This window comes from Chionomys nivalis, chromosome 6 (assembly GCF_950005125.1).
Source record: "Chionomys nivalis chromosome 6, mChiNiv1.1, whole genome shotgun sequence".
Classification (NCBI taxonomy): domain Eukaryota; kingdom Metazoa; phylum Chordata; class Mammalia; order Rodentia; family Cricetidae; genus Chionomys; species Chionomys nivalis.
In genome coordinates, this window is record NC_080091.1 from 69,181,463 (window position 1) to 69,325,641 (window position 144,179).

At 43.0% G+C, this 144,179-nt stretch overlaps 2 protein-coding genes across 6 annotated transcripts; one reads left to right on the forward strand and one right to left on the reverse strand.

Annotated features, from left to right (window-relative positions):
• The first annotated feature begins 3,026 nt into the window (after positions 1 to 3,026).
• Positions 3,027 to 68,783, forward strand: Slc30a9 (solute carrier family 30 member 9). 4 transcript variants are annotated; one of them, XM_057771753.1, is made up of 18 exons: positions 3,027 to 3,262; positions 11,262 to 11,429; positions 24,097 to 24,156; positions 26,278 to 26,377; positions 27,211 to 27,303; positions 27,673 to 27,755; positions 29,561 to 29,619; positions 37,493 to 37,560; positions 39,923 to 40,025; positions 47,531 to 47,586; positions 49,912 to 50,047; positions 52,552 to 52,591; positions 53,845 to 53,916; positions 54,359 to 54,466; positions 56,033 to 56,198; positions 59,867 to 59,996; positions 61,540 to 61,653; positions 63,381 to 68,783. In XM_057771753.1, exons 1-18 carry the CDS (start codon positions 3,160 to 3,162, stop codon positions 63,423 to 63,425), a joined length of 1,704 nt encoding a protein of 567 aa, XP_057627736.1. In that variant the 5' UTR covers positions 3,027 to 3,159; the 3' UTR covers positions 63,426 to 68,783. The 4 variants fall into 4 exon arrangements, with proteins under 4 accessions (XP_057627736.1, XP_057627737.1, XP_057627738.1 ...); XM_057771754.1 differs by having other exon boundaries at positions 24,100 to 24,156; XM_057771755.1 differs by lacking the exon at positions 24,097 to 24,156.
• Positions 68,784 to 94,516: 25,733 nt separating this feature from the next.
• On the reverse strand, positions 94,517 to 125,401 carry Bend4 (BEN domain containing 4). Of its 2 annotated transcripts, none has more exons than XM_057773058.1 (5): positions 124,705 to 125,401; positions 116,392 to 116,952; positions 106,843 to 106,931; positions 102,210 to 102,450; positions 94,517 to 100,540 (listed from the first exon to the last, which is right to left on the reverse strand). In XM_057773058.1, the coding sequence occupies exons 1-5, from the start codon at positions 125,201 to 125,203 to the stop codon at positions 100,323 to 100,325; spliced, it is 1,608 nt and encodes a 535-aa protein (XP_057629041.1). In that variant the 5' UTR covers positions 125,204 to 125,401; the 3' UTR covers positions 94,517 to 100,322. The 2 variants fall into 2 exon arrangements, with proteins under 2 accessions (XP_057629041.1, XP_057629042.1); XM_057773059.1 differs by having other exon boundaries at positions 100,482 to 100,540; positions 102,281 to 102,450.
• Positions 125,402 to 144,179: the final 18,778 nt, after the last annotated feature.

The window sequence follows — 144,179 nt, forward strand, 5'->3', positions numbered from 1 at the left end:
CTTCTCATTTCGATTTCTCTAGAGCTACTTATGTCCAGAAGTAGACAAAGAATGGTGAAGGTTAATACAAAACTTGGCATAATTTCACCTACTTCTGTTTTTTGAAACCAATGGGCTAAAAATTGATGTCAGACAAGTATTTCCAGTAAGTTTCCCAAAGACAAGAAAAAGAATGTTTGAGATGTTAGGAAAAAGTCATAAACAGTAAGCAATGTGTTTATGTTGTTGAAATCATCCCAGCAAATAGGAAGCCAAGGTCAGGAGTTCCTGCCTCTTCGAAACCAAGCCGCGTGAAAGAAAGAAGGGGGGGGGGAGAAGAGGAAGGAAAAGGGGATGGAGAGGACGATGGATCCTAGGAGATTTCTTTATAGTGAGAAGAGAAGTTGGCCAGAAAATGAGGGAGTGCATTGAAAGTTCATTGTCTGTGGTAGAAGTTGGAGTGATTTCATGGAAATTTCATCTTTATCCTTCTCAATGAAGAGCTAGATATTAAAAGAGAATAAAAAGTATGTGGTTTTTAATTTCCATTCCTTTCTTCACTACACATATCCTATGCCTCATGCTATAATTACAGTTAACACACAGGATGAGGGGAAAATCCCAGTCTGAAGATGTTCACAGTGCATCAGGAGAGAGGACGCTCTAACCTGCTTGACTGAGACTCTTGGGAGGCACAACCCAGATACTCCTACTTTCAACCCTTGTCCTTTTCCAAACTTTAGCTCCTTTAGCTGTCAATCCCCTTCATCATTAAGATTTTCATTTCAGGTATCTGGTTTTAGTCCTCATTTAAAACAACCTTAAATTTAGTTTGTTTTTTTAAATCTCCCTAACGTCTGACCAGAATAGATCTGTGTTCCATCTCTTTGCAAATGCTACATTGAAATCTTGTCTATGAAACAAAACACTTGGGAAATCCCCCACGCAACAATGCTGGAGTCAAAATGAGTAAGAATAATCCATTCTTGCCTGAATAGCCCATTCATGGTGAGCGTCTCGTATGTGTGCCTTGGGAGAACAGACTGATTACCTGTGAGAGTTCGTTCCCCTTCCACCATGTGGGTTTCAGGGAGTGATCTCAGGTGATTTCACTCATCAGGTGCGGTGACAAGTGCTCTTATCTACCAAGCCATCTTGCCAGTTCCTCTGACTTATTTTTTTTATAAATATATTTATTTATTATGTATACAGTAGTCTGTGTGTATGTCTGCAGGCCAGAAGAGGGCACCAGACCTCATTACAGATAGATGGTTGTGAGCCACCATGTGGTTGCTGGGAATTGAACTCAGGACCTTTGGAAGAGCAGGCAGTGCTCTTAACCACTGAGCCATCTCTCCAGTCCCCCTCTGACTTATTTTTAAATTTTTTTGTGTGTGTGCATGCACAGATGTGTTTATTATGGAGGGGCACATATGCCATTTCACACATGGTGAGGTCAGAGGACATCACCTACCTTTATGTGGGATCTGGGTATCAAACTTAGGTCATCAACGGTACTGGCTGGTTTTGTGTGTCAGCTTGGCACAAGTTAAGAGTCATCAGAGAGGAAGGAGACTTAGTTGAGGAAATGCCTTGATGGGATCCAGCTGTAAGGTATTTTCTCATTAAGTGATCAATGGGGAGGGCCCAGCCCGTGGTGGGCGGTGCCATCCCTGGGCTGCTGGTCCTGGGTTCTATAAGAAGGTGGGCTAAGCAAGCCATGAGGAAGCAAGTCAGTGAGCAGCTCCCCTCCATGGCCTCCGTCCCCATCAGCTCCTGCTTCTGGGATCCTGCCCTGTTTTGAGTTCCTGACTTCCTTCAGTTATGAACACCCAAGCTGAAAAGTAAGCCTACTAAGCCCTTTCCTCCCCAACTTGCTCTTTGGGCATGGTGATTTTGGTGTTTTGTCGTAGCAATAAAAACCCTAGGACATCAGCCTTATGCAGCAAGCAGTTTTACCTGTTGAGCCATCTCAGGTGGTTAAGGTCCTTCCCCACTAATCATGAAGGGGAAAAGAACAGACCCTAGCAGAAAGATCTGTGCTCAAAATTAAATGTGTAGTTTTAGCCTGTGTGGAACCATTCCCGTTACTTTACAATGAATCATCTAAGTCCGTTTTCCAGATAGCTAGCCAGGTTTGTCTCCTGACTAGACTCATCATTGTCCCAGAACTAAACAGGATGAAGCCAAGGACAACAAGCTTGGTATTTGAATTGTCTAATAATACATGCCGGAACTTCGATGGCAAAGCCTCGCAGGAATTACGGTTTATGAGAACCATGAAATGACATTTCATCGTTTTCCACTTCTTCTTTTGTCTGTCTGACATAATAGTTGTCAACATCGGCCTGGTCTACACAGCGAGTTCTAGGACAGCCAGGGCTGTTACACAAAGAAACCCTGTTCCCCAACTCGAAAGAGATTCGCCTGCCTGACTCTGCCTCCCGGTTGCTGGAATTAAAGGCGTGTACCACCACCCCTGGCTTCAGTAGTTGTATTTTGAAGAAAAGCATACAAGGACGACTTAGAGAATAATAACCGTGTTAATTATAGTTACGGCGGTCAAAGAAGGTCTAGGTTTAAGTTAAGACCCGAATGAACCTGGCATGGAAATAGTTGAAACAGGCGAAGGGTGCTCAAATTTCTTTCTCTCTGGGACTAGGCTGTTTCAAAATTGCTCCATCTTCATGTACACATAGTATGATGAACATGTAAAAATCTTTAATTTCACGAACGCGTCTAATTTAGTGTACCACTGTCGAAAATCTGGGGTGATGGACAGCGTGGTGCCGAGGGTTCAAAGGGCATGGGGTGGGGGGGACGACAGAGGCTTATGTCCTGCCTTCGCCTCCCACGTCCCACCCCGCGGAACCAGGCAGCCCTTCGGGAGACTGTTCATCCCTCAAACAACGCGACGTGCACTTCCACACGCCGACCGCTGATGATCAACCACACCGGGCACACCCAGTCTCCGCCACGGGCCGCTCCCCCGCCCCCTGCTCGGCGTACTGCGTCGCTTCCGCCGTCACGTCACACCGCCCCGACTTCCGGGTCGCCGAGGCCGCCGGTGGCGGCGCACACAGCCGTGTCCGCTGGTGTCCAGTCTATGGAGTCAGTTGGCGCGGCCGGCGACTCGGAGGCAGGAGGTGGTGTCCGAGTGGGGGCCTCTGCCCCGCCAGGATGTTTCCGGGCTTGGCCGCCGCCGTCGCGGCGCACAGGTGCAGCTGGGCGACGCTGTGCAAGCTCGGTGGCGGCCGGGCAGTGACCCGCGGCCGCAGCCAGGGTGAGTGACCGGCGGAGGCCGCTTCTGGCCTCGGCAGTTGACCAGCTTGTCCTCCCCAGTCCAGAGCCCGCCGGTCTCGCACGGTCCCCGCAGGCGTCCCCGCGAGCAGCGGCTGCAGAGTCCCCGCGGGGGCCAGAGGGCGTGGGGACACCCCGAGGCGGACCACCGGACCGGAAGGCTTAGCGCCTATCGCAGTGACCCTCGGTGACCCAAAGGCCGTGGGAAATGGTGGATTCCAGCAACTTGGAGGGTCCCTTGAGTTTGCCGCCGCAATTTTACCTGCCTCTTAGTTGGACTGAGCTACTCCTGCGTTGTTTTCTTTATAGTGCCACCTCGTTTTCCTTAAGTCTCCCTAAATCAAAGTGGATGTCACATACGGATCTTAAGGTGTGGACATCTCATAGTTATCGGATGAGCCTAGTTTGGTGACCGGAAATCCCCCAAAACTTTGCAGTTTCATTGAATAATCTTTTTGGTGAAAATGTCGCCTGAAACAGTATATAACCCCTCTAGGGGTGGCAATGATTGAGTTTTGATCTTCAGCGTTTCTTTCTCAGTCAAATTTAATTTGCTCGAGAATTTCTGAAATAGCATTAAACCTGTAAGTCCTATTTCTGTTCATCTCCCTCGTTGCCATAGCTTGGCATGTCACAGCATGACATAGAGGACTCATAGCAGAGCCCAGAAGGAAGAGCACAGGACCAAATCCATTGCTCACCCGATCCCCCAGATCTTTGGGAGTTGCAAAGAGCGTTTACAGAAACGATTCTCAAAATTCAGGCTTCAAAAACTTAAGTGGAAGTCAAAAGCTGTCGCCATTCGGGCTTTTGAGTGGTAAAAGCGGTACCAGACTCCTGTGTTGTGCAAATAAAGCAGAATATATTCATATCTTATTTGTAATAAACATAAAAGCTAGCTCCTAAGATTGCAAATGAATTTATTACAGTAACACTGGTTTTTAGGGGTTTTGGTAGTAACAGAAAACTGTAGCTATGGAGTTTTCCCATATTGGCAATATGCCTGATTGTCTTAAGAAGAGAATGAATCGTTTTTTTATATACTCTATTCTAAAACCCCAAGTAAACTTTGGCATACTTAATAAAATTCAAATAGTGACTGTTAAATGTGGTTCACACTTCCCTTTCAGTCTTGGTAAAATGAGTTGAAATAGTGTAATTTGTAATTCTTACTCTGTGTAGCTGTCACCAGACCAAAAATGTTATGCTCTTTCCCTCATCTGTGCAACACAGATAATAATTGCCTATCTCATTCATTTAGGGATGACTTGGCAAAGTGCTTTAGGATGTTTACTACTACAAAAAATTTGAATGTTTTTACACTCAAAACCCTTTTAGACTAAAAATTTACCTTTGTAGAAATCTTGTACAGTATTTGAGAGAGCAGTCATAGCTATGGTTAAATTTAAAAATCATTTGGAGAAAGTGTGCTATTTAAGTTGGATGCATGCTACAAGAAAAACTATTTAAAGTTCTTGTTGTTTTGTTTTGTTTTGTTTTGGGAGAGGGAGCTGGGATCTAAAAGCAGATGATTTTCTTTGAGAAGAAATAAAGTTTACTTTCTGCTTCTAGAATGTTTACCTGTCGAGTTAAGGCTTCTAAAGGATAAACCGAGAAGCCAGGCATGATGGTGCATGCCTTTAGTCCCAGCAGAGGCAAGCAGATCTCATGAGTTCAAGGCCAGCCTGGTCTACAGAGTCTGATTCAGGACAGCCAGGACTGCAGAAAAAAAAAAAAAAAACAAACCCTGTCTTGAAAAACAAAACAACAAAAAAGAACAGAAGAGGAAAACACTGACTGATATCAGTTTTTAAAGATGAGAAACCTCTGTGAAGGCAAAGAAAAAAGGACAATATTCAAGAGCCCAGCCACATAATATAGTTTTGCTTTGTTCGGTAGCCAACATTTTAAAATAAAATTATTTTTATTTTATGTGCATTGATGTTTTCCCTATGTATGTGTGCTCGTGTGCACATGGAAGCCAACAGAGGGCATGGAATCACTAGGAGTTTGAATTATTACCATTTGCAGTACTTAGCTGCTGAGCCATTTTTTCAGCCCCAATACCCTTTATTGGAGATGCAGGAACTCCCTTGTACTGATTGGCCACAGAATTGAGCATTGTTTTAGAAGGTTCTTCTCTGTATAAAAGGAACTTGAAGAGGTTTGTGCCCTGTGACCTAACAATTACACTTAAAATGATTTACATTAAATAAATGCATATTTAAATGTATATTTCAGTTCATTACTATACTAATAAATTGTAAACTTATTTATAGCTACAGGATTTACATTATGTTAGATGCTTTTATTGATTTTTACCCCCCAACCCTTCTTTTTGAGACAGGGTCTCGACATTTAGTTTAGACTGACCTAGAACTGTGGTCCTCCTGTCTCTATCTTCAAGTCTTAGGATTGCAGGCTGTTTCTACCTTTTCTTAGCAAATGTCAGAAGTAATAAGCAAGATAGTAAAGATATGATCCAAGAGGTAGTGCAGGACTTATCAGTGTTTGCTCTTGTTGCCTTCTTCAAAACTGAATTTAAAAAAAAAAAAAAAAAAAAAGGTGTGTGGGGGTGACTTTCTTCATACCAGGTGTTAAAAGCATAGCACGCCCATTCTCCTGGGCTGGGCTACTCTGTCTTGCTCACACCTTTGTTTGCTAGATGAGTAGGCAGGGTTTTCCTGCCGTGTTGGCTACCAGAAAGGACACAAGTAAAATGGGGCTCCTGAGTGTTACTATCGCACAGACTGCCACAGACTTGATAGTGCTGTTAATAAGATCTCTTTAAAAAATAAATTGACTATTTTAAAATTTTTATGTGTATGATTGTTTTGCCTACATGTTTTCTGTGCATCCTATGTGTGCAGTGCTCATGGAAGCCAAAAGAGAGTATTGAATACCCTGGAATCAGAACTGTAGAAGATTGTTAGCTGCCACGCGAATGTCAGAAATTGAACCTGGGTCCTCTGGAAGTGCTCGTAACTACTGAGCCCTGTATCTAGTCTCCGTTAGGATCTTAATGAAGCTCCAGATCGCTTACTGATACTTGTGCTTTTTATTTCTTCTTGTTGTACACTTGTTTTTTGTTTGTTTGTTTGAGATAAGGTTTCTCTGTATAACTCTGGCTGTCCTGAAACTCATTATGTAGACCAGGCAGAGGCAAGTGGATCTCTTGAGTTTAAGGCCAGCCTGGTCTACAAAGAGAGTTCCAGGACAGCTAGGGCTGTGTGTGTGTGTGTGTGTGTACACGCGCGCTCACATGTGTATGTATGGACTCATGTAAAGGTATTGAGGCCAAAGGACAGCCTTGGTTATCATTCTTCAGTTACCATCCACCCTGGGTTCTGTTGGTTTGCTTGTTTTAGAAAAGCTCTCTCATAGCCTGGAGCTCAGCATGTAATAGACTGGCAGAGCGTCTTGGGGATCCTCTTCTAGCTGCCTCTCCAGCGGATGCCCAGCATTTTATGTGTGTACTGATGACTGAACTCAGGTTCCCTGCTTATAAGGCAAACATTTTATGAATTCAACTGTCAGACAACCCAATTACTTACTTTTTTTTTTTTTTTTTTTTTTTTTTTGATTTTTCAAGACAGGGTTTCTCCGTAGCTTTTTGGTTCCTGTCCTGGAACTAGCTCTTGTAGTCCAGGCTGGCCTCGAACTCACAGAGATCCGCCTGCCTCTGCCTCCCGAGTGCTGGGATTAAAGGCGTGCGCCACCACTGCCCGGCTTAAGAAATATGTGTATGAATTTTTTTTTTTTTTGTTTTGTTTTTGGATTTTTTTCGAGACAGGGTTTCTCCGTAGCTTTTGGTTCCTGTCCTGGAACTAGCTCTTGTAGACCAGGCTGGCCTCGAACTCACAGAGATCCCCCCTGCCTCTGCCTCCCGAGTGCTGGCATTAAAGGCGCCCGGCATCAATTGCTTACTTTTTAAAAAACGTTATTTATTTTATATGTGTGCATGTTTTGCCTACATGTATGTCTGTGTACTACATGTGTACCTCGTTCCTGAGGATGCCAGACAGGGATCCTCTTGGTGGAGTTAGAGTTGGTTGTGAGCTACCAGGTCATCATCATTTTATTATTTATGCCCCGGCAATACTTAAACATGCGTGGGCAGCCCGTTTATGGCGGTTCTCCAGCTGTTCCTATCCTGGGCAGTCCTAGATGCTTGTGTTACTGCCATAGCCAAGGTTCCACAGTCTTCCTTTATGCTGTCTGTCCAGCGGTACACTCCTCCAAGCAGTGCTATCTCCTCGTATCTGCTGTCATTTATTCTCATAACATGGCCTAAGTATCTCAAGTGCCGTTGCTGTAGTTTATTTTCTTCTGTAGATGGAGGTGCTTCTTATGGAGCAATCATGTCAGTATTGGAAACTGAACCCAGATCCTTTGGAAGAACAGCCAGTATTCGTTGAGCCATCTCTCCAGCCATGCAATTATGAGTTTTTAATATGTCAGTGCTTTAGAATTTGGAAGGAAGAAACTACTGAAATTGTCTCTTAGGTAAGGGGACTGATGTGTAGAACATGGACTACAACTTTGACTCAAGCCCTAAAATTAGCTAGCCAAACTACAAGATGTCTTTTTGTTGATTTTTTTGCAGATGCAACACACATAATAGACTGAATTGTCAGTTTGCAGGGAAGAAAATAGTATATATTTTTCTTAGTCTCAAAGTGAAAGCCAATGAAATAAGTAGTAGATGACAGACTAGATTGGAGACAGCAAGCAATGAACAGAAGCGCAGCCACTGTTAGGAGCCACAGAAGCAGTAGCAGTAAAATAAAAGCAGAGCCTTGTAACTAGGCCCTTGGTTGTTGTGACTAAACCAGTAAGATCCCAGCAGTTTTACAACGTAGATCAAAACAGTCCTTAGGTATGCAGCAGCGAGAAAACTCTATTCAAGTAGAACAGTAAGTGCAGACTAAAGACTGACGTTCATGTGTAACTAATTTTAGATATCATCTTGAAGAAAGGGAGTTAAGATTGGGAAATATGTTTTACTATATTTCTGCCAGCTGGAATTAATGTATTCAGCAGTTCATCCCACAATGATTGATTATGCTTTTTGCTGCTGTGTTAGATTTTATATTGGTTTTATTGAGTCAGATGTGTACCTGTGTAGTTTTGCCCTATAAGCAGTTTTCAGCTGTGTGTTAGTGGCAAAAGTATACTGAAAGCTGTTAATACCTGGAATTCTATTGAAATTAAAAATTAAGCCGGGCGGTGGTGGCGCACGCCTTTAATCCCAGCACTCTGGAGGCAGAGGCAGGCGGATCTCTGTGAGTTCGAGACCAGCCTGGTCTACAAGAGCTAGTTCCAGGACAGGCTCCAAAACCACAGAGAAACCCTGTCTCGAAAAACAAAAAACAAAAAAAAATTAAGTCTGTTTCCAAACAGCTAGCAAGGGAGCCATCTAAGATAACCCTATAGTGTTCAAATTTGAGAGACCTCTACTGGCCAGAAATAAGAGCATTTGAGCATTACTTAAGACTGTGACTGAAATGGATTGAAATGTACAGCACATCATACTGAAATCTGGAATTGTAATGACATGTGCAAACTAAAACCAGGCCATCTCTGCAGCATGATAGGTGGTGCTCTTAGCGTTTTGAGAAATGGTGCATAAGAGGGAAGGAAGAGTTAAGCTCTGGGCCTGCCTTAAATGGTGCTACTGAGTAACCAGAGGGGGAATTTTCCCTGGGTGAAGGTATTCTACAGAGTGGAGAAGTAATACAATTGGAGCTGCAGTTTTAAAGCCACCTAATCAATAAATGGATCTAGCATGGAATAGCAGTAGTCATTGCTGTAAATAAAGGGACAGCTAGATATTAAGTGAGTTTTTTCTTGTGCTGTGCTGCTCAGGGTCCAGTGCTCTACCACTGAGGTACAATTGCAACCCAGAATAACCAGCCCTCAGAGACGCTTCATCACCACCTACACATGCAACTGAATTCAGAAAAAGCTGCCACACACACTCTGACTTGTGGGACATGGAATAGGTTAAACAGCATCCTGGGAATTCAGTCAGTAAAGTTCAGACTGGAAACTACCAGGGCAGAAATTCAAACAAACAAATTCAATATTTAAAGAATGCAAATAGAAACAATAACCAGTTGTATGGCTTTAAAAATGTTTAAAAGAGATCTCAGGCACAGTATGGGTCTGTTCACAGAAATGGAAAAACCATGTTTGTGACAACTGGCCAAGGACTTTCTCCTTTTTAGAGAATTATTTATTATTGTGGGTGACTGTCTGATGTGTGTTTGGGGGTATAAGAGCACACATATCATAGCACATTTGTGGAGGTCAGAAGATAACACTCTGGGGTTGGTTCTTAGTGCTCTTCTCCGTTGAGCCATCTCGTCTACCTCCACCCCCACCCGGTCTCTGACTCTTGAGATTCATTGTTTATATTTAGGGATAAGAAGTGTGCTAAACCTTGAGTTACAAACATTTGGCCCTAAATAAGCTTAGGAAATTTGAGATGCTTTTTAGAAAAATACAAATTATCACTACAGGCAAATTTGATTATCAATTGTGCTGAAATTTAGTTTTGGATTCTCAGTCAGCAGAAAAGGCAAAGTAGATCCAAGGTACATTTTGTTTGTTTATTTTCTTTCCATCCCTTCTCATTATATTATTATTATTATCATCATCATCACCATCATCATTGCTATTATTATTTTATTATGGCAGGTTCTCACCATAATAAATAAATAAAATAAATAAATAAATAAATAAATAAATAAATAAATTGGCTGGCCTCGAATTTGGTGTGTAGACCAGGCTGAACTCTGACTCACAGAGATCCACCTGCCTCTGGCTCTCCAAGTATTGAGATAAATGGTGTGCACCACTGCTCCTTTCTCACATATGCCCTTAATTCCCCTTCCTATTCTGCCTTAAGAATACCAGTGGCCACAGTGAAGATGTTTTTGATAGGTTACATGTATAGGTTTTTGTCACTCAGCTTTTAGAAATAGATGCATATAACCAAGACCATGTTGGACTTGATCAATTTGCCAAATAGACAAAAGAATACATTGACACCAGGGAGTTTCCCCCAAAATCACTGTTTTGGAAAAATCAGTTTTCAACAATTAGACATTGTACTGCTCTACCCCCTGGTGCTGAAAGAAGGTAAGGTCCTATCTTTGAGCTATGTCCTCCACCCAAGTGTCAGCTCTTGCTAACCATTGTAAAAACTGGATTATCTCTGATGACAAGATTGGATTCATGTAAAACCTTCAAAATTATAAGTTTTATCTAAATAGTTCTTGAGTTCTTTGAAGAGCTGGAATTCAGAGTATACACAGTAATACATAAAAGGGAAGGTCAGGAGAGTGGTTGTTCACTTTTTTGTTGCTTGACTAAAATGGTGGAGTCTCTTTAAAGCCACTGTCAACCAAGTTGCAGCAGCTCAAGGGCTTTGTATCTTCTGTTCTTCTCTCAGTGAAAATTCTCATGTGCTGGGCCATTCACCAAATGGTGATCTAATTATCTGATTAAAAGTCAGAGACAACAGGACTCACTACTAATATGATTCATTTATTGATTATGATATGAAAGGACTAAATCTCCAGCTCACAGAAAGAAGACATGGGATAATTTTGAGCAGGAAGCCCTCATGACTATCCCTTACCCAGAGTCTGCTATTCATTATATTATGCCAGTTTTTTTTTTTTTTTAATGCAGCCAGCATACAAAATAAGAGAGTATCTGTTATGTACCTTTTGGAATAATTGAGTATGAGTGTTTTGCTTGATTATATGTGTGTGTGTATTGTATATTGTGTATATATGTATAATATATGTACATATATGTCTATATTAAAGTTTCTAAATCAAATCTAAATAGGAAAAAGTTGAAATACTTGATTCTTATATTACTAAGGAAATATCTCAAGTCAAACATTTGTTTTGTTAATTGTATATTTGAGAGCTGTTTTGAAAGTAAAGTGATTTTTTTCCTCTTAGGATGGAAGAATTTAATGACATTTGGAAGCTTTACGTACATGGTTCCCAACAGTCACCCACATGCTTGTACTATGAGTAAAGTCAAGTTGTACTCCACAGAAGTCCACAAAGGAGGGCAGGGGTCACAAGCTCCAAGAGCAGGAAAACCCCTGGCACCTAAGGAAACAGGTTTGTGTACACTTGCTGAAAGCTTTGAAATTTTCTCTGTATTGGAAGAGTGTAAAGTTATTGGCTTCTGAATAACAGAACTTGCTTGTAAAACTATCTGGACTGGTGTGTGTTTGAGGGCGGGGGTGGGGAGCTGCAGCAAACAAAAATATTCCAAAGTGGAAGGTGAGGACCAATTCCTGAGGTTGTCTTGACCTCCACATACACTTGGGCCACACAAGTACCTGCACTCACATATACAAACAAGCACATGTGCAGGCGTGTGCGCGCATGCGCGCACACACACACACACACCAGTTTCTTGCATAAACTTATAATGTTTGTTTACTCTGTTATGTTGCATATGTGCTTCTTTTTTACTTCTGGTGGTGTTTCCTTTAAAAGCCTGCTAGGGCTTTGTGTTTTATTGTTTTGTCACATTTGGTCTCTTGATTAAGGCATGACGTTTATTGCCTAGTTTTGGTTTATCTGAATAGTTTTTTTAAGTGGCCCTCATGTATTTGAAAACAATATGTATTTTTGATTTCTTGAGACAGGACTTATATATGTATAGATTTATAGCCTGCTTTAAAAATCTTTTTAAAAATAGTATTTATATGCCAGGCAGTGGTGGTGCACACCTTTAATCCCAGCACTCAGAAGTCAGAAGCAGGTGGATCTCTGTGAGTTCAAAGCCAGCCTGGTCTACAGAGTGAGTTCCAGGACAGGGTCCAAAGCTACACAGAGGAGCCCTGTCTTAAGAAAAACTAAAAATAAAATAAAATAATATCTATAATTTCCAATTTTATATAGAAGTTGTATATTCTATTATTGCTTCGAAGACTAAAGATAATCAATATTTAAGTTCCCTTGGAAAATGCAAAGACCTTAGAATACCTAACTCTTGACAACCTGTTCCCAATGGATGTGCTATTTATTGGCCAATATTTTATATCCATTCAATTCTATAAAACATACATTGGTGTTTTGTTGTTTTTGTTTGTTCCTTTTTTTCTGTTCTGGTGATTGAACTCACACAAGAGGCAAATACTCTACCATTGAGCTACCCCAGCCTTTAACAAAATTATTATTAGTGTGTTTGCATGCATGTACGTGCACATCTGGAGCTCAGAGGACAACTTTTTGAAGTTGATGCTTCTACCTTCCTATGAGTGTGGAGGATCAAACCTACTCTCCAAGGTTGTATAAAAGTGCTTTTGTTCGGGCTGGAGAGATGGCTCAGAGGTTAAGAGCACTGACTGCTCTTCCAGAGGTCCTGAGTTCAATTCCCAGCAACCACATGGTGGCTCACAACCATCTGCAATGGGGTCTGGTGCCCTCTTCTGGTCTGCAGGCATATGCACAGACAGAATATTGTATACATAATAAATAAATAAATATTTAAAAAAAAGTGCTTTTGTTCACTGAGCATTTCATAAGCACATCAACTTTATTATTTTATTTATATTTTTAATACACTTTATTTTGAGACAAGATTACATATTCCAGACTGGCCATAAACTCATGGCAAAGAGCCTGCAGCTAGGCTCTCTCTTCCTAGACAGGAGGAAGAACTGGGTAGGGAACAAGATGTGGCACCTGAGCCAGGCAGCAGTGGCGCACGCCTTTAATCCCAGCACTTGGGAGGCAGAGGCAGGCGGATCTCTTTGAGTTCGAGGCCAGCCTGGTCTACGAGAGGCTAGTTTCAGGACAGGTTCCAAAGCTACAGTGAAACTTGAAGGAAAGAAGGAGGGAGGGACAGAGGGACGGAGGGATGGAGGGAGGAAGGGAGGGGCACCACCAGGTAAGATGTCATGCCATTGGCAAATGCTCAGGGTGGGGGTGGGGTGTCTCACAGGTTGTCCCAGTAGGGTGTCTGTCAGTATCTTTGAGAAGGCCTGAACAGAGGCTGGATTTGTTTTTAAGATTTTGGAGGATGGCTTGTTGAAAAATAGCAAACAGATTACAAAGGAGGGAACCTGAAACAGTAATGCAAGCAAGGATTTAGCTATATTAATGACAGGGATTTTTTTCTATCTGTTATTTTATGATCGTTGATTGGTGTTTGCCTGCAGGTATGTCTGTATGAGAGAGAGTATTGGATCCCCTGGATTAGGAGTTACAGACACTTGTGAGCTGCCATGTGGGTGTGGCAGTTGCACCTGAGTCCTCTGGAAGAGCAGCCAATGTTCTTAACCACTGAGCTCTCTCTCCAGCCCCAATCCCAGCCCATGGTGGGCATTCTTATTCAAACCACAGCAGGCTGCTGCTCCTCTTTGCTTCTGTATTGATTTTCCATATGGCCAGCTTGATCCTTAAACAATAGATTGTTTCACTTTCTTTTAGAGTTTCCCCTTGACTTCCCTTTATCCACAGAACAAATTTACTCAAATAAAAAATTCACTTTCTTCCCTCTCAAAGTGCCCCATTGTGATGGTTATTCTTGGTTGTCAACTTGACTACATTTGAAATTAACTAAAACCCAAATGGCTGAGCATGCCTGTGAGAGATTTTTTTTTATAATTAAATTATTTGAAGTGGGAAGACCCACTTCTAATCAGAATCTTTGAGGTGGGAAGATCCGTCTTTATGCATGTATATATGTATGTATGTATGTAATGTATGTGTATATGTATGTATGTATTGGTTTTTAAGACAGGGTTTCTCTGTATAGCCCTGACTGTCCTGGAACTCACTCTGTAAACCAGGCTGGTCTCAAACTTGGATATCCGCCTGCCTCTGCCTCCTAAGTGCTGGGATTAAAGGTTTATGCCACCATTGTGGTATATTGGAAGATACACCATTACTCCAAGTCTTTTGAGGTGGAAAAATCCACCCACCTTTAATCTGGGCCACACCTTCTGCTGGCAGCATATGTAAAGGACATGGAAGAAGGAAGCAAGTCCATCCCTTCACTGGCGTTAGAGTCTACTTCTTCAGATTCCAGTGTATACTAAAGACTAGCTGAGACTGGGCTTCCGGCCACATGGACCAAACAGCTATGGTGGTGGACAGTCAGCCAGTGTTGGACTAGATGAAACACAGCCTGTGAGTCTTTCTAGTAAATCCTTTGACCTCCACACACACATGTCATAGCACACATGGGTTACATAACTCACATATATGCACATATAGACACACAAAATTAATTGAATTTTTAAAGAGTTGGGTATTACTAGTTGAAGGAATAAAAAGTGTAATGAGTCTCTAAGTTCAGAATTCAGCATGCTTATTATTAAAACCCAGTAAAGGAAAGAACAGTTGATGAGATGACATATAAGGGCAAATATATTAGATAGTGGTTTCCTTAGGTAAATATAAACTCAGACAAATATATTAAATGTTGGTTCCACTATATAGGATCTTTAAAATTGACATTCATGAATTTGTTTCTTTTTTTCTCTGAGGACTAATAAAAATTTGAGTTTAATTGTCTTATAGTAGAAATACATTGTTTATTGACAGTTTTATTTTGGGCTCTTTTTCAAGATTTGCCTAAGCCAAATTAGACCTTGTTAGCTATCAGATAGATACCAAGTAATTGCTTGATTGAAAGATAATTTATATACTTAAGAGTTTTAGATTGACTTTTGAATAATTCAAATCACATGGTGAAGTCAGGAGCAGCTCATTAAGGAGCAGAGGCTTGCTAAGACATCCTTAAATTTTTAAGGAGCATTCAGATGGTTTGAATTTTAGTAAAATTAGTTTCAATTTTACTAATGACAGCAGATGTGTGGCAAACAGCCAGAATTTGAGCTTAAAACAAATGTCTAGAGGTATTCATGGATAGAATATCGGATTATTTGTGGAAATTATGAAGATTCTATACCAGCAAGTAGTATGAGTTTTTTAAGATGGTTGTGGTTTATAAAATAAGTATTCATGCATGTGTTTGAGCCATTTGCTAACCTCCTTGTTTGTGCTTCATAGCATTATATATATAGTAACATCTAGACAGTTCTTAATGAGAATAGTCACAGGTTTCCATCTGAGAGCAACTTATTTTATGTGCTTTGGTTAAATGATCATTGTGGGGGTTAAGTGGTGTTTCTGAAGCTTTTGACATATTTTAGTGTAGGCAGAATTGCTGTAGTCTGAGACCAGCCTGTACTGTACTGGATTAGATGTTGTCTCATACAAAATAAAACAGAATGAAGCTCTAGCTAATATTTCATAGTCATTTAAGAGTGAGAAGACAGTAAAAGAAGTAATTTATAGAGATAATGGGGGGCTGAGAAAATTGATCAGAGGATAAAGTGTTCCCCGTCAAGTGTGAGGACTGGGTTCAGATCCCCAGAACCCACATAAAGATGATGCAGTAGAGCATATATGATCCTAGCGTGCCTACAGAAAAGTGGGAGGTGGAGATGGGAAAAATCCCAGCTCATGGACCAGCTTGCTTGGCACATGCAGTAGCAAACAGCAAGAGGGTAGAAGTTGTCCTCTGACCCCCACATGGTGCATGTCTATTCTTGTGCCTACTACAGTCACATTAAGATGTGCACATACACCACACACAGACATCCACATACACCACACACTTGTATTACTAGCCTAAAACTATCCTTTTAGAGCTAAAAACATTTTTTTAGATAACTTAAGCTTTTGTGTCTCTCCAACCCTATAAACTTTGCATCTCTTTTTGTAATTTTCTTTTCTGAATTTGGTACCAAAGAAGATGGTATAACTATGTAGTATTCAATTCCCGTCAGAGACCCGAGGAGGATAAATTTTTACCTGAGTAAACAGGAAGTGCAGAGCAAGCAGCTTCTAAAGCAATAGAAATGACAGAGACAAATGGCTGCCTTGACAGTCACCCAAAGTTCTCTGCACTATTAGGGCATTCATCTTTGGTCTACAGGCCTAGAATATCTGACAGGTTTTTCTTTGAAACAGGAATTTTGAAGGACTGTCCTATCTTGACTTGGCAAAGTTTGGCAGTCACCTTCTTTTCTGTGCTGCTTGTCCCATTTGGACAGCATGTTGTCAGCAGCGGAGTCAAGGGCAGTCTCTTACCCAGTGACTGACTTTGCCACAATAAAAGCAAATTCCATATGGAGGTTCTTCAATGCCCATCATGTTCTTTGAAGTAGATTGACATTGCAGGAGTAGACATATCTCACTGTCATGAAAGGTCTTGTGTTATTAAAACATCTTAAATGTCATATTCTGTCGGTCTCTGAAGTGTTTTAAGACCACCTATCTATCTAAAGTATATCTATTGGACCTTGAAAACATACCTAACATGACTAAAAGTTTGATTGTTATAGATGACTAACTACTAACCTGCATTTCTTAATTATCCTAAATAGTTTGTAATAATAGCTTTCAAGGACTAGAACTTAACATTACGTTTTAAAATGAACTTCATAGGTAAAGTACCTTAAACAAGAGTAGAAACATATATACAATATGTTAAAATAAAAATAACCTTAAATTTGTACGAGTGTACAAAAATCCATACCAATGTAAATAAAACTAGTAGCTGCTTTTTAGTTAAGTAGATTGTCATTCCTATATCCTCCCCATTTTTTTTTCAGAAAGAGATCCCTGAATCTAACTTCATTTGTGTAGTTTTCCTCTGACCATGGCCAGTAACAACTTGGAACCAGCTCCCCTCCCCAAACAATGACAGACATCCATAACCTACCAAATGACCAAAAACCACCCACCCCACCTCTTGGGAATGTGGAGGCCATGTTCTTAAAATTACTTCCTGTTGTCTGGGGCCGGTGACATCTTCATTGGATCCTGAGAAAATTGGGGTAATGGTTAAGTCCTGAAAGACCTAGCTTATTATTTTTTGTTCAGTCTCTGTGTAATGGGAAAGTGCAAAGCTTACCTGAAGTCCTGGCTAGAGTAGTCTTCGAGGCTAAACTATCTCAGCTAGCTTCTTCGAAGTTGTTCAGAGTGCAGATTTTTGAGGAGACTGCAACAGAGGTGTTCTTAGAGGCTTGGTCACTTGGGCTACTTGTCTTCATTGGTGTCTGTTTTTTTTTTCTTTTCTGAAAATGCAACAAACTTCTGTATCTGTATAAACACAACTTTGCAATGTGCAGTATGCACAAATCAGCTAAAGATGATTTTCTATTTTCTGTTTGAACAGGCAAAAGACATCTGTCAACTTTATAAGTCGTTTGGCCTATATATCCAAACTGTAATATAAATCTTCATTCATGCTATATGAAAGAATGGCATATAATAATAATTCTTGAGGACTCTGTAGCCAACAAGATTTTTCATGTTTCATTTAGTCTCAGAACTGTTCCTATGTAGAGGGATCAGCATGTATCTCCTCTTGTAGTTTTTCTTGGTTTCTTCCTTCATGTCTGCATCCACAATTTTCAGGAGGTCTCCCCAAATCAAATCTGGTCTTTATTAATGTTAAAGAAATACATAGGTTTTATTTCCTGTGGGAGAAAAAAAAGGCATCATCTCTCCCCCAATGCAACACATTTTGACTCCACTCTGAAGTTAAGTCATCCTTAAAATATATAGGCTGGTTTAATTTAGCAGTTTTTTCTACAATCCAGTGTCTCTCAGCAGCATTTGCCCTTCGCTCATTATCATTCAAAAACATAAGTCAACCAAGCACCATACAAAATCCAGATGCCCTGTGTATTTCCCATCCTCACATAGCTTAGTTTTACATTACTTTACTCTTTCTTCAAAGACTGTACTGTGTTATTTTAAAACTTTATATTTCTGTGATTGTCCATACCCATTTTCTTTTCTTCAGCATCTAAACACATTTTCAAGTATACTGTACCTATTCAGAGTTTGTTTTTTTTTTTTTCCTGGTCTGGACCTGACTTTTTGCCTGCAGATTTTCTCTGACCGTGTGAGCCAAACCTTAAATGGGCAGCCCATCTGCAGTGCACATGGTGCACACGGTGCTGGTAGCTGGCTCTACCCCCATCTACCCCCTGGGTTGGGTCTAGCAGGCTACCCCACTAATTCTGGGCTGCAGCCAGACCTGTGAGAGCCAAGCCTCATGCCTACAGGCATTGGCCAAGCCCTGTTTACTGGCCCCAGCTCTGTGAAGTTGGTAGGTCCACTACAGGCTTTTTACCTAATGCCAAGTAGGAGGCCAGCTTCTCAAGTGCTCAACTGCTAGCAGGGTCTCTTAAAGGAGCCATGCCTCTGTATAAGGCAAATGCTGTCACTGCCTGAGAGATTGCATTTACCAGGAATCCATGTCTGGCTCCATATTTGGAACTTTTTTATTTTAGCTTTCTCAGGCTCTATGGTGGATATATGTGGCCTCCACATTTGGTACCAAATGATATTTTTCTGTCAGCTTCATGGCTGCACATAAGTCTACTGATATTTTAATTACCATCTGCTTGCTGCCCCACAGCCCCGCCATCAGCGACCCACCTGCCACTCAGGCTGCAGCCTGAAGGGACTTCTGGTCCCACAACCCTGACCTTGCCATGGCCATAATGTGTGGGTTTTAACTAAGTCTTCTTTATTCTATTTATCAATAAAGATTTGGGAGTTAGCTACTGGGGTGAAAACCTGCTAGGTCAGAGAAGCCGAGAAGAACCATGACCTTCCTTTTTTGGCTGGAGATCCAGCAAGAGACGCATCTCACCACTCCTCTGAAACTAAAAAGAAGCATGGGACTCCAAGTCCCACCCCCTTCTTCCTGTGTGTCTCTTCATATCCCTGGCTCCTCCAGACTCTAGCTATTTCTAGTCAACTAGTTCTAGTCCTGGTTCCACCCCTGAACCAAGGTTGATTTTATTTGATTAACACAAACGCAAACTCAGGGTTTGCAATGTGATCGAATATCCTGCAACAAGTACATTTGGACTATTGAGCAGGATAAGAAAGACATCTTATGTAGAGAAACCAGAATTAAAATGAGATCAAGCAACAATTCAGCGTAAGAACTGCCCAACCAGGATGTTGTGAGTCTACTTGTTGTTCATTTGAAATAATCATTTTATATATCGACAGTATGCAGAAAACCAGAGGAATGCTCCTTGGGAGTGATAGCTTTGAGATCATGGGAGGAAAACTAAACATTACTCTGCAGTTTCCTGCCAATTTAAAGGTGAAAATAAGCTTGTTATTAAACATGAAGGTGGATATTACAGCCATTTCACTCAGAGTTAAAGAAGAACATCGTTAAATTAAATAGTTCCCTAAGTTACAAAATAAACTCAGGGATATAAGAATACAGAAAAGATAGTGAAGAACAAGAAATGGCTAAATTATGTTGATAAAATTAAGTATTAATAGAAATAGCAAATGTTCTTTTAGTATTTGATATTAAAACTTTAATCTAGGATGGTATGTAAGGTTTCTTTTGTTCTAGAGGATTGGAAATATTTACTGACTTTGCAGATGGCTAAAAGAGTTACAGGAAATATTCTATGTATACTAAATTAAAGAGTATAAATATAAGTTTATAATTTCTAAACCAACAGTTGGAGAGTGGGGTGGAAGGAACATATGGAAAATCAGTCGACTCTTAACAGATGGCAGGAAATATGAAATAAAAAATAAAAGCAAAGGAAAAAGGACAGAAACACAGCAATCAGATGGTTGTATTTAATGCAGAGGCATAGCATTTAAATGCGTGCATGTTGCAAAGAGGTGGAAACACAGACTTTCTTTGTATTCTGCTCCTCTCTCTCTCGCATCTGCTTCAGCACTTGTTCTTGTGATTTATCTTCTAACTATACCAGCAATTTTCCCTTCCTTGATTCTGTTCTCCCTCAGCTTCTACTGAAAACCCAGATGGGATTCTGTCTCTGCTTGCCTCCTCCATTGCCCATCCTCATTCTTCCACAGAAAGTATTCAAGAGGTTCACATGGTTTACATGTCACTAGTTACTTAGCATGCACCGTGAGCTCCTTCTGTTTTGCCCCAATGTAAAAGATGCCTGCTTATGTATCGGCTATTGTTGTAAACATGAAGGTAGTATAGGAAAATGGTTAACAGAACACATCACACCAATAGGAATGTCTTAGGTTTCGATCCTGACTGTTTCTATGTCCAAAATATCAGCTGTGCAGTTATAGGACCCCTTTGCTTGGAATCTCTTTGCTCATAAAAAAGGAAATGGTAGTGGTGTGACTTTGGGAAACATTATAACCTCTCTCTGCTTCAGTTTCTTTGTAATAATACCTATACCAAAATGATTTTGTGGGAACTAAGTAGAATAGGTCACATAAGTACATAGAGTAATGCTTGACACGAGTTGAATGCTGAGTAGGTATTGTCTGCAATCAAACTATGATAAAAATATGGAATTCTCTTATTGAATGAAGTTTTAAGTGTGAATGAGGTTTTTATTGCAAAATATATTTTATATTTATGCATTTATAGATACTTTATCTTTAACAATATATTATTAAATTATGCATATATTTTATATATTTAAACAATTATTTAAATATAATCTTTAAATATATATTAAATATATATTACATATGTGTACATTGTAATATTTATTTTAAAGTTAGAAAATAAAATTAGAATCTTGGAATTTGCTAATCAGCCTAAGAACTTCTTGATAGCATCTGTCTCTAATTTGCATTTGCTGTGTGTATCTAAGTCATTTTCCTGAAGTTTTCAGCCTTAGTACCTTGATTTTTTTTTAAGATTTATTTATTTATTATGTATACAACAATCTGCCTGCATGCTACCCGCACGCCAGAAGAGGCACCAGATCTCATTACAGATGGTTGTGAGCCACCATGTGGTTGCTGGGATTTGAACTCAGGATCTCTAGAAGAGCAGTCAGTGCTCTTAACCACTGAGTCATCTCTCCAGCCCCCAGTACCTTGGGTTTTTAAAAAAAGCGAGATGAGAGGATGCTGGAGATATAGCTCATGGTTAAGACTACTTGCTGCTCTCAGGACTCAGGTTCAGTATCAGCACCACTTCACGGCCTTAACTCTAGTTCCAGGGCATCTGATGCCCTCTTCTGACTTCCACAGGCTCCTGCATGCATACAGTGTGCATGAACTCACACAGGCGTAAACACATCACATAATTAATAACTCTTGGAAAGGGGAGGTGAAATGAATAGCATATCTGTGTATTCTAAATTACTTAGTTTTTTCTGGTTTTGAACTTTGTTATGTTGGTTTACATGTATTCTTTGAAGTTTTGTTTGTGTTTTCATCGTTTTTTTTTTTTGCTAGATTTATCCTATCAATGTATTCATGGATTTGATATTTTCAAATAATTTATAGCACATAATTATAATTATAGCACATACTATTGAGGGCTATTTGTTGTGTGAATTAACAGCATTGATACAGTAGTGTTTGGCTCACAGTGAGGGCTTAAGGAAAGATAGCCATTATTATGATTGTCACCGCTATATACAAAATGGCCAATGAATGTAACATTCCATTGTTTGTTATTTTACTGGTGGGCATTTTGTTTTTTGTAGTTTTTAAAACAGAATATTGTTGTGAATGCCACATTCCTCTCTTCTGTTTCCCTTGTACAAGGATATTTTTGCTCTTATTGACCTGGAAAAATTACTGGGTTATAGTTATGATCGATACTTGTGCCTGTTCCCACCAGCAGCCATATTCCCGTTCTTTCACACGGTCACCAAACTTGGGTGTTATGGTTTTTCATTTTCCATAGTGTAATGGTTGTAAATTGGAATTCTTTGGTTAATGAAATAATCACCTTTTCATACATCTAATGGCAATGCATAATTGTTTTTCTATGCATATTTGTTCTAATGCTTATTTTAATAAACTTTTTCTTATTGATCTGGAGGAAGTTTTTTTGTTGTTTTATTTTGTTTTTAAAGATTTATTTATTTTTTTTTTATTGAAAAAAAATTTTCCGCCTCCTCCCCACCTCCCATTTCCCTCCCCCTCCTCCCGCCCCTCTCCCCCTCCCCCCACTCCTCTTCTCCTCCCTCTCCAGTCCCAGGAGCAGTCAGGGTTCCCTGCCCTGTGGAAAGTCCAAGCCAAAAGATACTTAAGGTCATGCTCAACCTCCTTAGCGATCAGAGAAATGCAAATCAAAACAACTTTGAGATATCATCTTACACCTGTCAGAATGGCTAAAATCAAAAACACCAAAGATAGCCTTTGCTGGAGAGGTTGTGGAGAAAGGGGTACCCTCATCCATTGCTGGTGGGACTGCAAACTTGTGCAACCACTTTGGAAATCAGTGTGGCGCTTTCTCAGAAAAGTTGGGATCAACCTACCCCTGGACCCAGCAATACCACTCCTGGGAATATACCCAAGAGATTCTTTATTTATTATGTATACCGCAAGCCAGAAGAGGGCATTAGATCTCACTAGAGATGGTTGTGAGCTACCCTGTGGTTACTGGGAATTGAACTCACAACCTCTGGAAGAGCAGATAGTGCTCTTAACCTCTAAGCTATCTGTCCAGCCCCTGAAGGAAGTTTTAAAGTATTCTTGATACTAATGCTCTGTGGCTCTATTTGTTGGAAATAATTTCTCCCAATTTGAGACTTTTTCTTCTTCCTTTGAAAAAGATTTATTGTTCCATGTGTGTCTGTGTATGTACAGGTGTCTGTGGGGACCAGAAGAGGGTAGCATATCCTCTGTCTGATGCTGGAGCTACAGGTATTTGTGAGCCACCCACCCATGTGCTGGGCACCAGACTCTGAAGAGCAGCAAGTTCTCTTTGTTGCTGAGCCACCTCTCCAGTCCACCCCTCACCATTTTTTGTTTTGTTGTTGTTGTTTTGTTTTGAGACAGGGTTTCTCTGTGAAACAGTCGTGGATGTCCTGGAACTCACTCTGTAGACCAGGCTGGCCTCAAATTCACAAGATAGCCGCCACCTGCCTCTGCCTTCTGAGTGCTGGGATTAAAGGCGTGTGCCACCACTGCCCGGCCTCTTTTTTTGTTTTATAGAATATTTTATTGACTAGATTTTCTGAATTTTAATTTACTAATTCTTTTCCCTTTATGTTATTTATGTCCTGCTTACAAACTTTCTTGTTGGGCTGGTGGTGTTCTCCTATAATTTCATCATAAGAGACTGAAGCAGGAGCATTATGGATTTGAGCCCATTCTGAGACCCTGCTTCATAAAAAGAAAGAAAATCTTTCTTTATCATAACAGTAGTCTGTGTGTCTACAGTGGGGCACTGGAAGGCACTGGCATTTGTATTTGTATTTGTAAGCATTTCTTTTGCTTATAGTGGCAGATAGATTCCGTTCCTTTTCATCTTTTAAATGGTTTTTGGGGGGGTGTGAATGGAGCTACAGTTGTCTAACATGACTTAATAGACTTCTTTACTGAAGTCTCTAAAATAGTGGAAGGATTCTTTGTACCTTTGTTTTCTTATTTTAAATGCACCTACCCTTTCATTAATAGATGGCTTATGTATGTCAGTGGTTTATTTTACCCTTTAAAACAAATCCTTCTGTCACTTTTCTGAAGGCTTTGGCGTGTGTGTGGGTACGAGTTTTACCAAATGCTTTGTTTTGTCTTTAGTTCTTGAAATGATTCCATGCCTTTTCTCCTGTAGTTTATTAATGAGATAAATAGCTGTTATGAAGTTTGACTCTCTTATGTTTTATAGAATGAATTAAAATAATATGATCAGTTATATCATTTATGATAAATGATCAGTTATATATTGCTTGATTAAATTGACTACTAAGTTACAGTTTTATTGGAAAACGTCAATGTAAACTTGTTTTAATAAACTTTACAGCAGAAAATATAGGCGCAGAACTCAAAGCTCCACTTAAACAAGATCCTCTCCAAGTAAGAGGTAAATATATCTTATTTGATGTTTTAGTATGTGGATATATATAAATATGCAGAATTTATGTGACAGTCTTTAACATTATCCTAAGAACATGGTTATAATTTTGCTTTTATTTTAAATAGATTGGTCATAAATTTTTATTCTATTTATATGCTGCTTTATGCTGAAGTTTATTTTGCATTTTGATGACAAATACTTTATAAGTGTAAGGAACCAAAATCTTCAGTTTGCTTTATATTTTTAGAAAAGTAATGTTAGTAAAGAACAAGAGGCCAGTATCTTCAGCTGTAGTTTGCTTAAATTTAGGTGGAGTTTGACTGTTAATTCATGAAGTCAGTGGGTCTGTGCGATGTGAGCAGTGTGGTGTCAGACAAACAGGCTCAGGTTTGGCTCTCATACTTCCTTGCTGTCTAATATAAGGCAACTTACTTAATCCTCTGACATTTAGCTTGCTTCTCTAAGATAGTAAAAAATAAAACTCATCAGGGTGGCTTTGAAGATTACACATGCAAATAGTTAAGTAATCAAGAGTCATCAGCATTTGGACTGTGTGTGTGACTTGCCTGTGATTGCAGCCTGTCAGAGGCTGGGGCAGGATCCCAGGTTACAAGGTGAAACCTTCTTTCCATTAAAAGAGAAATAGTGCTGGGATAGCGGTGACCACGGCCACCAATCACCCATGATCTGGTCTCGGATAGGCCAACAGGAACTGCTAACTATTTTGAAGGGTTTCTTTTTTATCTTTAAAGAATGCATCCTTTTAAAGAGATGTAATTTTCCTTTCAGTTCTAGAATAACCCACAACCAGATTTTAGTTTTAGAATGATAGAAGTAAAGTTCACTAGAGACTGAGAATTCAGAGAAAAAGTAGTCCGAATGCCTTTATATACTTCTTCAAATGAAGTTTTGGCTTTTGTATTGAACTTCATTTTTGAAATGTTCTTAGTAAGATGTATTGTGCATTTAATATTAGTGCTGATGTTTTATTGTTTTCAGTGGGTGCTTTTTACCCACAGAAATGAGTCGTTTTAGACTTAATTCTATTTGGAAGTAGAATAGAAAGGTAGGGTTGAGAGAGCAGCGTCTGGTGGGGTGGCCAGGTGACGGTTTAATGCAGGGCACAGCCTTTGTTGTCTTAGTCTTACTCAGAGGTTTGCTTACATTATTTATGTTGTGGGACAGAAAGTCTTACTCTATATGCTTTATTTTTTTGATGTTGTTTTTGGGTTTGTTTGTTTGTTTGTTTGTTTGTTTGTTTGTTTTTGACAGTTTTTCTCTGTAACAGTCCCGGCTGTCCTGTAACTCACTTTGTAGACCAGACTGGCCTCAGATCCACCTGCCTCTGCCTCCCGAGTGCCGGCATTAAAGGCGTGCACCACCACCCAGTTTATATGCTTTATTAGCATAGAAATGTATCATGTAATTTTTTAACTCTCAAACTATAATCTGTACCAAATTTGTATCATATTTTTGTGTCTGACAGTTTGATACCCAACAGTTAGACAGTAGTTTAATAGAAGGCAATATTTTCTTATAATTTGAAGAATTCTTGCAATTTTTGATTGATAGAAGTATTTCTTAGTTCTCTTTAGTCTTGTGTGAAATTATCCGGTGGCCCTAAGTTTTTTAACAACAAATGTTACTTAATGATCTAAGAAACGTACAGATTATTATATATAAGGGTATCAAAACATTTTATAAAAGTTTCTTTCCTATATTCAGTATCCTTTATTGCTTTCTGTTTTGACTTTTCATGAATTCTGGTTTTACTCTACAGTTTATAAAACATTGAACTATTCTGTAATTTTTATTGAAACTTTATTTGCCCATAGACCCAAAGCATTTAAATTGTTTTAATGCTTTAGACAGAACAGTACTGATACAAGATGTCCACTAGATATCAGGTTGGTATTTTAGCATCAGTTAGAGATGAGCTATAGAGGTAAACACTAGATTTATGACCCATCCTAGTTTTCTATACTGGGGAGACATTTCTTTTTCTGTGATACCATCCTGTATATACATCAGGAAAACATAACAAATGTCTGTGGAATTCAACAAGTATTCACTTTCCAGTAGTGCCTACAGTGTTCATGCTTACATATCTCTTTGTTTCTGGTTTAGTCAAAGCAGTCCTTAAGAAAAGGGAGTATGGACCAAAATACACTAAAAATAATTTCATCACTGGAGTGAGAGCAATAAATGAGTTCTGTCTTAAGTCCAGGTACAGTAATTTCTTTCAATGTAGTACTCTGTGCAAATAGTATGATCCTTTGTCTTGTATTAAATTTCAAAATTGTCATGAAGATAATTGTTCATTGCTGTCACAAAATTTCTGCAAGACAACCAGTCATTAAATATAAAATAATGGTCTAATATATTTAGTTATCTAAATATAAAATAACTTTAATAGTGGTTTGATGAAAATATAAACCTTTCAGAATTTAAGAGAAAGAAAAGTGACTACAGGTAATCACTAATTTGGGGACATTTAATTGTGCTTGTGTAGTATGTGGGTGCATAGCTGTGGTGCATGTGTGGAGGCCAGAGGAAAACTTTTGGGAGTTGGTTCTTTCTACCATGTGGGTCTGAGAGACCCGGCTCAGGTCATTAGTCTCGCCAGCAAAGGTCTCTACTTGTTGAGCCATCTTGCTGGCACTTAATTTAAATTCTTAAATAGAAGAGCGATACTTGTGTATATTCTAATTTTTACATATATTAAAAGTGCGATGATTATGCCCATAGTACAAGTATCAGTGAGGGAGTTGCAACTCCCACCGAAGTAGTGATCAGGCCTGACTCTGTTAAGTTTCTGATGAGACCCTGTGCAGTCCGGGTTATATGTATGGAGTCTGTGTATGGTATTCTTCAATGATTATCTTCTTTACTATCTCCAGACTATTTTTTTTTTTTGTATTAAAAATGCCATCTTTAAACTGATGTTTAGAAGCTGTACAGATCCTTTCTTTCAAGATGGGGGTCACTGTAATTCTTTACTGTCCTTAACCTATAAGGTACAGGCATCATCTGATTAATTTCAACACATTTATGTCTCAGTGATTTAGAACAACTTCGAAAAATCAGACGACGAAGTCCCCACGATGATACTGAGTCCTTTACCGTGTTCTTGAGGTCAGATGTGGAAGCAAAGTAAGAGCATAAGTCCCCATTCCTTCTCAGCAGTGCATGCTGGATCTAGTTATAACAACATCTTAAACAGGATCTTCCAAACGATGTGTTTCTTAAATGATGCTTTCTTTTTTATTTGCAACTTGTTCTTATATGTACTAGATAAATAAATATATTCTCACTTATAAGAACATTTGTGGATGAGTTGATTTGAATCTGTAGATTTGACTCAGAAGGTTAAATGTTCCTTTTTATGGTCTGAGAGACCTTTTGCTTTTTTTATTTTAAATAAGCTTCTTATATATTTACAATTCATTTATATTTAATTACAATTATTACAATGTAATTTAAAGTGTCTCTTGGTGACCATGTGTGTGTATGTATACACAGAGCTTTGGAAGTTTGGGGAAGCCTTGAAGCGCTTGCTAGGGAGAAAAAATTGCGTAAAGAAGCAGAAATAGAATACAGAGAAAGTAAGTATTGTTGTGTGATGTTTTACTATTTTGACTTTTTGCGGGTCCTATCATCTAGCTCCCAAATAAATCACACTCAGAGGCTTATTCTTAGTTATGAATGGCTGGCCTTAGCTTGACTGGTTTCTTGCCTGCTTTTTTTAACTTAAATTATCCTGACTACCTTTTGCTTCTGGACTTTTGTCTTTCTCTATTTCTGTACACCTTTCTTGACTTCTTTCTTTATGTCTTGCTGCGTAGCTGGGTAGCTGACCCCTGATGTGGTCCTCTCCTTGTTCTCTTGCTCTCCCCTTCTACATGTCTCCTTCGGTTTATTCTCTCTGCCTGCAGCCCTGCCTATCCTTTCCTGCCTTGCTATTGGCTGTTCAACTCTTTATTAGCCATCAGGTATTTTCAACAGGCAAAGAACCACAGCTTCACAGAGTTAAACAAATGCAGCATAAACAAAAGCAATACACCTTAAATTAATATTCCCCAACAAAGTATTTTTTTAATTTAATGCTGGGCTTGTTGAAAAGTAACATAGGTAAGAGCTGTGCCCCTGAGAGCCAGGTAGTCTCTAGTGTTTGCACCTCATGGTTTGACTCTATTGCTCCATAAAGTACCAGTTTTCACTGTGGGAATTGTTTAGAAAAAAAAAATTGTTTTTCCCTTGATAACTTTCTAAGCTAATGAGAGGAAGTGAAAAACACTTTTTGTAGTTTCTGGTAAACAACACTAGAAACACTTTGGGTCTGATTTGATGATTACCATTATAAAAGTGGTAGTTACTGCTTCTACAACCACTTCATTCATTCAGCAAACATTTACCTGGTCCAACATGAGTAAGAAACTGTCTTTCAACTACAGACGCAAGTAAGACTCTCGAGGAACTGAGTTCAGTGGTTTAGAGCTTTGGGTTAGGGCCCTGAAAGATTTGTTTTTACACTATTTATATAAATATATTTATTGATGTCAAAAGTAATGTATGTATTTATGACTAAAAAAGAATGCAGTTTGATTTCCCCGTACTCCAAACAAATACAGAAATATAGAGTGATGTTTTCTTTCTTTTTCTATAATGTTTTCATTTTCCTTCCTAGAGATAACTGTTATTGATAGATACTCCTTTCAGAATATTTCTAATACATTTCAAAATTTACATACATACTTTAAAAAGATTTATGTATTTGTATTTGTACATGTCTTTGTGAGTGTATGCACATGTGTGTGCAGGTGCCCCTAGAATCCTGAAAAAGGCATTCTGTCCCTTGGTGTTGGAATTATTGGCACTTGTGAGCTGTCCGACATGGGAGGTAGTGCTGGGATCCACACTCTGATCCTCATGATTGAGCAACAGGCTCTTCTAGCTGCTGTGGCACCTCTCGAGCAGCCTGTACACACATAATAGAAATGGGAAGATACCCTGCATGTGCATAGATTTGTACATCTTGCTCTTCATAGATAATAGTGTAATCCTAGTTTTCCATATCTATGGAGAGAAACTTTCTGAATATATTCCTTCAGATGAGGGTAATGGGCAGGGTCTCACAAAACCCAAGCTAGCCTCAAATTTGCTATGTAGCCAAGGAAGATTTTGAACTCCTGATTCTCTTGTTTCCACCCCTGAATGCTAGGATTGCAGGTGTGTGCTATACCTGGCATACTTGGTTCTGGGTAGTGAACTTTGTACATAGTAAGCAAGCACCCTACTTACTGAGCTACACTTTCAACCATTTAGTACAGTCTTAAAAAGAATAGTTGTATTAATATAGACTGATTAGTAAGACAATATATGACCTAAACTTATCTTTTGATTCCTGTAGGACTATTTAGAAACCAAAGAATATTAAGAGAATATGGTGATTTCTTGGGAAACACAAAGGTAAGGATATGTTTTCAATTATACTCACATGTTATTTGACAAACTAAATATAGTGTGAACTATGTATGATCATTGTAATGATATTTCATGAACTAGTGACTGACTGTTTTGCTTTTCTGACCTTCAGAACCCCAATATTGAACCCCAATATCTGTTTCTGGGTTTTTATTAATCGTGCTACAGATCGTAATCCAAGAAATTCTAGCAAGTCTTTGATCATAATCCAAGATTTTTCTTGAGCACATTGTAATTAGCTGAACTGATGTCTATTCATTTCTGTTTGTTTTCCTGGAATTAAAATTGTGACATGAGTTTCCTAGGATTCTTAAACATATATAGATAAAGGGGATTGTTTGCTTCCTTTTTAGAAGAATTTTTTCTTTCATGTCTATATCTCTCACACATATGCCTATACATACATATATGCACACATGCATACATACACACACGCAGAGACATATATATTTGTATAAAAGCTCCTTAATCGCCTTTGTCATCTCTCCTTCTCCTAGTTTGAGTCAGTATGGAGGCTGCCTGCTCTCAGCTTTTGCACATAAAAGCTTCCCTTGAAAGAGAAAATTACACAGCCAGTTTGATTGTTCTTTATTATGTGCTGTACACAGTCAGTGGAAACTTGTGTGGCTTCATTGGTACACTCTTCACTGTAAAGTAGCTTAGTGTATGCCTTTCCCTCTGTTCCCAAACTTCCTGCAGCCTTACCTTTTGCCTCTCTGCTACCAACCCTGCTTCATGTTTTAACTGAAAAGCAAAACAGTTGTATAAGTGTTTCCTGTCATAAAGTGGTTCACTTTGTAATTTATGGACTTGGTGGTATGGAATCATAAGCATATGGCCATTCTGTTTATAATTTCTATGTAGCATTCAGTCATACTCAATATTTTACTCAGTGCAAGACAGACCTAAGGGTTTTGAACACATTTGAGGCAGCCTAGGTATGCTGTGGTTAGGTTAGATGGATTCAATGTATTTTCAATCTACAGTATTTTAAATTTGTGGTGGTTTATAGACACATAGTCCTGTAAGTCAACGACCATTTTTAATTTTTTCAAAGTACCTCATTTTTTCTTTTCTTTTTTTAACTTTTATTTTTCTCTCATACATTACATCCCAATTGCAGTTTCTCCTCCCTTTACTCCTTCCAGTTCTTCCTACCACCTTCCTTTTTACCCCAGATTCACTCCTCCATTTCCTTAAAAAAAAAAAAAAAAAAAAAAGAGCGACACCCCCCCAGGGATATCCAGCAAACATGGCCAAACAAGATACAAGAAATAAGATACAAGACTGGGTATAAGTCCTCATATCAAAGCTGGACAAGGCAACCCAGTAGGAAGAAAAAGGTCCCACATGATGGTAAAAGAGTCAGAGACATCCTCACCCCCAACTCCCACGAGAATACCAAACTACACAACTTTAAGGTATATGTAGAGGACCTACCTCAGACCCATACAGGGTCTGTGTTTATCACTTCAGTCTCTGTTGGTTCTGTGGGCTGTGTTCTCATGGTGACCTCAGCCCCACTGGCTCCTACAATCCTTCCTCCCCATTCGTCTTCTGTGGGCTACCCTGCCTGTTAGTCTGCCTAATATTTGGCTGTGGATCTCTGCATCTGTTCCCATCAGCTGCTGGATGATGCCCCTCTGATGATAGTTGGACTAGACACCAATGTATGAATATAACAGAATATCCTTGAAAATCATTTCATTACACACACACACACACACACATCACATTTGATTCTATCCTGGGTTTCTAGGTCTGTCCTGCCTCTAGTTCCTGGCCATCCAGGCGGTGTTAGACTTGGGTTCCTTCTCATGATGTGGGCCTTAAGTTGGACTAGTCATTGAGTACCTCATTTTTTCGTCATCAGATAATAGGCCTTTATCTACACATGCTCCTAAATACTATCTTTTCTACATGAAAGAGTTAGTATTAGGAAAAATATAAAAAGTTTTAATTCAGTAACTTAGTTCCTCTTGCCTCTTAAATTCAGTCCAGTTGGGTTTTCATCCCACTGAAATGACTCTTTCCAAAGTCACAAACAGTATTCAAGATACAAAGCCATCTATGTCCAGGTAGACTTTCCGTTTCAACTTGACTGGGAGGGATCACCCATCTTAATAAATAGCAGGTATATCTGGATGGTTTGTGACCTGTAATTCTAAGCACTCAGGAGACAGAATCAGTAGGCTCTCCTTAAGTTCCTGACCAGCCAGGGCTACATAGTGAAGTTATGCTCAAAAGAAACACTCTCTCAAAAGAAGAGAAAGAAGAAGTTAAATGCCATAGCTGGGTGTCATAACTCATGCTTGTGATACCAGTACTTGGAAGGCTAAGGCTGGAAGATTGCCACAAATTAGCAACGACTAAAGAGTGAGATTCTTTTTCAAAACAAACCAAGTTAATGTATATCTGGGCAAAGGCTGCCTATGCAAATTGTCTTTTCTCTGGGTAGCATTTGAGTCTTGACCCCTTTTCACACAGTTCAGAATTGGACACAGCTGCTCACTATAGTTAGCTCGAGCTAACCCTCTTTCCATTGATAGTGATTCTGGTTTCTCTGTGGGTCCTTTTTTTTTTTTTTTTTTTTTGGTTTTTCAAGACAGGGTTTCTCTGTGGTTTTGGAGCCTGTCCTGGAACTAGCTCTGTAGACCAGGCTGGTCTCGAACTCACAGAGATCCGCCTGCCTCTGCCTCCTGAGTGCTGGGATTAAAGGCGTGCGCCACCACCGCCCGGCAGCTCTGTGGGTCCTTTTTGAAAGCAGCACTGAAGATGTGGTCTGAAGGTCTCTGTCGTCTCTCCTTGTATTGCAAGGTGACTGTCACTGCCTTATAGTGTGGACTTCGGCCACTGACATCTGCCTCTTATAGCTGTTCATAAGATACAAGAGTCCTTATATCTGTTCATATAGCAGTCATGCTTGTTAGAATTTCATATTGTCTTCATATTTTTTACTTTGGATGCAGACACTTTCTTGTTATACTCCTTTTGTCTCACGGGAGCTCTAACTGCAAGAGATAAAGTCACAGTGTCCTTGGTTTACTAAAAAGCATTCTCTCATCAGAGCAGTAGCTCACCCTCTGATAATCTAATTTTGCAATGTCCCTTTAATTCATTTCCCCTTTAATTGGTTCTACTTTCTTTTTTTTTTTTTTTTTTTGGTTTTTCGAGACAGGGTTTCTCTGTGGCTTTGGAGCCTGTCCTGGAACTAGCTCTTGTAGACCAGGCTGGTCTCGAACTCACAAGATCCGCCTGCCTCTGCCTCCCGAGTGCTGGGATTAAAGGCGTGCGCCACCACCGCCCGGCCTTGGTTCTACTTTCTTATGCCTTACCTTAGGATCCTGTCTGTGAATGTCTTAGGCTAGTCCTTCAGGACCTTGAAAGTTCCTTGTGTCCCAGATTAAGTTTAGCTCCACAGCCACAGGACTACAGTGCACAGTGGTGCTTTGAGTAGTGTGTGCAGCTTTCCCTGTAGTCCTCTCTGACATCTGTGGTAATTTAAAAAAACTTAATATTTATTTATTTAGTGTGCGTATATATGCATATGCCATGGTGCTTCTGGGGAGGTCAGAGGACAATTTGCAGGAGTCTATTCTTCCCTTCTCTCTGGGGAACTCAGGTCATCAGACTTGGTGCAATATTTATAACAATGTAAAACAAACTTAGCTGGACGGTGGTGGCACATGCCCTTAATCCCAGCACTCAAGAGGCAGAGGCGGGTGGATCTCTATGAGTTCGAGGCCAACCTGGTCTACAAGAAAAACAAAAAACAAAACAAGAGAAACAAACTTAATTGTGAAAATTCCAAATATATAAAAAATTGATAAAGAGATCCAGCTTCAATAATTATCATTGTTTTGTCGTTCTGATCTTTAAAAAGATGGGGTTCTCTAGCTTTTTTTTTTTTTTTTTTTTTGAGACAGGCTTTTATTGTGGAACTTCTGAGCAGTTTTTTCTAGGCTGTTTGCCAAGAGGGCTGTGGATCCTAGCTCTCTGTGGTTTCATATTCTCCAGATTTTTGTTCTCCTGCTTGATCCTTTTGGGCCTTGTCATTATTTCTGGTCTAGTTAATGCCAGCATGTTTTCCTCTTTACTCCATCCTTTAGCAACCTGGTTTGGGGAGTAGTTTTCCTTATGACATTCTGCTTTGATTTTAAAGGTCTTATTACCCTCCCCTCAATCTTCCCATTAAAGAAATCTTTATTTTTCACTTTAAGCAACATTTTTTCACTATTTGTGTTTTTTTTTTTACTATTTTCATCTCTTCACAAAGAATTTGACATGTTCCCAATATAATAAAAGTATTCACAGTCTATAGTTTTCAATAAACAGGAGATAGTTGAAATCTAGACCCATGTCGGAGTTTCTATCTTATAAATCGGAGTGAAATTGAAGCTACACACATGAGATTTATTCTGCAGTTTTTTTCTCTTGCCGCAAAGGCAGTTAGCAGAAAACCAGGGACAGCTGACTTTGGATTATATTTTAATAAAAGCCTGGCCTTTAAAAGTAGAAGCTCTTGTTTTTGCTGTTATCCATGTCGTACTTGTGTGTTCTTTAAATTTCTAGGCTCCAGAGCTAGCTTAAGACAAAACAAAGCAAAGCACCAGGCAAGTACAAAAGCAAAGCTGCATAGGCCAACAAAATTCAAACAGCCTTAAATGGAAATCTCATTCCTTTGCCAAGTTACATGTATAAAATACAAGTTTGAATTGCAATTGTCTTGATAATTATTGCACTTTTATTAAGGAACATCCTGGCTCTTCAAGACCTGGTATAGCCAGCAAGCCAGACAGAATTGTTATCAGCTATGTCATTCACCAAGAATGAAGTCCCACAAAAACCTCAAACTGTACTACATATTGTTCTCACCTATTACTCAAGAGTCTAAACCCTGTGTTAATAGGTTCCAGTACTTGGGAGGTGGAGACAGGAGGATGCCAAGTTCAAGGCCAGCCTGAGCCGTATAGCAAGATCCAGTCTCAACTCCTGTCACACCTCTGCCCCACTTCTTCTGATTTTGACTTACCCAGTATTGTAGCCAGTTCTAGGAGGCATGCCCAGCATCCTCACAAGATTTGTTTAACTACGTTACTAAACTTAGTCAGCCTCCAGGGAGAGGAGAGGGTGGTAAGGACGTGGACAGAGGCCAACAGGATGGGGGAAGGTCACCTTGTGGCGACCAGAATGGGGAGGAAGTGTTGAAGTCAGCAGCAGCAGCAGCTTCCTTGCTCACTAGGGTCCCCAAACCATCTTTCCTCTTCATTAATTTCCCTTGCTCAGTCCTTTTTGCAGGTGGTTCTACTTAGTTATCAAACATTAGAGACTAATTTTGGGGTGAAGAGATGGCATGTGCATGTGTGTACTCATGGAGAAGCCAGAGATTGACATCAGGTAGCAATGCTATTGTTCTCCCACCTTAGTTTTTGATACAGGGTCTCCCACTGAACCCAGAGCTCACTGATTAAGCCAGACTAATTTGCCAGGAAGCCCTCAGGATCCCCTTTTTTCTCTGATTCTCAATGTTTGCATTACAGATGCACACTGTATGAACATACATGTCAGAGGTCCAAGTTCAGGTCTGCATGCTTGCATAGTGTCTTAGTCAGTGTTGGTTGGTTACAAAACACTCTAACCAAAAAGCAAGTTGGGGAGGAAAGGGTTTATTTTATCATTGAAAGAAGTCAGAGCAGGAATAAGGCAGGAACCTGGAGGAAGGAGCAGATGCAGAATGGGTGCTGCTTACTGGTTTGCTCAGCCTGCTTTTTTCCTTCCTTCCTTCCTTCCTTCCTTCCTTCCTTCCTTCCTTCCTTCCTTCCTCTTCCTCTTCCTCTTCCTCTTCCTCTTCCTCTTCCTCTTCCTCTTCCTCTTCCTCTTCCTCTTCCTCTTCTTCTTCTTCTTCTTCTTCTTCTTCTTCTTCTTCTTCTTCTTCTTCTTTTTTTGAGACAGGATTTCTCTGTGTAGCTCTGGCTATCTTGGAACTCACTCTGTAGACCAGGTTGGCCTCTAATTCAGAGATCCACCTGTCTCTGCCTCCCAAGTGCTGGGACTAAAGGCATGGACCACCACCGCCTGATACCCTGCTTTTTTTATAGAACCCAAGACCACTAACCCAGGGATGGTACCATCTATAATGGGCTATCTCCCACCCATCAATCACTAATCAAAAAAATGCCCTACAGGCTTCCCTGAAACCCAATCTTAAGGAGACCCTTTCTTAATTGAGGCTTCCTCCTCTCAGATGACCGTAGGTTATATCAAGTTAACATAAAACTACCCAGTATACATAGTAAGACTTTTAACATTGAGCCATCTTTTAGCTCCTGTAAGATTCTTTATGGACCCTTTTATACTTTAAATTTGTTAGTGGGGACCACTGTCATCTTCAAAATAGATCCCTAATATGGCTACCTACTACCGTGTCTCTTATTGAAGCCTTAGCCTTACCTAAATTATTAGAATCTCTTACATGGATACCCTTTTAGTTAATTTCTCCACTTACTGCTTTTTTCCTACATCACAAACTGTATCTTTGAAAAGCATAAATTAGACTGTGTTATCTCTGCTTAAAATTGTCGGGTGATTTCTTTTCTCCATTAGCGTCTAATTGGAAATATAGTCTACAAAGTTCTATGTGCCTTCTCTTACTACCTCTCTCCCTTTCTGTCTACTCCCATTCATTCTTCTCCAACTTCTGCCATTGCTCTGGCTTCCTGGTTTTAGCACAGTAGCCCTGTGTGTCCTACTTTGTTCTTGATTTCAATTAAGGTAATTTCTATTTCAGTGTCTTTGAACTTGCTACAAACTTCCTCAAACATGCTTCTTTTATATTTTTCATGATTGCTTCCTTGTCATTAAGCCTCTTTTCTTGACTGTTATAGCTAAAGTACCACTCCCCACTCCCACTGTTCTCAGTCTTCTTTTCTTTGTGATATGCCTCACTATCTGATGTCAGGCATTTCTTTACAAATTGCTTCTGGCCTCATCTACTAGAATAAAGGATTCTAGCTCCTAAAACTGTGCCAGACATACAGTAGCTGCACAGTAAGCATCGTGAATAAATGACATGAAGATAAATATAGCTCTAAATTTAATAATACAATAAATACAATAATAAATTTATAGTAGATTGGCTCTGTGGGTGGTCAGTAAAGCTTTATGGCCAGGCGGTGGGAGTACACCGGCACTTGGGAGGCAGAGGAGGCAGATTAGGCAATTGAACAATTTTTGCGGGAGGACTTTGGTGTTGAGAGAAGACTCAGTGAAGCCAGAGCAGCAGGCCTGTTACCTTTCGCTGTTCCTTTCTCAAAGTGAAGAAGTTGTTAAAAAAAATCGAGAATTTTAGAGCATGTGAATTTCAGGTCAAAATGTTTTATCACTTTAGTGTGATCTTCTCTGTAGCTGTTTCAGATCTCTTCTAGGTGTGGACAGGCTGGGAATTAATTCTAGGAGCAATTAAGCATCTGAGGTTTGGGAAAGTACACACTTTAAAACATTATTTAATTGTGCATATATGTATGTGTGTGTTTGGGGGGCTGTCGGGTATGTGCATGTGATGTGGTTGTCCTCAGAGGACAGAAGAGGTGGTCAGACCATCCATCAGGAGCTGGAGTTACAGGCTCTTGTGATTTACCCAACATGGGTGGGAAACCAAACCTGCATTCTCTGTAGAGGTAGTATACATTCTTTAACAACCATTCTCGAAGCCCCTTTTGCAGAGAAATTTTGGATGAAAAGAATTTAAAAGTAAGCCCCATTTAGAGGTTTTGAAAAAGGATAAATCTTGTGCTGTGTCAGAGCTACTTCTGACTGTGCTTCTCTGAGAGACTTGAGAGTCTTCTTTCTTGTCTTACAGCCGCGCTCCAGGACCCTGTCGCTGTTCCTTAAGGGGCCGGGAAAAGTGGTGATGGTTGCTATCTGCATGTGAGTTTTAGAAAACAACGCTTTTAAAGTAGACATATATACCTTTTAATATGTGTGTCCTCGAATGTCTGGCAGCTAGCTGCATAGAGCTGACATGGAGCTTTTGTTATTTTAGGAAGTTGAGCTATGTCATGGCCAATGTAGTGATACAGAAGTATATTGACGTTTGTACTAGGGTTTGTGTATTTTTTTATGTGGATCTAAGTTTCTCCCTAAAAATACTAATTGGAGTTTGTCAGGCCTTTTTTTTTTTTTTTTTTCCTAAGACAGGGTTTCTCTGTGTGACAGCTCTGGCTGTCCTGGAACTAGCTCTTGTAGACCAGGCTGGCCTCGAACTCACAGACAGAGATCCACCTGCCTCTGCCTCCTGAGTTCTGGGGTTAAAGGCGTGTGCCACCATCAACAGCCAGAGTCTTTTTTTTTTTTTTTGGTTTTTTTTTTTTTTTGGTTTTTTTCAAGACAGGGTTTCTCTGTGGTTTTGGAGCCTGTCCTGGAACTAGCTCTTGTAGACCAGGCTGGTCTCGAACTCACAGACAGAGATCCACCTGCCTCTGCCTCCTGAGTTCTGGGGTTAAAGGCGTGTGCCACCATCAACAGCCAGAGTCTTTTTTTTTTTTTTTGGTTTTTTTTTTTTTTTGGTTTTTTTCAAGACAGGGTTTCTCTGTGGTTTTGGAGCCTGTCCTGGAACTAGCTCTTGTAGACCAGGCTGGTCTCGAACTCACAGAGATCCGCCTGCCTCTGCCTCCTGAGTGCTGGGATTAATGGCGTGCGCCACACCACCCAGCGCAGAGTCATTTTTTTAAGTTAGGTTTGCCAGTGTTGCCCAGGCCAGCTCAGGTACCAGCTAAGGAGTATATCTGTGTTTGTGTTTTTTCCCCACTTAACTCAGAAAGAAACGTTTTCATAACTGACTCTCTTTTTCTTCTGGCTTTTTGATTCCTATTTTGTTTACCTTTTATCCATTTTTCTAGTTAATTTTAGGCTATGTACTAGCTGGTTTTGTCAGCTTGACACAAGCTAGAGTCATCAGAGGGAAGGAGCCTCAGGTGAGGAAATGCCTCCATGAGATCTAGCTTTAAGGCGTTTTCTCAATTAGTGAGCAATGGGAGGAAGGCTCAACCAATAGTGGGCAGTGCCATCCCTGGGCTGGTGTCCTGGGTTCTATAAGAAGGTAGACTGAGCAAGCCATGTGAAGCAAGCCAGTAAGGAGCACCTTTCCATGGCTTCCATGAGCCCCTGCCTCCAGGTTCCTGCCCTGTTTGAGTTCTTTGCTGACTTCCTTTCATGATGAACAGATGTGTAAGTGTAAGCAGAATAAACCCTTTTCTCCCCAGCTGGCTTTTTGGTTTTGGTGTTTTGTTGCAGCAATAGAAACCCTAACTAAGACAGGCTATATGAAAACATCGCTTCTGTAAATCAGTAGTTTTTATAACATCTTAAAAATACATCTCAGGGGGCTGGAGCGATGGCTCAGAGGTTAAGAGCACTGGCTACTCTTCCAAAGGTCCTGAGTTCAATTCCCAGCAACCACATGGTGGCACACAACCATCTGTAATGAGATCTGGTGCCCTCTTCTGACCTGCAGACAGAATGTTGTATACATAATAAATAAATAAATCTTTTAAAAAAGAACTCTATTAAAAAATACATCTCAGAAATTATGAGAGGATTTGAAAATATCTAATACATGATTCTTGGAGGATGGAAGGCCCTAGACTGGAGAAGGAATCTCAGGACTAAGGATGATGGTGTCTAGTTAGAAGCCTTAGAGCTGTTGTGACAGGTGGTGCTCAGGCTTCTGCTTGGACGGTTGCTAAATGTTGCTCTGACAGGACACCAGAGATGGGGCAGGATAGGAGGAGAGAAAATGATCTTTGAGGTGTCTAGGGTGTCCATGAGGAGATGGTCAACAGGAGCAGTTCTTTCTGCCAGTAGAGTAGAGATGATGATTATAACCTTCCTTGTGAGGAATGTATGTAACATGTAAGCTAATTAGCATACCTAACACATAATATGTACTTGACAAGTATTATTGTTACTGTATTGGTCTCAAGCTTGTGGGGAGGGAGATCTAGGCTAGAGATTTAGAGTTATGAATTAGTAGTCTACAGATAATAATTAAAATCATAGCAATACTTAAGATTACCTTAAGAATTAGGAAGACAAAGTCTTCAACATATTACATTGCCTCTTACTTACATACTCAATGATATCGTAATCTGTATGTTTTATATTTATACCTGAACCATAGGAAATTCTTTTAAATTTACTTTTAATAGAATCTAGTATAAAGTCAGTTAAATAAACTTTTGATGTAAAGTTATAATTCAAACATATGCTAAATTGTTTTCTTTCTCTCTAGAAATGGCTTAAACTGCTTCTTTAAATTCCTTGCCTGGATTTATACGGGTTCAGCAAGTATGTTCTCAGAAGCTATACACTCATTATCTGATACTTGTAACCAGGTAAGGAGGAAATGCTTAGTCTTAAACTGATTTCTTATAGGCTTTATTCAGAAAGTGATCTGTTAAAAAGTACTCTGCAGTTGGCTTTTGGGGAAATGCAGCTTTTTAAATTTGAGCATTGAAGAACAGTGACTTTTGTGTATGTGGTTTCTGCATCTATGCTTCCATAGCCTAACAACCAACTTTGGATTAAAAATATGAGAAAGAGATGGGCATGGTAGCAAACCCTTAGTCCCAGCCTTTGAGCAGGGTGCAGATAGAGCTCTGTGAGTACAAACCCAGTCTGGTCTGCGTAGTCAGTTCCCGAACAACCAGAACTACACAGAGAGACACTGTCTCAAACAACACACTAAGGAGGAGAGAAAGATAGATAGATAGATGACAGATAGATAGATGACAGATAGATAGATGACAGATAGATAGATGACAGATAGATAGATGATAGGTAGATGATAGATAGATAGATAGATAGATAGATAGATAGATAGATAGATAGATAATAGATAGGAGAGAATACTATACTTTATAAACTTTTGCCCTTATCACTATTCTTTTTCTTTCTGTTTTTAAAATTTGCTTATTTTATGTTTATAGATGTTGTGTCTGCATATATGTCTGTGTACCAAAAGGATATCTAACGCCACAAGAGGGCACCAGATCTCCTGGGACTGGAGTTAGGGAGCCACCATGTGTGTGCTGGGAATGAAAGCTGGCTCTTCTGCAAGAGCAGCCAGTACTCTTAATGACTGAACCATATCTCCAGTCCCACCCCAACCCTGTTACAATGCTTTTTTTTAATTTTTCATTTATTTATATGAGTGTTCTGCTTGTAAACCTGCATGCCAGAAGAGGGCATCAGATCCTATTACAGACAGTTGTGAGACACCATGTGGTTGCTGAGAATTGAACTCAGAATCTCTGGACAGTGCTCTTAACTGTTGAGCCATCTCTCTAGTCCCCGTAACTATTCTTAAAAATAGAGGTTATCCTCGTTTGTATAGTGGTGAAAAAAAAAGAGAGTTTAACAATAATGTATATACTATTTATATTTTTTGTTAGGCATGAAAAATGATAGATAAATTATTTAAAATATAAGAGGATACGTAGGTTATCTGAAAATACTATTTTATATAAGAAAGTTGAGCATTGAAAATTTAGCTTTTGTCGAGCTTAGTAGCACTCGCCCTGTATTCCCAGCACTCAGGATGCAGAGGCCGGCAGATCTCTGAGTTCAAGGCCAGCCTGGCCTACACAGTGAGTTCCCGGACAGCCAGAGCCATAGCGAGACTCTGTCTCACAGAAAGGAAGGATGGAAGAAAACTGAAGTTCCCTTGAAGGGTTTTGAAACTAATGTTTGAATAGTAATGAAGGACAGCAGCACACAGGAATAATGACCACAGACTGGCTGTGGGGCATGTGCCGAGGTGGGAGTCAGGAACTATACCGTAGTCTTGAAAATGTGACACAAACATTTCTGTGTTTTCTATATGAGTAAGTTTTCTATAGTGTCATCCTTAACTACATAGTAAATAGAAGATCACCCTGGACAACATGATAACCTAACTCCAAAAACAAATGTGATCATAGTATTTTTATGTAAGCTTTTATGCTTTAAGAACTATCAGTAATGAGATAGGAAGTATAAATTTATCATTTAATATGTGTTTGGTCATAATCTTTTATAGAAGTGATTCTTTTGTTTGTTTTAGATTTATTTTTATTATTTTATGTGTGTGTATGAGTGTTCTGCCTTCAGATACATCTGTGCACCCCATGTATACCTGGTGCCTGAGGAGTGGTGAACCATGTGGGTACTGGAAATCAAACCTGGTTCCTTTGTAAGAACAAGAGCTTTTAGCCACTGAGCCAACTCTTCAGTCCCTATAGAAGAGATTTTTGGTTTTTCAAGACAGGGTTTCTCTGTGTAGCCCTGGCTGTCTTGGAACTCACTCTGTAGACCAGGCTGGTCTTGAACTCAGAGGTCCAATTGCCTCTGCCTCCTGAGTGCTGGGATTAAAGGCGTGCACCACCACCACTCGGCTTAGAAGAGATTCTTTTTTATTTTTATTGATTTTTATTGAGTTCTACATTTTTCTCTGCTCCCCTCTCTGCCTCTCCTTTCTCCTTCAACCGTCTCCCAAGGTCCCCATGCTCTCAATTTACTCAGGAGATCTTGTTTTTTCTACTTCCCATGTGTATTAGATTTATGTATGTCTCAGGGTCCTCATTGTTGTCTAGATTCTCTGGAATTGTGATTTGTAGGCTGGTTTTCTTTGCTTTCTGTTTAAAAATCACCTATGAGTGAGTACATGTGATAATTGTCTTTCTGGGTCTGGGTTACCTCACTCAAAATGATGTTTTCTAGCTCGATCCTTTTGCCTGAAAATTTTAAGATGTTATTTTTTTCTGCTGTGTAGTACTCCATTGTGTAAATGTACCACATTTTCCTTATCCATTCTTCAGTCGAGGGGCATTTGGGTTCTGGCTTTGACAAACAGTGCTGCTATAAACATAATTGAGCACATGTTATTGTGGCACGGTTGAGCATCCTTTGGATATATACCCAAAAGTGGTATTACTGGGTCTTGAGGAAGATTGTTTCCTAATTTTCTGAGAAATCGCCACACTGATATCCAAAGGGGCTGTACCAGCTTGCACTCCCACCAGCAATGCAGGAGTGTTCCCTTTACCCCACAACCTCTCCAGCATAAGTTGTCATCAGTGTTTTTGATTTTGGTATAAGATGGAATCTCAGAGTTGTTTTGATTTGCATTTCTCTGGTGACTAAGGATGTTGAGCATTTCCTTAAGTGTCTTTCGGCCATTTTAGATTTTTCTGTTGAGAGTTCTCTGTTTAGGTCTGTACTCCATTTTTTTTTATTGGATTATTTGTTCTTTTGATAACCAATTTCTTGAGTTCTTTGTATATTTTGGAGATCAGACCTCTGTCTGATGTGGGGTTGGTGATCTTTTCCCATTCTGTAGGCTGTCATTTTGTCTTGTTGACCCTGTCCTTTGCTTTACAGAAGGTTTTCAGTTTCAGGAGGTCCCATTTATTAATTGTTTCTCTCAGTGTCTGTGCTATTGGGGTTCTATTTAGAAAGTGGTCTCCTGTGCCAGTGCGTTCAAGTGTACTTCTTAGAAGAGATTCTTAAGGTGAGTTTCTAAATGTAACCATGACTGTCTTTGGAACTCACTCTGTAGACCAGGCTGGCCTCGAACTGAGAGATCTGCCTGTATTTGCCTCTAGAGTGCTGGAATTGAAGGCATGTGCCACCATGCCTAGCTAAATGTAAATTCTTAATTACTGTGAGAGCCAGTAACTTTTTTGAATAAAGATAGAGTGCTGGTTAAGTGTTTAACATACATTAGACTGGTAGTTTGAATTATTTACCTTGACTTTACAAATGAAGATTTAAAAAAAGAAAAAGGTTAAAATAGCCTTTGAAGTCTCTTTGGCCCAAATTGTGAATACTAAAAATCTAAACCTTTGTGAAAGCTCTATATAAATGTTATTTATGTATTTGTATCTCATTTTAAGGAATATGGTATCCTTTCCATATTTATTTATACTTGACTTACATTGAAACAAATTTGAGAGATGTTTTGGTGAAAGATACAGGTACAGGAGTGGATATTTAAGCCTGCTAATTTGGCTCAGTGCTAAATAAAGTATGTGATTAGCAGGTGAGAGGCCCTGACTTTGGTACGCAGCACTGCCCAGCCTAAAATTCAAAGGAATAATAAAATGAAGAGCAAGCAGGGCAATATTATTTACAGATTAAACAGAAGAATGCATCTCACTGTCGAGTAGATTGAAACCCTCTGTAAAAGTAAAGGAAGAAGGTAGGCAGTTGCTGTTTTGTTAGCAGTCTTTACCTTGGATTTGATTTCTTGGTTTGTGGCTTGTGTATGAGACGTGTATGTGTGCCCATGTCTGCGGGCTCGTGCAAGGAGGCCAGAGGTTAACACAGATGTTTTCCTCAGGTGCTCTCCCTCTTAAATATTGAGACAGGTCTCTTATTTGATCACAGAGTTCACTAGTTTAGCTAATCTAGCTAGTCAGCTTAGTTAGTATCTGTCTGCCTTCCAAGGGCCAGGATTACAGAATGGCCATCATTACCCCCCAGTAGTTAGGTGCTAGGGATCCTAACTCCCGTTCCCATGCTTTCATGGGAAGCACTGTACTTATGGAGCCATTAGTAAATGCCTGTCACTTGGGTAGAAGGAGAGGGAATGGATATGTAAAAACAGTGTCTAAGAACCTTGTAAGCTTTAGGACATAGGACAAAGAATTATGAAATATGAAACAAGATTAACTTTGAGTATTAGTTTTAGGACATTGGAGATAATTCTTACGTGTCTGTTCTCTAAAATACTGTCCTACTTAGTGTTATTGTTGCTATGATGAAAAACTGTCACCAAAAACAAGTTGGGGAGGGAAGGGTTTATTTGGCTTATGCCTTGTAGGAAGTCAGAGCAGGAGCTTAAACAGGACATGAACCTGGAGGCTGGGGCTGAAGCAGGCGATGGAGGGGCACTGCTTATGTGCTTGCTCCTCCCGTCTTAATCAGCTTGCTTCCTTATAGACCCTGGGATTACCAGCCACAGGCTGGACCCTCCCCCATCAATCACTAATTTAAAAAATGCCCTACAGGCTAGCCCACAGCCCGATCTTTGGGAGGCATTTGCTCAATTGAAGTTCCCACCTCTCAGTGACTATAGGTTGCGTCAAGCTGACGTCAAACTAGCCAACACAAATATCATGTATGGGTTTTAAAGACTGATAGCTTCTAACTGGAGTAATAACCATGATAAATTGAGTAAAAAGGTCAAGTTGCAAAATATTATGTATAGAACTTCTGCTTTTAAGTATGAATGACTCAGACTAAATTTACTCTTTTGATGCCTAAACAATAAAGTCCTAGACAAAATATATAACTGCTTTCAAACACTGAACAATAGAAGCATAAGACCATACCTCTGAGATGGGATTTGATTTCTCCTACACTTTCTCTCTGCCTTTTTATTTAGAGATACATTCAGAGCAGTGGACCAGGATGAGAAACATGAAAGTTCAAGGAATCCAAACTCGTTGGAAATTAGAAGGTGGAGTTCCTCAGAGGAAAGGCTATGTACTAAAAAATCTGCATAATTCTACATATAGGGATCTTCCGGAGTTCTTGCTGAATGTTAAATTACCCATCTGTAAGATGTGGGCAGAAACACCAAACAGACAAAGGCTCAGTAATTCCTAGTGCTCACACAGGGCTACAGTACATCCAGAGCTTACCAGGAGAGGTAAAAGAGACTGTTCTGATACCCAGGTCAGCAGAAATCTAGCCCCTTAGCAGTAGAGCTAAACTATCCCTAGTGTAAAGGCTGTTCAAACCCCTTCTTAACAGACTTCCCCAGAAATGTAAATGATCCAGTTTATCTTTAAACAATTTAATTGTTTAGAGAACAAAGCTTTGTGCTATTTCGAGAATATAATAGACCCCAAACACTTAGTGTGACATTCACAGTGGTCAACTAATTTTCCCAGTTAGTAACAGACTACTGCTAGATAGTGCAAGAAGCAAGAAAATAGGCTACAACTAGCAGGAAAATTTTATTTAGTTAATAAAATAGATTCAGCTGGCAGATGAGAGAAATTAATGGGACTTTTAGAACTGAAAACTGTGTCTGACACAAAGTCTCACTGCAGAGCATTGACAGAAGACTAAAAATCCAAGAAAAGAGTTAGCCCTAATTTATCATAATAGAAAGCATCTGTACAAGAACCAGAGCTAAAGAAGACTGAAGGAATCCTCAGTTACTATGGAGACAGTGCCAAGAGAACTCAGCTAGTGTTTAAGAAAGTAATAGTGATAATGCACAGACTTGGAGAGATAGGGAGAACAATGGCTTTCAACTCTATGGACATAACATAGCCCCGATATACTTACAATGCCATCATGTGAGAAAAACATACATACCCATCAGTATCAACATAGAATAGAAATTCCTTTTTTTCTTTTCTTGAGACAGGGTTTCTCCATATAGCCTTAGCTGTTCTGGAACTCACTCTGTAGAACTGATTGGCTTCGAACTCATGGGGGTCTGCTTGCCTTTGTCTCTTAAGTGCTGGGATTAAAGGTGTGCACCACAACCGCCCAGCAGAAATTCTTCAAAATATAACCAAGTGAGATCAAGCAATATATAAAAATCATAGATTAGTCAAGCAAATATTGTTCTAAAATATAAAGCTGATTTAATTGTAAAAATGAGTAGCTATAGAGGGCAAAAAGGTACTAATTGTGCATTTCATTTCCAGGAAATCCAGAAAGACATTTAAAACTTTCCATTTCTATAATATCACAAAACATTAAGAATAAACCTTGCAGGCTGGAGAGATGGCTCAGAGGTTAAGAGCAAGCAGTGGCTGCTATTCCAGAGACCCTGAGTTCAATTCCCAGCAACTACACGGTAACTCACAAACATCGATAATGAAATCTGGTCACCTCCTTGGGCATGCAGGCAGAACACTGTATACATAATAAAAAAGAATAAATCTAGCAAAAGGTGCACAAAACTTTTACATCAGTTTACTGTAAACTTGCTGAGAGTTTTAGGAAAATCTAAAGAACAGTTGGGGTACAGCTCAGTTGTGAGTGCTTGCTTAGACTGTGTAAGGCCAAGGTTTGATCCCCAGGACCACAAAGGAGAGAAAAGTGGAGTGGGGGAGAATTTGGTGCAGATAAACTAGTGATCTATAGATTGGCTGGAATTCTAATCATAGCGCCTTGTTTTGTTTGTGACAGAGAGACCACTTCACTGAATAGTACCTTGTAGGAGCTTTTCCATGTCCATGCAGAAAACTGGCTGGATATTTTAAGCTGCTATAGACGTAATTTAGTGTGGTTCATCATTTGCATTCATTTCCCTTCTGAAGAGATTTTAGATTCTTCTGTGGTTACTGCTTGATGGCGGTGGCAGTTGTTTAGTTTGGTATAGTTTTGTTTTTTGACTTGAGTCTCAGTTTTCAGCCCAAGATAGACTCAAAGTTAATTCTCTTGCTTCAAGAGCTAGCAGTTAAGCATGTGCCTCCGTGCCCAGTGTCTTCGAGCTTTTCTTCATTGTAAACAATGCGGTCCTGAATCCCCTTGGGTTTCTCTTTATTTTTCTATACTAGGATTTTTTTTTCTAAACTACAGTTGCTTGGCCATTGATGTACACATATGATTTCTTTGTTGTTATCCTTTACATCTTCCAGTTTGGCTTACCTGTTTGTTTTGTTTTGTTTCTTTTTCTTAAGACAGGGTTTCTCTGTGTAGCTTTGTAGCCTGTCCTGGAACTAGCTCTTATAGACCAGACTGGCTGCGAACTCACAGAGATTCACCTGCCTCTGCCTCCTGAGTGCTGCAATTAAATGCGTGCGTCACCACTGCCCGGCTTGACTTATTCACTGTATCATTGTATTCTCCATCTTGGTAAGGGCCACTTACTGTTTGTTCTTCTCCATAGGGTTTGCTAGCACTGGGCATCAGCAAGTCCATTCAAACACCAGACCCTTCTCACCCGTAAGGACACGAGCTCTGATTTGAATTTGCGATAAGTCATTGAAATAAGAACCAACGAATTTTTTGAGAGTCTGAAATTTATATAGCATCAGATTGTTCGAGATTTGGTCATTTCCTTTGTATTGTCTAAAGTGTAAGGGTCAAAGTAAAGTCAAAGCATAATTTGAAAATGGAGTTGAAATCATTTTTATACTTTATAATAATACAGCCTGGAGATCTTCTCCATATTTGATAATAAAAAAACCACTTATCTTAGAGTTCTATTTTATTTCGTTTCAGGGAAGTATATTTCTGCTCAAATAATTGGCTATGTGATCTAAAGTTTTGATGTTAACCTTTTTCAAATGCATACTTCATACTTACTCTAATGCTTTTATTGTGATTAAGAAATATTTTGATAACATTTCAAAATTAGATATTTGTAAAGCGAGTGTGTTTTAGAATATAGTACTTTGAGTGTGTCAGTTACCTGCTGTGGATATTTATTTTTGTCCCATCTGTTAATGGCCACCCAAATGGTTGAGCTCCCCAGTCATTCTTCTTTTAACTACCTTCATTAATACAGTTTGATCAATGCTAAGGCAGAAAAGTGCACCTTTATCTCTGTGAAGGTGTCCATTTTAGTACTCTGTAAATACCTTCCTTTACTAGACAGCAGGGCATTGCTGTTTCAGTAATAACATATTTTTAATTTTCTAGAAATGGGAGTTTTCTAGTATAGAGACAAAATGTTAATTACACGTTTACTGTGTTTTACTATCTCTTGACAAATTGTTTTCCTTACTGATTTTCCACACCAAAAAATTTAAATAAGAGGGTAAAAATTTTAAATTTTGTATTCTGAAGATTTCTTCTTAAGTTATTTTAATACTACCTAGTACAGTAATAAAATTTAGGCAGTATTTAGTTTAAAGACATTTATATATAAATAGCCACACGTGACTCATAATTTACTGTAGGAGGTAGTACAGATCTGCATAATACAAGTTTTCAGTAAGAACCCACAGTGCAAGCCAGGTTTGGTGGCACTCAGGAGGCAGAGCATCTCTGTGAGTTTGAGGCCAGCCTGGTCTACAAATTGAGTTTCAGGACAGCCAGGGCTACACAGAGAAACGCTGCCTCAAGAAACAAAACAGTGAAGAAAAACAAAACAAAAGCCCAGTACAACTTAATTTATTATTAATTTAAATTGGCATATAGTTAGTGTTACTTTGGAGAAAAGTTTAGAAAATAAAATAAAATTTTCCAAGTCAAATCTGTAAAACATTGTTATATCAATGAACTGGGATTCTCTATGGCTAGACTACAGCTTTGTACAAAGAGAATTCTGTTAATTCTTTCAAGTTAATACTCTTTGTTTGAATGTGTATCTACCAGAGAGTGCAGTAGTATTTGGGTTTAAGAGTATGTTTCTCAGGAAACATTTTTGTGAATGAATGATTCTACTTCTCGTAGTATGTCATAGTTTCCAAGGACCCTAATTGTGTTGTATTGGTACTGAAATAGTTCAAGTTAATGGTTCATTTTGACCAAAGATGATTAGACAAATAATTAATATTTTCAAAAATTATCCATGAAAACATGCAGAAAACTGAAGCTGTTGGTTCAACTGTCTATTAAACTGTTCAGAACCAGCAGTAAATTTCATATTAAATTGTTCAGCATTAAGTAAAAAAATTATAAGTAATACACAGCATAGATTAACCATAAGACCACAATATTCAATTAGAAGCTACAATCCAAGGAAATTGAAGTATTTCCCTGTTCCTTAAACATCTTAATGTATTTTTTAAAGGATGAATTTTGGAGCTGGAGAGATGGCTTGATGGTTGGGAGCACTGGCTATTCTTCTAGAGAACACGTGTTCAATTCCCAGCACCCCCATGGGAGCTCACAACTGTTTGTAACTCCCGTTCTAGGTGATCTGAAACCCTTACACAGACACATGCAGGCAAAACACCAATGTACATAAAATACAAATAAATAAATTATAAGAAAGATTATTTTTCCTGGCCTGTGTGGAATGTAATTATGAAATAGTTCTGATAAATCAAAGTAGACTAGAAGAAATAGAGATGAGAAAATACCTGAATTAATTAATATTTATTTTATTTTTATATATTTTCAAAGATCTTGCCTTTTCCCCCACTTTGTATATTGTGAGTTTTTTATATGAAATTTGAACTTTGCACTTACAGTGTTTAATATATAAAATTACACCATTTTAATAGTCTAAGAATGTGTTTTCAATTTCATTGACTTATTAAACACATTTTGAAAGTTAGTATACATTTTTGCAAACTATATGATCTTTTTATCTTCCAGGTATGGCTTTTCAAATATGCGCTATATCTCTTCATTGATTAGTGGTGTTGGTATTTTCATGATGGGCGCAGGACTCTCTTGGTACCATGGAATCATGGGATTGCTTCATCCTCAACCAATGGAATCCCTTCTATGGGTGATCCTCTTTTTCCCCCACTTTCATATATGGAATGCTATGACTTTGTCGTATTGTACTGGCGAATAGGAATAGCATGCCTCTTGACTGTCACACATGTTATTTTTTTTATGGTTTTGTTTTTTTACGCGTGAGTATTTATGACGTCTGAATCCACAGATGGGGTGATTTTAAACAATTTTTACTTATTTTATGTATATGACTGTTTTGCCTTCATGCATGTCTGTGCAGCACGTGTGTGTCTGATGCAGGCAAAGGCCAAAAGAGGATGTTGGTTCCCCTGGGACCAGCACAAGGCTGTGAGCTGCCTTGGAGTGCTGGGAGTCCAACCCAAGTCTTCTGATAGAGCAGCCAGTGCTCTTAACTGCTGAACCATTTCTCTAACTCCTAATTTGGTGATATTAAACAAGAGGCTCTCGTAGGTATAATTAGTAAGCACATCCTCTAAATTTTGAGCAGTTCTACAAATTTCCTAGAGATGCTATTGAACAAAAAGAATTCTGTTCACCGTTAGCACCAGAAATGGTTTTATATCAGTAACTACAATTTCCAGTCATTTGTCATAAGCTGGAACTGCATTTAATATTACAGCAAAATGAAAAGGAGGTTGATTGGTTTGTTTGTTTTGTGTTTTCTCTGAGGCCTCCATCAGGTAGGGGGCTTGCCTTGGAGAACAGGAAAAGGGGGATGGTCGCTTTCAGCCTTATTACATCAGGTTCTTCTGCTCAATAGGCCATGCCCAACACTGGGTAGGGAACAGTACGTACTAACCTGGTCATCTCCCGCCCCTCTCAGCTTCTTATAGACACAGACTGGTCATCTCCCGTCCCTCTCAGCTCTGATAGACACAGACTGGTTGTCTACTGTCCCTCTCAGCTTCCAGGCATTTGGCAAAAATGCTTTTTAGATATTTCAGAAGACTCCACCTCAGGGCCCCATGACTAAGACCTATATATATTATGAGACATTTTACTTTCTGTGGGGCTCTGTGGTCTCTCTCCTGACAGGCCCCATCAGATTATTGCTTATGGGTGCATGAGACACAGTTGGCTTTGATCCCCGATCTCCTCGGGGCATCTATTAAGTCTACTGAGCAATCTCAGCAACTCAGCACATTCATCATAGAAATGTTCTCCTTTGGCCTCCTTACTCTCCGGCTTGTCTTCAGTAGTGCTAGGTGTAACACCAAGGTGTGGTCTGGTAGGAAGAAAGAGGCCTCCAGCTCCTTCTGAAAGACTGTGCAGATTGTATATCCATCCTGGTGTTGGGACATGCTAGAATAAGAGTGAACTTGGAACTCCTTTTCCTGTTGTGGTCATAGGCCAGTATTAGACATGACCAGTCTAATTCCAGTATTCTATTATCCCATACATATCTCTGCAATAACAAGCCAGTTAAACTAGGCTTATTTGTATTTTTATTTTTTGTCGTTTAGTTATTAAAACAAAGTGTTTTGCTGTGATACCCAGACTGACCTTGAACTTTTGAACTCCTGCCTTATTCTTTTCCTCCACTCCCTGTGCTGGGATTATAGGCAAATGCAACCACGTCTAGCCCTCTATTTACATTTTTGAGGCGAGTTTCTTACTTTGTTTTTTAACCATAGTACATTTTGTGTAGTTAAATGGACAAACTCGCCTCCCCCATCCTGCACATGTTTAGCTGCCCCTCATTGCCCTAGGGTCATCTCATTTGAATAGCATCACTAGATAGGGGTGAAGCAGTCTCTGGAGTTAGAAAATGATGAGGTTTATTTTTAATTGTGTTTAAATTTTAAAATTTCTAACATATCTTGTCTTTGAGTAACTGAGTAGGATTCCATTGAAATGAGCCACTTTATAAATAATGGATTCTGTAGACTAAATTTGCTTAATAGGCATTACTTCAGAATCTTGACTTTGGGTATTTTATCCCTTTTTTCCCAATGAAATTTTTTTTTATGTCTTTTAAAACTTTTTTTTTTAGTTAAAAAATTTTTTTAAAGATTTTTATTTATTATGTATAATGTTTTGTCTGCATATATGCCTACTCCCCAGAAGAGGGCACCAGATCTCATTACAGATGTTTGTGAGCCACCATGTGGTTGCTGGGAATTGAACTCAGGATCTCAGGAAGAGCAGTCAGTGCTCTTAACCTCTGAGCCATCTCTCCAGCTCCTAGTTAAAATTTTTTTGGGGGGGATGGTGGGCATTGAGACAGGGTTCCTCTGCAAATCCCTGACTGTCCTAGAACTCACTCTGTAGACAAGGCTGGCCTTGAATTTAGAGATCTGCCTGCCTTTGCATCCCTAGTGCTGAGATTACAACTGTGCATGACTATACCTGGCTTCTGTCTGTAATTTATTCTCTTCCTCTGAGTTGTTTACTAACAAGATCCTTAGTATCTAGCTTGAATTAGCACTTATATTTCAATTTTATTGGATATTGCAAATTTTACATATGAGTAAACTGTAATTCTTTAATGAAATACTTGGTTCATTATTTGTCTTATTTCTTATTTTCCAGGCATATTGTATTTTAGCAGGATCTTTGGTATCTGAAGGAGGTATGTACTGTCAAAAATGATTTATTTTCAGTTTACTATATTTGAAAGCCCATTCGTTACAGTTTGTCAAGTTGTAATAGTACTATGGAGGTAGGAACCTAAGTCTTGTCTGCTTCTCAAGGTAGAAAGTCTCTGTAGTGTTCTGTTCTTGTTGCTGTATGGGTGAGGGCAAGGGGAACGGGCTGTGTTCATGAATAGCCTATATTACTCAAACCATTGGAAATAAAAACATAATGATACTAACTTTTTAAATTGGTTTTTAGCAGTGTTAATCAGAAAAAAAGCTGTGTCTTTACAATAAGAATAATAATTTCTGAAATATATTACTTTAAAAATATTGTAAAATTTTTCCTTCCTTCCTTCCTTCCTTCCTTCCTTCCTTCCTTCCTTCCTTCCTTCCTTCCTTTCGTTTTCCTTCAAGACGAAGTTTCTCTGTGTTGCTTTGGAGCCTGTCCTGGAACTGGCTTTGTAGTCTAGGCTGGCTTCGAACTCACAGAGATCCTTCTGCCTCTGCCTCCCTAGTGCTGGGATTAAAAGCAGGGCCACCACCGCCCAGCTTGTAACATAGTTTCTAATATCAACATAAAATACCTAATTCAGTGCTCTTTATCTCTGAAAGATTATTACTTTCTGTATTTGGTATTCCCTTCATCCATATTTTTAAAAGATTCATTTGTTTGTTTATTATTAATTAATTTTGTGTAGGTGTCTGTGTAAGTCTGAGTGTATGTGCATGTGTATGTGTGGGTACCCACATCTGTGGCATACAAAGGCCAGAAGAGGGCACCACATCCCTCAGAGCTGAAATCACAGGTGTTTGTCAGATGCCTGGTTGTTCTAGGAGGGCTGAGATCTGAACTCTAGTCTTCTTACCCCCAAACCATCTCCTTAGTTCCTCATCCATTTTTAAAATTCATTTGATTTGTGGTTGGCAGGTTATAATTGTATATTTATGGGGCTTTCCTTAATGGATAGACCTCCAAAGATTGGAGGATCAGAAGTGATGATTCTTATTGAGTGCCACCCAGTCGTGGTTGCTCGATTGGCAAAGGCTGTTGCTGTAGTAATTTTGTTTAGCTATTATGGTTTGAAATAGGAGATTCATTTTGTTATAATGGCTAATTAGAGTCTTGACGGTGACTGTTAACATAGAGTCTCATTGCCCACTCTGGTGTTCTATTTGTTTTTGGAGTGCTCTCTTTAAAGTTGGAGACATGAAGTTTCTTCTTGCTCATAGGGTGTTTCTCTTTCAGCAACACTTCTTGTTGCCATAAACGAACTTCGCAGGAGTGCTCAGGCCAAAGGAACATCATTTTATAAGTATGGTATGTAGTTTAGAACCAGGTATTTATTTTTTTCTTTTGTCCTGTTGAAAGTATTTAGTGCTATTGCTTTGTTGCTAAGAAATGATATAAAGCATGTCTCACTGTCTTCTGTATGTGGCTCTCAGAAAACTATCTCTGTTAAAAAGAATTTTTGAGCATAGGGATGGCACATTTGAGCATAGGGATGTTTTCTGAGCATAGCAATTTGACTTAGGTGAGCCGTTATATTTCTACATACCTGTATAATTCGGAAAGATAATTTTACTATCTAAGTTATTATTATTAACATTTGAGATAATAAATAGGGTTTTAAAAACTATAATCTGTAATATATCCTTGTGTAATAGATTGATTTTGATGGGTAGTTATTGAAATGGCTTCTGGTAGTGTCAAATTAAGATTTCAAAGTTCTCTGTTCTTGTCTGCTGCCACAATGATTAAGTCATGGAAAGTCGTGATCCCAGTACAAACGTTATACTATTGGAGGACACTGCAGCTGTCTTAGGAGTGATAATAGCGGCCACCTGCATGGGCCTCACCTCTGTAACAGGTAAGTTTTTCTTAAACTATGTGTGATTTTCTTCTACTACTTAATTCTCTAATATATGGGGACTTGGTGTGCAGATTTCTCTGAGTTAGATTAATTATCTTGAGATGAGAAGTAAAGGAATTAGTAGATTATTGTAACCTAAGTAGCAGTGAGTCAAAGTTGGGATCTCTCTGAACTCTGACCCCCTTCCCTATGACAGTACTGTTGGGATTTACTAATGGCGTGGGCCATTAAGATAATGCAGAGACTTAAGCACATATGCACTGGAGCTCTTGTTCATGTGTATTCTTGCTCCTGGTACCAGGAATGACCTCTGCTGCCTTCATAGGCCTAATTTTCTTCAGGTTCTGCCCACTCATTTTGGTAGCTTGCCAAGTTTTTTAACTCTAAAAGGCAAATTGGAACAGAAAGCTCATTTTGTTTTCTGAAACAAGAACCATTTGAGTGTTCAGCTTGTGAGGTCAGATTCTCTTGGGATTAACTTCGTCCATGCATTCTCATTTATGTAAAATCACGTCAGATGATGAGCTGCTGCTGCATTCTTCAATGGAACTAGGATGATCTGATTGACCTTTACCCTGCTTTTGGTCATATAATATTTATAAGCACCTACCTAGCCTAACCCTGTAGATCAGGCTGGCCTTGAACTCAGAAGAGGTCTGTCTGCCTCTGCCTTCCAAGTGCTGAAATCAAAGGCTATGCTAATGACTAATGACCACTTCTTTTAACTTTTTATTTCTAAAGAGCACTATTTAATTTTGGATTCCATAATTGGAACTCTTATAATGGATTGTGCTTTACAAGTAGATCAATTAGGAGAGATAAATTTGTTTTTTGTTTCATATACTTCGACTACATGTTAATAAAACTAGTACACAATTGATATTTTTAGTAAAATAAAAGTTTTATATTAAGAATTTTAAAAGTTAAATAAGGGTATTGAGATAGCTCAGCAGATAGAGGCACTCAGAGCCTGAGTTTATTCCCTGGGACCTATGTAGTGGAAGAAAAGAAACAGGCCCCCCAATAGTCTCCTGACCTCCATGCACATGCCACACCGACACTAAAATGATTTGTTTTTTGTTTTTTGTTTTGTTTTTGTTTTTTTTTTTGAGACAGAGTCTCACTATACAGCCCTTGCTGGCCTAGAACACCCTATATCAGCAGTTCTCACCTGTGGGTCAGTGACCCCCTTGGGTCACATATCAGATATCCTGCATACCAGATATTTACATTATGGTTCATAATAGTAACTAACAAAATTACAGTTATGAAGTAGCAATGAAACAATTTTATGATTGGGGTTACTGCAACATGAGGAACTGTATTAAAGGGTCCCAGCTTTAGGAAGGTTGAGAACCACTGCTCTATATAGACCCAGCTGGCCTCAAACTCATTCTCGAAAATGCTGAGGTTAAAGGCATACACCTGCCCTGCTAATAGTAAGACTGCTAGCAGCTGTTAAAAGAGGTAACTAAAGGAGCCAGGAGTGAATGTCAGAAATCTTGGTTGTTTGCTCTCTAAAGCTCACTGGAATGATAGAAATGTTTTGGTTTCTTCTTTCAGGCAATCCGTTGTATGACAGCCTGGGTTCCTTGGGTGTGGGCACCTTACTAGGTGTGGTCTCGGCATTCCTGATCTACACTAACACAGAAGCACTCCTAGGAAGATCTATACAACCAGAGCAAGTGCAGCGACTTACTGAACTCCTGGAGAGCGACCCCTCAGTAAGGTGAGCCTTGTCTAATGATGCTCTCCAGGTGTCTCACACAAACAGTGAACTGTTCCTCAAGGGAAGAAAGTATATGTAGGAAACCCCTTGTAAGTTTCCTTTATTCAAACTTAAAATACGAAAGTATTTATTCTGTTTCCTGTTTTGGTTTTAATCTGTTTCTGTTGCTGTAATAGAATACCAGAGAGCAGGTAATTTGTAAACAAAAAAGGCTTATTTAGCGCATGATTCTCACACATTCTAGCAGAGTCTTAATGCTGCTGAACTCAAAGTGGAAAGTGAGGACACATATAGACAGAGAGAATGGCGGGGCGGGAGTTGATTTGAGGCAGCTAGCTCCTGGAACTAATGAAATCCTAAAAGCAAGAAATCAGTGTCCTCCAGAGGTGGCATTAATCTACTTGTGAAGGCCCCACCCCACACCACACGTAAGCAATGCTGAAGACACAGCATGAATGTACATACAATGTTATAATTGAAACCCTTGAAATTTAAAAATTGTCTATGCCTGAATTAGTAAAACATTAGTGGTTATTGGACTTATATCCTAAAATCTGTATATTTAAGTTTGCAAGTAATTAGTTAGATCATAATTTGAAGTTGACTATTTCATGTGAAATAGCCCATTCATACTTCTCTACAATACTAACATTGTAGAGTGAGTTGGGAAGTCTCCCCCCGTATGTATGAAGAATTGACACTTGTTATATACTTTTTATTTTTATGTGTGAGGGACATGGTATTTTGTCCACATGTATGTCTGCATACTACATGAGTGGCTTGTGTTTGTGGCACTGTAGTCACAGGTGACTGAGTAAGCCTGTGGTGCTGGTGCTGGGACTTGAACCCGGGTCCTGTGGAAGAACATCCAGCGTTCTAAACCTTTGAGCCATCTTTCCAGCCCCTGTCAGTAACTTCTTTTTCTATATGAATCAGGTTTTGTTTTTTATTGTAGTTGCTATTGTTTTTTATATAATTCCCTTACTTATTATAGACAGTTACACATTTTTTTTTTCCTGTATTACAAACCTTGGGCCTTGAATCTCCGGGGCAAGTCACTTCAGGTGATGTTTCTTACTGGGCTACTTTAGAAGTTTCTGTTTATTTTAGAAACCTTTATTTATCATGTATAATATGTGGGGTTTTTACATGATTCCTTTGAAATGTTTTTCCTTAAGGTTCATAATGCCACATCTTTTGTTTCTGATTATATTTGCTCAAGTCTCTACCCCTACGCCCGCCGCCACTATTTAAAAATAATATTTGTCATTTTGGTTTTATTGGCTTTGTTTGCCCATCCTCCTTTTCATTCATTTTTTTAATCGTTATTCCCTTCGTTCTGGCTGCCTTATGTTTAGTTTGCTCTTCCCCCGTTGTCTTTAGGTGGTAGGATAAGTTTTCTAACTGACTTGGTGCCATTTCAAAGCAGACATTCACAGACAGAACTTGTCCCCAGCCTCTGCTCTCTCTACACCCAGGACTGTTCTCCTGCAGGGTGTTCTCTCCTCTCAAAGCATCTTCTCATTCTGCTTGTTTAAAATTTCATTTTTATTTTTTAAATTAACATATAATGATTATATGTATTTATGATATTTCACTACATTTGTGTAGCATCTGATGATTAGTGGATCAGATCCGTGGGTATTTGTGCACTTGAAATACTCTGTTAGGCAGGAAATTTTTCGTAGATGTTAGTAGTGTTAACTGGTTTATCGCCTTCAAAACTCAGTCTTCCTACTGATTTCATGCAACATGAAAATATCTCACCTTTGTCCATTTTTGTTTGTTTTGGTGCAATTTTGCACTATTCTAATTAAAAGCTAGTAAAAGAACTCAAGCAAACGTGAGTTGTGTCCAAGAATGAAGATACATGGATGATATCATTGGAAACTAGCAGTGCTGGTGATCGAAATTCATGCAGTTGCTTTTTCTTTTTTTTTTTTTTTCTTTAACAGTGTATTAGTTACCTATTGCAGTACGACATCTAGTCCAAAGCTTAGTGGTTTAGGCAATGTCTATTATCTGATAGTATCTGTAGTAAGGGATTCAGGCTCTGCATGTGTGGCTCCCCTGCTTCAGTCTTTCTCAAGGACTGTATGCTACATGATTGACTTGTGTCCTAGGAAAGGGGCTGATTGCAAGCTTTTTGATATTGGCAAGACTAGATCCTTTGCCACGTGATGGCAGTGTGCTTAGTCAAAATGTGTAAGCTGATGAGCACTTATTGAATGTGAACAAGAAAACAGTGACAGACACTTGCCTGATAAGGGAAATGACGTCCCATCACTCTGCTAGATTCTCTTGGTGCATCTGAGGAGAGGGGATCACACAGGATAGAGGAGGCACTGATCAGCAGGAAGATCTTAGAGGCTGCTTGACACAGAGAGCTTTTTCTCTGCAGTTAGCTCCAAGGACATAAGGAGCAACCTCATCAGAATAGCATCAGCCATTCTTTAAGTATTAAACGAAGAAAGACACATCACAGTGCTTTGTGAGGGCAGAATGCAAACAAATGGAAAAATAAGACAATATCTTGCCAATCTGGACAGATTTTATTTTTAACTTGAGTGTCTGTAGCTTTGGAGCCATTGGGTCATTTGTTCTCATGTCATCCCAGGAAGTTAATAAAGCTTCTCATGTGGATTAGGAATCGTGGACTCAGTCAATTCAAGATCACTCAGAAATTAGAATCCAGGGTTGTAATAGCATGTAGAGTTTTCAGGATGCAGGCTTTATTTCTTATGTATTATATAAATAATATGTATTTCTTAGATATTATTTCTTATGTAAAGAAAGCAGATTGGACTCATCACAGGTAGAGGGTTCTCAACAGTTCCCTAGGGGAGATTTGCTCCTTGGGGGTTAAGGTTGGAAGGAAGCAAGCAGTTGATGCTTCATCTCCACTCCTTCTGGAAGGGAGGCAGACCTGTGCGGTAGACTCCTGGAGGCGAGGAGCCCTGGTGAGCCAGGGCACTAGCTGGGCGGCCTGAGAAAACCACCTTCTGTAGATACAGATGCCGCCTTATGATTGGCCTTAGTTGGAGCCATCCATTCCATGATTGCCTTCCTGTCTGTGCCGCATTGAGCTTGAGCATGCGCTCATCATTGCCCTCATCGGTCCTGAGCATTAGTTTTATTCAGCCCGTTCTAACAGTAACTGCATGCCAGCCAGCACATGAGCCATGTACACCTGTGGCAGAGCTCGCTTGCTCTGCTGTGCACTGGCGCTGGTTTGAACCTCATGACCACAGAGAAGGAAGGGAGGGAGGGAAGGAGGGATAAGGAAGGTTTGCATACTCAAAGATACTGTTATCAACAAAAATTTTATTTTTATAAATGTTGAGAAATTAAGTAGATAGACTATGGGACGGTTTATAAGATTAACTTGATACTGATTAACTTGATACTATTTTGGAAAAGCACTTTAGAATTAGTAATTTTTTAATATACAAACTTTATAACTCATGTATGTAAATTATTATAAAACAATATTTATTATGCTTATTCTTTTGTATGGCATTATGCACAGAAACCAAACTAGATGGTCAGTCTTAGAAAGTGATGAGCTTGGTGGTAAGTGGTCTGCAGTATTGCTGGGGAAGCCGAATTCTCTGCCGTGAGAGTATAGATGTTACACTCAGCCTTACCTGTATTGTTATTAATTACAGGGCAATCCATGATGTTAAAGCTACAGATCTGGGCTTAGGAAAAGTCAGATTTAAGGCAGAAGTCGATTTTGATGGACGAGTTGTTACACGATCATACTTGGAAAAGCAGGATTTTGACCGCATGATGCAAGTAAGCTTCTGTAGCCCACCATTTTAAAGTCACTTTTTGTCTTTATTGTCTTAGAGTCACTTCAACTGTGAACTTCTTAGTTCCCAAGTCTGTTAGAGAACTTTTTTTTATAGTGGGTCAGAGGAGACAGCCAAATGAACAAATGTAATCATTAAGTTGTTAATACTTGTTACATCTTGTTACATATTTTATGTAATCTACTCTCAATAACCCTGTATGGTGATGAAATAACAGGTTCTAACGTACAGACAGACTTAACAGACTAATTAGCTTATCTAAGGTTTCAGAACCAGGAAGTCACATGAATCTGATCTTTGACTCCAGATCTATACTTTTTATTAAGAATATAATAGCACACCTGCCCACTTTGCTGTTTTATTTTCTGTGAATTAAGTTACCAGAATCCAAAACTGGTGAGTAGAAAAATAAGTGTAAACTTTAAATTGCGTTTCTGAGTAGTTTGTTGGTTCCCAAGACATGAATGTTCCTTCCCTTAGCATAGCCAATCTGTGTGTGCCACTCAAGCTGAGCTGGTGCAGGAGAGGAGAGGTGTGTTCATTTAACTTGTATATTGTTACAGTTGTATTTTATTATTATTGTTAATCTGCTATGCCCAATTAATTGATTCAATTTTATCATTGGTATGGATTTTGTATATGAAAAAAAATAAGATGTTTAAGATCTCTGTGCTGTTGGGATAAAACCTCAAAGATAAAGGGTTGTAATTTAGGAGACAATTTGTAGAAGCCAGCAGTGATCAGAACAAGTATTACTTCTTGGTTTGTCAGATCTTAACACCTACTATGTTGATTGAGTATCCTAGATAAAAAATACTAGGGAACTGAAATGTCCGCCATTTGATCTTTTTTTTTTTTTGGTTTTTCGAGACAGGGTTTCTCTGTGGTTTTGGAGCCTGTCCTGGAACTAGCTCTTGTAGACCAGGCTGGTCTCGAACTCACAGAGATCCGCCTGCCTCTGCCTCCCAAGTGCTGGGATTAAAGGCGTGCGCCACCACCGCCCAGCTTTATTTAATCTTTTTTTAATAGTTGTACACATTGAGTTCTTAATCCAAATGTCAAAAGGCCTGGTGTTTGGCTTTGCTGTTGTCATTTTGTTTGTTTGAACCATGGTCTGGTGTAGCCTAGGCTGGCCCCGAACTCCCTGTGCACCTCTGAATAACTGAACTTCTGCGGCTCTTGCACCTCCTTCCGAGTGCTAGGATTTCAGGCATGTGCCACCATGCCTCGTTTATGTACTCTGGGGACGGAGATTTTGTGACTTAATCCCCTTTGAATTGTTTACTTGCCATACTGAAGTAAAGGTTAGCTACTTTTATTATTCCGGAAGGTTGTTGTCCTGGTCGTACTTGGGGAACAGTCTTTGCCTTTGCCTGCAGTTGTAGCGCTCTCCCTGCAGAGCATTACTTCTGAGCTGCTTAGAAACAAGGGATTCATATATATATATATATACACACACACACACACACACACACACACCACTGTCATTTTAAAATTCTGTTTTTCTGCTTTCATTTTCTTTATAGGAAATTCAAGAAGTAAAAACTCCTGAACAATTAGAGGCCTTTATGCTTAAACACGGAGAAAACATTATTGACACTCTAGGAGCTGAAGTGGACAGGCTCGAGAAGGAGCTGAAAGTAAGAGTTGTCAATAATTATCTTCTGATAACAACAGCCGCTTTGGGAGTCCTTATTCTGTGTAGATACCATGCAAAGTGCGTCACGTGTGTATGTGTGTACTCTATTTTATCGCATAAAGTAATTTGCAGGCAGGATTTGATAGGTTAATGACACTCAACCAGTAAAGTAGGGAATAATGGTTTAAACCTCTTGTTCAACTCCAAATTCAGTATTTTTATCACAGTTCTTCCTAGCTTGCATTTAAGGTAGTAAAAGGTATTTTGTCTTTAAATAGAAAACATTTCAAAAAAATTCTAGAGAAAAATAAAAGGAAAACTTGAGACGTTAGTCAGAAGCAGAAAGACTGGGATATAGACTGATCATGCCCTTAAACTAGCCTGTGCTTGCTTCTGTCTGATTGGAGGCGGTTACTTTATTAGCTTTGTTACTGCTAGTACTGCTTCAGATGGTTTTTGAAAAGGCTTACTTATTTTTACTTTATATGTATGCATGTTTTGCCTACATGTGTGTCTGTCTGTGTACCATACATGTAAAGTGTCTGCAGAGACCAGAAGTTGCCTACATGTGTGTCTGTCTGTGTACCATACATGTAAAGTGTCTGCAGAGACCAGAAGAGGGCATCAGATCCTCTGGAACTTGAGTTACAGACAGTTGTGAGCTACTTGAGGCTTCTTGGGACTGAACCTGGGTCCTCTGTAAGAGCAGTAAGTGCTCTTATTTACTGATCTGTCTCTCCAGTTATTTCACCGTGAGTAGAAAGGATTAGAAGCCAGCAGCTGTCTTAATAGAAAACAGGTAGATTTCCTTATCTGTCTCTGCATTCAGTCTGTGATGCATTTTCATAGTTTTGATTAAAGAACATGAAGTATTATTCTACTTGTTTGCTGGCTAATCTGAGTCTAGCCTCAGGGTCAGAGAAAGCCTTGTGTGTGCATACGTGTGTGTGGGTGTGTGTTTAATCACTTCATTGTAAAGAACTTTCAAATAATTGGTCATTGTGGCATATGCTTTTATTCCCAGCAGAGGAAGACAGATCTCTATAAGTTTAAGGCCAGCTTCTTCTACATTTTAAGTTGCAGGAGAGCCAGAACTATGTAGAGAGACCCAGTCTCAAACAAACAAACAAAATCCCAACAACAACAACCAAAAAAAAAAAAAGAAATCACATAGTTAAATTAATGTAAGCCACTCAAGCAAGCACTTGTGCCGACCCAGAGCCTATACATCCCAGTGAACGTTTGTGTAATTACAGTCGCCATTGCGAAGCTGGGGGTGCTTCCCTAGCAATTACATTTTAATTGTGTGTGTGTGTTGGGTAAGGACAGGCTTAGTTAAAAAACTTATCTCTACTTCTTTTAGCACAATGCTTGCCCTCGACTATATGGACAACTAAACTATATTAAGCAGTGTTTTAAATGTTTTAGTTCTGATTGATATTGTTTTGCAGTGATTTTCTTTTCACTATGCAAAGGGGCATTAGGGTTTTGGTGCTTCCATGATTGACATATACAAGATCTGTCTTTGTATTAGCACAAGAACAGACTCAGAGAGGCAGGGTTACTTCCTGTATGGTTCATAGTATATTCACATTGATGGTTTCTTATGCATAGACTCCACTTGATAGGACAGTAAATGCTTTTAGTTGCTCTAGCGACCAGAAAGAATTTTTTAAAATGGGGTGGAGGGTGTTGCTGTGAATAATGTGGAGTTTTTTTTCTTTGCAGAAACGAAATCCTGAAGTTCGGCATGTAGATCTAGAGATCCTATAGGTCTGATGAATGAGTCACTTGGGACACAGAGACATCTTCCTCCCCACTGAAGGGGAATCGGTGCCGTCCAGAAGCTGTGCTTCTTAAGATGGATGGGATATTTCATGTGCTGAGCAATCGAAGAGGCCGCAGAACTAAAACTCCTTTCTTCTAATCATGTCTTCATGCTTCTGTAGGGACCTTGGCTGCTTAGATCACCCACAGTTCTCATTTTAGCCGGTTGGTATCGACCGTGAATCATGTTTCCTTTCTTAACATGGTAAAGTAAGTGTTCCCCATGGACTTGTAACTTCGGGTACCTCTGAAGATTTTAGTCCATTGAAGTCTTCTAATCTTGAATACTCTGGCTAAACCTTGTTGTGTGGTTTTCAAACAGTCACCGTGTTTTGAGGTCTGTCTTTCCTGCCCAGTTGGGAAAGTATTTCTGTATACTTTGTGGTTTCGACCTGAACACTGAGAGGCGCACTCTCCTAACTTCGTTATCCACAGATGTTCATTCCAGAAATGGCGCAGTCCTGAATGGAGGGAGACGTTTTAGCATCTTCTGGATCATAGTAGTTGCCACTTTGTAAACTTTCTTCTTTCTCCTTCATTTTTTCCTTATTTGGCTTAATTTTTGTAATGTTAAAGACACGATCCTGGACGTGTAACTCCTTTTTTAAACTGGCTTCAGTGCCAGACTGTTTATTTACTGGGAATGACTCATTTTTAAATGTCCTAACTTGCTGTAAAGTGGACTAGAAGTATTTATAATTTTACAGGCAGGATAGCATTTTGTTTTTAATTTATTTAAAAGAAGGCACTACTTATGTAAATCTGAATTGTGGGATACTTTTTGCTTTGAGGGAGAAGTAAATCTCTTACACTGAAACTCGTGTGGCGGTTTTGTGTGCTGTCGGGACCAGCTGTGCGTCTGTGTCCTGAACATTAAGTCGGGCGCTGAGCGGAGTTCACTGCTGTAACACATTATGTGAGCAGATAGCTCACTGATGACTGCAAAGTAGCAGGGGAAGAAATGTTCAGTTTAGTAACTGAAGACTCAGTAAGAAGCTGCAGCTGTCACCGCCCAGACAGCTCAGAGATATGCGAGCAGCGAGCATCGTTCATACGAGCAGTGGCTGCTCTCTGGGCGAGAGCGCTGGGGGCACAGCCCTGACAGCTCTGGAGTTCAGTGTCTCCAGACTTTCTGAGATGGAGATTTGTGAATTACAGCAAACTGTAATGTGGAAACAAAAAATAAACCTCTGCTTAAAGGTTATGTTAGAGTAGTTTTTGATCCAGAAATGACAGTTGGTAGGAAATTGTGAGGATTTATGCAGTGCTTTGTGTAACCATAGGGAGCATGCTTATTACCCTTTGGGTTTTGTTGCTGAGTTCTTTCTATGGAGGTCAGGCCAGCCTGGAACTCGCGGCATATAGCTAGTCTCTCTGAAGACATAAAATTGGGGCCAGCTTGCCACCAAACCTGCCAACCCAGGTTTGATCTCCAGGACCCACTTATGGATGGCGAGAACTGAGCGCTCTGTGTGTGCCATGGTGTGCCCCTTCCCACATTTATGAAATTACCTTTTTAAAGAAATAAAATGCTTGTGCTGGGGTGGAGCTCACTAGTAGAGTATTTGTCCGGTATGTACAAAACCTGTGCTTGACCCATGCCCGTAACAGTCAGACAGCGTAAGTAACACATAGGACTTGCTTCTCTGGTCTACAGTTCCGGAACCTTCTTTCTTAACTGTCCTCACCTATCACGACTCCCCTGTGGTTTCAGTTTCTTCCCGCATTGCACACTCCCCACTCGTCTTTCCGTGCCCCTGCCACAGGGAAAGTGCTGAGCTATATCCTGCTTCCTCACATAACTGGGCAGCAATAATTAATCCCCCTTTAAGCCCCTCAAAACAGACATCTAGAAGTTATTCCAAGTCGCGTAGTTTTTGAACCTGAAGCAGTGCCTGCTGTAGCACACACAGGCATGTAGTGAGTTCTCCAGAACCTGGAAGGCTGGCTGTGGCGTCCCAGCTCTGCCATCCCGTTCTCCTGCGGGGAGGAGGCAGGCACAGGAGAGTAGAGGGCAGGCTGAGGGGAGCAGCAAAGAGACCATCTCAAACACGGCGAACTGCAAGGAGCAAGACTGTCGTTTGGTCCCTCCCCATACATGTGCATACAACATTGTCCTCATATGAATAAGTACGCATGTACATGCTTATGCAGAAAGATCAGTTCTCCTATTCCTTTGAATTTTTAGATCTGATTCAGGTTAAGAGTATAACCCTAAATGGTAATTTGCACAATGTCTTTCTAGTTCTGGTATTTTAAAGTTTGTTTGTATAAATCTGACATATCTGTAAGTATATGTGAAACCAGAAAATGTATGATCTCTATTTACTTTAAAACCAGGGCCAGTGAGATGGCTTAGGTAAAAACACTTGCTGCTAAGCTGGATAACCTGGAACACACATCTGTTAAATGCTATGCACCAAAGCAAGGCTTAGAGAAATATTTAATTAGAGGAAAACATGGGAATTTGGAGAAACTAGATCTTAGTTTTAAAGAAAGAGGCACAAATTTCCTGGCTTTAATCACAGCCTATAGCGTGCATACGGGCGGGCGCATGTGCATCACAGCATGTTGTGTGGAGGTCAGAAGGCGACTTGCAGCACGTGGTCCTCTGCTTCCACCTGCGCCTGAAGCAGAGCTTCTCTCATTTCTGCGCCTGTGCCCCATGAGCCTCCCGTAGCTCAGTATAGGTTGGGATTACAGACTTGAGCCACCACACCAAGTATTTTTACATGGCTTCCAGGGGTGGTTTGTGGGGCAAGCACTCCTATCCTGTGGGCCATCTTGGCAGTCCAGGAAACATTGTTTTAAGTGGAGCATCTTGGTGGCCAGTAGTATCCGTTGTCAAAGAGGTAGGATCCTGAATGTATGCTAAGGAGCGCCTGCATTAGAGTCACATTGGAAAATTTCCATAATTCCTCAAAAGAAAGTTAATCCTGATCGCCTAGTGCCCCTGAGTCATCGAGAGAACAGAAGGGAAGGTTTGAATTCTCAGTGCACAGCTTTCCCGTGCCATTTTAGTTAGCTCATAGCTGGAGTATACTTCTGCTCAAATTATGCCATCTACAGAAAGACTGACAGAAAAGCCACAGAGAGTTTATATCACCTCAGATCACGTCTGTAAAGTCTTGGTGACATGTCTCTAAAATGTGATGACCCCCAGTTTGCCAAACTGTCAGAAGTCAGTGAGGGGAAGAACTGAAGGTAGAGTGTCCGTTCAGCTGGCTACCCCCGAGTCCCTCATCCTGCCTGAGACGGAACTTCACTATATATTGAAGATTGGTCGGCTCCTTTATATCTGTAGTTTCTAGCTTGCCTCCCTAGACTATGGAGAAAGGCAATTTTCATTGCTGTTACATAGTGTGTCCTCTGTCTGACTTGACTGAGATAAGATGGTCCTGGCCCCTCAGGATACCTTTTTCCTTAGTTGATACGGAAGTAAGAGCAACTCACCTCTTACTTTGGGATTTTTTTCCCCTAGTAAATTAATGTTTTTTGAATATGTATGCTCTTTATCTTATATGCTAAAGAGCTTAACTCTAGAATGTCACATTTCACTCTGAAAGATGATCACACCTTCTGACAGAATTTGTCATTCATTGTCCTTGTTACCTAGTAAATATTTTCTTGGTTTTACAGAATTCAGCAATAATTATTAGCATATGGTGAGGATACCTTGTGTTTGCTAGAGAACCCAGAAGGTTCTGTCTCTTAGTTATGTGCTGTTGTACTTTTGTTAAAGCGGGATCACCCACCCGTTTAGCTGGACTGCTGTAGGGTGTGGTGATGGGGACTGAACCCAGAGCTCATGCTTGCTAGCCCATGCTTGACTAGAGCTGAACCTGCAGCACTGAGGACTACGATCTAGAGCCAGCCTCTGCTGCGCTTCAGGGTGGATCTCAGACCATCCCGAAGGGATACTAGCTTTATATTCTTTCTCATGAACAACTAAGCTAATTTTATCATCGGTATTTTGAGAGGGTGTAGTTATCTCTCCAAATTAAAAACCTATTGAAAATAGAAGCGTTATAGTTTAGAATTTTGGAGAAAAATACAGAATGTGTATACTCCAAATATGGATTCACTCATGTACTCTGTCTTTCCCTCCGTCTACAAGGGTTGTAAAAGCTCTGTATACTAGTGAAGCTCTTCTGCTTAAAAAGTGCTCAGCAAGATTGCAGAGATGTCTTGGTTTCTCACGAGCTCCTGCTCTTCCCCAGCTCCTACATCAAGTTGCTCAAGCATCTGTAACTCCAGTTCCTGGAGATCTGGTGCCCCCTTCTGGCTTCTGAGTGCATCACACACACGAGTCGTTCATATACATACATGCAGGTACTCAAACATGAAAAAAAAAATCTTTTTAAAGAAAAACTAGAATTTAAGAATAAAAAGCGCTCAACCAGCTGCCTGTTTTGTGTTAACTGAGAGTTACTGCATTTCTAGGAGGATGTGTTATGTTCGCCTGTGGTATCTACTAACAACAGAGCTCTGTTTAGAGGAGGTCCAGCTAAGTCCTCGGTTGCACTGGTCACATTTTATGTGCTCTGCAGCCAGTGTGATTACCGGCCACTGTGTTGCACAGGGTGGGTAGGTTTAGGACACTTCTCTTGTGCCTGGCAGATCCTTCCAGTGTGGTAGTCCGAATGTCTTTACTATGTAGCCATGGATACTGCACAACAATAGAAGCCAAGCTGCTTTTAGAGGCAGAGGAAGGAATGGTAGCTTTCTGTCTTAGTTAGGGTGTCTACCTGGGACGCGACACCTTGACTAAAGCAACTCATATAAAAGAAAGGAATGTGGGCTTGCTTACAGTTTCAGAGTGCTCCCACACTCCCCCATGCGGCGCAGCTAGCTGAGAACTTCACAGCATGATCCTCTGGGCTTGGTATGAACTTTTGAAACTTCAAAGCCCACCCAGTGACACAGTTCCTCCAACAAGGCCACACCTTCGGATCTTAATCCTTAAATAGTTCAGCAACTGAGGGCTAAGTGTGCAAATATATGAGCCTACAGGGACTATTCTCATTCAAACCACTATGCCCCCCCCCATGTGTTAGTATGTGTGCTGTGCAAGTTTATGTGTGCAGGTGCACATAGGCCTGAAAATGACGTTGTCTTCTGTTGCCTTCTTACTGAACCCATAACTCACCAGCTGTAGCTAGTCTGGCTCGGCAGCCTGTCCCCGGGTCTGGGGCATTGGGATTACAGGTGTTCATTGGGCCTGCCCAGCTTTTCCGAGGCACTGGGAATCAAAATGCGGGTCCTCCTCACACTTGTAAGGCAAGCACGCACTTTATCCGCAGAGCCATCCCCATGGTTCAGCTTGGCTCTGACAAAATTGTATTGCTATAAATAATTAGCCTGTGGGCCATTTAAGGATACTTTGTACAAGTAAATTTGTCATTTTGAAAATGAAGCTTTTGAACTCCCGTCTCTTGTTCATAATCGTGCTAAACATTCCGGAACAAACCGGCCCTAAAATATGTTCTTGAGCCCTCAACACTTCCTGCCCAGCCTAGCAAATGATGTCATTCTGTGTTCATGTGAGTTTACTCAGTGTCCACCTAAGCACTCGGTGAGTTTGCAGACGTCACCAAAAGCTTTCACAGGTGAGAGCCGGGGCAGATGTGCCCAGCTAATGCAAAAGGAGTTTCGGGTCTACAAGAAATGAACTCTTGAATGGTGTGTAAATTACGTCTATGTTGGGAGGAGCTCTCACTGATGACGTGCTACTCCACAGTGCGCGCCTGTCATCTGCTCCGATGAATCCTATTTGAAAGAAATGGACTCTCAGCCACTCCTGAAACTCTGATGGGTCAGTTGAGGTCTGTAGGGCATTAAAGGGAATGCAAATGTTTGAAGAGGCAAGGAATCACTTGAATGCATCTAATTTTCTTACCACATTTCCTTTTTTGATTTTAACTTGGGGGCTAGAGAGCTGGCTCAGTGGTTAAGAACACTAGCTGTGCTTCCAAAGGACCCAGGTTTAATTCCCAGCAACCACACGGCAGCTTGCAACCTTCTCCAACTCCCAGGGGATCCAGTGCCCTCCTCTGGCCTCTGGGCATTTCATGCACCTTGTGTACAGACATACATGCAGGCAAAACACCCATGCATATAGAATGAAATCAGTTCTGTCATTTATGTTGTGAGGGTGGGGGTGGGCGGCCGATGCTATGGCACACACATGATGGGCAGAGGACAGCTTTCCCTCTGGCTGACAGGGTCTGCCCTTTATTATTATTATTATTATTATTATTATTATTATTATTATTATTATTATTATTATTGATGCTGTACTGTGTACTTCTGGCTGGCTGACCAGAACTTCTGGGCAGTTCTGTCTCCAACTCCAGTCTTGCTAGAGAAACGCTGGAGGCATAGATGCATGCCACCATGTTTGGATTTTGTTTTTTTTCTTTTGAGACAGGGTTTTTCTATGCATCTCTGGCTGTCCTGGAACTTGCTCTATAGACCAGGCTGACCTTGAACTCTCTGATCCTCACCTGCCTGTGCCTCTGGAGTGCTGGGATTCAAGGCGTGTGCCACCACCGCTGGCCATGTTTGGCTTCTTATGTGCCTTCTAGGGATTGAATTTGTATTTTTGTCATGTTTGCATGGCTGTTTTTACCTGCTGAGACATCTCACTGGTCTATTTTCTGTATTCATTAAGAACCTATATCAAAAATTTACTGAACAGCTGTGATGGACATGTGCCAGTTGGACCCTTCTAGAAGGAAGGTGATCGTAGTGTTACTACCTACATAAGATGACTCATTCTTAATAGTCTAGGGTGCTGGGTATTGCATGCTGGTCATCCCCTTACCTAGGAACCAGGGCAGCATGTGGCTGGGGCCTTGGCTTTCTTGGAGCCACTAAGGCCATGCCTCAGAACAGCAATGGCCAGGCTAGCTCTAATACAGAAGATGCTAGAATCCTAATCTGAGCCCGCTTAGAGAGAAACACCCCGAGTTTATACTTAGAAGATTCACTTATACTTCCTAAGCAATTGTAGTAATCTTGACCAAATTCCTGGATTTTGATAAATGTAACAGTTCTTACTCATTTTAAGAAAACACATAGAATAGTGATTCCCAACCCCTAGCAGAAAAAAAAAACAAACAAAAAAAAAACAAACATAAAAACAAACCAAAAATATCCTTTAGAGACTGACCTCCTTCCTGCTTTTCACTGCTTTTTGGATTGTCTAGGCATTCCCTTAGCTCACTTGCACTTACTGACGTGGTCTTCTCACACCAGTAGTGTCCACCTCATTGCGCCAAATGTTTGTCCCTGTCCCACCTTCTTCATCTTCTCCCTGCTTTGTTTTTGGCTGTAGCACTTCCTGGCTTACTCTTGTTCATCCCCACCAGAATGTAAGGTTCTCGAGAGCTGGCTTTCTAAAGATCAAGGTACTCAGTAACTCTGACCAAGATGGAATAGTATCTCATGCTTGGTGGTTGGTTCCAAATGGTAGAAGAGGAAAAAGACACATGCTATGAAGGACTGCACAAGAAGGGGACCCCGAAGATGGTCATCAAACAGTATAAAAGTGTGCCTCTCAAATTGTTTAAGTGAATTCATACTAATTTTCACATGACAGAACTGTATGTATGAAGACACTCCGACATCCTGGTGGGTGTGCAAGTCACCGTCTGTCTGGAGGATAATTTGGCAGATATGAAGCACTTAAAAAAAAAAAAGCCCGCCTTTAATCCCAGCACTCGGGAGGCAGAGGCAGGCGGATCTCTGGGAGTTCGAAGCCAGCCTGGTCTACAAGAGCTAGTTCCGGGATAGGCACCAAAGCTACAGAGAAACCCTGTCTCGAAAAACCAAAAAAAAAAAAAAAAACAAAACAAATAAAAAAAGCCATGACCTTCGACCTAGTCTTTCCACTTCTAGAAGCATAGATGCCACAGTTTGGATATAAAATGTACCCAATTCCCCCCCCCCAAAAAAAATATTGAAGGCATGGCCCCCAGCTGATGTGATTGAATGTTGATTAGATCCTGGAAACTAAATGGCTGTCAGGAGGTGGGTCCAGTTGGGGGAGCAGGTTGGTGTGGGAAGTCCTTCTGTCTATGTGTTGCTTTTGTTTGATTAATGAATAAAGAAACTTCTTTGGCTTGTAATAGGGTAGAATAGAGCTAGGCAGGGAAAACTAAACTGAATGCTGGGAGAAAGAAGAGTTGAGAGGCCACGTAGCCCCACCAGAGACAGATACTGGACAGAACTTTACCCAGTTAGCCACAGCCACGTGGCGATACACAGATTAATAGAAATGGGTTAAATTAAGATGTAAGAGCTAGCCAATAAGAAGCTAGAACTAATAGGCCAAGCAGTGACTTAATTAATACATTTTCTGTGTGGTTATTTTGGGGCTGAGCAGCCGGGAACAAACAAGTGGCCTCCTACAACAGCAGGTCACCTGGCCATGCCTTTCAAGGGCTTGTCTCGAGTCCTTCTGACAATGCCTCCCATCTGCTATGAGGCTCACCATACTCCTTCCTCCATGTCATCACATCTACCTTATAACAGACCTGAAAGCACGGAGCAAGCCAACTACAGGAGGAAGCCTCTGAAACCATCAGCAAAAATAAACCCTACCTACATTTAAGTTGTTTCTTGAGTGTTTTTTTTTTTTTTTTTTTCTGGTTTTTCAAGATAGCGTTTCTCTGTGTAGCTTTGGAACCTGTCCTGGAACTCGCTCTAGACCAGGCTGACCTCACACTCACAGAGATCTGCTTGCCTCTGCCTCCTGAGTGCTGGGATTAAAGGTGCCACCACCGCTGGACTGTTTCTCGGTATTTTGTCACAATCTAAGCAACAGCTAACGGGAGGCTTTCTTTCAACGTGGAGAGAGACCAGCTCGGTAGATCAGCATATCTGCAAGACTGAATACAGCTATTCTCCCTTACTTGTGCTTTGTTATCAGTGGAGTTTGTTTCCTAAAATAACTAAAAATATTAAACGCAAAATTCCAGAATATCTGCTGTTCTGTGTTCGTGACGACATCAGTGTCCTGCCTCATTCTACCCAGGACGTGAACCTTACCTATTTTATTAGGATTGTAAATTATGTCATTCCAAGGACCAGATAGAGCCTTGCTTCTCAAACTTTACCCTTTTTAGAACTCACTTGGGAATCCTGTTAAAGGGACATTTTTCAAGTTTATTGAGTGCAGAGGGAATCTGTCTTCCTACCAAGCTCTTGGCTCATGCTCTGCGCTTTCAGTAGCAAGGACTACATGCCCCGTGTCTAGATAACCCAGCCTGTGTGTGCAGGAGTGTAAGGACTAGGCTCCCCGTGTCTAGATAACCCAGCCTGTGTGTGCAGGAGTGTAAGGATTACATGCCCCGTGTCTAGATAACCCAGCCTGTGTGTGCAGGAGTGTAAGGACTAGGCTCCCCGTGTCTAGATAACCCAGCCTGTGTGTGCAGGAGTGTAAGGATTACATGCCCCATGTCTAGATAACCCAGCCTGTGTGTGCAGGAGTATAAGGACTAGATGCCCCGTGTCTAGATAACCCAGCCTGTGTGTGCAGGAGTGTAAGGACTAGATGCCCCGTGTCTAGATAACCCAGCCTGTATGTGCGGGAGTGTAAGGACTAGATGCCCCATGTCTAGATAACCCAGGCTGTGTGTGAGGGAGTGTAAGGACTAGGCTCCCCGTGTCTAGATAACCCAGTCTGCACATGCGCGAGTGTCTCTTCTCCAGTAGACCCGAGAAGTCCTATATAGATCACGAATGTAAGACTGAAACACTGTCCGAAAGGAAAGCCATTGTGACTTGTCTTGTTTAGGAAACGTGTGCATTAGGCATGTATCACTGTGACAGAATGCATCTTGTAGACAACCTGAAATGAACATTAGTTTTGGATCCAGTTTAAGAGGTATGAGTCCATAGTGAGCGGGTCCCATTGCTTTTGGGCCTGGGGTTAGACAGACCCGAGAGCAGACCATAGCGGTGGGGACCCAAGGCAAGCAAAGCTGCTCTGTTTGCTGCTCTTGTTACTTTTATGACAGGGGCTCCTTACCCCAAATCCATTAAGCCATGATTCATAAGTGGCTTCATTCATCAAACACACATGACCTGGTCACATTCCTGAAGGTCCACCTCTGAACACTGATGTAGCAGGGACCAAACCTTCAACATGGGAGAGGTTTTTTTTGTTTTGTTTTGTTTTGTTTTTCCCAAAAGGGGCAGTTAAGATCCAACTCCTGCTGGGCAGTGCCTTTAATCCCAGCACTCAGGAGGCAGAGGCAGGTGGATCTCTGTGAGTTCGAGGCCAGCCTGATCTACAAAGTGAGTTCCAGGACAGCCAGGGCTATTACACAGATAGTTTCCAAAATATGAGCCTAAGAAAATGTCGATGGCATTTTTAATAAGTATCATATGATTGTCTCTTTGAGACGAGGTCTTGCTACATATGCTGTGTTGGTTTGCAGTTCACTATGTACCTCAGGCTGGCCTCATGGCTGTGACTCTCCTTGTCCAGGTCCTCCCAAGCATGACAGCTGCAACGGTGCATGGTGATGGCTGGTTTAAAATGTTCTCTAACAAGGCTGCCGTTTTCACGGCATGCTTGGGGCACCTGCTTGACAGTTGGTGGGAGTGTCTGAGATCTTTCCTTTTTAAAAAGAGGCTTGATGAAATGATGGGGAGCTTCATCTTCTGAAGATAAACTTGATTCTTTTTGGAGGCAGTCAAAGCCAGTGAATCTGAGGCTGATGAATACGGTGGATGAGTAAGCAGGTTATTATTTTGCGTTCAAAGAGAAGGAACACTGATAAAGTGTATGCTGCGTGTGTGGATCACTAGCTCTTTTCACAGTGGGATCCCCACTCCCTCACCTCAGGTTATTAAAGTGAATTCATGGTCTGATGGCTTAGTGGGTAAAGACGCTTGCCACCAGACCTGACAGCCTGAATTTGATTACCAGATCTCACCCAGTGTACAGTGGCATGGAGACACCTCTCCCCCTCCCCAAATAAATCAATGTAAAAAAGAAATCTAAGTAAGTTCATGTTCCTTCAAGGTAATTATGCTTAAGACTAATCCACACCTGCCGATAGAAGTTCAAGAATCAATCTCAACATTTTATCATCTTGATTCATTTTAAGCATTCATCGTCAATAAAAATGAACAGTGGGCTGAGCACAGAACTCACCTGGTAGAGTGCTTGCCCAACATACAAAAAGTCCTGGGTTTTAGCTCCATACATAAAGCAAGCATGGTGCTTCATGTTTGTAACCCCAGCACTTGAGAGGTAGAAGCAGGAAAACCAGCTTGGGCTACATGTGATTCTCAAAAATAAAATGTGTTACTTCAGCTTATAGCTGCTCTGCCACTTGGAGAAAATCTGTGCCCTTGGATGTAGAATGTCACTTGAAGGCACACTGGTATAAGTTGAAGACACACAGTGTAAACCCATAAACTTTATGAAGATATTACTAAAAAAAAAAAAAAAGTAAAGAAAACAAGAGGTATAACTAATAAGCCTACAAAGGACATCAAATGGAACCATAAGTAAAAATACAATCCAAAACAAAGCAGATAAGACGAAACTTTACATAAAAAGGGAACTGGAGCTGGGTGGTGGTGGCAGCTCATGCCTTTAATCCCAGCACTAGGGAGACAGAGGCAGAAGAATCTCTGTAAGTTCGAGGTCAGCCTGGTTTACAAAGACAGTTCCAGGACAGCTAGGGCACAGAGAAACCCTATCTCGGGGCAGAGGGAGAAGAAAGAGTGGAGGGGCATTGTATTGATAGAAAGCTGATGGCAATGTGGGATATTTAAATGGAACATCATTGATATTCACACTAAATATAAATGGTCTAAACACTTAGAGATCATCAGAAGTAAGCTCCAATTATATGATGCCTATAAAAACTACTGTAACTCACCTTATCTTAGCTCCATTCAAAATGGAAGCCTGGTCATGGTGGCAAAAATACTTGTACATCTAGCACTGGGGAGGTGGAGGCGGAGTTTAACACCAGCTGTGCTACATAGTGTGTTTGAGGCCATCCAGGGACACATAAGAGCGTCTCAAAAAACCCCTCTGGGGTAGGGGTAGTTGGGGAAAAGAGAAAGCCAGAATGCATATAGTAGCATCAGTAAGGGTGTATTTTTAAAAATTATCAGGGATAAAGATTACCATCATGAAAAGGGGGTTAATTCTTCAAGAAGTCAAAATAATCCTAAATATTTATATGTAAATGCAGAATCTCAAAACACATGGGGCAAAAGTTATAGAACTGAGAAGAGAAATGAGAAAATACCAAGATACCTATATGCAACAATCAGCAAAAGAGATAGTCATAAAAATCAGAAAGTATATCGGGCATGAACAACAGCATCAAACACCCTTATATGACATTTGCAGCACCTTCCACCCAAATCGACAGTCTTCTGAAGGGCAATTGGAATGTTTGCCAATAAAGACCATTTGCTTGACTAAAAGCAAGTCTTAATAAAATTAACAGGGGGGCTGGAGAGATGGCTCAGCAGTTAAGAGCATTGCCTGCTCTTCCAAAGGTCCTGAGTTCAATTCCCGGCAACCACATGGTGGCTCACAACCATCTGGATTGAAGTCTGGTGCCCTCTTCTGGCCTGCAGACATACACACAGACAGAATATTGTATATATAATAAATAAATAAATATTTAAAAAAAATAAATAAAATTAACAGGGCTTAAATCACACAAAATATGCTTTTTTTCTTATTTTTTTATTTTCCCTTTATTTTGTGGTGTTGGAGGGGAGGCGGGAGCCAAATAAATTCTTTAACCACAAGGAAATTGAATTAAAATCCTATTTTAAAAACCATGGAAAATTAAAATATGCAACAGTAGCACAAAGGACAGGGATGGGAACGGAAGAACAGTGTGGGATGTCACACTTCATGAGGACGGGGCAGTGTGGGATGTCACACTTCATGAGGACGGGGCAGTGTGGGATGTCACACTTCATGAGGACGGGGCAGTGTGGGATGTCACACTTCATGAGGACGGGGCAGTGTGGGATGTCACACTTCATGAGGACGGGGCAGTGTGGGATGTCACACTTCATGAGGACGGGGCAGTGTGGGATGTCACACTTCATGAGGACGGGGCAGTGTGGGATGTCACACTTCATGAGGACGGGGCAGTGTGGGATGTCACACTTCATGAGGACGGGGCAGTGTGGGATGTCACACTTCATGAGACAGTGGACTTTATTATAAGGCAGACTTCAAGGGCTTAGAGATGTGCACTGTCAATCATAGAATAGCCCTTAACACACACACACAGGGGCACATACACAAGCACAGGCACACACACACAGACACACACACACACTGCCCATATGTACACTAGAGAACGCTGTAAGTCCTCTTGCCTGTGTCCTGCTCACACGTAGAGAATGGTCTTGCGGCTAGTCACTGTCCACTCCATATGCAGCAGGGCTAGCTGTTTCTTCTTCCATGATAAACATCAAAGGCTCGGCTGTTATGCAGTCACCAAGCCCAAAGCTGGCAATGGTAGTGTGGGTTAGCAACTAAACCTGCCTTTAAACTTTTGCATGCTTGGAGCAAAGTTATTTGTTTATATATTAATGCTATTTTAGAGCATTTGTGGGTTAATTAAGTAAATTAAAGAACTATTTTATTTTCCTCTTCCCACCCCCACCCCACCTTGCCCCTACTTTACAAAGCTTTAACCCATTGTTAACAGCTCACACTGATCTGGAACACTTGCTGCAACTAACAAACCTACACTGACTTAATATACGTGCACGTAAGTTTACTGTAGGGCCTGTGTCTGCTCTTGTACGTGATGACAAGTTTATAATGACCTGTATCCAGCACAGCTCACCCTTCCTTCCTTCTCTCCCTCCTTTCCTCCTTCCTTCCTCTTTCCCTCTCTCTCTCTCCCCCCTCCTTCCTTCCTACTTCCCTCTCTTCCTCCCCTCTCCTTTTCTCCCTCCCTTCCCCCTTCCTCCCTCCCTCCCTCCCTCCCTCCCTCCCTCCCTCCCTCCCTCCTTCCTTCCTTCCTTCCTTCCTTCCTTCCTTCCTTCCTTCCTTCCTTCCTTCCTTCTGCTGTGGATTGAGCCTTGGGTCTTGCCCATGCCTGTCAAGCAGCTCACAATCAAGATATATCCCTAACCTGACCCTGACCTTGCAGTTCTCCTGCCTCAGTCCCCCAAGTTGCTGAGGTCACAGACCCAGCCTCTATCACAGCTCTGGGTACAGTAATCTCAGTGCCCCGAATGTCCTCTGTGAATCATTCATTCGTCCCTCCCTTTCCCCAGATCCTGACAACCACTGACGCTTTTCCTGTCTTTCTAGTTTTGACTTTTCCAGAATGCCATGTGATTGAGGATCCTCTAAGACCGTCTTCTTTCCGCAGACGTGTATTTCAGCTCCTGCCATATCTTTCGGTGGCTCCACAGCCTATTATTCCCGCTGCGGCTCAATTCTTCTGCTTGTTGGATGTACTGCAGCTTCTATCCACTCACTCACTGAAGGGATGCTTGATTGCCCCAACTTTAGGCAATTAAGAGTAAAACTGCCACTAACATTTGTGTGAGTTGTCCTGGGATTGTAAAACTCCAGTGGGGTAATTAACAAGGAAGGTGATAGCTGATTGATTGCATGGTATGTGGAGTTTTCCGAGAAAAATGTCAAACTGATTTACAAAATGGCAGAACCGTCTCACTTTCTCACCAGTAGTGAGTGTGTGTTCCTATTGCTGCTTCCTCAACTGCATTCAGTGGACTGGAGCTCAGCTGTTCCTTGGGGAGAAGGTTCTTTTGTTTTGTTTTGTTTTGTTTTGTGATAAGGTCTCATGTATCCCAGGCTGGCATTAAATTTTCAATGTAGCTAAGACTGATATGAAACTTCTGAACCCCCCTGCCTTGATCTCCCCAGTGTTTACAGGTGTGCACTGTTGTAAGGAGAGGGCCTGCTTGTTTGTCCCGTCTGCCCAGCTAGCTTACACCCAAAATAACTACACAGAAACTGTATTAATTAAAACACTCTTGGCCCATTAGCTCTAGTTTCTTATTGGCTAATAAGAAGAACCTCCTACACCAGTGCACCACCACCGCCAGTTTGTGGGGTCCTGGGGACTGAACCCAGGATTATGTGTACACTCTATCATCTGAGCTGTGTTCCCATTAGGCATGCACTCTACCGTCTGAGCTGTGTGCACTGCTTACACATGCACCCTACCATCTGAGCTGTGTGTACGTTGGGCACGCACCCTACCATCTGAGCTGTGTGCACATTGGGCACGCACCCTACCATCTGAGCTGTGTGTACATTGGGCACGCACCCTACCATCTGAGCTGTGTGTACATTGGGCATGCACCCTACCATCTGAGCTGTGTGTACGTTGGGCGTGCACTCTGCCATCTGAGCTGTGTGTACGTTGGGCATGCACCCTACCATCTGAGCTGTGTGTACATTGGGCGTGCACTCTGCCATCTGAGCTGTGTGTACATTGGAAGTGCACTCTGCCATCTGAGCTGTGTGTACATTGGGCATGCACTCTGCCATCTGAGCTGTGCGTACATTGGGCATGCACCCTGCCATCTGAGCTGTGTATACATTGGGCATGCACCCTGTCATCTGAGCTGTGTGTACGTTGGGCGTGCATCCTGCTGTCTGAGCTGTGTGTACATTAGGCATGCATCCTGCGTCTGAGCTGTGTGTACGTTGGGTGTGTACCCTGCCATCTGAGCTGTGTGCGCATTAAGTGTGCACCCTGCCATCTACTGTGTGTACCTGAAGTGTGCATCCTGCCGTCTGAGCTGTGTGCACGTTAGGCGTGCACCCTGACATCTAGCTGTGTACACCTTTGATATGCACTCTACCGTCTGAGCTGGGCCTCTGTCCCTGCATCTGTGTGACATGTCTGGTGAGTCGCCAGCTAAGGTATTTGGCCCATTTTTGAAATGAATCCTCCTTTAGTGAGGCACTCTTTAGGATTTCCATGCATATTCTAATTAACATTGGTAGACATTTTCTGCAGATTGTGATCTATTCATCTCTTGAGAATATCTTTCACGGAACATAACATTTTAATAATCAGCTATCAATTCTGTCTCTTATAAATAATCTTTGTTGTCAACCTGAAGTCATTGCCAGGTCCAGGATCACATAGATTCTTGTTATCTTCTAGAAGGTTTGTAGTTTTGTGTTCCCCTGCAGCCGAGTTAACAAAGGATCTCAAGGTCTGTGCTTAGACACATTATTATTTTTTTACAGGTTGGATGTCTACTTGTTGCAGTACTCCTTGCTGGAAAAAGTTTTCCCCCATTGGATTTATTCATTTTTCTGTCTTTTGGGGGCCAGTGCCACACTGCCTTGATTTGCTACAGTTTTACAATGCATTTTAAATGAGGTTGTATCAATACCCAATGCCACAGTTGGACATAGCATGCCACCAAGTAAAACCTCCAGTGCCTGGAATGAGCTACGTCTTGTTGAGTCATTGACCAAAGAGGTCCCATGGACTCCTCTCCCCGGAAATATCACAGGCTATTGCCAAGGTTATTGGTTACTGTCCACAGGTGATATTGCCGAAGACAACACTTACCAGAGAAGTTGAGCTGGCACCAAACGAGAAGCTTCACCCCTACTGACTGTTGTTCATGGTGCTAGAAGCTATCCCGGTACTTGAGGAGAAAAGTTGTTATCACTATTACCCAGCTACAGACACAGTGATGTACAACAATGGCCTGCAAGACATACCACTACAATAGTGGCCCAAATGTTTTGAGAGTAGCCAGTTGCTTTTTGGTTAGCTTTAAGACCCTCTTCATGAGATGGAACGTGTACCTGACGCTGTAAAGTGACCAAGAACCTAGAACGAAGAACTAGATAGATCATGGGTCTAATGGAAAACTTACTGCTATTATCCTGCTAAAACAGTGGCTCTCAACCTTCCTGATGCTGTGACCCTTTAGTACAGATCCTCATGTTGTGGTGACCCCCAACCACAGAATTATTTTTGTTGCTACTCCATAACTGTAATCTTGCTACTGCTATGAATGTAACGCAAGTATCTGAGTTTTCTGATGATTTAGGCCACTCCTGTGAAAGGGTGGTTAAATCCCAAAGGGGGAGTGACCCACAGGTTGGGAACCATGTGCTAAAGGACCACAGCAATACAATGATTCCTAGTGACATATTGTTATACCCACGGATCAGTGCATCATTCAGCCCTCATCAGAGGAGACCCTTTCTTGCAGTGGATGGGAGATAATACAGAAACCCACAACTGTCATTATGTGGAGAATGACAGACTTTAGGGCACACTGTCCTAAATGGGATGTCTTTATCAAACCCCTCCAAGGCTCCAAGCAGAGTCAGAAGGAATGTCAGAGCCAGAGGCCAGGAGAACGGCGTCTTCCAGGCACAGCAGACACGATGCACTTAGGAACGTACAGAGACTATGGCAGCACGCACAAGACTTGCAAAGGTTCAGGCTAGATGGGCCACAAACACTGAGCAGGGAAGTGGACACAGGGCTTCACCCCAACCAAAATTCTTTGCAAATATGTGATGGGAAAGGGAAAATTAGCATTCTCTAGTGGAGTCCCTGAGTATATCAACCACACTCCAGGGTAAGCCCACGCCCCAGAAGAGCTGGCCAGCACAAAACAAGCTCCATGGTGGATTTTTTTGGGGTGGGGATTTTTATTTCATTTTTGTTATGTTTGGGGATTTTGGGGGAGGACGTCTTACTAGTTTTTGTTTGTATGTTTTGATTTTTGGTTTTTGCAATTTTTTTGAGAGAGAACATAAAGCTGGGTGGGTAGGGAGTCAGGGAGGATCTGGGAAGAGCTGCAGAAGGGAAATAATGGATCAAAGTATTAAAAAAGTGTGAATAGAAAGATTATATTCTATGTGCATACGTGATTCACCTGCGCGTGTTTACATTTACCATGTGCATGACTGCTGCTCACAAAGGTTAGAAGAGAGCATGACATCCCCTGGATCTGGAGCTAGGGAGACTCGTGAGCTGCCACGTGGGTGCTGGGAGCCAAATCCAGGCTTTGGTGAGAGCAGCAAAGACGCTTGGTCTCTGAGCCATCTCTTCAGCTGCAAGGGCTATGATTGTCTTTAAAGCTGCTTACCCTTTCTCACATTGCTAAAAGAATGATTTTTTTTTTTTTTTTTTTTTTTAACGCAGGGTCTCACCATGTAGCCCTGGCTCTCTGGAACTATGTAGACCAGGTTGGTCTTGAACTTGCGGAGATTTACCTGATGTCTGCCACCATGCCCAGCACAGAGGATGGTTTTGTTTGTTTGTTTGAGTCAGGGTCTCATTAAGAATTATTTTTAGGAGCTGGAGAGATTGCTCAGTGGTTAAGAGCACTGACTGCTCTTCCTAGTAGGACCTGGGTTCCTAGAACGTATGTGGCAGCTCACAACTGTCTGTAATTCCAGCATCTGACACCCTTACACCGACATACATGTAGCAAACACCAATGCAAATAAAATAGAAATAAATTATATATTTAAAAAAAGAATTACTTTTAAGAATTAAGATAACTTTTCAGTACATGACAGTCTTTATAGACTCCATGGGAGAAATAAACAAACTCACACTCCAGGTTATCTTTTTTTTTTTTTTAATTTATTTATTATGTATATGGTGTTCTGCCACCAGAAGAGGGCACCAAATCTCACCACAGATGGTTTGAGCCACCATGTGGTTGCTGGGAATTGAACCCCAGGACCCCTGGAAGAACAAGCAAAGCTTTCAGCCACTGAGCCATCTCTCCAGCCCCCAGGTTATCTATTTTAAAAAATGGGTGGGAAGGATTTATTTTTTTTAGAAATTTTTTAAAATTTCTGTATGTTCGTGTACATGTACGTAGGTACTCAAAGGAGCCCGGAAGAGGGCATCAGGTCCTCTGGATCTGGAACTACAGGCAATTGTGAGCTACCTGACATCAGTGCTGGGAATCGAACTCTGGTCCTTTGAAAGAGCAGCAAGTGGTCTTAACACCAAGCCATCTCTCTAGCCCTTTAGTTTTTTTTTTTAACCATGAGAATGTGTCACTTTTTAAATATGTTGTTTTTATTACTTCTTTGAGAATTTCATACATGCATACAATGTATTTTGACCGCGTTTAGAAGAAAAGATAATAGTATAATAAGTAGATTATTGTATGGCTGTTTGCAATATATATATATATATATATATACACACACACACACACACACATATATATGTATGTATATATGTATATATGTTAAAGATCATACACACGGACATAGACAAAGACACACAAGCACACACACACACAATTGGTGGCCTGATTTAAAATTTTAAATCGTCTCCCCGAACATTTTGCTGGTTAGGGTTCGCCTGCTTGGGCAGTGGAGACATCTGCTCACAGAACAGTAGCCACCGCCCAGAGTGAAAGCCAACAATTCCATCTGCTCTTCGGAAGGGAGCAGAGGCCAGGAGGAGCACGCAGGGAGTGGTGGTGGCAGTCTGCAGTGGGCACCTGCTTGCAATATAAGTGGGCAAGCTTGTCTTGCTAACAAAATGAGGATGCTTCTAGCATGAAGTAATTGTCCCTTTAAAACATTTCCTTGTAAGTGTATTTTTTTCTTAGTGGACTTTTTAATACTAGCAGTTCTCTGAGACTGAGGTGTGGCATAAATTTGGAAACAGGCTATGCTTTAGAGTTCATGATTTTGGGGGAGCCCCAGACTTCTTCCTCTTGATGATTACAGCACACTGCTATGTACTAGTCGGGTTTCTGCATATGGAGCATCTCAGCCACGTCTTTCTGATGCCCTCGTTCTAAACAGCGCTGTGGGCGTGCCATTGTAATGTTCTAGAACTCTGTCTTTGGCTCTGATGCCTTCCTATATTGCAGACAGGGGCTGGAAGACATTAAACATCATAGGATAATGTCCCAAGGAAAAGCGATGTTCCTGAGTATTTGCCTAGTGTGTGTGTGTATGGCCGTGGGTTCAAGCGCTAGCATGAAAAATAAACAAACAAACAAAAACCAAAACTGGCACTGTGCGGTGAAGGTTCTGGAAGCAACCTTGGGAACCGCAAGTAAGCCTTTAAAAAACCTCACAAGTCCTTGGACAACCAGTGTATTTTTGGGGAGGTAGGGAAAAGGACTTTACCCTCAAAGTTAGAATTAGTCTCATAATATTTGCCAAGTGAGACTAACTTCCATTTCCATAGCAAACCACCCTGGAGACCCTCAGCAGCTGGAAGCAGCTGTTTCTCCCTCCTCAAGTTCCTTCCTCTCTAGCTTCTCGGATAACAGGGGTTGGTTCAGGGCTTGTTCCATTTCAAGACCTTCACTCAGGGCTTGTGTGTGTGTGTGTCTGTGTGTCTGTGTGCCTATGGGCACATGTCTGTGTACGTGTGCCTAGACCCACCACCTCCCAAGCTTCCTAGGTTCTATCTTATGCATAGCTCAGACTCTCCTCATCACTACAGACACAGGTGCAGAAGCCTGGTGGGACGGCAACATCGTGACTGACAAGACAGGCTCACATGAAGAAGCTGCACAAATAGCTGGAGATGGTTTTGTTAGTGACTTAAGAGTTGGGAGTAGGTAGCAGGGAGGGGTGGGGAGAGATCTCACCTCCGAGGTTAGTTTAGGCATCTAACTAGTACAACTTCTGTATACACTTATAAGAAAGCACAGTTAAAATAAACCCTCAAAGACGACTACAGAGAACAGAAGTGAGTGACAGACCGTGGTGGAATTCAAGCACCCCAGACATGTGAGTGCTGGGATCCAAGGAAAAATGACAGGAGAAATTTGCGACGTGGTGGTGGTGCCTGCCTTTAATCCCAGCACTCAGGAGGCAGAAACAGCCAGCTCTCTGTGAATTCGAGTCAGTCTGGTCTGCAGAGAGAGTTCCAGGACAGCTTCCAAAGCTACAGAGAAACCCTGTCTCGAGAAAAGAAAAGAAAAAAGAAATTTAGTCAGCTGGTTCTCCGGGACAGGCTGAATCATTTTACGTTGGCTCAGCTAGTGTACGGCCTAGTACATAGCATGAACTTGGGCAGGTTCTGGAATTTTCTGAGTCTTGCTTTCCCATGTCATAGTAATGTTTGTTTTGAATTAGAAGAGTGTTCCTTTTCTTCCAGCATAATTTCCTGGTCGGGGGCTAACGATGCTCAGAAGAAACGGCTTCCTTCCTCCATTTCACCAGCCTTACACACTTCCTTATTAGAAAAGTTAGAGTGCTCATAGCTTCAGGGGGCTCACAGAACTACTCCATTTATGTCTCCTTAAGGAGAAAGGTGGGTTAGGAAAGGCCCCAATCTTTGACAATTTTTAACGATCATATTCCACACAGTTAAGTGTCTAGTTTGGGATTCGATGTTCTTCTATAGTTGCAGAAGAAAAAAAAAACACCCCCAAAATGTATCAGAAACAAAAAGATAATGAGCAGAAAATGCTAAATTCCACAATCAACACAATTCTTCAGTTTTGCAGTTGAGTTGAATGTGTCTCTGCGTTGCCAGCTGGAATAGGGAGCACATCAGCACACAGACACAGATGCACGAATATGCACAAACAGTAGACAGGCACAGTGCAGCCAGACACACCACAGTGTACTGGCATTTCCACTGTATTTTAATAAAGGCTTCCTGAAGACTTGAGAGTAAAATAGTTCCACTGATTAGCCTTGCAGACCAGGTTATGGTAACACATACCTTTAATCTCAGTAGCCATAATGACATGTACCACAACACACCTTTAATCCCAGTAGCTGCTATAGAAACTGAGTGGTGCATGCTTTTAAGGATGGTGATACACACCTTTAATCCCAGCCCTAGAGAGGAGTATAAGACAGGGGGAGACAGCTCTCACACACAGACTCATTGAGATTCTAAGAGGCAGGGTCATCACTTCAGATTGAGGTCGAGGTAAGAGCCAGTGGCTGGCTGTTTTGCTTTTTGGATCTTCAGGTTGAACCCCAATTTCTGACTCATGAGCTTTTATTAATTGTGCTTCATTTGGTGCCCATGAAAGTGCTGTTTGCTTGAGGTATTTTAGCCACCAGCCCAGGTCAGAGTTGGGATTGGAATTCCAGCTCTAGAAATTGGAACCCAAACCTAGCTACTTGGGTTTGGAAGAAAAACTAGTGCTCTCGCTTCAACCTGCCCCAGCTTAGCTTCCATGTAAAAATGGAAAATACACAGAGAATCTAGGAACTGTAGTTATTGTGTTGCCTTTGAATTGTTTGACTGCTGAGGAAGGGGCAACAGCTGCTAAAAGATATTTGATTGTTAATGCTGCTGGATTAATCCAACCTATATATTTTGAAAGTGCCTTGACTTTAAAATTTAAGTCAAAAGATATGTTACTTTGGAGAAGGGGTTTTGCTTTTGTTTCCACAGGAAATAAGAGTCTGTGGATTCATTTTGGGTTAAGAAAAATAAGGTTTGATCAAGGAAGAACCCCTGAAAAATCTCCAATGGGAATAGATGGCCCAGATGATTCAACATTTCAGAGTATATTTGTTTACATTTTCTCTGAGTTCTACATCCAGAACAGCTTCAAGACTGCTGGCTGAAATGATCCAGCCTCACAGAATACTCCAGTAAGGATCTGAACATAATGTTAAACATTCTTTGGGTCTCCATAAGAGTATCAGTGCCCTCAATCAGCAGGAAGTAGCCTAGAAAACTATGCCCACATTCCCCCTAAAAAATGGATTATGGATTTTTGTCTTTGTTTAATGTATTGGTTACAAGTTGTTATGGATAATGGTCAGAAGAAAGCTAAACAAAGGAAATTAAATTCAAAATTCTTGCTTTGAAAACAAATCCAGGTGGTGATGGTGGAGCACTCAGGAGGCAGAAGCAGGTGGATATCTATGAGTTCAAGGTTAGCCTGGTCTACAGAGCGAGTTCCAGGATGGGCTCCATAGCTACTGGGAAATCCTGTCTCAAAAAACCAAATAAAGAAATAAGAAAGAAAGAAAGAAAGAAAGAAAGAAAGAAAGAAAGAAAGAAAGAAAGAAAGAAGGAAGGAAGAAAGGAAGGAAGGAAGATAGAGAGAAAGAAAAGGAAAAAAAGAAAAAAAAGGAATATAGACATAAGATAAAAAGGTAGATTATTGAATCTACTTTTTAAAAGCAACTATTAGCTTTAAATGTTTTACTTTTATATATTGTATACAAATTTTGTATGTTGATACAAATTTGAGATTAATTTTGTTAAAACATATTGTACATACTTTTTTTTTTTTTGATTTTTCGAGACAGGGTTTCTCCGTAGCTTTTGGTTCCTGTCCTGGAATTAGCTCTTGTAGATCAGGCTGGCCTCGAACTAACAGAGATCCGCCTGCCTCTGCCTCCCAAGTGCTGGAATTAAAGGTGTGTGCCACCACCACCTGGCTTGTACATACATTTTTAATCTTGTTCAAGGTATTATACCTATACAGTTCATTTAACAATGTAATGCAAATTTCTAGTCCTTGAAAATTATTATTATCAACTGTTTAGGATAATAAAGAAATATAGGTTAGTAGTTAATCACCTAGTATAATTGAACTTTTAGCCATATTAAGTAGGTTTTCAATGTCAAACAAAGATAAGTTTAGATAGATCATCTTTAAACACAACAGAGATCTATGGAATATGGCCTTTAAGATGTTTTAATAACCTAGGTTCTTCTTTTTATGACAATGAGACATGTCTGCTCCTGGCAGCACCAATCTACTTCAGAGAAGATAATGGACATTGAAGAAACTCCACATGGAGTTTACTTTCTTTTTTTTTTTTTTTCCTTGTTCACAAAAGACTTTATTATCTAGTGATGCATACTGAGAACATACAGAATTCTGCATGGTCCACTTCCCATGCAGGAGAACAATGTTCACTTTACAGTAAGTGAGTGTCAACTGTTTATGCAATAGACAACACTTTAAAGTCACATTTTTAAAGAAAAAGCTTCATTTACAAAAGAAATAAAAGGTAAAGAAGCAATTACCGCTTTTAAAAAGCAGCTGCTTTGTTCAAGAGTGGGAGGTTTATGCCTGTATTGAAAGACAACATGATCACAAATAATGCAAACAATGAACAAATGAAAAACACTTTTACCATAAAGCAGTACACTTTCAAAATGACATACAAATAGTTAAAAATCTCATTATGCTGTCTATCTTTTTAAAGCAGGTTGTGTACAACATTCAGTACACTGAAGGTAAGCTAAACCATCAACATCACCAGTGTTTTAAGATGTTATTTTATTGGAATAATTGAAAATGAGGGATAGCTGTGTGGCAGAATTTCCTGCATGTGTGATAATTGATCTTGTTTTATTTTTCTGGCATCGCGACTGTGGCATAGTTACAGTTTCTGTTCTGTTCATCACATTTAAAATTTGAAGCGTATGCGCTTGATGGATAGAGCGCCTTCAGTGTACTGTTTCTTATTTACTTTTTTTAAAAATCAACTTGCTATAGACTTTATATACATTTTGTTAAATAACAGTTCTTAGTGACATAGAAACTGCATAGTTTTCATTTACTAATTAAAATGTGGAGTTTACTTTCTTTGTGGCAAAGGTAAGTCATTGGGCAAGAGACTGCCCATGCCTCAACTGCTGACAGTATGCTCTCCTCATTAAACAAGCAGGACACAAAATATCCTGCTTCATAGAAAAGTCTGCCGAATATGCTAGGCCTGTAGGCCGAAGTGGATGCCTCAACGCTGCAGACTGTCCAGGCAGCCAGCTGTTTCTGTCATTATTCACATTTTTTTGGAAGTCGCTTGCTTGCACTTCCTGCTTATTCAGTTAATATTACTTCCTTCTTGGGTCTCTGAGGGAGTTGAAGATTAGATAGCTATAGTTTACCAAAGCAAGTTATGACAGAAAGTAAATTAAGTATAAGACTTTGGATTCACCAAGATAGGATAGATATGAAATATTTTCTCTGAATTTGTCAAATGCAAATGGACTAGACATTGTTGATGTATTTATTACCTGTATATATTATATATATCATTGTACTTATTGTATATAGTTTTCTTATATTAGTTATAGCCTTCTTTTTATTTTATTTTTTCAGATCAAAAGGGGACCACTAAGCACACATACATACACATGCACAGAGTGCAGCCAGATACATCACTATACACACACACACACACACACACACGTACATAGAGTGCAGTCAGACACACAGATTGCAGCCTCTCTCTCTCTCACACACACACATACACACACACAAGTTCAGCCAGACATAATGCAGTCACACAGAGCACCATACAGACAGCAGACACACAAATACAGACATACCCACACAGAGACACACTTACACACACTTTCACACAGACACACAGACATGTTCATACATACCAAGACATACATAGCTATAGACACATATCCAAACACACAGACAGTCACAAGACAGACACACCATCACATATATAAACACACAGACACACACACAAGACCCAGACATACACATTCACACACATAAACACTCACATATAACATAGGCACACATATACATACGATGCACAGATGCACACTCACAGATACACAAACACACATGTAGACAATTCTCACACACAGACACACACGCAGCCACACACAGCCACACAAGCACATACACTATATATTCTCATCCATAAACAATACTACAAAGACAGGCTAGAAAAATGCAGAAGACATCCTTACTGCTTGGTTCCCCATCTTAGTAAGATCTGAGTTTTTCCCTAGAGTTGGATGGAAAGTCAAAGTGCCTTATGCCTCACTATTAAGACAAAATCTTGATCAACCGAAACATCCATGGTTCAGTTCCACTGTTTTTGCTCTTCCTGCTTCTACCCACTCTATTCCACTTGCATTAGTGATGCCGTTATTGAGGCAGGGTCTCTTTAGCACAGGCAGTCCTTAAACTCACCATTACTCGGAGGAAGATACTGAGCTTCTGATCTTCCTGCCTCCATCTCCTGAGTGCTGGATTGCAGGCATGTAGCATCAGGCCAGTTATGCAGTGCTGGAGCTCAACCCAGAGCTCCTTCATGCCAGGTGAGAACTGTACGTGAGTGTAGCCTACCCACCCCTCCCATTACTGGGATTCTTAAACACTCGTGTTTTGACAAGTATTTATTTTTACACCAGAAACTGGGAAGGGAACTGCCATAAAACAAGACCAATCTCCATTCCTGTGTGTGTGTGAACAAGGATGAATGCTTACATCGAAGCTGTGGCTTGAAACCATGATTTAACCCAGTTTTTTAAACATTGACAACTATTAAATACAAGGACTAAGATACTTTATTTCAGGCATGTTTTATCCCACCCTGATTATTTAATCAAAGTAGAGAGCATGCCCCCCCCAAGCCTGATGATTTGTGGGCATGTGTTCCTGTGTCTCTGGAGACCAGTGGTCACCCTCAGATGTTGTTCTTCAGGTGCCTGTCCTCTTGTTTTGAGACAGGCAGGGACTCTCACTGGCTTGGAGCTTGCCAAGTAGATTAGTTTGGTCAGTGAGCCCTGGGGGTCACCTAGCTTTGCCCTCCCAGTGCCCAGATTATAAATATGCTCCTCCATGCTTGGCTTTAAAAAGATTTTATTTTTAAAAAGTGTGGGTTTATGAGTGTGCCCCTGAGTAGGTGTCTAAAAGTGAGTACTGTGCCCACAGAGGTCAGAAGAGCATGTCAGATCTCTTGGAGCTGGAGTTGCAGGCGACTGGGAGTGGCCTGATGTAGGTACTGGGAACCAAACTCAGGTTCCCTCCAAGAGAAGCAAGCACTTTTAACATCTCTCCACTTCTGCTTCACTCCCAACCCCTCAAAGGCAGGGTTGTATGGCATATTTCTTTAGCATTGTCTTAGGGTTTCTGTTGCTGTGAAGACACTGTGACCACAGCAGCATTTAACTGGGGCAGCTTACATTTTCAGAGGCTTAGTCTATTGTCATTGTGGTGTGACCTGGTGGCATGCAGGTAAACATGGTGCTGGAGCCGGGAGTCCTACATCCTGATATGCAGGGAACAGGAAGTGGTCTGAGACACTGGGAGTGGCTTGAGCATATATGAGCCCTCAAAGCTCCCGCTCCTGTCTCCACAGTTTCTCCAACAAAGCCACACCACACCTAATAGTGCCACTCCTTTTGGGGATCATCTTCTTTCAAACCACCCCAAACATGAAGGCCAGTTCTTAACTTGGCCTCCTGGTATGAACACAAGACTACCTACGAACATTAACCTCAGCAATACTCAAGTATGTTTGGGATTTTGAGGCCCAGCCTTGGGGTCACAGAGGAAGATGCATTCTTGTTGGACCAGCCAGAGCTGGGGAGACTTACAGGTAGGTAGTGTTTCACCGGCTTTATCATCACCCCCTTACCTCAAGTGATGAAAGTCTTAAGAGAATATTTTTGAGGGCTGAGAGACAAGAGCAGCCAAACAGTCAGACTCCCAGCTCTGCACGCTGGAGGTTCTCCAAGTACCAGCTTTCTCATCCACACAATGTGGGCATCAGAACTTCCTTGTGGGCTGGGAAGACTAAATGAAAGAATGATCACAGAACTTTTGACCTAATGACCCATAAATGTCAACCATTCAAACGACTAAAGGCCAAGGAGTTCTTGGGAGCAGCCACCTGCTTTGCCCTCTTATCTGTGCAAGTGTCTTCTCTCTTCCCTACCTGTGGTAGGGGTGAGGGGTGTGGGGTGTGGGCTGGCTGACTGGATACAGTGGTTTCCAGTGTGTTCAGTTAGAGATGGGAAGGAAAGGGTGGTAGCAAGTTGATTCCCAATCTGGCTCCTTCCTTGCAAAGCTCCTCAGATGGTGTGGAGATCATGTTTCCTAGCAGGGAGCCCTCTCTGGTTTCAGTCCCTTGCTGGCCTTGCCCCTCCCAGCTGCCAGGCGCCCTCCCAGCTCTGAGCCTGACCATTTTTGAGGAGTTTCAGGCCGGCCTGGGCTCACTCTCTACTCAAGTCCTGGAATTAGGTGTTTTCTGCAGCTGCCGGCTGAACACCAGGCATGGTGTCACTAAGACTGCCTGGGTGAGGTCTGACCAACAGATTTTCAAGTGGAGAGGGAAAGGAGAAGAGAAAGTGACCCGGCCAGCATTTGGGAGCACACCAAACCATCCAGGAATGATGCTGTAACTGCAGGGCTCTGACCACGTTGGTCAACCTTGGCGTGTCTGACAGTCAGACTTACGATTGATTCCCCTTTCTCAGTACAACTTCACCTTTGGAAACAAGCTGCCCAGCGGAACATGGGATTTTTCCCATCATTAGTAGATTCTTATCAGTTTTTTTTTTTTTTTTTTTTTTTTGGTTTTTCGAGACAAGGTTTCTCTGTGGTTTTGGAGCCTGTCCTGGAACTAGCTCTTGTAGACCAGGCTGGTCTCGAACTCACAGAGATCCACCTCCCTCTGCCTCCCGAGTGCTGGGATTAAAGGCGTGCGCCACCACCGCCCGGCTTTATCAGTTTTTTTTTAACAGTTGCTCAGCCATTGGCTTATACTACAGTTTGCCAAGAACAAAGTATGCCACTGCTCAGGCGTATCGGGCTCTGGACAAATACACTGCTTGAGTGTATAACCAGTTTCCAAGGGATTGTATTACATCGGGTTCCTCAGTTAGTTCAACAGTGTCCCGAGAAGCACCCTCTAAGCTGTGCCTTTCTGGAATTTTGACTATTCTGGGGTTTGCATTTAAGTATAATTGCATAATAGCTGGCTTTGGTGTCTGACTTTGCTCACTTACTGTATTTTGAATGTTTGTTCATGTAGTACTATGCCGTCAGCACTCTGCCTTTAACTGCTGGTCCACTGTATGGAGAAACACACGTTGATGCACGGCTTGGGCACTGGGGGTAGTAGAAAGCTTCCTTTAACTACTGTATGCCTAACGCTATGAACACCTGGGTACCTATTTTGATTCTCTTGGGTTTTGTGATGGTTGCTATCGACTTGAGAGGATCCACAAACACCAAGTGGGCTAGGTTCTGGGCATGTCCTTGAGGGGAGCTCTGAGCTCCCTCCAGGGGCTAGATACTGGGATCCCATTTCATCTCTGCAGGAGGTGGCTATCCTGCTGTCCCTGTGTGAGTGACATCTGCTTAACGCTCTTCTTCCTCCAAGGAACCATTTCAACAAGTTAATTGCCAACAAGCTTTTATCCTGTTGGGTATCTGGGACCTTTCTCTTCCCATGAATCCTGGGATCCCTTGGCAGTTAGCTTGGCAGCAGCTGCCTGCTCCTTACGGACCAGAGCTGGGAGCCCTGCATTTTTTTTTTCGAGGCAGGGTTTCTCTGTGTAACCTTGGCTATCCTGGAACTCACTCTGTAGAGCACTGCATTCTAATGTCCTTTATTGAACTTTCCATTATTTATGTCTTAAACGTCCCTATTTTATAATTTGCAGTGTTGGGAATTTATTTTGTTAAAATTTCAAGTCTACTATTCTTTTGCTGCTACGATAAGGGGAATTGTTTCATTTTCTTCTTAGACTGCTTACTGCTCATGCAGTCCTGGATTTATTTATACTGGATTTTTGAACCTAGCTGTTTTTTTCTTCAGGCTTATCCTTCCCATGCTAGAGAGTAACTTCCAACCATTTTAACCAATCTTCTAGTTCTAACCAAAACTATTCTGCCTGAGGCATTGTTTTTCGGACAAAATTACTGGCTAAAATTTTCAATCTTGAGGGCAAAAATAAACCTTCGTATTTCCCCGAAAGTGAAACTTTAGCTGGGGACATAATCTGGCTCACGAAATAACATTTGCTCAAATTTGCGTTTGATGGTTACGTCAGCCATATTTTCTGCAGAAACTCAAAGCGGGGAGCCACAGCCACAGCCCTATTTGGCCAGTCAATTTCCTTCTGTGCTCAGTGCACTGTTCAAACACCACACACAGGCAGTACCTGCGGGTTCGGAGTAGCTGGGAGCTGCAGCTTTACAGGCTTCCTGATGGTACAGACTCTTTCAAATCACACATCGTCACTTCCTCCCCACTCTCCCACCTACGAGGTCAGACGGATTTCTGGTTATTTCCCAGGCATAACAGATGATAGGGTTTTTTAAAATTCCACTTATTCAATGTGTGTGGATATGCATATGCTATGGTATGCATGGAGGTCAGAGGATACCATGTGGGAGTGAACTCTTTCCCTCCTTCATGGAGACCTGGAAGATCAGACTCTGGCTGTTTTTAGGCTTGGCAGCAGTCACCTTTACCCACCGAGCCATCCTGCTGGCTTTTATTTGGGTGTTGAGCAGTGAACATTTCCTTGCATTTAGAGACAAGCAGGAATGCCTTGGCTTTGGGAGGAAAGGACTCTAGACAAGAAACTAGAAACACTGAAAAGAAAAACAAACAAAAAACCAGTAATAATGAATTGGCAACGGAGGCAATACAGCAAGCCAGGGGCTGGGGAGAGGGCTCAGTGGCTGAAACACCTGTATTGCAAGCAAAAGGATCTGAGTGTAGAGCCCCAGACCTCAACATAAATACTGTGTGGGTGGTGGCTTGCCTGTAATTCCAGGTCTGGAAGGCAGGGGCAGGGGATGCCCACAGCAAGCTGGCCAGTATGACTAGCCTTATCGATGTGCTCTGGGATTGACTGTAAAGCCTCACCTCAAAAATAATACAGCAGCCGGGCGGTGGTGGCGCACGCCTTTAATCCCAGCACTTGGGAGGCAGAGGCAGGCGGATCTCTGGGAGTTCGAGGCCAGCCTGGTCTACAAGAGCTAGTTCCAGGATGGACACCAAAGCTACAGAGAAACCCTGTCTCGAAAAACAAAAAAAATAAATAAATAAATAAAAATAATACAGCAGAGACACAGCGGAAGATTCTTGAGATAAACCTTGGGATTCCACAATGCATACAATGTACACACACATGTACACCCCACACATGAGGATGCAGACACATATGCATACCCACCATACACACACACACACAAAGAAAAAATAAGGCAAGCTGAAACATCTAACAGATAACTTGACATTTATTGTGCAATTTTATCCCCAACAGAACATGTGGCATTCTAGAGGTATATGAGGTAAGAAAATCAATATTCCAATTAGAACACCTGAAATAATTAGCTCTAGTAACAAATGTCTCTTATAATTAAAAATATTGAATGTTTAAAAAACTCTTATAACATTTTAGGTTCCTAAAAGAAATGGCCTAACACTTAAAAAACAACTTACTCTTCTATATAAATTGTTCACAAAATTTTTTGCTATTCTATATTATACTATGCATTTTAGTTTTATTAACATATCCCTAGTGTGTATGAATTCCACACAGTACAATCAAATAGAAATTATTCAGAGAAGCCACAAGACTCCAACAATAAAAATATTAGGATCAATGGATTTGTCACAGTTTCTCCACAAGTATTCATCATAGAAAATAGAATAAAGGCAACTGGCCCCAGTGTTAGCTGCAACACGCCATTCTGCAGAGGAGAGACATGAAGGCGAGGCTTAGCCTGGGCAGGGCCAGGCTGGACAGTGACCAAGTTCCCTGCCTCCCTCCAGCAGCGTTTGCTCCCAAGAGACACAAGCCAGGCCCCTTGTGGCTTTGGCATGCTCTCAAAAGATGTTAAAGCTAAAACTATAGGGGCAAAATCAACAGGTCACTATATTCTTTACACAGCCTCCTCTACAGCCCGCATGGTGACGGTGTCAGCTAAACCTCCTGTTTCACCAAACTCTGTCACCAGGAGGCTGCAAAACCAGCCACACAGAGATGGGAACACTGGCCAATACCCAGTGCTGTCACCACGTGTTCCCCAAGAGGATCTAGTCTTAAAACAAAACTCCAAGTTTTCTTCTAAGCCCCTGCATCTTTGCACAGGGACCTAGAACACAAGTAGAAGGGAACTAGACTTCGATGTATCCATTTCCTTGAGTTTCTGGTCTCCCTCACAGGTTGTCAAACAGGCCATGACTCATGCCAGCCCCCTGAGAACTCCTGGAGGCTCGAGCATCAAATACCTGTTATCTAAGCACCTGCACACCCCCAAAGCAGATTTAGTGATATAAACGGCAGCTTTCCCTCGACAGCATCAGAAAAAACAAAAACGTTCACTCTGAAGTGTTGGCAGACTTCGAGAACCATGCCTGACTGGGGCAAACAGAAGGGGCCATTCTGCTTACTGAGCCCAAAGTGACCTCCAGTGAGCACCCTGGGCAGTGACCGCTTAGGGCAGCTGTGAAGGATGCATTAAAGTGCTTTTTGAAGCAACTAGCACACAGGGAATCGAGAGTTACACTCAGGTAGCTGGAGTTAACTATTGCCATGGGAGTGATCTCCGACAGGGCCAAACTGTTTTGCAGTATGGCGAGGCACACGGGCTGCCTGGACGGGTTGCCACTGTTCAGAGTGACCCAGGTTTTCAAATGGGTCTCACTAGCAGATGTACCGTTACTGCAGTTTCAGAAACTGTGATCCAATGAGAGCACAGACCTCACAGCCAAGTTATGGAAGCTCAGAAGTCAAGGTTTTGGTGATTTACTGCCTTCAACAGTCAAGACCGACAAACTCAGTCATTAAATGCGAGAATTCCAGTTCTCAGTATTTCCCAAGGTTCAATATACTATGGAGAGTACAAGTGGCCTCTAATGCGTAAATGCATCAGCTAAAGCTTTAAACTTTACTTTTAAAAAAGTAAGTGGTGATGGGTACTATTTTTGTCCTCCACATTGCTGATGTCAATTTGTCCCTCTCCTGTAGAGACAGACAGACAGACAGACAGACAGACAGACAGACACACAGACACACACACACACACACCACAGCTGATAACGCAAGTAGCTTTGTGAACAGCTAAGTGTCATCTTCCTCCAGTGTTTCAATGTTATTTTTACCCGGTACTTATATGACTGAAAGAAGCCACCACCATGTTTACAAAAATATACCACACCGACACACACTGCTGTTTCGACACATTTGCATGAGAGTTGTGACTCAAGCATCCCTCTTGATGTGTTTGCCAAGCAGCTTTGGCGAGTGTCACCACACTAAACACACACCAGCAAGACTCACACCATATGTGCAAAACCATTTTCTATCACATTTCTCCAGATCCGCATGTGAAAGCTGTCCCAGATGAACACAGACTGAACTGTGACAGGTACAGCACTGACTGAAGAAACTACACATTTAAAATCTTCTAAGTCAACAAAAAATGACCTTTCAACCCAAACCGATAACCGGTCTATACAGAAACTAAGGAGGTAGTCAGGGGTGTCAGGGTCAGCCTAGAGTTTATACTGAATAATATTCAACTCCCTGCACCACAAAACAAAAAAAAAACAACAGCAAAGAAAAACCCTAAAACAACAACAACAAAAAAAAACAAACCGAAATACAGAACCCATATGAGGGCAATGAATGCCCGCGTTCTGGACACGGTGCACATCTTCCCACGGAGCCCCATCTACTTCTCAGCTGCAGAAGAGAGGCACAAGCCAGAGGCAGGGGTATGGAGAAATCACAGACCTGCAGATTCCTAAGTTTGAGTTATTGTTTAGATTTTGTGTAAACATCTACTATTTCAAGAATCATTACTGGACTGAAAATAATAAAATCCTATTGCTATCAGTGACCGTAACCTGGTGCCACAGAGAGTAGCTGTGTCAAATACAACTGTGATCACACGTCTCCTTGTCCTCCCGACGAAGGCCTCTCCTCTCAGTGCTGGTCACTGATGAAGGTCAGGAACGACACCTGAACCTCCCACCGACTACAGTGGTGACATGCATCCCTCCACACCTGACCAAGAGATGACGGCACTCCTGCGCTCTCTGCGACCTTTACAGGGAAGCCTTTTAACACACGGCGAAAGTCCCCCAAATGCTGTGACAGACGAGGAACAGGATTAAGGCCTGGCAGAAACGCTTTCAAGCAAAAAAAGCTCCAATTTGAAATGTTTCAGTTTTCTAGATGCCATGACAGACTGAACACTGTACCCACAAAAGGGCCAGTGAGAAATGTGACCTTATCAAATGCTCGTAGAACAGCGTTCCTCTCTACAGGTTCCTGGTCCCAGTCCCCTGATGGGTCATTCCAGGGTCATCCTCCTCTTGGCAAGATCTGTGTCTGGGAAGTTAATCACTGTGAGAAGCAGGCATTTTAATATGGAAAAAGAAAAATACACCAGGACAATGTTCACTATTAACCACGGAGCTTGATAGCTGGGACACCAGACCCATCTAATCACTGACAAAAACATCAGTTAGTCACGCCAGCCTGGCAACCACATTTTTCTCACCAATGACACGGCACAGCTGCATCTGAGCTGTTTTTAACTCAAGTCTACTTCAAACCAACGCTAAATGACTCAGGGTAATTCTACAAGTTGACAGAGGATGAAGTTTTGTGTTGGGGAACAATGTGTCTGACTTCCGGAATGATGTGGAAAATCAAACCAAGCTGACGGACAACATTCTCAGACCTCCAAACATAAAATCAAAGGCTTGTGGGGAAATGGGGGCAGCCTGATGAATGGTGAGCTCTGAATCCCTGCCAGAGATGGCACCTTTTGCAGCTGATTTAACACTTGGGTGACCACAAAGGAAACCACCATGACCTGAAGAGCAGCTTTACTACCGAGCAGTAGCAGCCTTAAATGGACACACATTTGGACAAAGGGCCAGCAGAGCACCGAGTCAGGTCTAAGCAGCTGCCTGCTCGTTTCAGGCAGTCATCTAAGCTAAAGAAAACAGCAATCACACAGGGGCCGAGGACTGCAGGTCCTAGGCCCAGGGCACACAGGGAAACTGAAGATGCTGAGGAAGTCAGCACTGTGGTCCTTAGTTTCCTCATGTGCACAACGGCCAGCATCACTTCTGTTTCAGAACTGGTGACTTGTGGGAAACAGCTGACAGCAGACATTCACTTGGAGAGAGAACAAGAGGCAGAGAGCAAGTGGCTCAGGAGCAAAGGCGGTGGCAAGCCTAGCACGGGCACCTTTTCAAGTGGCAGAAGCAAAGGCCAGTCTGGAGGTTCCGGTCCCTGCTCCACAGCTGTGGTACGTTAAAGGTTCAGAGAGTTGGGGCCCCAAATGCTCCTTCAGCCTCAGTGAAGACCTGCACCACAGCAGACTCCAGGATGATGTATGGAAGATGTGTGCAGACTCCTCAGACTTACAGGGGAAAGATGCAACCCACAAGTTTGCATTCCTTAAAAGCAGCAGATGAACAAGGCTGCTGTAGCAAGGACAACGTACCCAGCAGGAACAGGAACTGAAGCCCAGCGCCAAGGGAAGATGGAAGGGCAGAGGAGGTGGTGGCAAGCTCCCCACAAGGTTTTATGGCATTGGACATTTCCAAGGGCAGATTGTCCAGACCTTTGATCACTCATTAAGAAATACACCTTCTCTTGAATGCAAAAGGCACTGCTCTCCCCTATTGTAAATGACAGTTCATTTACTCAATTTCTTTTACTTCTAAACTGCTCAGCTGATTTGTTCAAACTGACACTAAATATTGAATATATTGTTAACATATTGTGATTTTTGACAAAACTGGCCTCCCCAAGAGTCCCTTTCCTAAATGGATAATCTGAATTTCTATCCCAATTTCAAAGCTCTTCACTGTGTTCGTAGATGACATTCACGATCTTCAACAAAGGCTGCCCATTTAGCTCTTGGTTCCACAAAGAACACAGTAATCTTGACTCGTCTGGTAAAGCGAGTCTCTCATGTCCAAAGTTCAATCCCTATTAGACACAATTATAGCACCTCTGTACCCTCTGCTGGGAAGTGGCTCCCAGGGCACCACTACTCTCACATATGGATTCCACAGATTAGCTAGGCAAGCAGAACAGTTAACTGAGAGCTCAGACTGCAGAGGACTAGCGAGGAAAGGAGAGGCACGGCTGGATGAGGCGTATTCATCCACGATGACGGGAAAGAGAAGTTTCATACATTCTAAACTGCCACTCAGTCCAGAAAGGTCCTCCAATTTCAGAGAACTCACCACCAGGCCACCGCATAGTTGTCAGAACGGCCTTGAAGCTGCATGTCTGTCTGCAATGCCAGACCATCAGTGACAGCCTGGGCTTGGTCTTACCCAACAGCTAGCTGGTGGGAATTCTCACTGAACCCACTACTGGCACTGTGCTGACTTAAGGCTATGGAAGCTGTGCATCAAGGAACTTAGGAAATGAGGCATTGGAAAACGGTTCTGAATCTCTGGATGTTCCTAAAGATATAAGGGAAATCTCCCGCTCGTAAGCCACAGAATCAGACTGCCTTTCTGATCGGCACAGTGAGTTTTGTCTAGAAGATAACGGAAAAGTAGCTGACCTCAACTGAACAGACACGGCCTCCGTTCTCTGGCTTCTACTATATGAACGCTTACGGTGTCACCTATCCTGTGTCTTTGCTGAGAACTCTGAATTTAAGTCTTTGGAAAATCAAAAGACAAAACTTAACTTGAATTACATAAGAAAATGCTTGTTGCTAGTCCCTTAAAACAAGTCTGTGTCTTTCCTTCCCCCACGTGCAAGAACACTAACTGAACCTTCCCAGGAGACCAGCTCTGCTCAGGAGGCCAGGCTGACCTGAAGACTTGGGACAGGAGACACCCTCAATGTCTAGCTAGTAATGACTTATGTCAACTGTACCTTTTCCTTGGTGATAGAATACATCCAACACTACTGCAGGTGCCAGAGACATCCCAGAAAACTCCAAAGTGGATTTCTATTTGGGAACTGTGGCAGTGGGGCAGGGGTCTGACAGAAGGACATGCTTTGGACTCTAGGGTGACAGGAAATGGACATTCACAACTGGAGCTCTTAACAAAACAAAAAACAAAACACAAAAACACCACTGGGAGGGTGAAGATTCTGTCCGCTAGTCCCCAGATCCATCCTGTGAACTCTTGTTGAAGACCTCATCCTGGGACGCCTGGTGATCCATCCCTTCGTAAAACGAGCCGCCGTTGTGCAGGAAAGTTCCCACTGCCCGGCCCTGTCGGGCGTGACCCACGGCATCGCTGAACACTTTGTTTATCTGCTCCTCCGAGGGCATCCACCAGTCGGGATTGGAGGTACAGTGCATCCTAATGAATTCTGCAGGAATACAAAGAACAGTAAAGAACATGGAAACAGCTGGTCTTTTGGTGGATGACGACACAAAGGCTCTCCTCTCCCAGGAGCACTATAGAAAGGTTACATGGAGGACCAGTGCGATGCCATGACTGCCGTTCACTCCAACCCACCTACCCCACACCAGTGCTCCCAGGGCAAGAGCAGAGGCCACCCGAACCCTCTAGGGAATACATGCTGTTGAAAACAAAGGTGAATGTCTTCCTCAACTGCTCTCTGCCCAGCTTTCTATATGGATCCTGGGAATGAATCAGACCCTTAAGCTATTCCGCAAGCGTTTCTCCTACTGAGAATCATTTCCCCAGAAGGGACACAGCTGGTTCAGTTTTTATTACTTTGGCTCCACATATAAGAAGCCCAAGCCCAACACTGCCTCTTGGTGAGCAATTCTACCTTACCACCTTTGATGTTGTTGGGAATAAAAGAAATTACGATCAATTCGTTATATAAGTTAAATTTTAGAAACTCCCACCAGCTGGTCATGCAAAGTATGTGGAATTTTTGGATTGGTCCACAGGATCACTTTACAGCACGGATACTAGTTAATGATTGGCAGCGGCTTCCCCAAGCATGGGGGGCACTTGCATCAGAATCATCTAGGATGGTTGAAAGCCAAGCATGCACCAACCCTTCAATTCGTGAACAGAATCTGTGGGGTGAGCTAAAGACCTCTAGCTGCTACCCAACAGGACACGTGTACTTCGGCAGCAGGAGTTACAGAGCACCAACATCTAAGAGAAGGCTGCATCCTGGGGTGAGCACAGAGACAAGCTTTCAATCACCAAAGCCTTCTAAGCGGCATCTAGGTATCTCTGTCTGTCTAACTGAATGTCTGTGTGTCTATCTACCATCTAATAAACTGTGACTTTCTCACCAGATAGGAAAAATTTGGATTCCTATCCGGACTAAATCAACATGTCTTTCCGGTCAATGAAATTAGTACTGAACTATGAAGGGTCTTCTGGTGTGCTTTTTGCTTTGTGCTCCAGGACAGACAGTGTTCTGGTGGCCCTATCATGTTTCTACTCGTCTGTGCTGGAACCTGCTCCATCAACTGCTGGTTCCCCAACCTTCGCCTGACTGCAACTGTGGAGACCAAAGCAATCACCTAAAATACTGACAAAACTGTGTCACCTAAGCAGAATTGTTAACATGAAAGCGCTTTCTTTCTCTTTCTCTTTCTTTCTTTCTTCAAAACAAAACAAAACTTGAAAAGGTTTATGGGTAAAGTCTACTTCTGGTATGCTTTGCATCTAGAGAAGCAAGTCAGATGAGGCCCACGGAAGCAACACCCCCTTTTTACCAATGCTCTCCCTGTATGGATCTCCCTACACTCCAGTTTTGCTGAATGAGGCCTTCTCTGGCAGCAAAGAAAATCTGAACTGAAAGCGTGAAACATGAGGTGCTATGTGATGCCTTGGTACCAGTATGTGAAAAGGAGGCAAAAGCAAAGAATCGTTCACAGAGCTTTTCAATGCCAAGTAGATGGGCCACATGAAGCTTAGGAGGTCTCGGTGCAAAGATTGAAAAAAAATAAAAATACAGTAACGGCTGAACACTTGTGTGGGAAGCCACAGCCAATGCAGTGAAATGGGATCACGGATGGCGGACACTGAGGGGAAGGATGCAGTACCTCGGAGGCACGTGACTTTAACTGGATCCAGAGGGCGTCTTTCAGGACCTGTCTCTCCTGACTGAACTGACCTTTTCCTTTTCCCAAGGCCGCATGAGTACTTAAGCTCATCGGTTGTGAAAACAAATCTGATGAGGTATCGGAGGAGCCGCCGCCCGTCTTTCTTGGAAGAATTTACAGCCTCGTCCCACTGTTTGCTCGTTATGTAGACAGGATAGTTGTTCAACAGCTGCTTGCTTCCCTGGAAAAGGAAAATATTTTCTCGTTACCTACTGAGCCAGCCAGCCAGAAGTCAAATGATCTCCATTTCAAAGGCAAACATGCTTTTAAGCCAAGTGGCTATGCTGACAATGAACCGGGCATTGAAGAGCACAAGTAATTGCTCACACTCAGAACGGGCACTTTTCAAATTACATTTGCATTTTCTATAACAAGAGCCAATGAGGTATAATGAACACCTTTGAAAGAGGAGCTATTTATGACTCGCATTTTAACAGGTAGGTTAAAATGTGTCAAGATCCAATGACAGGGAACACTCTTTAAATATAACCCGTAACTTTCCCTTTCAATCTATTAAATATGCAAAAACGACTTTGAAGAGTGGGATCAAACAGGTCCCTTCATCCTCCGGCTGCCAGTTAGGTTCTTGAGAAATGCTGCCGACAGTCTATTTTAATAGGCATTACTTGTGTTTAAGGCACCTAACACATGATTGTCATTGTGTAACAGTGAAAACATGAAAAGAATGGGTTTAAAAGGAGGGAACAGAAAAAAAAATAATGCAAAACAGCTTTTCTCAAATTGTAGCTTCTGCAAATACCAATGTGTCAACTCAAAAATCTTCTTACTTTTCACTTCATAATTTATGTCTGCTGTAAAATTCCCAAGCTCAATAGCTGCAGTGGGACTAATTACGGGGACTTCTGTAACATTTACAAGCCGTGTTTAGTCAACTGCACCCATGTAACCATTACTTTAGTTCCGGCTGTCCATAAAATTCTACAGTCCAGGAAAAATTAATTAACCCATGATCTCAGTTTTAATGTACTTCTTCCCCAGTAATTAAGGTGTACAAAATTTAAAAAAAAAAGGGGGAAACTCATTCAGTTTTACAACTCTGAAAATTTACTACAGGTTATAAATTTGGCACTGTTTGGGTCTGCCAGGGTTTTATTTCAAACCTGCTTGCTTAGTGAAGCGTGGAGAAGGTATGGTATGAAAGCCAGAGGGGCCGTGAGGACTGCATTGGACTAGGACACAGCCACTCAACAGTACACACAGAAGCTCCTTTCTTCAGCACTGTCCTGAAGGGGACGCTGGGACTTGGTTTCCTTTAAGGAAGGCAGTTGTGGTTATGATCTGTGCACTGAATTTACCGACAGGTTAGCTTTAAAATGAACTGGGTTCTATGTCCTATTAACTTGAGAAAGCTACCTGAACTTGCTGGAGTGGCTGTAGGTGGTCAACAGGTGGCAGCATACAGAGCCTTGGCTCTGGGACCTTGAGCACGTGTGTGATAAAAAATCAGGAGTCCAGGGTCCACAGGTTCTTCCAGCTGCCCTTGCGTAGGAGGTGATCAGAGTACAGTCTGGGGCAGTGCATGGAGGAAGGAATGAGGAGCCAGGCCAGCAATCTGGTTAGCCAGGCTGTACAACACAGATTCCCACTGAGTCAAAGGGTGCTGAGCTTCATGGCTGATGCAGGAGGGAAAATACCTCACTGCTTTCTCATGGACAGGGGCTTAGTGAGTCTCCACAGAATGACCTTTCAACCCAGGCAGTGGTGGAACTTGAGGTGGGCAGACTCCAAACTGGCTCAGAACCACTCCTTCTAAAGCCTTTTTACAGAAGTCCTTTAATAACCGCTGCACTCTTTACTGACCAACTGATGAGCAGTCTAAGGCATTGCCCCAGGTAGTACAATTATAGTGGGGGTAGGGACAGGGAGGGACCTGGCACTGGAGAGATGGCTGGGTTCAATTCACATGGTCACTCAGTTCCCGGGCCTGAGGGGACTACATAAACACATGGTCCACATACATATGTGAAAACAAAACACCCCCATTACGGTCAGTTCAGTTCCCGTGAACACATTCATCATCAACCTTAGAAGAAAACTGCACAGCTACTTTTTGAATTGTTTATTTTCTCAAGACTACTACAGCATCACCATCCTATATACCTGTTTCCCTGGGGTTGGAGTGCTTACCTAAGGAAAAGCTACGGCTGGTTCACTGAGATTGTAGCCTTTTCCAAAGGGTCACAATTCTTAAGTGGGGTGGGATAGGGAAAGGCTGAATTTTCTGTTCATCCCTTAATGCTGAGTTGTGCCCCTAAACTGTGTCTATTTCACGAGGAAGGTGTCTGTGACTAGGGAGCTGGTAATCCAAGACAGGCACTTTTCACATCTTTGAGAAAATCTTAGAAGTGTCCTGTGCAATTCCAAACCACAGCACATCAACATAAAACATGGGTCTCATAAAATGCAGAATTACCATTTGGAGGTAATTTTCATCAAGAACCAGTAATTTATAGCCCCAAACATGACTGAGGATGCCCTGTGGGTTATGGATGAGAGTTATAATCCTGCTTTAGCATAGTTAAAAGGAATAAAATGTGATAAATAATAAAAATGAGAAAATTCTCAGGTGCTTGAAATGACAATAAAAATAGTATAGTAATAATGATGATGACAAGCAATGAAGTTTAAATAGCCCTACCCAAGGGAACACAGGCAATCCTCCCTCTGTCCTTACTCATTTGTTTGGGGGAGTGGGTATGAATGCACTCTTATACCTAGACACATGGAGGGCAGGGTTCAATGCTGGGGTTCCTGAGTGCTGGGATTAAAACTTTACAGATGTGCACCACTTCTATTTTTGAGACAGGGTCTCTCACTGAACCTGGAGCTCACAGACTGACAAGGCTGACAGGTTAGCAAGCCTGTCCCCACCTCTGCTGTGTGGCTGGTTAAAGCCACGTGCCACAAAGCACACCTGGACTTCTAGGTGGGTGCTGGGGCGCCCCACTTGCACTTTCTCAGCGAAACCGTCTTCCTCATCCCCTCTTCTATTTCAGTTAGCCACACTTCGGTTAGCCACAGGCAGGGAGGGGCAATCAGAGACACTTCCTAGAGAAAGTACGTTTTACGTGTGTTTCAGACAAACACGGTCTTCAATTACGGATTTTAACATAGGCTTGATCTTGAATTTAGAAAGACAACTTTGTTGTGTGCAAAGAGACGGGTAAAAGGCACCAAGAGTAACCAGAAAGGAGAAAATTAACATGGAAGGTTGGGAATAAGAAGTAACTCAGTGCCGGGGCTGGAGCTCCGCCTGGGTGCGAGGACGGAGCAGTCGTGCGAGTGAAGAGGGTGTGGACATCCCCAGACAGCCCGAGCAGTGAGTAGTGATGCTCTGGGACCTTTCAGCCTTCAAATAGCAGGGAAGGGGGAGGCGAGCATATGGAGGAGGAAGGCACCATAAACTGAGACAGCAGAGAACAAGACGGAAGGCAAGAACCCAGGAACAATGGATTAAAGTCATGAGCACAGCCGGGCGGTGGTGGCGCACGCCTTTAATCCCAGCACTTGGGAGGCAGAGGCAGGCGGATCTCTGTGAGTTCGAGACCAGCCTGGTCTACAAGAGCTAGTTCCAGGACAGGCTCCAAAGCCACAGAGAAACCCTGTCTCGACCCCCCCCCCAAAAAAAAGTCATGAGCACAAAGGGCAGGGGCCAGAAGACACACAAAGACCATGAGCCTTGGAAAGGGCTCCTGGACCAGACACCCAGGAAAGGCAAGGAGGTGGGGGTGGGTGAGGTATGGGGTTTCCTGCAGATCACTCGGAAATTGTGAGGGTAGCGAGGTTATAGGGTGGGAAGCTAATGAAAACAGTGGAGATTACACAAACAGTTCTTAGACGTGTTTAATCATTTAAAAATGAGTCATCATTAGGAAAGCATGATCTGAGATTCTAGGGTTCTCAGAATCCCAGAGGTACTAGGGTGCTAAGGGGGATGAGGAGAGTTTAGGAGCTGTGTGGCGGCGTGGCATGGGAAGGCTGCAGAGGGTGCTTTGGAAGCCTGCTGTGATGGAAGAAGGGAGGAAGGAAGCCCAGGAATGAGGAAGAAAGGGGGACTCTTAAAAAAGTCTAAAAAAATGCGACGGCAGCAACGTATCAAGTCTGAGCTTTGCAAATTTGTAAAACTGTAGTGTGTTCAAACACCCCTAGTGTCAGGAGACTGGCTGCTTCTACTGTGGCTCCAAGAAAGAAAACAACTTGTGTGCTTTGTCTGGGACAGAATGTTGAAACCCCAGGGAATGAATGCCAGGCGCCCCAGAGCAGGGCTCTACCTGAAGGCAGGATGGATGTTAGCTTCATTTCCCACTTCTTCGCTCCAAAGGAATGGGGAAGACTCGCCTTTGCAATTGAAGGTGCTGTTTCCCCTTTGAGGTGCGGACGAACCTTTGTAAATTAAATCCACAGAATATGTGCCCACAGTAACAGACCCACAAACTCCCCCAGTCAGCAACGTGCTTGGCCAGCCTATCCACTCCACAGACCGGAAGCTGGAAGCAGGCTTCACCTGAGGAAATTCCATCTGCATGCCCCTCTTCCCAGAGGCAACTCCTACCTCGGTGGGCTGGTCTGCGGGCTGCGGCAGGAGCTGGTTGTGGTGCAGCAATACTGTCTTTAGGTAATCTAGGACGGTCTGGCAGGGCACTGTGGGGAGGAACAGAGAGGGCACATGTTAGCTACTTCTCAACATGGGGTCGAACACCAGGAGAAACTATTTATACCCACAGAAGGAAAAATCAGTTTTCTCCAATAGAGTGAGTGTCAGGGGGTATATCAACCACACTCCAGGGCAGCCCCATGGCCAGGAGCAGGGACCAACATAAAATGAATTCCATGATTTTTAAATGGATTTTCCATCTCATTTTGTTTTTGTCTTACTGGTCTTTTGCTTGCTTGTTCTGATATTTATTTACTTACTTTTTGGGGAAAAAGAATGAGAACATAAAGTTGGAGAGGTTCTGGGAGGAGTTAGGGGAGGAGAAATGATCAACACATAGCACACGAAAAAAAATTTATTAAGAAAATTAATTATTAGGGGAAAATGTCAGGTACTCCCACTTTGTTACGCTGTGCAGAGGGCGTGCCTCTGGCATTCAGTACCAACTGAGCCATGGTGTCACACACCTTTAATCCAAATTCTGGGGACAGACGCACAAGGAGGTGAGGTGCAGGCTAGCCTGGGCTATATACTGTGTCTTTTTTTTTTTAAAGGCAGCAAAGTTGAGACAGGAATGGACATGTCCTGTGACGTGCATACAGTTCAACCTGATTAGCATGAGAACTGTAGTAAAATATGTAATTCTCACTAAGTAGAATTTTGAATGAACATCCTTTGACCCATATTTGTGCTTTGTGATTAAGGAATTCCAAATTTAAGCACAAAATACTTACAAAGCAATTCATAAAACAGAAAATTCACTCTAACTTTAATGATGTTAAAGATTTGTACATTGAAAGAATAGGAAAGAATTAAGTGTTATTAACAGCGATTTATTTCAGCTGTGGGATCATGCTAGGTATCCTTGTTGATTACTTTGTTGTTCTCATTGAAAGTGGTAAGGGTGAGTTGTCCTCTTCTGGCCTCTACAGGCACATGAATGCACACAGTGCATACGCAAAGTGCCACACACACACACACACACACACACACACAATCATTTTTAAGTTTAAAATATTTGAAATCACCTGTAGATTTCTTGGACTCTGGATGTCCCCTCCCCGCACCTTCCAGGTGTTCCCTAGACATCTTCCCTGAAAACAGAGGCCTCCAGATGTCTTGGCTAGTACCCTTTTGGACTCTTGCCTAGACTTACACAAAGAAACTGCAGAAACGAGTGAAATGTTTTCTGTGGGAAACCAAACTAAAACCAAAACCGTAAAACAAAACAACCCCCTCTAAACCAAGCCAAGCCACCCAAGCCCTTTATCAGTCAATCTCGACAACGAGGCTGGTGAACTAAAGCCTGAATTAAAGCAGCCTACCCCACAGCTACACCCTCAGGCCAGTCAGGAAACTATGCAAAGCCACTTTCAGTTTGACAGTGTACAGCACATAGGAACAGCGGAATTCCAGAATTCCCATACGAGGACAGAGCACTTGCAGATGGGAACCAGTGTGCTCTGGAAGGTTCTGTGCATTCAGAGCTGCCTTGGGTTCCTATGGCCTCTAAAATGTGGAGAGAGAGGTCGGGGGCTCATAGTTACAGAAGTATCAACACGGTCCTAAGGAGCTAATTACTCCCCCAGAGGCTCTAAACGGAATTGCATCCTTGGGCCAATTAAGAATTTAAGAAAACCACTCTGATTAGTGGAGAAACTGTGGCCCATTGGGCAGGTTTCCTTTGTTCCCTTGTGCAATCTGCTGATTCAGTGAGAAAATAAACCAGGACTAGAAACACAGAAGCTTCTACTGAAAGGAGAGACTGTGTGTAGCAGTGCACATCTTCAATGCCAGCACTTGGAAAATGAGGAGACCTTTACAAGTTCACAAGCTTACAAGGCCAGGCTGAGCTGCACAGCAGCATCCTGTCTCATAAAACCAGAGGGAAAAGGTGATTACAAAAGAGGCCAAGATGCACCTAGTATCCATTCCAACACTGGCGTTTCTAGTGTTCCTCCCTCTAAGGAACAACAAGGGATTACAACGCTCGTCACTTAATCCCAAAACGTGGAAATGGGATGGCTTAACAGGAAAGAGACCCCTGCCCCACCCCTAATTTCTAAGGCTGCTTCATCTACATGGGGGAAAGAGCCAATACCCACTCAGGGTCCTTACCATAGTGGAAGACCAAAGCAGACTACACTTGTACAGTAACTGTTGGGTGTTTTCAAATGTGCCGACGAGATCCCAAGCTATGCTACCTCTGAGTTCCTGTGCTCACACCTGTGAAACTGCAATAATCACCTACTACACAGTTCCTAGGACCGACTGAATCACCGCAAGGGAAACAGACGCAAAGCCTACTGGGAGCCCCCAGCATTTTAGGAGTAGCAGTCGAGTGACCTCAGAGGCCTCATAACTTGGCTGCTACCTCAGTGCCCATACTGGGTAAGCCACTCCCACGCGGGCCTTTTCTAAAGAAACTCGCAGTTTTGGTTTTCCCATATTAAGGCTGAGTGGGTCTCCAGCTAATAATTTTAGTATACCGGTATTATTTAGCCATGTAGCCCAGGTAGGCCTGGGGCTCGCCATCCTCTTGCCTCAGCGTCCCAAATGACTGGTTTACAGCCTCCTGCTACCACACCCAGACCTTTCCTCAAGCACTGTTTAATCTATTTTGTTAGTCAAAGACTTCAAACTTCTCAAAATATTACTCAATAGTTTTATAGGAAAGTTGAATTCTTTTGTTACTGACAATCCCAGCAATCTGTTTAATAATCTCCAGTAGCCTAACTGTATCTGTTTCAGTAACATATAATAAGCCCCCCAAGAGAAATACCTCAAACCAAATGATCAGCATCAGTCTCCTCCGGTCGCCCGGTTGGACTTCTGATAAAGACAAGGCCCTGTTTCAACAGGAATGGCGACTTTAAGACGACAGGCTTTGTCCCTGCCCTAAAGCGTCCTGTTCACCTTATCAGGACATCAGGACTACTCTGGGTAAACACAGGCTTGAGAATAACTTGAGCAGAGGTAAGCCCTGTGCGTGTTCCTGCTGGGAGGTTAGGAAGGCTCTCTCGCGGGAGTGTCTTGCTTCAACTGGGTACTGAAGAATGCGTAGAAGCTTCTCAAGAGGGCAGCATATTTTGGGGGTAGGCAGAACAGGGGTCAGATAAAGTGTCTGGTTGCCCAAAAGTCACAACTGTTTAGTGAGGTTGGACACTTGGTGTACTGTGGGCACTGAGGGTTAAAAAGTCTCCAAAGGTGTTTAGGAAGGAAGGAAGCCAAGCACAGTGGTGCCTGGCCTGTAATCTCAACTCTTGTGAGGTGCAGGCAGGAGGGCCAGGAATTCAACATCATCACCTTCAGCTACACAGGTAGTCACAGAACCCTATGCCCCTCAAACAGAAGGGGAGACCGAGGCTCAGAACGGGAAAATGGCCGTCAGAGTCACAGCTAGCGAGCAGCAGGAGTGTACAGCTGCAGCCACTCTCAGAAGCTAAGTATGCACTCCTCACTGGTGGTGCTGTTTCAGGATATGGAGAACTAGTGGGGTTAGCTCTGTATCTGCAGCGGGATTCCGGCTCCCTCCTGGATTCTGTATTCACAAGTCTGTGTGCTTGCTAAGGTATGCGTGGAACTCCCTAAACTGGAACTTTTGCAAGCCATTTGCAGACTTGCGCAAAGAAGTTTGGAATTTGAGTCGTCTGACAAATGCCCCAGCCGTGATCGCCTTGCTTCAGTTCTCATGCTAGAAACAAGTGTCTCTGTCACGGTTTATTTGGGGATGTTCCTTATATTTCTGTTGGGGAACTCATTTTTAAAATGGCCTTCCACTGTAGTGCTGAAGTGCTGACACCCACAGCATGAAAGAAACAAGGCTACACTTACTAGCTGAAGGCTCTCAGAGGCGTAAGCTCTGGGTTTCTGCCAGAAGTCAAGCCACCATCAAGCTAATTCAGGATCACGTGGCGGTCAGACAGTACAGCTACCCTGACAGTGAGGACTCTACAGGCCGGACCCCGAGTCAGAAATTGGGCAACTTAAATCTTCACCCACAGCTGCTCTCCCATCTGTGCCCCAACTTCCCTGTCTGTAAGATGAAAAGGATGGCTGATGGGGCCCCACAGTTAGAATAAACCAAAACAATAGAACTTCTCCCGGGTACAATGGTCTGTGCCTATAGACCTAGCCATTGGCAAGGGAAGGCACAAAGATCAGAAATTTCAGGGCTATATATATTAAGACCTTGTCTCAAAAAGATGAAAGTAGGTTTTTCTTTTTTTTCACACAAAGACAGGATCTCACTATGAAGCCTGGGCTGGCCTGGATCTCTCTATGTAGATCAGGCTGGCCTTGAACTAAAAGAGGTCCATCTGCCTCTGCTTCTCCACGGTTGGAATTAAAGGTGTAGAGATTTTTATAAAAATACTAGCAATATTAATACTGGGAAAAACTAAATTTTTTTTGCATTTTTCAAAGATTTATTTACTTTTATTTTGTGCATGTGTATGCACTGGGGTGAACAAGGACGAGCGTGCTGCGATGTCTGTATCGGCCGCTGCAGCTCGGGAGGGAGCTGGGCCCCGGGAAATGGAGTTAGAGACAGTTGTGAACTACCCCAACGTGGGTGCTGGGAACTGAACCTGGGTCCTCTGCAAGAACTTCTGAGCCATCTCTCCAGCCCTGGAAACGGAATTTTCACATTCAAAAGAAATTAAGACTGAAAGCTTATTATCATAAACAAAAACCAACCACCAATTCATATAAGACCATAAATATTAAAAACTACAGAGGAGACCTAAATATAAGAGCAGAAACTATAAAATTTCTACCGGAGGAAGGTAGCTCAGCCAATAAAATGTTTTCCTTACAGACACGAGGACCTGGCTCCTCATCTAGCACCCATGTAAAAGGCTAGATGTGATGTCCTAAGAAAGATCCCTGGGCTGGTGCACTGGCCAGCCTAGACTAAATATGAACTCCAGGCCAGTGAGAGGCCCTCCCTCACTCCCTTCTCCGTCCCACCCCTTCCACACAATACAGGCAAGAGCCAGGCACAGCAGTACACATACATACATATATTATCTCAGGAATTGGGGGGTTGAGGGTCAGGAGTGAGATTGTTTCAAAGAGGATGGGCAGGTGGGAACACAATACACATTTCTCCAAAGACTTAAAAATATCCAAAATGCAGTCAATGACAGGTGCTCAGAGATCACTAACAAGGAAAGCAGAACTCGAACCCACCGTCGGGCATCACGAAGCCAAACGATACCTAGACCGTGTCCAAGGGTGTGGAGAAAGGCAATCCTTGTTTACTGCTGGTGAGGATGACTACTGTCCTCACGATGCAGGTAAAATCTCCACCCGTGAAGACACGCACAGTGTTCACTGCGACACAGGAATGGCATGACTTTACGGCAACAGAAAAAGAGGCCAAGGGAAGTGGAGTATTATTCATGTCTGATACAGTTTGCTCTTAATTTTTATTTTGTATGTGTCTGCCTTCATTGTGTGTACCACATGTGTTCCTGGTGCCCAAGAAGGCCAGAACAGGGAGTCCAATCCCCTGGAACAGCAGTTACATTTGGTTGTGAGCTGCCATGTGGGTGCCGGGAACCACACCCGGGTCTTCTGCAAGAGCAGTGAGTGCTCCCCATGACGGAGTTATCTCTCCAGTCCCCATCTGATATTTGTGTGGAGTCTTAAAAAATCAAATATGCAGAGAAAAAAGCATGGTGGCGCATACCTTTTAATCCCAGTACACCTCAGTCAGAAGCAGGCAAATCTGAGTTCAAAGCCAACCTGGTCTACAGAGCAAGTGGCCAGCCAGGGATATAGAAGGAGAACCGTGTCAGTAAATACATTAATTTAAAGCACCACACACAATTGGGCGGAGGAACAAACAACCCTGTAACCACCCCTAGAACTTCAGGAGCAGCAGGAAGGAGTTCAAAACTATCAGTGGCTACACAGTGAACTGGGAGCCAGCCTGAAAACCAGGAGACCCTGTCTAAAAGCCACACACACACACACACAAAAAAAAAAAACCAAACAAACAAATCCCCCACAGGTTTTCTTATTTTAGTATCTATAGACTTTTTATATTAATCCCCATGAGTATTCTCAATTACTGTGACTGGGAGCTCACTAGACGATACCCCAACTGACCCCCCCCTTTGAGAAACTCCACCCACTCCTGCTTTCTTATTACCTCCCAACAACTATACTCCTGGTCTAAGTGGCCTTATTTATTCATTTATTTTAGCTGCTTCTTTTTAGCCTGTTTTTATCTCTTATTAAAAAACTGAAAAAATCTGACAAACTTCCAAATTTCTAGCAGAATGATAGAATACAAAAGGAAAAGTGCCAAAGTCACTTCCTTGAGGTGAACTGCTGCCGCTGAAAGGACCTCTGAGAGTAAGATTGCCTCTCAGCTTGAGGCCAGCAGACCCTTCACCAGCAACACACAGTACTAGAAGGCCCTCCCCCAACCTGCTTTAGGTCAGCCCTAACACCTTCCCTTCCTCTTGTGACCACCCAAGTGAAGCATTTTCCTTGTTGCTGACAGGCTAGCCCCCTTTAGTTCACATGTGCTCCAGGGTTTACTTCAGGGGAGAAAATGAAGCAGGACCCTCCATTCATGTTCCCGGCAGTACCTTCAGGAGAACCCAAAGACACTTGGATTCCCATTGGGTGGCCTGCAGCACTTAATCAACTGATCTCAATCTTCCTAAAATTCTCTCCTAACTTCTGGACACTGCCTTCTCCTGTGTACCCATCTGTCCTGGATGTCTGGCTGCCACAAACTGACTATCAAATAGGGCAGATGCTCCAAGACAGCCCCAGGTCTTCCTATGGGAATGCCCTGTCTCTAGGACAGTGGGGTGCCCTGGACCCGTTAGAGAGCAGGGACAAAAACAGTTACAGCCTATCCCTTACTGTGGGTGTCTAGGGACAATTTTTCCTAAAACTTCAGTCACTAAGAGTCAAGAATGGATTCTTGAGTGATCCTCCAACTTGCTCACCCAAAGGAGGCTCGGAGAAAGGCAAGAGGATCGTGCCTCCCTTTGTCCTTTGGTCAAATGTCCATCTTCAGGTGACACCTTCAATCTCTTTCCCTCAACAGTGATCATATTTGACAGGTAATCACTAATTAGCTTGGGTGTTTTCCATTTTACACTGTTTTCGTCTGTGCATAATCCATCTCTTGGTTCTTCATGTGTACTGTGGGTTTCCAGACAGAATTAAGATGGGGTATCACATAGATCATGATAGCCTCAAACTTGCTATGTAGTTGAAGATGGCCCTGAACACCTGATCTTCCTGCTTCTGCTGCAGGGCTGGTGCTGACATGTGCCGCCATGCCCAGCCCTCCAGACACGTTTAATGTAACCACAGTCCTATGCAAAATGGCTGTCGGTTCAAGGTTCATAGAAAATTCCTCAATAAGCCTGGGGTATCCCCAGTAACTCTACTATCATTAGACTACTTCAATCAGTGTCATTCAAGATCTGATCAAGAGTGCTCCAGAGAGTACAGCATTTTCACCCTTCTGGGAAGTTCAATGACTAGATCAGGCCACCCATGAGTTGTTATCCCTGACACCAGCACCTGGCCTGGCTGAACCCCAAATATATATGTCGAGAATACTTCCACACATTTAGGACTCGGAATTAGTAATATTCTGGACATCTGTGTCACCTCTTCCTACACTCTGGAACGTGTTACACAGGAAGAGGCCAAGCAGGGTTGCTACGAGCGGCTAGTAAACCAGCAGAAGCTGCCGGCTACGATTCTGAGTGGCTGATGTCATCTCTGCAGCTGCCTATCTCTCTCCCTGCCCTGAGGAGGAATGGGAATAAGATAAATGCAGGAGGTAAACTAACACCGAATGGGCCATATCTGCAGGGCTGGCAGAATGTAAAATCTCTCCCTGACGTGGGCAGACAAGAAACAGTGTGGTCTAACCAGCTTTCTAGGTTCTCCTAGGTGTCCCGAAGGTCTGACAGCCTATATCACGCAGATTTACTTCTCGTCTGTCCTTTTGAGACACACACGGAGTCAGATTCTATGATGTTCTGAGCCCAACCTCTGAACGAAATTTGGCAACTCTATGCATGAGAGTATGTGTTTGTTTTTGAGACAGGTTTCGTGTAGCTCATGCTGGCCTCAAATTCATGTAGCCAAGGATGACCCCGAACTCCTGATTCTCCTGGCTCTGCCTCCCAAGATCTGGTAATACAGGCATAGATCACCATATGTGGCTCTGTTCAGGCAAATCATAACATCTGGTTCTGATTTTCCGTCTTATGTGCCCTAATGAACAGATGGGGCCTTTTTTTTTTTAAAAAAAAAGCATTTCCCCATTTCTATATGAGCTATCAATAACATGTTGCGCGCGTGCGCGCACACACACAGCCAAGCTTAAACAGAAGAACAGTTTCTATTTAAGGACAGAGTTAACATAAACGTGATGACGGTGGGGATGTGGTCCTGCCTTTATCGTCTCTGAGGGGCCAGTGATGAAAACAGGTCTTGTTCTAGCTAATAATCCTGCTGTCAATCCCACTCACACAGGAATGAGTTCAAAGATGCACTGAAATTAGTACTTTTCCTTTTTAAATGATTTCTATTTCATGTATTGGTTTGCCTGCATGTATATCTGTGTAAGGGTGTTAGATCCCTTGGAGCTGGAGTTACAGACAACTGTGAGCTATCATGTAGGCGCTGGGAACTGAACTCAAGTCCTCTGAAGAGCAGCCAGTGCAGTCATCCCTACAGTCCATGTGAACTTCCCTTAATAGCAGAGAAAATAGCAGTAACAACAAAAATTCAGAGGTCTTGTCCTAAGAAAACTCCAACTCTATTGCTAAGAAAGTGGAAGGTGTTTAAGAGTTAGGGACTGCCTCACACCAGGGGCACAAACAGTTTAATTAATGGTTTATCTTTGACCTATTAGTTTACAATTTCTAAATGAACTTTGGGAGGAGGAGGTTGGACACTGAAGAGACAGCTAGCTGAAACGTAGTTCTCAAGCGAGGCCAGAGAAAGGGCTGGACAGAAAAGACCTGTCCTTTCCTCAGGACTGAGTCCTGCTCACGCAAAGATGGTTTCATTCACATCTGCACCGGGGGACACACAGGTCATGTTAAATGCAGACCACTTTCCAAGGACTCTCAGATTCCCAACAGTTGATGCACAGCAAGGCCACGGCACTGCATGCCAAGAAATTACTTATGTACCGATAGAGACATCCATCGGCTCAGGGCTTGACCTAAGAACGCGCAGCTAACACAGACAAGTGAGGTTAGAGCTGGTCCTGGAATTTCTGCCTGGACTGGGTAACTCAAGGACATCTTACACACCTTGCTTTTCCAACTTTTCAACATCCTGGCCCAAGTCCCCTCACTGAAGCTGCACATACACACAACACACAGGGGCAGTCAAGACAACTACAGATCTGAGCTGCTGCTGTCTGCTCCAAGTGTGGCTGCATACCTGGAATGCTTTCTAACTTCCTTCTGAGCTCTTCGTTTTCTTGTTGCAATGAGATAACCTCCTGCTCCAGCTCCTGGCATCGAGGACAGTAGCCTTCCTCTTCCTCCTCTTCCTCCGGCAGCGTAGAGGAGGATGGGTGACCGTGGGACTCAGATGTCGCCGGGGAGGTCCAGCCACCTAATGTATGCACCGGGGAGGTTGAGAGAGGGTCCACATCAGCCAGGTGGCCATACTCACTGACCGCTGAGGTGTTTGGAGTTGGGAAGCTCCCCGAGAGCAGGTAATTTTGGAGCGAGTCAGTGAACACTCTCAAAAAGGCAGAAGTTTGTTGTTTTCTTTGCATATATTGCATTTCTATGTCTATGTTGTCAGGGGTCTGGCTCTGGACTCCCTTTGCAATGTGACACTGGTCCTGTCTTTCGTTATAACTAGAGCCTTCCTGCTTGACGCAAGAAATCATGGACTGAGAATGGCTGGAGTCCAGAAGTTTTCCTCCACAATTTAAGAGACTAAGAACACGACTGCATTGCTGGGCAAAGGCATCCAAGATCATCCGGCTCTCTGGAATGAAACGAGAAAGTGACATCAGTGACCCACAGCCAGGCATGGAAGAAGCAAGGCCCTCCATTTCCGGCTTAACCTTCCCACACAAAAGGCCCAGTGAACCCACCACAGAAAGGACACACAGCTCCCTATTGTTCTGTGACCAGTAGGTCCCCAGGCCGCTCCAACCCCTAACTCTGAGAAAAGGCTGGGAACCGATGGAGATGTCCCTCTCTGGCCTGCACAGGGCTGAGCTCACACCTTTGGCTTCATTAATATCTTCACTCTAATGAATTGAGCCAGCCACTGCAGACTCGGTTCCTCATTGATAGGAGGCCTTCCTGCAATCATTACTGCTATTTCTGGAGTGCCCTCCTGCCCTTGCTATTCATCAGCTGATACAATCCCTGCTACAACCACGCAGCTCACGGATGCAAGCTGGAGAGGAGAGATTAGTCCTTGTGAAGAGCTCCCTAGAAACCTACGGTAACACAGAGGGCTATATAGCAAGAGGATGCGTGTGACACACACTGTCACCCGACACCCGCACTCAAGTCTTCCTAATCTGGAGTTCTTGTCAAGGCCAGGGTTTAGAGTGATGGGGCAGCACCATCTGAAAAGGGACTCCCTCTTCTCAGAGCCATTTATACTGGACCATCATGTCCCCTACAGGGGCAGAAAGTGTGGGTGCCATGAAGCCCCATACCTGATCTAAGCACACTGTCAAGCAGCGGAAAGTAAAAAGTGAAGAGAAACCAACCACCTTGCTAGAGACAAAGGTAAAATCTCTCCCAAATCCTGAAAGCATTGTAATGTTGTCCAATGCATCTCCACATGCAGAAACAGGTGGCTCCTCCCCCTGCTCGTCACCACAGAGATAGATCTCTGTGTACCAAGTGACACTGGTCAGGCCTTATTCAGCGGGAAGAGGATCCTTCAGATTTCTTCCCCTTACCCAGGTCACAAAACACTGGAGTGTTATTCAGGGGATAGAAATTCTTATCATAAAAATGTAGCTTGCTACTGACTTTCTCTGAAGACACTGTCTACATATTTTTATTTGGTCAGGGAAAGAAAAATAAGGTTCTTTTAAGTGAACAATAGTGAGACGCTTGAGGTCTTCTTTGGGGTAGAGACAACGGGTGTAGTAGAAAGCCTCAAGAAACTCACCATGTATGGTGAATGAAAACGCAATTCTGTGCTGTCCATGAGCTGTGGTACAGATGCTGCCCCAGCTACTTGGAAGGCCGAACATTTAAACCCAGGAGTGGGAGATCAGCCTGGGTTGCACAGTGAGGTCCCTCCTCAGGAAAAATGGGACCATGGGGGAAGGGGAGACAACATGAGTCATGGATGACAGACAGACTTCTGTCCAGTAGCCAAAATTCTACCATGTTCTTTTCTTCTTAGCACATTTTTATGAAGTAAGTAGGTACTGGGAAAGGGTGGTTCAAATGTCCTGTGTCAATTACTTAATTGGAAGACACACGAAGTATCTTATCTCCCAAGTCTGAACAATGCTACCATTCTGGGGGAATTCTGGGCTAAAACTTTTCTGTCCAGGAGAGGGTTACAGACTACACTGGGCTGGAGAGTCAGGCTATTAGTGCTTCAAATATATCCACTGAAGAATGGCTCAATATATACCCACCCTTCACACAGACCAGAAGGTGAAGGGGTTGTCATGCAAACACAAGGACCCACGCTCCATCTCCAGCACCCATATAAAAAGATGGATGGATGTGGGGTATATGCTTGTAATCCCAGCACTGGGAGACTGAGACAGAGGGTTGCCCTGGGGCTCCCTGGCCTGCCAGCCAGCCTCGCCTAAGGTCTAATCAGTGACTGAGGGCTTGAGGCACACGCATGAGGAGCTGGGTTCCATTTCGAGCACTTACGTAAAAAGCCAGTGGGACAGCACATGCCTACAATCCCAGCCCCAGGGGTGCACAGACAGAAGATATCTGAAGCTTACTGACCAACCAGTATTAACTAAACAGTCAGTGCCAGGTGAGGGGCCCTGCCTCAAGAAAATGGGATGGCTGTCTGTATAGGACTCAAAAGCCCCATCCTTAACTGAGGAGCTATTGCCAGTTGATAGCTGACAAAATAATTTTGGGGGGTGGACACTAGTACACTGCCCATTCTCCAGTGAGCTACCGTACCGCCATGCACATATGGACCGTGATACTGGACTTAGTGGGTTATTAGAAAAGAGAAGACATTTAGTGAGGAGATACACATGGGATCAGGATATAGGCAGGAGCTGGAGGAGGTAATGGGAGGGTAGATGGGATCATTGTATAGACCCATGAGTTCTCAAAACATAAAAACAGGAGGGGACAACTGAAGACACCCAACACGGACCTCGGCCCCCCGCCAAAGGTGAGAGGATATCTCAGGTGCCAGCACTTTAAACTGAACAGTCACTGCTGCATGCATATACCAGCCTCACCCAACACCACCTGGAAATTCTCCTGTTGCTGTCTATCTTGTTATGTAGGGGTGCTGGGATTACGGATCTGAACTGAGGTCCTCCCACTTGCCACCCAAATGAACCATCTCTCCAGCCTACTTCCTGTTATGGAATGCAGCACTACCCTGTCCTTCCTTAGATTCTCCTGTGACAAGGTCAAGACCCAGGAATCCTTCCACAAACCTCTGGGAAGGTTCCCTCTCACACCTGAGTTATCCAGTCAAATATACACCGTGGTGCCAGAGCTCAGAAGTGTGGACCGTCTCAGCGAAGATACAAGAGAGTTGATGGAACACCATAGGTCAGTTTAAAACCCTGAACACAAACCCGGTCACTGATGAGGGTGCGAAGTCGTGATCTGTACCTAAGTCCTACAGATCCCCGGGTGCCATTTTTTTACTGGCTGAACCGCACAAGCGGAGAGGTGTTCCACTCTTGTTATTTTCCTTCATTATTTTGTTCTTTCATTAGTAAAATCAAAGGATGGGATTGACAGGGAATGCTCCACGCTAGCACAGGAGTAGCTGCCATCAATTTAATCCTATAATCCACACAAGACCTTACGTTGTATTTACTGTGTGCATTTTAATCATGCAGACCCACCGACTTACAGCCCACGCACCTCTAACATAACCTTGACAAAAGGGATGGCCGCAGAAGGAAAGGCTTAACTGGAACTGTGTAGCAAGAGCTGCTCAAAGACATTTGCTCAGTGTCCTACCAAACACTGAGCAGCTTTAATCATATTGATGAATCACATTACAGCATGGGTTTCAAGAGGAAAAAATCTGACTTAGGGACAAGCGTGATTTGTTTTCTTAATTGAAGGATAAACTCATAACATGCTGAGAAAAAAAAATCATTATGTAATATACTACATTATAAAGATAATCTATTAAAGTGCACTCAGAACATCAGAGAATTGCAATGATCACCAAACAGTTCTTGCCTGACTTGAAAAGGCATCTGTCTGAATTTGCTCTCAGAGCTGATCTATAGAAGAACGGCAACTGTAAACGTGTAAGGTTGAATTTTCCCTCTTTTCAAAAACCTTGAAATATCTGGGCAGTATATTTAACACCAAAATACAAAAGAGTGTGATAAAAATATCCCCACTGCAGGGGGGGGGGGAGCAACTCTTCCATTTTATATGCACCACAATCAGCAATACTTTAGCTTTCTGGACAGACTACAGTCAGAAATGCAGGAACTGTACAAGCCCCTTTCTGCTAAGAAGTGTTCTGTTTCCTATGAATATGACTGTCGTAACTGAGTAAAACATAAATATGGATTTTTCTTAACTTTTTTTTTAAGCCTCTTGTCATAGAGTGCCCCACACGCAAGGGATAGCAGAGAAATACAAAAAATCTACAGTATACAAAGGGACTGTAAAACTACCTATCCCTAACTTCTCCACAAGTCAATAAATCACAATTTCCAAGCCCTCTGAATGCCCACTAACTAAGCATGCTTTATTGTGCGCCTGAGAGATGAAACCGTACTCTATATTGTGCCCACCCTGCTTCTCAAGTCTACACTCAGGGCTATTACTATCTTTTTTCATTTCCTGAAATTCTTCTGCACCTATGTGGTTTTAACCCATCCTCAATTTGATAAGTGACTGACACAGGATGGGAAGCAGGCACTCAAACACTGCCTCTTCTCTACTCTGATGGCCTTCTGTGTAGGGCAAGCTGTGCTCAGCATGTGCCCATCCCAGCCCACCCTTCAAGAGAATTGTCTCTGGGAGGGAGATCACAGCACTGAAGATTAGTGGCAACCTTTTGATTTTAGCTCAGTCAAGGGTAAAATATGTTAATATTAAAGATGTAGCGGGAAATTTTTAGTGACCTATTATGTTATCCACCCATTACATCTACCAAAGGACTTCCAACGAGCTCAAAATAGAGGCTCCCCTTAAAAGATTAACTTCTTTTTTAAGAGGCCTACATGGTATGATACAGGAGACAGAAGTTAGAAAATTAAAGTGTCTTGGAAAACAGCACCCTCGTCTTAAATCAATGAAGGATGCCTTAAAAAAAAAAAATGCCAGCCAATTTTTTTTTCCATAATGGCAAACGTCAACACAGCAAAACAGGATGCAATTTTTCTAAATAAATAAATCAATGATGTGTCAAAAATTAACAGATGAGTTAATATACTCGGTGCTATCAAAAGCAGGTGGCGCTTCCTAATATTCATCCTGCTCAGTCAATCCCTGAATATTTTCTGGACCATCGGTATATAAAATAGGATGCTGCTATTTGTGATGGCAAACAAAAGCAATCATGCCTGCCAAGCACATACTATAACAGGCGGCATTTCAGCTCTGCTAGACAGAAAGTAATTAGAATGCTTTTAATGTCCAAAAGAATGATGCTGATAGGCTGCCACAGATGTGTAGATTTATGAATATTTATATGGTGGTTTATGGCTGACACTTTTATCAGTTGAAGAAGATAAAATATCTGCCTGACTCAAAAGCTTGACAGTCAGGTTAATAAAATCTCATTAAAGAGAATGACCTATGCAATTATATAGGATTTATTGTAATTCATTTTTGATTGTACTCTGCTTAAAGATGCAATTTCCCATTTCCTGATGCCAAATTTAGGCTGCATATCAAGATCTACGTGGGTTTTAACTCTAAGCCTCCCACAGAGGAAAAATATGCTTTTAAAACCATGGTGTATTACCCCTTTTAAGGAAAATTATACTCTTCATGAGATTTTATAAGAATTTCGAGAAATTTATTTTTAATCATGTATTTCTTTTCTCAATGGCTTGTAGCATCTAATGGCAAATAAGATTCATTTCAACCTTCCATCTTTTCACCGCCTGTACCTCTTCCACCCTGAGTTCGAAGACTTTCGGCTGATAAGGTGGCCCTGAACACTCGCCACAGCCACACCGCTGTGAGAGCAACAGGCAAAGCCCCACCCGCCCCGCCCCGCGTGTTTAGAAGGCCCTGGTGAGCACACACGCTCAATGATTGGCTCCAAGTGGCACCATTAGTCCCTCAAAGAACCAATCGGCTCTCCATGTGGCTGTCCCTCTGATGGCCATACACGACACTGTGTCCGTTGAGAGATGATCTGTCCACTAGTGATGACTATTACCTTAATTCTATGACTCCCCCTCTGCATCCAGAACGTTCTCTGGGACACAGAAGAAACCTACCATCCAGTTCTCAGCTTTCCCATACCACTAGGTAGGCACCCAGTGACCTTATCATCCTAGTGACCTTACCCTGGAGTCCGCACTAACAAACAAAAAACAACAATTAACCACCCCCCCCCAAAAAAACCCTGACCAGAACAGCCTCGAGAAAACTGGTAATACGGGAAAAGTTTGAAAGAAGAAAAAAGCCCCCTCTTATCTTTAGATTCAGTGACAATGGCCTCTAACTTGTGATAGAGACAAACTTGAAATAGGATGCTAGAAAAAAATACTGAGGGGAGGAAAAAAAATTAAAACCAAAAAAACTCCAAATGAAGATGACAGAGAAACTTCCAGAACAAAAGCAGCCATGGAAAGGAGGATAAGAGACGGAGGCTGAAGGAGAGCGTACAGAGATCATGGCGGGGAAGAGCAGTAAGCGGATGAAAATGGTAAGAAAGGAGCAGATGGATGAGGTTCTAGAGAAAACAGAGACTGGAGCACAGCAGTCTGAAGAAAGTGCTCGTCCAAGGGCTGGACCAGGCAGATGAGGGCTTCAGCCCCAAAGATGAGGTCGGAACCAACATTACACAAGAGGTCAACTATGGGCAGTGGGGAAAGGACCCAAACTGTCGAAAAACAACATAGAAAACGCTGAGCTGGGGTAACGGACACACTCAAGCAGTATAGAGACTGAGGCATGAGAGAGAGCCCCTAAATAAGTTCCAAGCCAGTCTGAGATAAGGCAAGCCCCTGATTCGAAAACAAAAACCAAACAGGACACGAAAGCTGGGGAGGGCCTAACAATGAATATAAAAACACAGTGGGATATAAGGGCAATGGCAATGGGGTAAAAAAAAAAATCACCTCAGAAACAGTAAGGAAGCCATGTAAGAACCCCAACACAGAATCTCTAGCATCTCCAAGGCATTGGGGGACATGGCAGGTACAAGTCTTCACTATAACCTGTAATTAGATTTTCTTTCTCCAAACCAATCCTTCACATGTCAAAATATTGACAAACGGCAGGGCTCTTAGCATGAGCATCTATAACTCCTTCAGAGACAATGCCCGTCTACTGTCACTAAGAAAACACACACACACACACACACACACACACACACACACACACACACACACAGAGTCTTAGATTCGCTGACATTCGGAAGCTGGAGCTGGGAGGCTCTTAAGTGCCTTGAGAGGCCTGAGCAGGGACTATCGCTGATGAACCATAAACGTGGCTGCGTGTCCTTCCTCTGGGGGCAGAGAGGGTGCAGGCCTTGCTCAGAGCTCTCCCGCTCCCCGGTGAGATAGCAATCTCGATCTTTGCGGTGGGCGATCCCCACGCGACTCGGCGACAGAGAAACCACGGACCAGGTGGGTGGGGATTGTAACTCTGCTCCGTGGACGCCCTCGAACCCATGTCTGGAGGAGCGATTTCCCCCGCCCCTCCAAAAAAAAACCCAAAAAACAAAAAAAAAACTTCACCCCCCTCCCAACCCAGTTCAGCATCAGGTCCACGGCTGACTTCGGAGTGGAAGACCTACGTGTCTGCGCCTCGAGTGAGGGGCGCGCGCCATCAAAACTGGAGCGCACTGAGAAAAAGAAACGCAGAGACCCCGGAGGAGCCCAAGTGGCCCCGGACCGCCCGAGGGTGGCGGGGACCTTCAAGGGGCGAAGGACAGGCCCTCCCAAGGCACAGAAGCGCCTAGAAGGGCGAGCTGGCGGCGGGCGGGAAAGGGAAGTGTGGCGTGAGGAAAAAGTGAAGTGGCGGGGAATAAAATGGGCGTCTCCTGGAGTGACCTGAGGCCGCTGTCCCGGGGACTGTCCCCTCCTCGGTACCCTGCCCAGGGCCTGCAATCCCTGCACCCCCCCTCACCCCCCAGCAGCCGGCCCAGCTTCTCGCCCGCCCGGAGCCCGCGCCCCGGAGCCACCTGTTAGGCGCGCGCGCCGTCGGAAGCCCGGGCCGCGGCGGGGCCGGGAATCTTCCAGAAGTTACTACTGCCCGGGCGCAGCACGCTCCCGAGGCCCACCGGCCCCCGCGTGCACGGCCTCCCGGGATCCCCCCCCCCTCCGCCCCGCTCCGATCCCCCAGTCCCCACGCCACCGCAAAGTTGCAGCCGGGGAGTCGGTACCTGCACTGAGCTCCACGCTGACGCCGTCGCTACCCGCGCTGCTGCTGCCCGCGCCGCTGGCCGGGCCCGGGCCGTACCTGACGACGGCGGCGAAGGACGACGACGACGAGGCGGCGGGGGCCGTGGGCGGCGGCGGCGCCGGAGTCCTCGGGTGGCTGGGGGGCGCGGCGGGCGTGCAGGACGGCGACGACGACGAGGCGGCGGCGGCGGCGGGGGCCCGGCCTGCCCCGGCCGGGTAGGACGGCTGCGTCGGGAACGGCGGCGGCTCGCTGCTGCTGATGGGCACGGCGGCGAGCGGCGCGAAGGGCGGCGGCGGCGGCGGCGGCGGCAGCGGGGATGGCCGCGCGGGCGGCAGCTCCAGCAGCGTGGGTCTGTCGTAGCGCTTGGCCAGCGCCGGCCGCCGGCTGGGGAACGTCTTGAGGACGCTGTAGGGGCCGCGCTGCTTGTAGATGCGGGGCGCGCTGGGCCCCTCCTCCGCCGCCTGCATCTCGGGCTCCATGCCGAGCCGGAGGCCCTGCCCGCCCCGCGCGCAGCTCCAGGGGTGGCTCGGCCGCCCGGCCGCCCGCTCTACCCCGGCGCGCGCCGGCGGGAAGGCGTGTGTCTGCGCCGTGGTGGCCGCCGCCGCTGCCGCCGCCTGTCGCCGAGCCTGGCATCTCCGAGCCCCCGCGCGGGGGGCTGCCGCCCAGCGCTGATTGACAGCCCGCCTCGCCAATGCCTGGAGGGAGAAAGGAGGTAAGGAGCAAGTGTTTAGGGTAATATCTGCTAATGATGATGGGGGCGGGGCGGGGCCTGGCGCCGGGGCGGCCCGCGCGATCGGCGCCTCGGACAGGGTCGTGGGGGGAGGGGAGGGAGGGGAGGCCGCGGCCCTTGGGGACCCGGTGGTGGGACGGGGGGTGGGGGGCGACGGGGGTGGGGTGGGGGACGGAACCTGGAGGGCGTCCTGATGGGGACAGGTGGAAGAGGTGGGCTCCCGGGTCTCTCTGCTGTGGACGCTTGCCGGCCGGGTCCGAGCTTTGCAAATGAGTTCCCGGCGCCCTCCTGCGTGACCTCCCAACTCTCGGAGTGCACGAAGGGGGTGGTACCTAGAAGTTAGGGCGGGGTCGCCGGGTGGGACGGTAAGTTCTTCTAGAAGGATACTACACCCCCACCCCCCCAACCTTCGGAAAAGAACGTCTTGCAGGACTTGGCACGGGCTGCTGGGAGGCTTGTCCTGCCTTAGGGTCTTGCTGTCCCAGGTTTGGCGGCAGAACCTGAAAGCGCTCAGGACCCTGGGCTTGCACACCGTTTCACTTGTTCTCCATAGGGGGCTGGGAGAAAGCCGAGGGACGCCATTGCTTCTCTCCATTCTACAGATTTGAAAACTGAGGCTCCGCAAGATTAAAGGGCATTATCCAAATTCACGCAGAGGAGCTTGTGAGTGAGTTGCACGGATGCAGGCAGGTCTTCAGAATTTAAAATATCTGGTAGACGGTGCAATTAAAGGGAACAAAATGACCTCACGCTTCCCTCGGTGCTGATGATTGCTTTGAACATTATTATTATTTATGCATATACTTTGCAAGACCAAGGTGGCCTGGGATCTCACTTCCTACGTGTTCATTCCAGCTGGCGCAACCAAGCTAGGGGTTCTGGGGAGCGGGGGGGTCTCAATACTTGTTTGAATGAAGGAAGACCCCCCAGTATTTTGCAGGAGAACTCCCATAAGGTCCTTGAAACACAAGGAAGGGTTCTGGCGTCTGCCAGTCATTCCTTACTATCTCAAAGGAAGCATCCTTCAATAGGCCTACTCCAGCCCCAGCATCCCATCCTCCCAAGCTTGGGTACCAGCCTCGTTCATCATTACCCGGGTCCTTGATGGATGACCCTCATCTCTCCAATCCGGAGTGACTTTCTTATTCAGAGCTATCGTTTTAGTCTTGGCAAAGTGACCCATTTTCTTCTGGGGTCCAAGTCTTTGACCTCCCATTTCCCAGGTCTCCCTTTCTTCAGAAGAGTTCTTCCTTGCTGTTTCAGAGCCTATGTTCCCCCCCCCCAGACTGTCCTCCTCTCCTCTGTAAGCTCCTCAGATAGTACTGTGCCCCTCCTCCATTTATTAGAGATGAAATAAATAATGCCATAAATAAAAGTATTTGGGAGTCCAGGAACTGTCAGGGCTGATTAGGGCATAGAGGACATTTTCTTTCTCATTATGCAAAAGCATTTCATGGGGAAATAAAAGAGGTTTCATTGTAACTCATGCATGTCATATTTCAAGGAATTCAAGATATTAATCATATTTAACATTATTTGCAACGTTTCTTCTCCCTGGCTTCTGAAAACTGCTAAATGAGGACACTTGGATCACCGGGAAGAAAAGGAGAGGAGCATGAGAGGAACAGTTGAAAAATAATGAAAGGCTGGTGAAGGAGACCGAGTGAGATGCCAGGGAGACGTTTCTTAGGCGCAGAAGTGAGGAATGGGGGAGTGACTTCTGGGACTGGAGACAGATGAAACTGAATGATACACGAGGAAATAAATGATAGCAAGCCTCCCCGCACGTTCCCGGCTAAAGAGCGGTTCTGAATTTTGCATTGAAACCTTTCCCTCCCACTTTCCTCCCCAATAATTTGCCAGGAACTCCTAGCTTTTGAAAAGAAATTAGGGTGAGGCTTGGTGGGGAGAAGACCTTCAGCCCTCTGGTAAAGAAATGACTTCTTGTACCTGGGGGTGATGAAGCTATCTCTTCTACACAGATTTATTTATTTACTTTAGAGTTATTAATTTTACTTGTATGAGTGTGTTGCCTGCATGTGTGTATGTGCAGTGCACGGACGCCTGTGGCCCGAGGACCTGGAACTGGTATCACCGATGGCTGTGAGTCCTCACGTGGGTGCGGGGACTCGAACCTGGGTCCTGTGCAAGAACAGCAAGCGCTCTTCACCCCTCAGCCATCTCTCCAGCCCCTAAGTATACGTTCTAGATTTATGTCATCCTTTCCACTCACACACCTTGAGAGACGGGCAACCATACTCCATGCTTTCCTGACTGAAGGGACCATCCATCAGTTTCCCCCAAAGTGGCCATTTCTACAAAGGCAAACACTCACAGGAGAGGTTGCTTTGGTTGGGATCATCTCTAAACATCCACATTGGAAACTTAGTCCCCACTGTAGCAGTGTGGGGTGGGGCCCACGGTCAGGCATTTACCACCTGAGGGCTGTGTCCTCAAGCTTGGGCTGGTGCCTGTTTACAAGAGCACAGGAATGTGAGTTGGGATTCTTGGGTGCTCCTGTGGGTGATGCCTCTGTCGCACTGTGTTGCATGTTACAGCAAAAAGGCTCTAAGCAGTTGATGCCCATCAACCCTGGACGTCTTGGCCTCTGGAATGGCAAAAGCAAAACAAAATAGGAAGAAAAAAGCAAAACAAAACAACAACAAAAAACCCCTGTCAATTTCCATTCTTTACAAATTGCTTAGTGCATGGTATTCTGTCATACCTTGTATGGGTAAACAGAAGCCGGTCATTGCAACAACAATTCCATGACAAAGTACTCAAGAATTTGGGAGAATGAATGTGAAAGGCCTCGGTTGCTGTGAATGCTATGAATGGTGAGTCTGGTGAGAACTCGGATCTGTAGAGAAAGAGGGGCTAAGCGGTTTTGATCTATGCTGGAAAAGTGGGGTTTGGTGGCTCGCACCTGAAATCCCAGTGCTTTCCCCCTAATCTGGCATTCATTTGGGAGGGACAATGAAGAGGCCTGACCTGTAACACATATCCATACACCCTATTTAAAAAAGAAAAGAGGTAGGAGAGAAGGAAGGAGGGGCAGGCTGATGTTTAAGGGCATTCTAATGAGTCTCCGGTTGGAATGAGGATCAGAACCTTAGAAGCTGGAGAAAAGGCCCTCTCGGCTCTCCAGAACTCTGCCTTAGGAGTGTGTGGAAGGCAAAACTTCTCCATAAAGAACAATGAAGTACGATGTCTGGCAGGATAAATAGCTACGTCGTTGCAAAGCCTTCAGAGGGCTGCACAGCTTCTTTTGGCCGAGAGACTAGAGAAATTATTTAAAGATGGAATTTATAATTAAAGGGGATGCAGAGCGGAAAGATGGTGAGATTTGCAGCCTGGCATGGTAGGAGTGAAAAAGCATGCCCAGGAGAGAGCACTGTGGGGATAGCCAGTGGCCCTTTGCTTAGGAGATTATTCAGGTTCCGGTGCTCGGGATCTATTCATCAGGATAATGAGACAGTGGCCTTAACTGTCTGGGATCTTTGAGACAAGCCAGGACTTTGAAGGCAAGGTTTAAAGAAAGGCACGTGCTGCCCAGAGCCACCTTGGAAGGCTTCTGCATTCTGGCGCAGCATTCCTGGGCTACTCCAGGTGTGTCTCAAGCTGGACTAGGTTAGCTCAGAAGGGTGGAAGCGGTAAGCTTTGCAAGTAGCTGTGTGTGCTGACTCAGCGTGCAAGCTATGGGACCAACTGTCAAAGGTATGTTGGACAGATTGGGACTTCAGGCAGAGACTGGTCAGAGGGGCAGGGTTACCACGGAGAGCCCTAACTAGGGAGTGCCTACTGTAGGTCTGGAAATAAGGTGCTTTTAAAGTCCCCCCAAACTGTAGAGTTGGTGTCCAGTCTCATCCTTGGAAAGCTGAATAAGCAGAGGCTGAGGAGTGGGCACCTGATACTTTGGGGGCCCAAACCCTGAAGGGCATCTAGGAGGTGGTAGGTGGTTATTCTGGAGCCTTCTGATTTAAATGTTCACCCCTTTGGGTTTGGATTTACCAAGCCCCATCCCATCATATTTGTGATTTTGAGATAGGGTCTCACTGTAGTCTAGAGTGGCTCTGAAGTCACTATGTAGCAGGGTCTTGGCTAAACTTTGAAGTGATCCCTTGCCTCATCCTCCCAAGTACTAGGATTACTGAGGGCTGGGTTTACAGATATTGGCCACCATTCTTGGCCCATAATTGCGTTTTGGATGTCGATAACGTGTTTGAGTTCACTGATTCCAAGCTGGAGAAGTAGCCAAGGATGGATTATGGTAGCTGATTAAGATGCTACTCTTGGACTTTGGGCTTGGCACTGGAATGAGTTTAGACTTTGTGGGGCTTTTGAGGTGGACAGTTGTGATTTGTATATGAAGATAACGTGCCTTGTGGAGGACAGGGGCAGAATACTAATGGCGTGAGTGTGTCTCCCAATATCGTGTCATGGAAACAATCCCCAGGGTGGCGCTGTTTAGAAGTAGGACGACATAATGAAGGTCCTCGGGGCTGCCCCTCATGGATGGCATAAATGTGGAGGCTCGAAGCTTCCAGGACATCTGTGGCTCTCCCTTACCCACACCATGCTGTCTGCCGTGTTATAACATAGGGGAGAGGTTCTAACCATTAGACCTGCACCCTTGAACTCCCCAGTCTCCAGAGCTATAAGCCTAACAAACTTACAGTGTTTATAAACGACCGCATCTTTGGAATCCTAGTATAGCATCACAGGAATGAATTAAGACAGTGGCTTAGCTTTGCTTTTTATGAAAGGTCTTGAAGAAGAAAAATGCCAGGAATTTGAAGTGGTCACCTTTCCTATCCTCACACAGGCCCCTGGTTCCCTAGCCTGCACTGAAAGAAATGGTGTTCGCAGCGGAGAGAGAGCACCAGAGTCATGACAGGACCTCCTGGTCCAGTCCTCAGTAATCAGGAGAAAAAGAGGAAAAGAAAAAAAAGTAACGTTCTTGTTAATTATCCCTTAGAAAATAGAGCGACACTGACTCCCAAGTGTGGAGCCATACACTCCTTCAGACTTAGGGCCACTCCTCCCGCTGAACTCAGCACTGTGTGTGCACGCGTACAGCAGAGCTCCCTGAAGAGGAAGAAGCATCTACCGAGTTAAAGATCCTCAGACTGCTTGACCTTGGCTGATTAGAACTCTGTGGTCGTGGACTGATGGGCAGTCAGGGCCGAAAGTACTCAGAGCCTCCTAGGCTCCTTAACAGCCATTTACTTTCAACCTCTGTATCTGGCCTAACATCCTGGTGACCAGGTTAAGCTCTCACTGTACGTCACTGACCTTCATGGACCTTTGGCTCCCGCCCACTCTTAAGAACATTCTAACATCTCAACCTGTAGAAAGTACTTCCAGCCTTGACGTAGCTTCTCCACAGTTGTCTAGTGCTTTTGAAGATGTAACTGTTTATCACCTCCCTGGTTCTGTGGCTGTGCAGAAGGCCTCGTCTACCGTGGAACATGTTGTTCAGAGAAGCCCGCGTCTATGTCCTGGGCCATGACCACTTGTCTTTGGCTAAGAATAAGCTGCTTCCTTTTTCCCTTGAATGCCCAGTTACTGCTTTACAACTCTTTGATACAAACATAACAGGGCCAAGCACTTGCAAAGTCCTTCGTAAGGAGCACTCAGTAAACGTCTTGCTCCACTCTGGTGTCTAAGTCATCAGACAGTGACTTTGCTGCTGTCTGCTCTTGGGGGCTGTACAGAGACGGATAGGATGGCAACTACAGTCATGCTTTAAATCTTTTTAGATGTTTACTCTTAACTCAAAAATAAGAGATGGTGAAAGCCAAGGGGTTATCTATGGACAGGGTAAATTTTTGATTGACAGCATCTCAATTCCTTGAACCATCCAGAATATAGCTTTTAAATAATAACTCAGCCATGGGAAATGTTTTTTATTGCACCAATTTCAATGATATTTAATGAGCTTCTGATTGACTGTTTGATCTCCCAATGTTTTGTACTACTTTTAATTCATTTCGTATAATAGAAAAAAAAAGTAATTGGAATAAAATTTTGTGACAAGATAATGACCTTCCACTTTGAAATTAAATGTCTGATTAGCTTCAACATTTTAATGCTGAGATGATGCTGCAGCAGGCACAGGAGTGCGCATACTGTCGCTCCATGGAAAGTGACTGAGGAATATGCCCTTGCTTTGCTTATCGCATAGCCAAAGGGCGTGGTGGCTGTAGAATCATAGACACACAGGCCTAGTAGGGAATGATGCAGTTGCCTGAACCCATGTCTGCAGCTTTTAACAACTTGGATACGTGGTTGTACAAAGCATGCTTGACTACCGGTGACGGAGATCTCACTATCTCCGAATGCATCAACCATTCACCCAGGTATTAGTCCAGAATATTTGTTGTCTGTCTACTATGTGTTAGGTGTCTCTATGGGTTCTGAGGGATATAATAGTGCAACAGATTCCAGGGTATCCTGGGAGAACAAGGAGCAGATGATAAATTAGTCACTGTTGTAGGGAGGCTGCTTGTTTGTTTCCTGGCTGCCCCGATTTCCAAAATAATCACACAGAAACTATATTATTTAAAACACTGCTTGGCTAATGACTCTAGCGTATTCCTAGCAAACTATTACGTATTAAATTAACCCATTTCTATTATTTTATATTTTACCATGAGGCTCGTGGCCTACCAGGAAGGTTCCAGCTGGCGACTTGCGTCTTTCTCCTCTGGCGACTCCATGACTCCTGACTCTGCCTTCTTTCTTCCAGCATTCAGCTTAGTTCCCACCCCCACCCCAGCTCTGCTCTACCCCATCACAGGCCTAAAACAGCTTCTTTATTAACCAATGGTATTCACAGCATACAGAGGGGAATCCCACATCACCTCCCCTTTTCTGTCTAAATACAAAGGAAGGTTTCACTTTAACATAGTAAAATTACATATAACAAAACAGGTATCAAGTAAAAATTATAGTTACAATATTTATATCTACTTTATCTTTTATCATAAGTAAGGAAAACTATAACTATCTATTCTTCAACTCCATCAAAGACTACAGAAGTATATAATATCACCTAAGTAAACAGGAAGTGCACTGTAAGCAATTTCCAAAACTCTAGAATTGACAGAGACATCTCACTGCCTGGACAGTCACCCAGAGTTCTTCTGTAATGTTTGGATATCCATCTTCAGCCTACCAGCCCATAGTATCTGGCAGACTTTTCCATGAAGCAGGAAATTTCAGACAGCTCCGCCTATATTGACAGTTTGTCAGTCACTTTTTTCTGTGTCCTGTAGAATGTCTGACAGTCTCTTTAATGAAGCAGGAACCCTGAAGGACTGTCTCACATTCTTTAGGGAACTTTAGCAGTCATTTCTCAGTGGGTCCTACATGTCCAGCTCATACAGCATAACATCAAGCAGTCCAGGAAAGAGCAGTTTCTTGCCCAAATGGCTAACTAACTCTATAAGGAGCCTCTTTGATGCTCATCATCCTCTTGGTGCTGCCAAGAGCAGATGTGTTTCATTGTCATGAAAAGTCTTAAGCTCTTAAAACATTTTAAATGCTACATTCTGAAGGTCTCTGAAAGATCTGAAGAATACCTATCTAACTGCCACACCCCTAGGCTTGTGGTTCTGGGTATTGTAAGAAAGCAGGCTGAGCAAACCAGTAAGCAGCACCCTTCCATGACTTTTACATCAGTTCCTGCCTCTGGATTCCTGCCCTAAATTCCTGTCCAACTTCCTTTAATGATGGAATATGGCATGGAAGTATAAGCCAAGTAAACCCTTTCCTTCCAGGTTGTATTTGGTTATGGTGTGTTATCATAGCAATGAAATCCCTAACGAAGACAATCGATGTTACTTTGATAAATGGCTGATAGCTCACATGGGAGAAAACCGGTTCATACGAACAACCCAGGGCAAAGGACAACAAGGTACAACAGCCATTGGGTGGGGTGATTTGAGGAGCAGAAAGAAAGAGGTCAGGCAAATGCAGGAGGTTGAGAGCAGATGGAGGCTGAGCAATACAGGACTCATTCTGACTGCAGAGGGACCTTGAGAACTCAGGACAGAGTGACGCTGGGGAGTGACATCACCATCGGGTTTATGTTTTTAAAAGCTAATTTACAGGAAAGGCACAACTGTAGTTCTTATACAGACGCACAAAGGAATGTGTTAAAGATTTTATCTGGCTTACTTGGTAGCATGGACTATGTCAAATTCCACCTCATGATTTCAAAGGAAACTACATACTAGTATAGAATAAAGGAATGTGTAGTAGATTCACTTTCCAGGAGACGTGGGCAAAGGAGGGAACCTTTTCTGATGTCTAACAGTTATCCAAGCTTGAAAAGTTAAAATACAAACCAGTGAAAGACACTGAGAGAATACCAACAGGTAACTACAAAAATGAGGGTCATTACACACGACAGTGTCCCAATGAAACACAGTATTTTTTTTCTGCAATGCTTAAAAAAAGCAAAAGAAGTATTTTTAAGGTTATTTTAGATTTACAGGAGGTTGAAAAAATGGCATAAAGAAATTCCAGAAAGAAATAACTTTCATCTATTTTTTGCAAGGATCACAACTTGTGTTCCTCTAGCTATGTACTTTGCATGATTATATATATATATATATATATATATATATATATATATATATGCCCTTTTGAGGTTTGTCACTTAGTTTAACCGTGTTTGTTGCATGCACCAATTGCACCAATAGGTTTGCTCCTTTTTGTGACTGAGTAGTAGGCTGTGGTGTGGATGTAGCCCAGGCTTTTAGTCAGTCCTCTTTTGAGGGATGTTATGACGGTTAGCAGTTGAGGTAACAGCACATATGGCTGCTTTGAACAGTTGTGAGGGACTTTTACATGGAGGTAAATTTTATTCTCTGGGGCCAAGTGGCTAAGAGTGGGTTGTTGGGGGCTTCACTGTGCCTTCTTACTTTTACAGGATCTGATGGGCAGGAGAGACAGTTCATTTTCAAACCAGAAGCTATGAATTTTTTAAAACTATAACTGTGCTTTTGCCGGGTATGTTGGTGCATGCCTTTGATCCCAGCACTGGAGAGGAGAGGCAGAGGCAGCCAGATCTCTGAGAGTTCAAGACCTGCCTGAGGGAGTTCCAGGACAGCCAGTATTACATAGTAAGACACTGTGGTGAGACGCTGTCTCAAAGAGAAAACAAAACCCCCACATATCCAATCGGCTTCCAGTCTCCCCTCCATTGTCTTCCCCCTCTCCAGGGTGAAATCCAGAGCTGTGGTTGCTGACTTAGGTCCTTATGATTCGCGGCTGCCACCCCTTGCCTCTCAGAGCTCGTTCCTTCTCCCCTCTCTGTTCCTGTGTCCCATCCCCCCCTCCTCCGCCGGTCTCACTGGTCTTTCTGAATAAGACAGAGGTGTTTACCCGAAATGCTCTTTCCCAGGGTGTCTGCAGCCCTCTTCCATATTTCCTGTAAACTGTGGTATCCATGCTTGGCGGGGCCTTCACTAGGCTCCCTGCTTACAGCTGCAATCCTTCCGCGCACCCACACACCCATCTCTCTTCCTGTCTAGCACGGTCACTGTCTGTCAGGCTATACCGTGCTCTTGTGAGGAGGTTGTAATCCCCTTGCGGGAGGCTTGCAGAGTCCACAGCCTGTAGAATAGTGCCTTGTGCGTGGTGGAGGCCTGGTGAACTCAATGTGCGGAGGAATGACCGTAATAGTTGTGGAAGCAGTCGGAGGGAGTGGTAAGATGACATGGGACAGAGCAGCGGTAGTCCTGCTGGAAGGGGGAGGACACAGGCAGCGTATATTCCACAAGCATGCGTTCTACTGCACACTGCTCTGAGCAGTGGAAAGATGGTCTTCGTTTTGAACTTAAATATTCTCATTTGTTTCTCCTGCCTGTTGACCCTTAGGATTCCTCAGGTAGGCTCGATCTTCTCCTCATCCTCTCTTCCAAAGGAGGTCTGCAGTACATTCCTTTCCTTTCTGTAAAGGAAGTCTGTGGAGCCTACTCAGGAGAGTGCTACCCTTGGAAAGAGTTTATAAGAGTATATAAGGACAGTCATTCTTAAAAATCGAGTTACTGTTTCTTGTCACAGATAGTATTCTAGGCTCATGAGAACTCGTAAATAAGTCAAAGACCCCAGCTGAAGTGGATATAAAGGAACCTATGGCTCAGGTTCCCTTGAGGACAGGAGACCACCTGATGCAGGGTTGACATGCGTGCTCCTGAGATGCTATGAGCAGTCTGCCTCAGTGTTCCCCCTGCCTGTTCTGTTCTTGGTGTCTGTTCATTCTGCTGGGGTCTGTTCCTTGCTAGTCCGCATGGCCCTAGACTATCAGCTGTGCGCAGCATATCTATTTCTTACCAGATTCCTAAGTGTCCACATTGACCACCATTGCCTGATCGAGTCTTGGTAATGGATTCCAATATTACGACGCGAGCATCATTTCCCTTGGAGCAAAGAGTTGAAGAGATTTCTCCACACTTACAGCAAATTTGAAGAGTTTAGCTGAAAGTCCTTCTATTTAATCCAAGAAGCCAGTGTCCCTTGTGAAGTTTTGTAAATTTAACCTTCTAGTCTCTTATTATTTACTTCCCTTCAATTTTTTTTGTTTTGTTTGATTTTTGTTTTTGAAACAAGACAAAGTTTCTCTGTAGCTTTGGATCCTGTCCTGGAACTAGCTCTTGTGGGCCAGGCTAGCCTCGAACTCACAGAGATCTGCCTGTCTCTGCCTCCCGAGTTCTGGAATTAAAGGTGTGTGCCACCACCACCTGACCTTTCTCTTCAATTCTTAAAGAAAAATCCACCTACCCAGAGAACAGAAATCACCATGAACAGAAGTATTAAATGTTTTGGATATTTAAGAAAAGCAAATGGGATGTTGAAGCCCAGGAGGGGAAGAGAAAGGAACGCTTAGAAGCTAGATAGCAGAGTGACAAAATGGGTGCCATCCAGTTCTTAAGTTACCATGGCAAGATCAGTTTCCATCCCGTCTGCTAGCTCTCTCCCTGCCTGAAGACTATATTGTAATTGGATGACCAGGTCATGCTCAGTCTTAGTGTTTAAGCCAAGGTTTAACCTCACAGTAACAGAGGACTTTGGCTTTCCTCGGAGAGGGCCCTGAAGTGAAATGGTGAAATACAGCCCTAGATATTAGCAACTTTAGGTTTTGTAACAACATATAGAATATATAAATTAATCTGTGCCATTTGTCCCTTGGCCCAGTAGGCAACTGGATTTCTCTGGTTGCCTGGGGTATTTCATAGCTTCTTAACAAAACTGTTATGAACAATCATATTTCTTTTGACTTTGGAAACCAATAGAAAAATGTTATTTCAAAAAATTAATTTTTTTCTAAGTAATTTTTTTACTGTCTGGATGCTTTGACAGTGGGGCTAGAAATATGTTGTTTTGTTTTTAATCTCTTCTCTGTCCTTGTAAGGCAGCTGGTGTTGACTGCACAAGTTGCAAGCTGTCCTCACACACTCAAATAAATAAATAATTAGAAAAATAATGATTTACTGTTTCTTGCCACTCATACTTCTGGGTTTAAGGTTTGAGGACTCTCCTTACCATTGTGACAGCAGAGGTGATGGTGACAAGGTGGGTTGCCATGAGTTTGAGTTATCCAGGGCTACAGAATGCGACCTGTCTCAACAAAACAAAAACCTCTGGTGGCTGGAGAGATGGCTCAGAGTTTAAGAACACTGACTGCTCTTCCAGAGGATCTGAGTTCAATTCCCAGCAACCACATGGTGGTTCACAACCATCTATAATGAAATCTGGTGCCCTCTTCTGGCCTGCAGGCATACATGCAGGCAGAACACTGTATACATAGTAAATAAATAAATCTTAAATAAACAAACAAATAAACCTCATTAGTCTGGCTGTTCTGGTATGTACTGCATAGCCAATGGTGCCTCAAACCCATGGCCATTGCCAGCCCCCTGCCGCAGCCTTCTGAATGCTGTGGTTTTAGGTGTGAGCAACCATGCCCTACTAGAGAGTTATTTTCAGAACCACTGCTTGAAGTAGCAACATTGTACACGCCATGGTATAGGGTGATCACGAGGAGCCCAGGATGGACTTGGGGTACCTGAGCACATTGTCATTTATGCCGAAATACACATCTCTGAGGACAAAGTTCCTGCAGATAGAGAGCAATCACATTTTCCCCCATCTCTGTGCTAGGGATGAAGTCGAAAAGAAAGAAATGAATTTGATGCAGAGGACTGAGGTGCCAAGGCCACATGTTTATTGGTATAAAGGAAGTGGAGAGCTTCCTATGAGAGGGCTATGCATTCGGCACAGGTGGGCCCCTTCCGTGGGAGGTCAAGGTAGCAATTTAAACTTTCCATCCCTCATATTATCACACTTGGTTGCGAGGGACAAAAATTCCAGTCAAACTAGATAGAAGGCAGAGGGAACTTATCAGGTTCTCCGGTTCCCAAGGTCTCTACAGAAGGAAGGAAGACGTCCTTGGGATTAAAGACAGGCTCACTAATGGCAGAGTTCTTTCTCTTCATCTTTCTCACCTCTCAATCTACAGGTAGATGGTTCCCAGCAACTCCGATCCACAGCAGAAAGACAGCTGCCCCATGCTGTCCTGGAACCTTCCAATATTGGCTGAAATCATTTCATGGGTGAGCTGGGGTCCCCAGGACAGCCTGGGAACTGCAATTGGGAGGTAACTATTTCCTCACCGAGGAATGCGGGTAGATAAAAGCACCTGCTCACTCCTGGATCTTTGAGAGAAAGGAAATGAAGTGTTTCTCCTTCAAACTTGAATAAAAAACATTTCTGGGGTGGGGGATGGGTAAGAAAAATGTACCCTAAGCCAAGAAGCTAGATAGCCTTCTGTGAAATTGTAAGGCGAAATGAAGGGACAAAGGCCGTGGGTGTCAAAAGTGGTAGCCAGATGAATTCTGGTTTTGCTCTCTTTTGTTCCAGTTGGAGGAGTTCAGAGGGATTGGTCCAGACCAGTTTGTCCAGATGTGGCAGAGCACACAGACAGCTGTCTACACTCTGGCCTGTCAGTTACCCAGGCCTTGCCTTCACTGACTGCGCTGTCTACACTCTGGCCTGACACCCAGGCCATGCCTTCACAGACTGTGCTGTCTACACTCTGGCCTGTCAGTCACCCAGGCCGTGCCTTTGCTGGAGTGTGTGGCAGTAGGCTTCCTTAGTTTTCCTTTCCTTTGATGAAAAACCTCATTTTCACCCCACTTAGGTGTCCAGGCTTTTCAGGGAAGGTCATCTGTGAACTCAGGGGATAAAGACAGACTTGGGGCTGTTACTTCTGTCTTAGAGAGCCTGACCCTTGTCTTTCAGAGTTGAAGACAAGGTCTTTCAGAGTTGAAGACACAGGTCTTTCAGAGTTGAAGACACAGGTCTTTCAGAGTTGAAGCTAGCATAGGTGTTCTGGATGTCACAGAACTACTTTCAATTTGTTTTTTCTATGGAGTAATGTTGAGAGCATCCCCCCGCCCATGACATCTCATTGCAAGTTGTGGGGGAGTGAAGTCCAGTGGGAAGTCTGGAATTGGGAGGTTGTCAACTGTGAACTGTGCTAAGCACTCTGGGGAGAAGCAGTTCCCCAAAGAGGTTAGGGACCAGGGCCTTCTGGAGCCACACCGGCTGTTTCTCTTGCCAGGATTGTGTTCTTGTGTCTCTGTGAAGGGGAAAATACTAGTGTCCACTGGGAGCATTGTTTTGAGGAATGTGATCAGTGCGTAGCACACGGAGCACTTCGTAAAGATTAGCTCTTCCCTCCCTGCCTCGTTGACGGATTCAGATTGTGTCCGGGTGTGTATCATAGGGCTTCTGACGTCAGCATGTGCCGCTGGGCCCTCCACAAGCCACACAAAGTACTGAAACTTTGGACCCAGCCTTCTGGATTCAGATTCTCCTCCCACCCCTGTGTGTGATATCCTGGGTGGGTGGTATGACCCTCGACGGGTTAGGAGTGCCACTGCATCCGTTTTTCTCACGGCACCAGGATGATCTCTCCTGACCTACTCACTCCTGTATGGGAAGAACAGTCCGTGACCGCCTGCTGTCCCGACACCCTGCCTAAGGGGAACAGACACAGGGAGGGTGGGGGAGGCCACCCAGGATCCACCCACATCTTCCTTTGCCTCGCTGGTTGGCAGCGGTTCAGTAAATGAATGACATCCACCCTAGAGGGGAGACTTCTGAATCTCCTATTTTGTCCCTGTCTCACTCCCAAGTTTTTTGCTATTCTGGATTTCAGAAAATAGTTCAGTTGCCAAAATTGGTTGAATGAACTCCTTTTAAAATTAGTCAAATGATGAAAAGTGACGCTTTGCCGGGTCGTTCTAACAAGCCCCTTTCACAGAAGTGTCCTGTGGGGTAAGGTTTACAAAGTTAACATCAGACCTCCTCTGCCGTCCCTCCCAGGAGAACACAGACCTTCCCTAAGTCTCCCTCCATAAGCGGGAGGAGCAAGGTAATCGAAAGCATGGGTCACTGGCAGGTAATCTCACACCAAGGTATCCAAAAGATGGAGACACCTGTCATTCCTCAGGTCCACAGTGTCCCTTTCTGGGCTTCTTGTGTGAGCCTCTCTGGATGGCCTGAGGCTTTAACCTCAGCGATTTAATTTAAAATTGGTTCAGTAGCTCATGTTTATGGATAAATGGGTAAAACAGTAAAGATCAAAAGCAAAAAATAAAATTACTATGGAATTGAATATTTCAGAAGGCCGAGTCCAGTAAACGCTAGTGAAGTGTGGTGTTCGGAACGAGAGGCCCCCACTTATGATAATGCGCCTAACAAGGAAATGAGATTGACACAGCGATTCTGTTTTCCTGTCCCCTGAGGTTAGAGATTATGCAGGGCGTGTTGCCGTTTTTAGCTTCTTTGGTAATTCCTACAGTGAGAGACGACACTCTGCATATTTTTCACGTTGCTCTTCTGTCAGGTGCCAGGGTCTTTGAGGTAGCACAGAAAGTGCTCCTCTTCCCTGAGCTGCGGACTCCCTCCCTCCCTCCCCACCCTGCAGTGGCCCAGTGCCCCTTTGCCAGGGCTCATTTCTTTATTTATGTTCAGTTGCTAGGGAATTCCATGAGCCTGTCTAGCAACAACCGGTGCTGGGTGAGATGATGTCTAAGGGAACGTGGATTGATAATAGGTTTACCGTCATTCGATGCCTCGGTGTATACGCCAGGCCGTCCAGCAGGCAGGAAAAGTGAGTTCGCTACACAGAGAGCAGCGTGGTGCTGAAGGAAGAGCAAACTGGGTGGGTGTCTTTAGGAAAAAGCAGTGTGTATTGGGATCCACTGCTTGGTAATTGATGCTAGCTGGGTACTCGCTAACACGTGTCCTCAGTGAACCCCACTGTGTTAGTCGGGTTTCCCAGAGGAAGAGAACAGTCCCTTAGCTGGTAGGTAGGTAGGTACATTTGACACGGTTTCATTGGCAGTTTATGATGGAACAGCAGAGGGCTTAGCATATATTGTTAAGGAGATTAGAAGATACATTCTGATCTCCAAACCCGGGCTGTGCTCAAACAAATCCACTTAGGGTTTGAGTGATGTGCTGGCCGACTGCTTTATGTTCCAAACCCTCAGGCAGGTTGCATGCCTGAACAGTGATCCAGGAGCTGCTTCTAGGTGTGCCCAGGAGCATGTAGTCTACATCACGAAGCAACTTCACAGAAACTTTGTGGAAAGTGAGCAGTTTGTCCTAGGAACTTCTCTACCATGTCTTCTCTGCCTTAAAAAAGAAGCCTTGAATAGTCCAGGTTCATTGTGGAAAAGGCAAAAAAGGAAAATACAGCCACCAACGAATGCGTTACCCATAATACTTCTACCCACAGATGGTGACTGTCAACACAGACTTACATTCATCTTGCTGCTCTTTTTCCTTCCTTCCTTCCTTCCTTCCTTCCTTCCTTCCTTCCTTCCTTCCTTCCTTCCTTCCTTCCTTCCTTTCTTCTTTCCATTTCTTTTCTTTCCTTTTTTTTGGTATGGTGTTTACATGCTTAGCAAGCAAGGAATTCTATCATACAGTTTGTCTAAGGAAAGTCCCCTCCCCGCCCCTTTTTCTCCTTTCTTCCTAAAAATGATAGTGGTGGCTTAGGGGTGCGGACAGGGAACTGGCCTTTTTGAGTGTTGAGCAGTGTGGAGCGTTTTCTTTACATTGCCCGATCACGCAGGACACCAGCCCAGGAGGTCGCAGCCCTGGCACGCCTTCCATGCTCCCTTGACAACCTCTTTGTCCATGGAAATTCTCTTCCTTGTTTTTCCTTTGTTTTCTCTAGCAGATACCTCCGATGCTTTTGGTCTATAGCTTTGTGAGGCTTTACCTGGACTTTCTTTTTTTCTTTTTTTTTTTGGTTTTGGTTTTTCGAGACAGGGTTTCTCTGTGGTTTTGGAGCCTGTCCTGGAACTAGCTCTTGTAAACCAGGCTGGTCTCGAACTCACAGAGATCCGCCTGCCTCTGCCTCCCAAGTGCTGGGATTAAAGGCGTGTGCCACCACCGCCCGGCTTTTCATTTATTTTTGAGAGAAGGACTTTTATAGAGCTCTGGGCTCTGCCTCTGTCCTGACAGGATGAGTCAATCTGGGAATCGCTAGGCCTCTTCCCCTCATTTATTTCTTCTTCCTTCATGTTTTTGTGTAATCCCACCCCTGCTTCCAGCTGGACTACAACTAACTGATTTCTGAATTTGGTTCAGTGTTATTTTTAACTAAATCTCAATTGTTTGATTTTATCAATAAAGACTCAGGAACCAGATGTTGGGGTGATAGCCAGCTAGCTCAGAGAGCAGAGAAACCATCCAACTGACTGTCCTCTGCTGACGCCCGAAGCCCCCACCAAAACCTCTCAAACCCAGTGTCCTTCCCCTCTACTTCCTGTGTCTTTCTATCTGTCCTCCTGACTCCCTCCTGCTTTCTCTCTGTTTTATTTTTTTTTATTATAATCCTATGTTCACTTCCTTAGACGGGTTGCTTTCTCCACCTTTTGACCTATGGTTGACTTTATTTGTTTATTTCAAGCAGAAAACTCTTGAATTAAAGGTGCGTGCTAGGGCTGAGTCATACCACAACTGAGAAACAGGCTTTCCAGTAAATAACAAAATCTTGGGGGTTCACAGTGTGAAGATTCCTGCAGCAGCCCAGGGTCTGTAGCTCCTAAGATCCATGTGCAACCTCATATTGGGAAGAGACAGATTCTCTTTATCTGTGCTGTCTGGCCATCTCTGTAGTATGTTTAGGGGACAGAGATGCTGCTTGTGCATTTTTGGAAAACGACCTCTCAGCTCAGCTTTGAAAACTTCAGTGGGAATGCTGAAGGTGAGTTGGTGGGTGTGGAGGAGCATTATATAGCCCTGGCTGTCCTGGAGCCCACTATGTAGACCAGTTGTTCTCGAGCTCACAGAGATCCGCCTGCCTCTGCCTCCCGAGTGCTGGGATTGAAGGTGTGTGCCACCACACCCAGTTCTCATTCTGGAAGTCTGGAGCTTCATTTTACAGCTTTCAAGACCTATAGAACCATCACCAGAGTTTAACGAGTGCCTTTGGTCTCGTCCCTTCTCTGCTCAAGTATGGTGCTTTCCTTTCTTACACAGGCCGCACCCTAGACAGCACAAGCACATTTCTGTCCGTCCTTGATCTCACCCTCTGTCCTCATCATGCACCGTCATGTGTGGCTGTTTCTGGAAAAACCAAGGAATTCATGTTCTCCATTTGCTAGCCCCTCTGCCCGGGCCTCTCCTTTGAGGCACACCACTCCCCTCTCCAGCTCTGTTCAGTCTGTGGTTAGCTTCTCAGTGTCAGCTCCAGGAAGAGATCAGGTGTCACCTTCTCAGTGAGACCCCCCCATGCAGCCCCAAGTGCCCAGAGCTCCTGCCTGCTTTCACCACGGTCCTCCAATCCTTGTGAGCTATTGGCCTGGCCTCCCTAGCATGGCAACTCCAGAAAGTACATGGTTTTGATTGCTGCAGTAGCCCAAGCACCTAGAACAGTGCCTTACTTGATAAATATTTGTTGAATAGAATGAACCAGAAGCAATTTCCTCCAGGGTCAAATGACCATGACCAGGGAACCCTTCCTATATAAATACAGATGTCCGCTTACTAATGGGATAGATGGCCTTTTGTAAAGTGGCTGTAACATAAAATCTGTTTAAGTCTTCATCCTCATTGTGGATTTAAATATGTATTTCTGTGGAGAAAGAATTTTGCAGGAGATTAAACAAGGATTGGGCAAGCTTCCAAGCCTGTGGTGTTGCTGGCCGCCGTCAGGCCCGTTGCCTGCTGTCATGGCTTTCACTGTTCAGTTCTTGCTCTTTTTGACACTTGGTGCCCATGGGGTGGTTCTCATGTGCTCTCTGTCTCCAAGGAGGGCTTTTTTTTTTTTTTTAACTGCCCAGATTCTCTCCCTCCCTCCATACTCATTATGTTCTCAACTTCCCATTCTCTCGCTTCTTCTTGGGGTTAATGTATGCTATTGTCTAAAAGTTGCCAATCACTCCTTTGCAGATACAAGGGAAGTCACAGCATTAGAAATGCAGATTTCATGTCTGTGTCCTCGTTGGCCCTGAAGCAGCCCTAACAAATACTCCTCGGAGTCCTCCAAGGGAAGTCCCGCGGTCTCCATGCTAGCTGTAGACAGTTTACTGGCTGCCATGTTCTTTCTGTTGCTTTGGCTCTTTGCTGAGATCTGTGACAGAGACCACCCTCATCGGTGGCCATACACATTGGAGACAGTTTCTCTG

Bases quoted from the DNA above. Each gene is read 5' to 3' on its own strand.
- Slc30a9 (XM_057771753.1), top strand. From the start codon at position 3,160: ATGTTTCCGGGCTTGGCCGCCGCCGTCGCGGCGCACAGGTGCAGCTGG. The intron at 37,561-39,922 runs GTGAGTTTTAGA...CTTTCTCTCTAG, and splicing joins GTGATGGTTGCTATCTGCAT to AAATGGCTTAAACTGCTTCT. The intron at 50,048-52,551 runs GTGATCCTCTTT...CTTATTTTCCAG, and splicing joins CAATGGAATCCCTTCTATGG to GCATATTGTATTTTAGCAGG.
- Bend4 (XM_057773058.1), bottom strand. From the start codon at position 125,203: ATGGAGCCCGAGATGCAGGCGGCGGAGGAGGGGCCCAGCGCGCCCCGC. The intron at 116,953-124,704 runs GTACCGACTCCC...GTTTCATTCCAG, and splicing joins CAGCGTGGAGCTCAGTGCAG to AGAGCCGGATGATCTTGGAT. The intron at 106,932-116,391 runs GTATGCAGCCAC...TCCTCCCCACAG, and splicing joins GAAGTTAGAAAGCATTCCAG to TGCCCTGCCAGACCGTCCTA.